At 39.4% G+C, this 144,179-nt stretch overlaps 1 pseudogene across 1 annotated transcript; it reads right to left on the minus strand.

The window, feature by feature from the left end:
* Nucleotides 1-8,052: 8,052 nt before the first annotated feature.
* Nucleotides 8,053-103,334, minus strand: LOC308271018 (TIP41-like protein; annotated as a pseudogene). The gene is made up of 2 exons: nt 103,252-103,334; nt 8,053-8,852 (listed from the first exon to the last, which is right to left on the minus strand). The product of its transcript is annotated as a TIP41-like protein (transcript).
* Nucleotides 103,335-144,179: the final 40,845 nt, after the last annotated feature.

A 144,179-nucleotide genomic window follows, 5' to 3' on the forward strand; every position in this document is an offset into this window, starting at 1 on the left:
GCGGCAAAGGGCCTAAGTAGCCAAGCCAGTCCACGAACCACAATCTTTCTGTCTCAGTCTCCTGAATGCTGGGATTAGAAGTCTGCACCACCACACCCGGCTTTGCTCTAGTTTTATAAGACTTTTCTAGTTTTATAAAATATCACCAGAAACAAGCCACTCCTACATAGACTTGGAAACATGTTTCCCATCTGTGTTTCTTTTGCAACTGCACCTTGTTGGAATGACTTATTTTTTTCTCCCCCTTCTCCCAACTGCCCATTTCGATCTCTGTCATCATCAACCAGCATCCCCACCATACCAGCTAATATTTACTAATTCTTGCTGTGTTCTAGATACTCGGGAAGTGCTTTATATGCTCTATTTTGCTTATTCCTCATAACAATCTTCTGAAGTAGGTATTATAAATGATTTCTACTTTACAATAAAGGAAACCAAAGCCTAAAACAAATTAAATACCTAGGACCCTTGAGAATTCAAACTGAGGCTGCACAACAAAACTCCTGAACTAACCACTGCTCTGTGTTGTATTTCTCTTCATATTTACTTCTTAATTTGCAAAAGGAGAAGATAGCGGTCTAATGATACAGATGTTGTTTATACAGCTTCAAAGAAAAATCAGGGAAGGTTTTGGTACAAATCACGATGTTGTGGTTTAAAGTCCTCACTCACTGACTGGGCTCTGGGTTGTGTGCTTACTCACTCGTCATCGCTTCTCCCACCCTTAGAAATATTTATATAAAAACATCCTTGAGGCAAGGCCGGTACAGGGGCCTCCGAGGCCAGGATAACAGCCTGCCGAAGGGTTAGACCAGTGCTGGGGCCAGCGAGGCCAGCATCGGAGCCTGCCGTGAGGCAAGGCCAGCATCGGAGCCTGCCGTGAGGCATGGCCAGTGCTGGGGCCTCCTAGGCCGGGAGCGGTACCTGCCGAGGGGTTAGGCCAGTGCTGGGGCCAACGAAGCTGGCATTGGAGTCTGCCGTGAGGCTAGGCTGGTGCTGGGGCCTCCGAGGCCGGGATTGGAATCCTGCCAAGGGGTTAGGCTGGTGCAGTGGCCAATGGCCAGCATCCGAGCCTGCCGTGAGGCAAGGCCACTCCTGTGACCTCCAAAGTCGGGACCGAAGCCAGCTGAGGGGTTAGGCCGGTGTAGGGGCCAGCGAGACCAGAACCGGGGCCTCCCATGAGGCAAGGCCGCTGCTTGAGCCAGCGAGGTCTGGATCAGTCCACTGAGTAGCCAGGCCACTACTGGGGCCTTCAAGAGTGGGATCGGTACTTGCAACGCAGCATGCACAGAGAAATATCGCAGAAAATATAAATCAGACGCTTCTCTTAATCAGCAATAACTAGGAGGAAAGGGGCAACAGGAAGAGGTTGAGCTATAGAAAGGGCCCTATAGTGAAGCAACTAATGTGACCAGAGGGTATGTAATAATGGAGGACGGAGCCTCTTTAAAACGCAGGAGGTACATAAACAAATGTATCAAAGTTAATCACCAAAAAAGCGTGGGATGGAGGGAGGGGGAGGGAATGGGATGGGGGCTGGAGGAGGGCTAATTGGATGATGTGTGCTTGTATATCCCCTCAAGACTTGTACTCCAATGTGATTGATATATGACTACAATGCACCAATTTAAAAAATAAATTAATTAATTAAAAAAAATAAAATAAAAAAATAAAAACATCCTTAAAAAAGTAAAAATATGTCATAAAGAAACTTGTTAGTTTGGCACATCCCGGTTTTGATCTTATGGATATCTTTTTGTATGTTGCAGTTTTAGTATACTAGTATATAATTTGAGTTTCTTTTGTGAGATTTGAATGATCTCATAAGTATTTTTCATACCATGCAATCTTCATAATGATTGAGCAGTGCTGTTATCAATTTGTTTACTAATTCTATTGTTAGACATATTAGTACGAATCACTTTTTTTTTTTTTGGTGGTACTGGGGTTCCTGGAAGCCCTTCTACCTCCGGGCTACCCTCCCAGACCTATTTTATATATATTTTTTTATTTGGAAACAGGGTCTCTTAAGCCAGCGAGGCTGGCTCCGAACCAGCGCCATCCTCCTGTCTCCACCTCCCAAGCGCGGGGATTACAAGCGTGTGCCACCACGCCCGGCGAGTACAAATCACTTTTAAAGAACATTTTCATGCATTATCAATTTTCCTTTCTTTTGGGTTATTTACTCAAGATAAATTTCTTGTGGGAAAATTATTAGGCCAATGGGCTGGTCCTTTCTAGGATTTCTGATATTATTTAATCTCAGATTAGAAATGGGAGTTCTGACTATATCAGGGCCATCTGAGATCATCACAACCTAGACTTTATGGAGATATTTGCCTGACATATCAATTTTGTTTATAATTGGCTTTAATTAGGGGCTTATTGGCCTACTACCTTAATTTTTGGTTGTTATCTCTGATTCTTCTTTTTTTTTTTTTTTTTTTGTGGGTCTGGGGATGGAACCCAGGGGCATTCGACCTCCGAGCTATACCCCTGCCCTATTTTTTATTCTTTATTTTGAAACTGGGTCTTACTGAGTTGCAAAGGGCCTCACTAAGTAGTAGCTGAGGCTGTCCTTGAACCATGATCCTCCAGTCTCAGCCTCCCAAATGCTAGGATTACAAGCGTGTGCCACCACGCCCGGCCTGGCTATGATTATTCTAATGGCCCATATGGTTATCTCCGGTATGTGACTCCACATGAGTATGATATTTATATTTCTTGATTTGCAGTCATTTGATGTATATTTTGACAACTAAAATAACTGTAGAAATTTTTTAAATTCCTGTGAGAGACAATGATTTGTTAGAATGCAAAAAAGCTTAGACAAAATTGAATTAAATGGTAGAAAAATAGAAGCACAGATACAGAGGCATGGCCAAAGGACAATGGCATGACATACTTGTAATCTTTGTTCAATTGTGCTCACACTAATGTGCTGCTGACCATCACATTAATCTACCAGGGTTGCCCATGTGAGCATTCATCTAGCTACTCGTGAGCTGCTAATCTGATATCCAGACTCCACAATACCACTAGCTATATATACATGTGGCAAGTTTGCCAGTTTCAGCTGGAAGACCCTACCTGCTATTTTAATTTTTGCTTCTGTTTTTCTTTAGCTAGGCCAGCAGGCTAGATTCAGGACCCCAGAGTGAGCTGCCCTCTTGGTATTGTGGTTATGGCCTATGCCGAGCTTCCCCCTCTCATCTCTCACCGATTATTTTCTTGCCCCAGCACGTTGATAGGCAGCTCCTGGTTCATTACCACTTATATCAATAAACTCTTGGTGAGGACTGAAGCCAGTATCTCAGCATCTCACTGCATACTGATAGTTTTCTTTTATTTTATTTTTGCAGTACTAGGGACTGAACCCAGGGGCATTCTGCCTCGGAGCTACACCCCTAGCCCTATTTTTTAAATTCTTTATTTTGAAACAGGGTCTCACTAAGTTCGGAGGGCTTCACTAAGTGGCTGAGGCTGGCTGAAAGCCTGCAAACCTCCTGTCTCAGCCTCCCAAATGCTGGGATTACAAGCATGTGCCACAACACCTGGCTATACCGATAGTTTTAGAGCTACCAAAGTTAAAATGTTAAGTGATCACTTCTGGCTCAATATTAGATTTCTAGATTTTTTTTTTTTTTTGTAGTACTGACGATGGAACTCAGAGGCATTCGACCTTTGAGCTACACCCCCAGCCCTATTTTTTATTCTTTATTTTGAAACGAGGCCTCACTAAGTTGCAGGGGTCTCACTCAGTAGCTGAGGCTGTCTGTGAACCATGATCCTCCTGTTTCAGCCTCCTGAATACTGGGATTACAAGCATGTGCTACCACACCTGGCTTTCAGCATCAGGTCTCTTGGTGAGACTTTTTTTTTCCCCTGTGGTACTGGGATGGAACCCAGGGGAATTCTACCTTTGAGCCACGCCTCTAATCCTGCTTTTTTAAATTTTGAAACAGGGTATCACTGAGTTGCAAAGGGCCTTACTCAGGAGTAGCTGAGTCTGTGCAATCCCCCTGTCTCAGCCTCCCAAATGCTGGGATTACAAGTGTGTGTCACCACGCTTGGCTTGGTGAGACATTTTGAACCGTAATTTCATCCCCAGGAAGGTGTCATGTGTTTCTCGCACACTTTGCCTAAGCCTACCTGCCCTTTCTACCAATGTGCCTAACTTTCTGTACTGCTTATGGTCTCAGGCACATATCATCTGCTCATTCCTTCTCTATTAGGAAACTGTTCTGTCTTTTTAATTTAAAAACCAGGAGTTAGATATCTCTACCTTCTAGTTATTTTTCCCATTGAGCCCGCAGAGGTCTCATGCCCGTGGAGACCATGGTCTCAAGGGAATGATGAAGTGTGAAGAGACATTGGCAGAGCTGGGCGTGGTGGCACATGCCTGTAATCCTAGCATTCAGAAGGCTGAGACAGGAGGACTGTGGTTCTCAGATAGCCTCATCTACTTAGTGAGGCCCTCTGCAACTCAGTGAGACCCTGTTTCAAAATAAAGAATAAAAATTAGGGCTGGGGGTGTAGCTCAGAGGTAGAATGTCCCTGGATTCCATCTCCAGTACGAGAGAGAGAGAGAGAGAAGAGAGAGAGAGAGAGAGAGAGAGAGAGAGAGAGAGAGAGAGAGAGAGAGAGAGAGAGAGCGCAATTGGTGCCTTTCCCATCACATCTGCCAGCTGTGCTGACTTGCTGTTTCTTCACTCTTCCTTGAGAATTGACACTGCATTCCATTTGCTCAGCTGCAGCCTTGGCTCATCATGATGGTGACTGTGATCTTGTCGCATGGATACATTGCTTCTAGGTAAACACCTCTCTCATTTCAGCCTGTTCAGTTGCTGATATGGCCTGCTTTCTTCCTAAGCTGGAGCTGAGCAACTGTGGCCCTTCCCTTGGCAGGGCACACACCTGCCAGTTCACCTCAGGCACCACCCAGTTCACACTGCTCGTGTAGGATACAAATATGGCCCACAGGGTTTAGCATCTGCAACACTTGAACAACCTCATTTTCTTTCACCTGCATGCCTGCGGGCTCTCTGCCCACTTATAGTTTGCTGGGGATTTGGATGGTATCTCATATTGGATATACTTGTGCATCTTTTTTTTTTTTTTGTTAGTCAGAGCTAGAGGCTGCCACCATAGCTTTCTGAGTGATGGGTCTTTACCACTGATGCCAGCCAACATCAGTTTGCAAAGAGCTGAGATGGTTCTGACCTGCATGCTGTGCAGGGACACGCTCTCTCTGCCCTCAGTGTTATGCTTTATTATTCTGGTCTTGTGGTAAAATTGCCAGGCAAGCCTTTATAGTTGAGTTAGAGCTTGTATAGTTGAGTTAGAGCTCTGCACTTTGACATCCTTGGATGTACCCTGACCCCTCTACAGGGCTGGGTTAGGGTAGGTTCAAGTGGAAGCATGTTGTTTCTTTATCTTAAAGCACTGTTCCCTAATCTGTGTTATCCCTGTGGTGGATGGAGTCTGGCTTCCTATAGTATGATTTTCTTTGAAAGGCTCGGACATTGAAGCCTCTCAATTTGATTCTGTTGGATTTTCCCATTACATCTCTTGGTTCTCACAGTATATGTATACCAGAACCCCACTGCCCCCCACAAAAGCTTTTCAGCCTCTATGAAAACCGGAGAATGCAGTAAACATGGAGAGGAGGGGAACTATCTAGACTTACCTTCATATATCTGAAATATATATTTCAACTTCAACCCCAGGCAGAAAACCTTTAATATTCATGAAGTACAGCTCCGAGTTCTCCAAAATGTGCCTTAAGAATGTATCTGATCTGGTATGGTGATAAAAGCTTGTAATCCCAGTACTTGGAAGGCTGAGACAGGAGGATCTCAGGTTCATAGCCAGCCTCAGTAACAGTGAGGCCCTCTGCAACTTAGTGAGACCCTGTTTCAAAATAAAGAACAAAAAATAGGGCAGGAGGTATAGCTTGGAGGTTGAATGCCCCTGTGTTCCATCCCTAGACCCACAAAAAAAAAAAAAAGAGAAAAGAAACAAAATAAGAGGATAAAATAGGGCTGAGGGTGTAGCTCAGAGGTAGAATGCCTCTGTGTTCAATCCTCAGTAACACACACACACACACACACACACACACACACACACACACACACACACGTATCTAATTAGCCTTGGTGCCCCCTAACTGCCTGGCATGGGACCTTGTACATGCTTGATATTAAATTTATGATTTAATTGAATGAATATTTGATGGAACAAAGATATGTTTAAAGGCAAAGTTGTTTTCTAGCAATGTTAAGACAACTATTTTTTAAACTTAATTTTCATACATTTATTTGATACATTATAAATATACATCCTATTGGGGTATAGGATAATAGAAACATACGTGTGCACAACTTTTGGCCACTTTCCTCTTGGTCTCACTCCCCTTCCCCTTCTTCCCGGTATACATCTTTGAGAATAAAGTTAGTAATTTACATACCTATGTAGTATTATTTCAGCTGTTACACTCTTCATGTCTTTGTCTTCCTTTTTCTTTCCTCTAAACCCCCCTTATCAATCCATTAGAGTCTCTGCTCTTCTATGTGATGTTACCCTGATTTCTGAATTCCTATCTAGTTTTCACATGTAAGAAAGAACATACAACTATTCATTTTTTTGAGACTGACTAATCTCACTTAGCATAATATTCTTGGTTTTCTACAAATGACATGGTTTTGTTCTTCTTAGTGGTTGAGCAAAATTCCACTGTGTGTATATACCACAATTTTGGGTTACATTCATCTGTTGATGGACACCTAGGCTGGTTCCATAATTTGACTATTGTAAGTTGTGCTGCTATAAATATGGATATGCAAGCATTGCTATAATATTCTGATTTTGATTCTCTTAGGAAGATGCCCACTAGTGACATCACTGGGTCATGTCGTACTTCTGTTCCCAGTCTTCTGAGAAACCTCCGTGCTGGTCTCCATAGAGGCTGTACCATTGTAGTCCCACTAACAGTGTATTAAAGTTCCTATTTTCCCATATCCTCTCCTGAATTTATTATTGTTTGTGTTCTTGATGATTGCTATTCTAGTTGTAGTTAGATGGAATCTCAGTGTAGTTTTGATTTACATTTCCCTGATCGCCAATGATGTTGAAATTTTATCTATTGTCAATTTGTATTTCTTCTTTTGAGAAGTGTCTGTTCATTTCAATTGCCCAATTTTTTCTTTTTGGAGTACTGGGGATGGAACTCAGGGGTACACCCCCACCCCTATTTTTTATTCTTTATTTTGAAACAGGGTCTCATTGAGTTGCAAAGGCCTCACTAAGTAGTTGAGGCTGTCTGTGAACCGCGATCCTCCTGTCTCAGCTTTCCAAATGCTGGGATTATAAGCGTGTACCACCACATCTGGCATTGCCCATTTTTTCAAATGAATTGTTGTTTTAGTGTTAATTTTTAAAGCTCTTTGTATATCTAGACATTAGCTCTTTATCAGAGAGGTAGGTGGCAAAGATGTTCTCCCAACTTTTGCTCTCTGTAAACTTTTGATGGTTTTCTTTGTTGTATAGAGCTTTTTAATTTAATGTCATCCCATTTATTAAATCTTATTTCAATTTTCTGAGCTTTTGGGATCTCACTGAGGAACTTTCTACCAGTACCTATATGTTGGTCCTATTCCCTCTTCTAACAGTTTCAAAGTTTCTGGTTTTTATGTCTTTGATCCATCTTGAGTTGACACTTGTGTAGGGTAAGAAGTTGGGATTTTTTTTTTTTTTTTTTTTTTTTTTTGGTGGTACTGGGAGTGGAACCCAGGCGCTTTCTACCTCCAGGCTCTCCTCCCAGACTTATTTTATATTTTATTTGGAAACAGGGTCTCACTAAGTTGCCGAGAGCCTCACTAAGGAGCTGAGGCTGGCTTCAAATCTGTGCGATCCTCCTGTCTCAGCCTCCCAAGCGCTGGGATTACAAGCGTGCGCCATCACGCCCAGCCCAAGGTGCCATTCAGATTCCACTTTTAGTACATGATGTATCACCTTATATCCCACATCTTCACTGTCTGAGTCTGAGTCTGATCAGTCCTTTTCAGAAAACAGTAGCTTTTCATAAACTGCCTCCTTTATTGGTAAGTACTGTGATATTTTGTTAGGTTCCATCAAGAGAGACAGTGGGGCATGCATTAAATCAGCAATTCTGCTCTCCTGTGATGTATATTCCCATATCATGTAGCTCTTGTTGGCCTTGTGGGAAAGCTTTGCATCATTCATTCTGATAAGTACCCATCGATGCTCAAGAAAAACTGCAACAACAGAAAAAAGCTAGAAGGCATTATTCTGATTTTCACACTTAGACTTGAAACACGATGATTATGAAGTTTATCCTCACATAGGAGAAATTTTTCAAAATATTTAGTCTGTTCTCTTGCTTTCAATTTTTTGTATCAGTATGATCAGTCATTGGTACAACCTTTAGCTTAAGAGATTCTCCAAATAATGTTCCTTTATAATCTGTTGTATAGGTCCAATGGAATGTCTTAATAACTTCTTCGAGTGTTCACCCTCTGTCCTGCTCTCCTGCCACTATTCAGCACGGGCTACTTTAAAAATTCCTTGGTAGTTGTTTACACATCTTAATGTATCAGTAGTGTTGAACTCAATCCCAAAGCCAGAACTGTATTCAATTCTTAAAACATTGTCTCCAAACATCATTTCAGGGAGAGAAGGCACATGTAGTTTATCTGCTAGCTTCTCTATATCTGCCGACTTCATGATGTGGGTCTTGGAGGCTGTCAGATTCCAGGGCCTGAAGGAAAGAAAAGTTCTGGTGTCTGCTCTGGAAGCCATGATCCTCATGGCCATGGTGGATCCCACCCAGGCTTCACAGAGCAGGAAGGCATAATTTTTTTTCTCATGATATCTTTATTTGAATTGGTTATTTAGGTGATGCTGGCTTCATAGAATGAGTTTGATAGTATTCCTTCTTTTTGGATTACATGGGATATTTTGAGGAGCAAAAAAGAAGATTTAGATAATCTGTCTGGAACTGGACTTTTCTTTAATGGGAGACTTTTTATTGCTGTTTCAATCACTTTGTGTCCTATTGGTCTGTTTAGGTTCTATCTGTCCTCTTGGTTCAGTTTAGATAGGTAGCAGGTGTTTAGGAATTTGCTGATTTCTTCTGTTTTTTTAATAGTTTATTGAAATATACAATTTCAAAATAGTTCCTAATAATTTTCTGGGTTTCCACATTATCTGTGGTGACATCTACATTTTCATCTCTTATCCTAGAAATTTGGTCTGTTCTCTCTTTTAGTTAGGTTGGGTAAGGGCTTAACAATCTTATTTATCTTTTCAAAAAAAATCATCTTTTGGCTTTATGGATCTTCTGGATTTTTTTCTCATTTCATTAATTTCTGCTCAGATTTTGACTATTTCCTGCCTTATTCTGGCTTTGGGGTTAGTTCTGTTCCGGTTTTTCAAGGGGCCTTGAGGTACAGCATTAAAATGCTTATTTAAAATCTTTCTGTTTTTCTAATGCGGGCACTCAGTGCTGCGGGGTCCATCCCTAGCAAGAGTCGGGGGTCTGCGAGCGGTGGGGTGAGGAGTCGGTGAAGTACGGTGGAGAAATAGCACAGATACAATGGAGAGTGAAGCTGCTGTATTTACTTTTGGTTTTGGCAGGATTTTTATACTTTCTTTTCTGGCTACATTCTACTCTTACAATTGTTTCTAGAATTAATCCATCAATAAGTATACAAAGAACTAATACATCAAGGCAAGGTGACAGACGGCCAGGTTCTTTTTCAAGGGAACATTTCCTCTTACAAGCAACCATGGAAAAGATCAGAAGTTTATTATTAACTACTAATATAATATCAAAATAATAGCCTATGCTAAGCATTATATTTTCTGATTAATATGTATCATTGTTTTTTAATCAATAGGCACTACTAAGGAGAGGAACATTTCATACTTTCCCCATGTCCCAAGGCTGTGCCTGGGTACCCATCTATTTTGCTGCTGTCCACGTACCCATTGTATAGCCAAAGGGGGTAGGGTTACTGGGGGGTCAGTAGCCACTCTACCATAGCCTACCTCTGATTAAATATGCTGGCTTTTTAGAACTCATGACGGTGGGACCAACTTGTCTTGGCTCTGTTTTAGGTGTATTGTTAATATTTGCTTGGGAAAAGCCTGGGGAGGATCGGTTGCCTTTAAGGCTTGTTCTGCTTGTTATTGTCTGAGTCTTTATAGAATTCTTGTTAGATCGGTTATTTGGAAATTTAGGTAGAACTCATACATAAATGTTACAGTTTCAGGGAGTAAGTCTTGAATTATTTTAAATAATTTGGGGTCATTAATAACATAAGTCTTAAGTACCTTTTTGGTAACAAGGCCAATTTCAAAAAATCCCCAAATCCCCACGCCTAATACTATTCCCTAGAAGGAGATGCTGCGCGCCCGTTCCTGGGAATGTCTGCTGTGCGGCATTCCTGCTAAAATGAGCCTTGCTCAGTTTTAGACTAGGGAAGAAGGTGCAGCATTTCCCCCCTTTTTTATTTTTTAATTTCAAAGCTTTAACTTGAATGGAGACTTTTTTGACAGATTTTTTAATTATTTAGAGGATGACTGGAAAGAGAAGACAAACAAGAATTAATATGCATAATCCTATGCCAATATTAATTAAAGAAGACCATCAAGTATTGGTGGAAATGGTATTTTATTGCAGCAAAAACATTATCTGCTAATGAAGCCATATATATATGATACCACTTAACAAATGGGTTTGGACCTCTACAAGGAAAATTATAGAACACTTAAAAAAAACCCGAAGATTTTAGGAGATGGAAAGATCTTTCATATTCTTGGGTAGGCAGAATGAATATCATAAAAATGGCCATTCTTCCAAAAGTGATCTACCTATTTAATGCAACAACAACAAAACCCCCAAATAGCCAAAATAGTTCTCAGCAACAAGAACCATGCAGGACGCATCACAATACCTGATTTCAAACTATAATGAAAAGCCATAGTAATAAAAACAGCATGGTATTGGCACAAAAACAGACACTTAACCCAATGGAGCAGAATAAAAGACTCAGAAACAAATCTACATACTTATAGCCTATTGATTTCTGACAAAGGGACAAAAACATACACTGGAATAAAGAGAGCCTTTTCAACAAATGGTGTTGGCAAAACTGGTTAACCATATTTAGAAAAATGGAAATAAACCCCACTTCTTCACCCTGTACCAGAGTCAACTCAAAATGGATCAAAGACTTGGAAATTAGACCAGAGACCTTGTAGCTCCTTGAAGAGGGCATAGGTCTAACACTTCAACATATAGGCACAGTTGAAGACTTTTTTTTTAACAAGACCCAAAGGCACAAGAAATTAAAAAGAGGATCAATATATGGTATTGCATTAAACTAAAAAGCTTCTGTACAACAAAGATAACTACCAAGAACCTCAACAGAGAGCCAACAGAATGGGAGAAATTTTTTGCCACCTACTCCTCTGATATAGGACTAATATCTAAAAAAAATAGAGAAGAAATATGTACAGGGAACTCAAGAAACTCAGCACTAATAAAACAAATAACCCAATAAAAAACGGGAAAGTGAATTATACACTTTATAAAAGAAGAAATTCAAATGGCCAACATCTTTAGCAATTAGAGATGCAAATCAAAACTAACCTGAGATTTCACCTAACTTCAATGAGAATGGCAATCATTAAAAACACAAACAACAACAAATGCTGGCCAGGGTGTGAAGAAATGGTAACTCTAGTACATTGTTGGTGGGATTGCAAATTAGTGCAACCACTTTGAAAAACAGTATGGAGGCTCCTCAGAAGAATGGGAACAAACCTACCATATGATCCATCAATACCACGTCTGGATATCTACACAAAAGAACAGAAACCAAACTACCAAACTAAGGCATGTATCTATATTCATAGCTGCACAATTAACAGTTGCCAATTATGGAACCAGCCAAGATGTTGATCAACAGATGAATGAATTACAAAACTATGGGATATATACACAATGGAATTTTACTAAGCCGCAAAAATGAACAAGATTATGTCATTCACTAAAAGATGGATAACACTGTACATTATGCTAAATGAGATTAGTCATTCACAAAAAGTAAAAAATTGAATGATCTTCTTAGTATGCAAAAGCTAGGGAGAAAAAGGGTGTTTAAACTATCGGTGAGCAAATAAGGCGACCTAAGTGAAGGTGTTGAGGGGGGAGAGGGATATTCCCTAATGTACATGATATACATTCACAAACATATCCAGTCCAATCACTAAGCCAAACATGAGAAGGAGGGAGGGGGAGGGAATGGAGTGGGAAATAGGGAAGGACTAAATGAGTGATATGTTTATGTATGCCTCTACCATTTTGTACCCCATTAAGATATATGACTACAATGCACCCATAAAAAAGATATGATATATAAATCTAAATTTAAAAATGGGCTTGGATAGAGAAAAGACTGAAGGACATATGTTGTGAATTTTAGTGTTTCCTAAGATTATAGTAAACTTTTATCTTTTATAGTAAACTTTATCTTTTATTTTGATTACTCATAGTTTCATAAAGTTATAAAATAAACCTATATTATTTTGTAATAAAATGTTATACATAATGTTAAACACTCATACACCTATAATCATAGGTAACTCATTAGTTACCTATGATTATGGTAAACTTTTATCTTTTCTTTTTGATTACTCATAGTTTCATAAAGTTATAAAAAATGAACCTATATTATTTTGTAATGAAGTGTTAAATATAATGTACTTAGTATTTGTATTCTATTTTAATTAAAGGAAGCAAATAAAATGCAGAATATGGGATCCTGTGAGATGCCTCTGGACACATCCTGGCACGAAAACAAATGCATGCCTAAAATAATTCTATTTTCAAATAATTCTAATAGGAAAGTAGATAAGCCATCTCTGATATTCCACTAGAATGACGTAACAGGAGCTAATAAAGTGTGTCAAAGGAATAGAGCACTGGCAACCTATAAACAGAATAGAAAGCTTTTACCTAGGCCTAATGTATCTTGGGGGGAAAAGGTAGAACAAATGTTCTCATGGATTCTCCAATGACTTCTGTGCTCAGGAAAAGTTATTTTTATTAGGGGAACCCAAGAAATGTTTCTCATCATCATAATTGTTTTCATCATCTGTGAGAGTAACAGCAGCACAGCATAGTGCTGATCTGCGTTGAATCTGAATTTTGAGCTGTGCATGCCTCAAATTCCAGTACTGGGGAGTCTGAGATGGAGGATCTCAGGTTCAAGATCAGCTCCAGTAACGTAGCACGACTCTCAGCAACCCAGCGACACCCTGTTTCGAAGCAAAAATAAAAATAAAAAGAACTGGGGGTTTATCCCAGAGGTAGTGTGTTCCTGGGTTCAATCACTCCCTCCCACACACATCAAATCTTTGTTCTGTTGCTATGTGATCCTCATACAGTTAACTCTTTAATCTAAACACAGGCTTCTTAGTTTTAGACTGGTGTATAATTTACCAACTTGATAGATTTCTTGTGATGATTAATTGATTAATTGAAGTAGTGTCAGTAAAGAATCTATGTTTTGGCATATAATAAGCATTCAATACACAGAAGCAGGAATCGTTGTTATAAATAATAGCAATTGTTGCTACCACTTAATGATACCTATTTTATACAAGAAATTACTTTTTTTCTCCATGCCTTTTTTCACTTAATCCTTAAGTCAATTTAAAAATATTGTTGAGAGAACTGAGCTCACGAGAGTTTCTTTATCCAGGATAAAAAACTGGTAACCAGAAAAAGCTAGTACTGAGCACTGAGATTTGGACTAGTATATTTGAATCTTTTCTTCAGTATTTCAATATTATACAGAATTAAGGATTGATGAATTATTATTGATTATAGCGATTTATTTTTGGTAATTACCATGACTAGCTTCTAAGCAAAACTCTTAACTATGTTAGGAAAATATTTATGTGGCCACCAGGTGGCGCTCGACCAAGATTTATTCTAAAGTTAAATAATTTTCCAGGTTCATGTGAGTAAAAATAGCAAAGAGCAGCAGTATATAAAACCAAGTAAATGCATCTATTTTTATAAGGGAGGATTTTTCAGGTACTATATGTAAAATATGAGAATGAACCTTTGAACTATTTTGGAACTTCTATCCTTCAGTGCACAATTTATTTAACGAATGCCATTCCATTTCGCCATGTATTAAAATAGTATTTGGTTTTATAATTCTGATGGTAGGTTAGAGCTTAATCTGACATGATTTCCAGTAGCTAATTACTTGAAAGTATTTAGTTAAATACTCCAAACTTGAAATTTATAGTAGAAATGGCAGCCATTAATTCTGGCTACAAAGTAGTGTAAGGACACCTATTTTATTGCTCCCCCCTCAAGGAATTGAACTTGCACACACCTATGTTCTATAGATATAGCATGACTAAATCAAAGGAAGCATGTTGTCATTTAACATGCAGTTTACCAAGAGAGTGCTTATAGGAAGTGTTATTTTCGCTCTGTCAGCCTCAGTAATTTCTGTGGTTTATAAGTCTACAAAATCTGTTCTTCTGGGCCACTTAATTAACCTATAGCACTTTGAGTCAATTTTAATTACCAAACCATGTACAGCTATTCTCATACTTGAAACCTGTTCAGAATGTTTGCAGTCTAAATTTCTCAACAGAGAAATGTCCTACAACTTTAACAAAGAGTAAAAGGGAAGGATACATTCTGACTTAGTAAGGATCTCATCTTTCAGTTTTTAGAATACCCAAGTCATGTTGATTTTCATTCATTCACTTAAAAAAATGTGGATTGCAACATGGTACATTAAGTAAATAAATGGATATGTAGTAAATGAAAGTGTGCTTCTTATGTATAAGGCACTGCTGTGGTAAATGCAAAGCAAAAGCTTAAATAGCCTCCGATCTCCGAGGTGTTTATGATATGATCGGAAAGTTGGAGGCACACAGAAAAATCGAAATAACATAAGAGTTAAGTAACAGTGAGAGTATCACAAGGAATTCTAGGGACTGAACTCATGGAATTTTACCTCCAAGACATACTCTAGCGCTATTTTATTTTTTCTTTTGAAACAGGATCCTGCTAAGTTGCTGAGGCTAGCCTTGAACCTGTATTCCTGCCATCTCAGCCTCCCAAGTACTGGCATTACAGGCATGGGCCACCACACCCAGCTAGATGTATTAAATTATAACTGAATTCTACAAAAGATGAGTGCCATGAATTTGAAGAAGAGAGGATTTCCAAGGATCTATGGTCAGAAAAAGCTTTATAGAAAAGATGGGAGATAAGTTGGGCTTACAATGCGAGAAAATTGTCAGAAGAGGAAGGCACTTCCAGATGGTGAAAGACATAGATGAAAAAATGAAGTGAACCAAAACAGTGATCCTAGGAGTATACTGCATAATGGTGTGTGTGGGATTGGAGAGAGCAGCGATCGGACGACTAGCCCACTCGCCTCCCTGGTGGAAGACTGACCCACAGCGTGAATGGGGAGCATTTCCTCGAGTGCCAAATTCAACTTTAAACTATGAGGAAGAATTGTTAAACAACTTAACTAAAAAGCAAATGAAATATTTAATAGTAAAACAAACATGGGTGTCTGAAGAGATGGAAGCCCCAAAAGGTTGTGACTTGTCTAGGCTTGTCTAACCTGTTCAGAGAACAAGTATACCTCGAATGGACCCTGGCACGGTTGTATCCAGTCTTGAGTGCCATGGTCAGGTGTTTGCTTTTGACTGACTACTATTTCCTGTTATATCATCTGGTTGCTCATTAGCTCCTCTGCCAAAAGATGATCAGAGAAAATCATAAGAAGGAATTGAAACAAACCTGTCATTTTTCCCTTTCTCGATATTCCTTATATGAGGATTGAGAGAAGTAATATCAAAGCTGAAATGAAGTCTGGAAATCATTTGTTAGTTGCAGTTGTTTGAGTGTTTTCTAATATCTGTTATAAGCAGAGATAATAGAGCTGGGTATAAGCAATGTATACCATAATGTTTACTGACAGAAAGATCATATATATATATTTTTTATGTGGGACATATTTGGTTTTTGAGAGGAAATACTTGCTTAATTTGTCATAAAGTACTAGATGAGTAATAGCCAATTCAAATACTTTTCTGAGCCCTGAAACCCAGCACTCCACCATTAATGATAACCTGTCTAAAAAGAGACCCCAGAGCCTCAGGTGAGGGTGCTGGATTTATTTCATAGTTATAGGACAAACCTTTGAAGACATTTCCAGAAGGTCTTGTCAACAGAATGATTTTAAGGATTGAACTAAAACCCAGAGCAAGTGACTGAGAGATGCTAAGTTATTAGTGTCCAGAAGATAAGGATGGGCTTTGGCCTTGGTTTCAAATGACTAGAGAATTCATTTGTGAATGTATAAGGTTTTGGTCTTCAGTCTTCGAGTGTCATAGAAAACATGCTAAAGTTTCCAATGAAGGTTCAGGTGGGAGCTAAGATAGTATTCCGCCAAGGAAAAATAGAGTATAAAGCAGACCTGTGGGTGTGGCCCAGCCCATGTAACCCCACCTACCACCCACAGTGAATGAGAAAGGCCCCAAACATTCTGTTTGACTCTGCTTCTCCTTGTTCTGTGGGAATTTGAGCCTCCTCATCCTCACACATGATTCTGAAAGCTCTCAAAGGAGTGAATGTATCACCAGCCCTTTTCCTGTCATTTCTGTAACACAGAGCCACACACTCAGTGGCTTAAAATGATGTATGTTTGTTAAAAAAAAAAAAAAACTGCTGCAGGTGAGAAGTATAAAATGGGTGGCAGGGCCATGCTCCCTTGGGAGCTTTAGGGGAAATCCTACTTTGTTTTTTCCAGCTTATGAAGGTGGCCTGCATTTCTTGGCTTGAGGCCTTTTCCTCTAAATTTAAAACTAGCCTTGTAGTGTCCTTCAATCAATCAATCAATCAATCAATCAATCAATCTCTTTCTCTCTGGCTTCTGCTTCTGTTGTTCCAGGAGCTTCTCTAATCTGACACTCCTGCTCCTCTCATAATTACTCTTGGATTGATTGGGCCCACCCTAATAATCCCAAGTAAATCCCTCTCAAGGTCCTTTGTTTAATCACATTGACAAAGTCTCCTCTACAACCAAGGTAATGCATACTCAAGTTTTGGGGGTTAGGACGTGAGTATGTTTGGGGAGCATTGTTCAGTTACAACAACCACCCGTCCTAGTCTGAGACACCATAATGCCGGCTGTGCTTGCTGCCCATAACATCTTATTTTTGCCTCCACCATCAATGTTATTGCCATTGTGATGGGAGCCCATAATGTCTATAAGTTCCAGCATTTTTCCCATCACCCCTTGGAATTCAGACGTGAATCCAGGAAGGGATTTCAGACAAGCTGAGTTACAACATCATGCTCTGTGACTGACCACCCCGCCAAGCAAATACTTGATGTGTGGTCTGTTGAGTGCTTCCTTCTATTGGCTGAGATTAGGTTTATCTTTATTGTCCAGTTGTCCTTTTCTGTGGATAACCTCTCTGATCCAATATTAGCCATAGGGATTTAGAGGTGATAGCAGGTTCATGCACGGGTAAGTAGTGTTGATTTCAATGGTGTGGGTTAGGTCAAGGGGGAGGAGCTGTAGGAATAGGGTAAAGTAGAGGAAATGATCAAGTTGAATAATAGTTTAAGTATAATAAGGTAGTATCTGGTTGAGATAAGAGATAGTGAATATATAGTAGGATTCTTGTAGTTGGTGTAGAGTATTTAGGTATAAAGATATGAAATGGTTTGAATATAAAACAAGGAGATACAAAAAGAGAAATAAAAGTTTTGAGAGAAAAGACTAGATAGGATAGAGGGAGGAAGCTTGTAAAAGGAATGGAGGAGGGAGCTAACAAACATGCAGAAGATAACAGAACAACCAACCATCAATATTATGACAAATCAATGACAAAGCCAACCACCCCCCCAAAAAACTAATGACAATAAAAGAAAAGAAAAAAATTATGCAAATGTACACATACAGGGCCCACTTGATGTCTACAGAGATACTTTCAACTGCTTCATGTCTCTTCACTGTAGTAGATTCTAGAGCATGTTCCAGTACCTCTCAGTTGCTCAGTAACCTATTTTCAGTTTTTGGAACCACTTCTTAGGTGTTTGTGCCCCTCTCTTGCCTCTCACCACTTTGTGCTCAGGTCTCAGGGCATTGTAAATGGGTTTTGTGTAAGTGCAGGCTTCTGTGCCCTAGACCTGTGCCTCCCTACCCACACTGTGTTTCCTGTGTAATCTTGGAGTAAACTCCTGTGACCCTGATACTGTGACACGGATACTGTGCCCTGGGCACTATGGCCCTTTCCTGTAGGATATAACCCAACCACCTCAGGGGTGGATCACCAAATCTTAGCCCACCAGGGTCCCTGGGGCTGCTCTGGGTGGTCATCTCCTGAGACATACAGTTACCTTACTGTCCTGTGGGCTCAGGTCTCTAGAGGGCACAGTGCTGTGCTGTGGGTGCCAGGTTCTGTTGAGCACACAGGCTTTTGGATCTTTAAAAAATTTTTTCCTTCATCCCTGAAGCATGGTGCTAGTTGCTTAAGATGTTAGAGTTCTGCTGCCACTCACTTCACCTCAAGTCCTTGGTTTTCTTGCTGATATTTCTTGGGGCTGAGGAGCCAGTGCCCACCACACCAGGTCAGTCTCCTGCTGCGGCTCTTTGCTATTAGTCTTGCATTTTGACTATTGGATTTTATTTTGCTGTGGTTCCCCTTTTTGTTCATATATATCTTTGCTGCTTTGTTTTTCTTGTCAAGGGGCTGCCTTCTAGGTAGTTGATTTTTGTTTGTTATAGCTACTGAGATGTGCTGAGTCCCACAGTTGCCATTTTCTTTCCTCCTGGACGATTGGTTTGAACCTGCTTCTCCCTACCCATTTGGGGCCAGCCTGCCCCAGGAGGATCCTTTGTCCCTCTTCATACTATCAGCTCTCCTCTCAGGCCCATATATTTTGAAATCCCAGTAAACTACAGCTGGGACACAGACTACCACATAACACATGCTTCTCTTAGGCTACTTTCCCAAGTGTTTACATTCCATGCTAGAAGAACTCTGGCTCCTTCAAGAGACTCAGGGAAAGAATCAGTACCATTCCTAATTTTTCACACTTTCTACCTAGTAGAAGGTTGAGCATCTGGATCCCATTGGAGGCCATTTGTCCTAATTTAGCACTTCCTATTAATTCTGTAAAGGATTACTATTGAAATACACGATTTAGCAACTTTAGACTTTACAAGCTATGTCAAGTGCCATACTAAATAGGTCCAACTGGATTTATTACTGTTGAAAAGGAAATCTTTGATTTTGCTCCTTCCAGCTACTATTGATTCATTTCATACCAGAGTGTGTAAAATTGGAGCTATAGAAAATATTTTCCCCCTTCCTTGATCTGGTTGGAATGAATGTTTTCACTTCATGAAATAAATAGTGAAAGACTTGCCATGAATTTCTATGTGTTTTTAATGACTTTTGTTTCTCATGATGGAATGGATTAATATTTTCTATGTTGTCCTCCCAGGAAATGGAGGAATCTGAGATCCTGCACTAGCTTCCAGCTTGTCCAAAAGGAATCAATATTCATAACGTTCAAGGTAGTGAAAGACACACACACACACACACACACACACACACACACACACACACACACACGCTTACTCTACCATGTACTCAAGGACCCTCCCTGCAGCAACCCCAGCACGCAGTGCACCTGATCATGCCACCAGGAAACCCATCTCTGAGCATAGTTGCCTCCAGAGCATGAGGTCTGGGGGAAAATTTAACTTTCAAACCATAACAGTATTGTTTCAGTCAGGTTTTTCCTGGTACCTCACCCAGTTTCTTCTCTATCAAGAAAGATGCATGTAAGTCGTTAAAGTATATGAAAGGGGAGAAAGGTGAGGGGCTAGGTGTGGTGGGAGAGGTGAGGCTAACTGAGGCCATGACAAATACTTAAACAGGGTGTGTGTAGTAGGGCTATCATTCATCTACAAGTCTTATCTTTTGATTAATACCATTTAATGGAGGCATTTCTTCATTGAAATAGGTCCCCAACTAGGATTAGGCCAAGACATACTTGAATATAATTTCTTATATCATGAAAGTGTATTTTTATACTCCTATTTTGGTAGTTATACCCAAAGAATACCTATTCACACTAGTTTGGGGGATTGACTTGTAGCAGTGGTTCGTAAATTAAAACAAAGTGCACTTCTGCCACCTACTGGGCACTCTGAGGAACTAAAAAATTTTTTTCCACAGGAAGAGGGGAAGTTTGATGAATTTCATTTCAAATTTACTTCAACAGTTGAGAATTTAGCCAAGTATTAAACAGATTAATTTTGCCTTTGTGAAGGCTTGCGCGCCTTTGATCATTTGGTAGTTTTAATGAACTCAATGTGGTTGTTTCCGATTTGGCCTTGAAAGTCTTGGCAGGTCGCCGTTTTCTGAGTGGGAGCCTCACTGCCCCCGGCTTGGGTTCCTCAGTTTTGGCAGTACTTTCCTTCCCACTGACGGAACGTTTACAGAGAGAGAGAGGGAAAAAAAAATGTTACGTCTGAAATTCTGCCAGGACACATCAGCGTATTTCCAGACCGCCATCTATTGTGTAACTCTCTGAAGAATTGATATTTTTAAAAAAATTGCCAATGCACCTGTTTCTCAGGAAAACTACCTTGTCACATGTTGTGTGCTTTTATTTAAATAGTGATTTCAGAATTTATTAATCAGGATTTACAATGTGAATCTCTTCCTTAGCCTTCTGATTTTGGTGTCGAGTATAATTTGCTCCCAAGGCCATCCTCCCATCCTCCATAATCAGCCCAGACATTTACCGGGGACTTCAGGCACCAACTTTACCCAGGAAACTTAGCGAGACACTATTTGTGGTCATATTCTAAGTGATTCAGCTGCTCTTCTATCTTTAGAAGCTTGTCTCATCCTACACAAAGCTCTTTTCAGATCCAGCTTGACATTCTGATATCGTATGATGGCCCCGCAGGGTCAGAGAGAATAATGTGGCAATTCAGTATCTGTCTTACAGCAGAAAAAGGGTATTCGATGATCAGCTAAAGGGCAGGCTGATCTCAAAGAGGGAGCAAGGCCATGTTCAGCAAATTCAGCCACTTTGCTTGGCTAGGAGCAAAATGTCTCACCTTGAAAAATGGTTCCAGAAATACATGCATTCCTTTCTGTTGTTTCTCAGCTTTTTGGCCTCCGGACCTCAGACCTAAGCTTGTTGGGTATGGCTATATAGGGTAGGCTTCTTTATTTCCTGTGGAACCCCTCCATTGACGTACTGTTTTGTGATAAGTCAATTGATGCAGAATTCATAAAAATCAACTTAAGTCACTGAGAAGTTTTACTGAAGTTGAATATCAAAGTTTCAGTGGTGTGCTTGGGAGCCAAAATATATTTATGACAAGTTTTTCTAAATTTTATCCTCATATTTTCTCTGACCGGTTTCTGTGCCTGGTCTAGTTTAAAAAGCTATTTGTGGCCATATCAGATGGGAGAATAATAGCCCACTCAAAGAAAATGGGATATTGGATTTGTTCCCTGGAATAGTTCATACCTAGAGTCACCTTGTATTCCAGAGCTATTTTAATTAATTAATTAACTAATTAATTAATTAATTTTTTGGTGGTACTGGGGGTGGAACCCAGGGATTTTTCTACCTCCGGGCTATACTCCCAGACCTATTTTATATTTTTATTTGGAAACAGGGTCTCACTAAGTAGCTGAGGCTGGCTCTGTGCGATCCTCCTGTCTCAGCCTCCCAAGCGTGGGAATTACAAGCGTGCGCCACCACACCCAGCTTCCCAGAGCTATTTTAAAGTTGGATCCACACTGAGGGAGCCAAGTGATGGCTGGGACTGTGAAATCTAAGCAGTTCTCCTGGACATAATGTATAGTTTATGCATGTAAACTATTTGCCTTTTAGGGGAGAAAAGAGAAATGACAGCCACAATTTGTTCTTTGCTGATTGACATGTAATGTCTGAATAGTATTGACAAGGAACAACACCAACAGCCATAAATCCCACCTCTTTCTATGATTTTTCTGGGAAACTTGTTAAGTAAAACTTTCTTCTGAGTTGACTGTCCCATTCTGGGTGACTTGAAGGATTGATAATGCATACATTATCTGGGCTTTAATAATTCTAAAACTGAGATTATTTGCTTGGGACAGATTGGAAGTTTAGCTTTACATCATTCCTGCAGATCTGGTTTGCTAAGAAACTAGATATGATCCAGGAAGTGTGATTATATTATAGGGAAAGCTGTTGGCGCATCTGGGGTCTGGTTTCATTTCCTACTAACCAAATGGGTGATCTTGGTTAAGGGACCTCTTTGGCTTAAATATTCTCATTGGAAAAGAGGTTGGTAGAATTATGTCTGCAGTCTCTTTGAGTTTTAGAATTTTTTACTTACCACTGAAAGAAGAGTAATTTTTGGAGGCACTTCTCACATATAAATAGCATCCTAAACAAATTAATCTTGAATTTGCATTTAAATAGGCTTCAAAGTATTATGTAAGCAGTTAAAGTATGTCCTCTGTCTCTCTAGGTATCTACCATCTCTGCATCTTTCCCATTATCAACCTAACCACACAGCCACATGTAATGTTGGGTTCTCAAAGTAGGCTGATAAAACTGTACTTGAGCTGTGGTACCAAAAGTATTTCAGAAAGAATTTGATAGATGATTCATGAAAAAGCCTTGTCAAAATGATCATCCTGAGAATTTGCTTTATTATATTTCCTTACATCTGTTTTAGAGGTTACCATTGCATGTATTGGAGAAGTGGTCCCATCACCTTTTAGTTCCTAGTGCTCTTACAAGGCCTTACTTTGGAGATTATACCTCTATCTCATGCTCTTTATCTGTACAGCTCTGCCTTCTATGGATTGGATACTTCTCTGCCAGGTACCTATTGAGAACTTTACACATTGAGCACCTGGGAATTGTGGTTGTCTCCCCACAACCACAATTTAGTTGCTGAGAGCCTCACCATGTAGCTGAGTCAGCCTCTTTTCCATTGCCTTTTGCTCTGATTCCCATTTGCAATCCTTCTTGCCTAAGCAATGAGGCCTGTGAACAAAAATGGCCAAATCAAAGGGAGATGCAGGATTTTTGTTAAGTGGGTTGGTAAGAGACACCTCTGTTTATTGAGTAGGAATAAGAAAACATGAAACTCCAAAAGGTCCTTGCAGCTGTCTTGCCATCACAGTACAGCTTGCTTTGGGATGGATGACTGGCTGGCCTACTATGTAGCACTGACAATGCAAAGAAGTATAGCATTTAATGAAAAGCTGAGCCACCTATGGAATTTTCAGTTATTATAGGACCTTACATTTTCTGATTTTGGGAGGTTTCATGGCCTATTACCAAAGGCATTTTAAGTGACTTATGTAAACGTTCCATTTTACTGATGAAACTGAAACTCAGAAAGGTTGACAGTGACTAGATACACTGATCTATCAGAAAACCCCCTAAGTCACACAATTACTGTAAGCTGAGATTGGAACCCAGACTGTCTATCTCCAAAGCTCATAAATATAATTCCTACCTTATTTTTTCTTGTCAAGATTTTTAAAATATAATTCATATATTGGCTACTTAACATTGATTTACTCTAGTTGGAGACTAACTCTAGAATCTTAAAAGTGAAGCTAGGCCGGGCATGGTGGCACACGCTTGTAATCCCCGCACTTGGGAGGTGGAGACAGGAGGATCGCGCAGGTTTGAAGCCAGTCTCACAGGCTTAAGAGACCCTGTTTCCAAATAAAATATAAAATAGGTCTGGGAGTATAGCCCAGAGGTAGAAGGGTTCCATCCCCAGTACCACACACACACAAAAAAATAATAAATAAATAAATAAAAGTGAAGCTAGGCTGGGCGTGGTGGCGCACACTTGTAATCCCATTTCTTGGGAGGCTGAGACAGACAGGAGCATCGTGCAGGTTTGAAGCTAGCCTTAGCTATTTGGTGAGGCTCTCTGCAACTTAACGAGAACCTGTTTTCAAATAAAATATAAAATAGGTCTGGAAGGGTAACCTGAAGGTAGAAGGCCCCTGGGTTTCATTCCCAGCACCATGTGCGTGCGCGCGCGCGCACACACACACACACACACACACACACACACACACACTGAAGCTAGGAAATACTTGAGAAAGAATGTGTCTTTGGGTTGCATGGCATAGGGGCTCTTGTTTCTGTTGCTCAACACCTCTTCTTTGCCCCATTTTTGCTAACAACCCACCCACCCTCATCCCTGCTTGTACTACCTGTCCTTGGCCATGTGCCTCAAGCTGCCCAATCAGGTTCCTGCCCCCAGCCCCAGAGGTAGAGTGGGTGAAACAGTTGCACTTTTGGAGCCTCGTAGGAGACACAAAAGCTCCCGAAGGAACTTCCCAGGTTGTCCCTATTCTTCCTGAGACTTGGCTGTCTGTCCAGTCTTACAAGTCTATGAGCTCTTGCCACAACCTCCTCACGAACCCAGAGTTGGTTTCTGTTGCTTGAAACAAAATGTCCTCAGCATATACGTTTGTCAATATGAAAGGCTCCATCCTTAGGACTGTTCATATGAATTTGCTATTTGTATAACTGGTATACTTAAGGGGGCATTAGATTATTTCCATTTGCCCACAACACAGTGGCATCATGTGGTCAATTCAGTCTCCTATCTTCAGGAGTCTAAGTTTTAGCATCATTTGAAAAGATTCTTTTAACTGGTATTAGAATAAGTTCCAACTCATTGGAAAGATATGAGTAAATTATATATTTTTACACTTAGTAATCAATTTAAGGGTACTGTAAATAATTAATTATATTTTGAGGAGTATTCTTATTTAATTACCCATTGCCGGCCCTGCCCAATTAGGGACTGGTAAAGTCTTCTTACTGTGGGTTAGAGACAAAGGACTCTAATCTTCATGCTGAACATTTCCTCACATTTCTCTCTCCTTGAACTTCATGGTCAAAAACATCCATGATTTCTCTGCTCTCAGAGTACTTGGATGGGCTGTTTCTCCAACCCCTGGAGTTTGGGATCAAAAACTCTTTCTGGGCAAAGCATGGCTAGGCATGGTAAGCCCCCTCTCTGAGATACCATCCTTCTCCTTTACCTCCTACTTTTCTCCCCCATGTTTCCTTCTTTCTTCATATCTAGGACTGGTGTCAACTTGCCCTACTGTTTCTTAGATGCTCATAGTATAATCTATTGATGCCTTGTGCTGTGACTTTCAGAAGTATAGCAGCTGGCCTAGGGGAGGAGGGCACGCATTCAGGATGAAATTGTGCTGTCATCAGGTTAGGTCTCCAGTGAGCAGGCATGAGCTCTGTAAGCCTGTGAAGCTTTTGGAATCACAACAGTACGTTCCTGTCTTTGTTCAATCTGGTTTAATCTCCTATGCTCACAGAGGATCTTTCTTTAGTAATATGGGCGGCCTTTACTGCCATCTAGCTTCCATAAGAGGCCACCCTAGTCTCCCAGAAATTTTAAGAACTTAAACTTCAGAAAGAAGAGATTGGAGGTATGTATCTGTGTTTTTTTTCTCTCTCAATGGTCCCTCTATTTCTATAAAAATTCTTGGGTATGAAGTGAAAACCAGGGAGATCTGGCTTAAACTTCCCAGGACATCTATGCTCTGAGTTGGATCACATTGTCCTTTTGAATCAATTGTTAAGCACTAATCTTCTGATAATGCAGTTTCCTTTAACATACCTGCCTCTTCTTACAAGAAGAACTAAATCCGTGGCCAGGTGTGGTGGCACATGCCTGTAATCCCTGTACTGGGAGGCTGAGACAGGAGGGTCGCAAGTTCAAGGCCAGTCTCAGAAACTTTGTGAATCCCTGTTTCAAAATAAAGAGTAAAAAGGACTGGCAGTTTGGCTCAGAGGTAGAATGCCCCTGGGTTCAACCTCCAGTACCAAAATGAATGAATGAATGAATGAATGAATGAATAAATAAATAAGTGAGCTAATCTAAGGAGGCCAATGATTATATCTCAAATGAAACATCTAGAAATATTAGTATACCCCTATTAGTTAGAACTATCAATCTAACCTCTTTTAAAAGTAGCTAAGAAGCTGGGCATGGTGGCACATGCTTGTAATCCTAGCATTTGGAAGGCTGGCACAGAACGCTTCAGATTTGCAACCAGCCTTAGCTTTTTTTTTTTTTTTTTGTGGTACTGGGGTTCCTGGAAGCCCTTCTACCTCTGGGCTACACTCCCAGACCTATTTTATACTTTTTAAATTTGGAAACAGGGTCTCTTAAGCCAGTGAGGCTGGCTCCAAACCAGCACGATCCTCTTGTCTCCGCCTCCCAAGTGCGGGGATTACAAGTGTGCGCCACCACGCCCGGCAGCCTTAGCTATTTATTGAGGCATCTGCAACTTAGTGAGACTCTGTTTCCAAAGAATAAAAAATCAGGCTGGGATGTAGCTCATAGGTTGAATGCCTCTGGGTTCAATCCCTTGCACACCACACACACACACACACACAGTAGCTAAAGACCTGAAATACTTATTTGCTACTGAAAAGTTATCCTTATATGACCTTAGAATTTTAGTTTTTAAATTATAACTTTAGGGAAAATAAACTTTTTAAAAACAGCATCCTTTTCCCTTTGAGAGATGCAGCTTGTTTTAGCTCCATGAATTATGTAAGTGATCTCAAAGCTCTAATGTTTTCTTTTACTCTCACTCTTTTGAGATAATAGATTTCTTCAAATTGATGATGATCTATGGTTATTGACTTTTATTAGAATTTGTGGCACTCAATTGTATGAAAGGAAAGGAAAAGAAAAAGGGAAAAGAAAATCAGTAGAATGTGAGCTCTGTATGTGCGGTGTGGAAGGCTTATCAAAAGGTGGCCTGAAGCCAGGTGTAACAGTACAGGCCTGTAATCCTAGTATTTGGGAGGCTGAGATGAGAGGATAGCAGGTTCAAAGACAGCCTCAGTAATTTAGTAAGGATCTCAGTAACATAACAAAACCATTTCCAAATTAAAAATAAAAGGGCTGGGGTCATATCTATGAAATAGAATGCCCCTAGGTTCAACCCCCCATACCATATGAGTAAGAAGAAGGAACAGGAGGAGGAGGAGGAGGAGGAGGAGGAGGAGGAGGAGGAGGAGGAGGAGGAGGAGGAAATGATGAGAAGGAAGGGGAAGAAGAAAAGGCAGCCTGAAGCTGGGCATGGTGGTGCACACCTATAATTCTAGTACTTGAGAGGCTGAGACGGGAGTATTGCAGGTTTGAGGCCAGCCTCAGGATCTTAGTGAAGCCCCTTAGCAAGACCCTATTTCAAAACACAACAACAAAATAGGGCTTGATTTGTGGCTCAGAGGTAGCATGTTTCTGTGTTCAACCTTCAGCACTAAAAACCAAAAACGGCAGCCCGAAAAGGGGTAGGAAAGGGGGTCTTCCTGAGGGTCTTCAAGATGACGGTATCTGAGTGACTTTTTCTCATGGTCAGGAAGTTGTTTTCAGATTAGGTAGCTGCTCAGTCCAAGAAGCTGGGAGTCTCAGAATGTGTGTGTGTGTGTGTGTGTGTGTGTGTGTGTGAGAGAGAGAGAGAGAGAGAGAGAGAGAGAGAGAGAGAGAGAGAGAGAGAGAAAGTGTCCAATATACAGCCACAGTACAAAGTACAAAGTCCCCTGAAGGGGTCCCTGGTACAAGTCTGCATTCAAAAACTGAAGACTCTGGCCTCTGATATCTTGTAGGCATCCCCTTCTTCAGAATTTTATGACTGAGGTACTAATCTTCTCTGGAAACACCCTCATAGACACTCCTGGATACACGCTTTACCAATTTTCTAGGTGTTTCTCAGTCCCATAAAGTTGACAGCCAAAATTTACCATCACAGAGAGAGAAGCTAGGAGTCACTAAGGTGCCTGAATACAGTGTTTAGGCCACAATGGGAGTGGGCAGTGTCACCGGCATCAGGGGTGACCTGGGCAGCTGAGTCCTTTAATTCCTGAGCAATAAATTGTCAACAAAACAAAATGCTGTTTTCAATCACTGTGTTCCAGGTAGGTTTTTATGCAGTAGTAGATAAGAGAAATATTGAGTTATATAGACTTTCAAAAACTGTTTTCAGGCGTATTAATACTTCTTTAAGAGGGGCAGGAGTTTCCAGGTCCTGAGTATACTATCCTGTAGATCAGTTTACTTGTGGCATTTCCTCACTGACAACTTAGGTTTTATTTTTCTTAGGTCTGCTAAGTCACTTATCAGAAGTTCATCTGCTTTTTAGCTCCCAAGGTTTAATTAACTCTTAATTTCTCATTGTTCTCTTCCTTTAGGATTGATGTATTTTATTTTCTCCTCTCTCTCTACATCTATATCTATATCTATATAGTATTATTTAGCAGACAGTGGGAGTAAATGCACACTTTCACTCTGCAACATTTAACTGACTGTTTCCTACACAGTTTATTGATGATTTGGAATGGCAATGGTGACTTTGGGCTCTAGGAACAGACATAATAGTTGCTGTGAGTCATATTGGCCCAGAGCACCTGCGCAACAGGCAGGAAGTTTGTGGGCATGACTCGGGCCAGCTCCAATTCCAGCCAGGAACATTTCTGGGGATGTGATTACTATGGGAACATAGTAGGTGCTATAGCTGGCTCTAGGAAACAGGCTCATGGTTGCCAAGGAAAGAAAGGACACATATGTGCGTGGACACACACACACACACACACACACACACACATACACACCAATACACTACTATGCATTTGCAACTGTGTAAATTCATCAAGGCTCTGTGTGTGTGTGTGTGTGTGTGTGTGTGTGTGTGTGTGTGTGTGTTGCTTGGGATTGAACCCAGGGGCATTCTATCTCTGAGCTATAACCCTAGCTGAATTTTTTATTCTTTATTTTGAAACAGGGTCTGACTAAGTTGCAGAGGGCCTCACTAAGTAGCTGAGCCTGGCCACGAACCTGGATCCTCCTGTATCAGTAATCCCAAGTACTAGTATTATAAGCATGCTCCACTACGCCTGGCTTGAAGGAGAAAGTAGTATGGTGAGATTTTATAGAATGAAGATTGTTTGCCATTCAAGTATTAGTCCATTAAAGCAGGGTGACATGGTATATTAAAATTTCCTAGCTAGGAGTGGTGACGCATACTTGTAATCCCAGCATTTGAGAGGCTGAGACAGGAGGATCCGGGTTCGTGGCCAGCCTCAGATACTAAGTGAGGCCCTTTGCAACTCAGTGAGACCCTGTTACAAAATAAAGAATTAAAAATTAGGGCTGGGAGTTCCATCCCTAGTATTGCAAAAAAAAAAAAAAAAATCCTATAGAAAAGACACAGGTATAGTGGTCCATGACTGGAATTCTAGGAGATGTAGATTGGAGTTAAAAAGGCCCCTGGGTTCAATTCGCAGGACCAAAACAAAACAAACAAAATAAAAAGAAAAAAAGAATGTGGGAATGATGGCGCATGCTTGTAATCCCAGTATTTGAGAAGCTAAGACAGGAGGATCACAAATTTGAGGACAGCCTTAGCAACTTAGTGAGGCCCTCAGTAACTTGGTAAGACTCTATTTCAAAATAAAATAGGGTTGGGGGTGTAACTCAGTGGTAGAATATTCTTGAGTTCAATCACCAGTATGAAAAAATTAAATGAATAAAAAAAGGAAAAGAGAAATGATTTGAGAATGGGATTTTGTAAGCCATAGAAAAGGCTAAGAACAAAAGCTCTATCACTTAGGAGTTCTGAGCTGTCAAGTGAAGATCTGCGAATGTCACTGTCAGTATGATTGAGTTCCAAGAAGAAAAGAATGAATCAGGCCTTTGTTATTGAAAGAAACAACCTAAGATCTGAGATTGGTAATTTATTATTTTTTCAACATTCCAAAAGATTGAGACTGACACTTGTGTTGAATTTATGTCAAAAAGTCCTTGACATTGGCTGGGTTGATCACCTCACAACAAGAAACAAATCTGCCAATGTGAAGGCACTTGTAGCCTGCATCGCTATTAATTTTTTCCCTGATTTCACCCTAGCATCTTCTCCAACATGAGGGCAATGCAGACCTAATTTGGACAGAGCAATTTTAAGCCTAAGCATTAGGTTTTGAAGGTGTCATTTCCCAAGAGAGGAACAAAAGTAATAGATTGCAAAACAGAGCCTTAAAAGAGTCTCAAGGAAACAGTGAGTTAGGAGAGATTTGTGACTTCTGAGGGTTGGGAGAGGAGTACGAAAAGTGACAGGGCATTTTTGGAGTGACCTTCGTGTTGGATGAGCTCCAAGGGCAACAAAAAAAGGACATTGAATGATTTCAGGCCGGTTTGTCAGGGAAGACTTGGGTGAGGAGCAGCCCCTGGGAGCTGACCAGAGGCTGTTCGTCCAAGAAATCCAGGAGAGTCCAGTTCAAGATGATTTTGGTGAGTGGGAGAGCTGGGCATCATTAAATGGAAAAGAAGAATTCATTTAAATTACAAAGGAGCTGGGCGTGGTGACACTTTCAATCCTGGCATTTGGGAGGCTGAGACAGGAGGATCGCGGTTCATAGACAGCCTCAGCTACTTAGCGAGGCCCTTTGCAACTCAGTGAGATCCTGTTTCAAAATAAAGAATAAGAAATAGGGCTGGGGTGTAGCTTGGGGGCAGAATGCCCCTGGGTTTCATCACCAGTATGGAAAAAAAATTACGAAGGAATTTTAAAGATCCTAGGCGATTTCCTAACTCATGATGTGTTACAAATTCTATGGTGAGTAGGAACTTCTCTGGATATAAGATAAACAACCCAAAGAAGAAAAATTAGTCAAATAACGATAGTTAAACTTAAGGGAAGCCGAATGGGATAGAGTATAAGCAAATGGACTTTATAGTCAGGTACTTGGGGATTTGGTTCCTTGTCTTTCTCTGGCTAGACATGTCATTTGAGGCAATAACTTACTCTCTTTGAATACATATATATATATATATATATATATATATATATATATATATATATATATATGTATTCTCTTTGAATTTAAAAGTGAAATAGGCCAAGTGTGGTGGCGCACACTTGTAATCCCCGCGCTTGGGAGGCTGAGACAAGGGGATCGTGTAGGTTCAAAGCCAGCCTCAGCTACTTAGTGAGGCTCTCAGCAACTTAGTGAGACCCTGTTTCCAAATGAAATATAAAATAGGTCTGGGAGTGTATCCTGGAGGTAGAAGGCCTTTGGGTTCCATTCCCAGTACTACCAAAAAAAAAAAAGTGAAATAATATTTCATGAGATTATTGTGAAGATTCAGTGGGGAGCTATTTTTCAGGCACTGGGCAGGGGCTCAGTATGTAGTAATGGCACTTGCTGCCTTCATTACTATCTTCATCCTCACTGTAGTGGAGCTGGATTGCTGTTCGCACATGATTTGTGCTTCTTTTCAATAGAGTGAGGGCTATTTTTGGGAAGTTGATACCCAAAAAAGACTTTATTTCCCAACTACCTTTGTGTCCTGGAGGGGGGGGGGTATGTGACCAAATTATGGTCCAGGGAATGGCAGGTGAAGTCATATACATTACTTCTAGGTCTGGCCCATAACACCACTTGTGTGACCTTTATTCTTTTTGCTAATTGAGTCAGTGGCCAGGGTGACCTTGGGAACCACATGTTCAAGATGGCAGAGTTTTTGACAGTCTGGTTCATAAGTGATTGTTGGGAACAAAGATTTCAGAGTTTATCTGTCACCACAGGTAGTGTTAGCTTAGTGACAAAGGCTCAGAATTATAGTAGCCTGGTGGAGTCAGAGTTCAAGAATAAATATGCCAGTGAAAATCTTATTTTTTCAGTATCAGGATGGAACAAAAGGGGCTGTGGAGTAGATTGGATGATAAATGTGATTGGTTTGTGTACTTGTAGATTGCTAATCACATTTGGTGTTTTGTCATGAAATTTCTTTATACTTGTCCAAAGTGGACTGAAGGGACAGTTGATCTATACACAAACCCCAGCAGAGAGGAGTGAGACGTAAACCATGACCTTTGCAAGAGAAAGTTTAATTTCCCTGGGTGTTATACCATTTCTGGTGACTAAAGCCAGAGAGATGTTGAATTTTGAACTTTTGCTGACTGACTTAAGAAAATGCAAAGCTTTCTACTCTGTTGAATGATGGTCTGGGTTCTCTTAAAAACTGCTCAACTTTGATTTAGCCAGTCGGATTACCTCAAGAAAAACTCAGTGGCCATTCAGTGTTGTAGATCACATTTTCCCCCTCTTTTTTGTAACAGCTGTCCTTCCCTCATTACTTTTTGAGAAACACAAAAGAAAACAAAATAAAAATACCACCACAAGTAAAGGCCACATCAGAGAGCCAAGTGCCCAACTCTCTTCTTGGGGAGTCTGATCTATATAGGAATTGTTTTCTAGGTGGGAGTGGATGGCGTTCCCCACCCTTCATTTGGGGGAATGGTGGTGAGGATGTGGGGAGTGAGCGGTGGGGCAAGAATACCTGAAGCCGAGCCAAATGCTGTGGCCTGTGGCGTGGCGGGGAGGGTCGGGAGTGTGTGAGACACTGCTGTCACTTGTCTGTCATCTTCCCATCACTCCCCAAGTCTTCTCCACTGTCCTGTCCTCTCTTTGGCTTTGTGTAAAGCTTGTCTCAATGGTAAATCCATAAAGCTGGCTGGTAGGGGAGCAATGGCATCGGAACTGTGCATGGGTTCCCGGGGCTGGGTTGAAGCTGAGTCAATTAGAGTGGGGGGAGAGGGTCACAAGAGCGGTGGGCAAGGTCTTGGAGGATTGCAGAGCCAGGAAGTGGGCCCGTGATGACCTGACTCCAGGCTACTGAGGCATGTACGTCAGAAAAGCCAAGTCTATCATTTGATCCAACCCAAAGGCAAGTGTTATTTTTACAGCTGCAAGTCCTGCACCACAGTCTTAACCAGAACATTTAAACTGGGCTGGTAGTTAAGAGTCAGCGACTTTAGGGGCTTAAGAGAAAACTCATTTTAAATCCGTTCCTCTTGTTTGTCATGTTCTCTCAAGGTCACTAATGGGATTTCAGCTTATGGACTCTGAGCAAAGATGATGAAGAAGAAAGCACCTGTTAGTCCTTTTAGAAAATAACCATAGCTGTTTAAAAAATGTTCTTTACATGACCGGGAAGAAGTTAAAAAGTATTGGGGGCTATCTGAGCATTAACCAGAGGTGCAAGGCCCTTGAACACAGTGATGTGTCCTGGTTAAACTTCTCTCTTGTAATGTTGTTACAGAGTGTAATTATATATCACAGTGAGATTGGAAATGCTATAAACATTCACACACATCTCACTTGGTGTATTTCCCTTGGTATCCCACCCCATCCCCCTTCCTCCCTCCCTCCTCATACATATTAGTGAGATCGGTAGTAAGACCTTTGTGTATGGAGATAACCGTATTTGAACTGTTCCCTTCCTCAACTCTGATTTTTTTTCTTTCCCCAACTCCCTCCTCCAACCAAGTTCCTTTCACTCTTCTACTGCTCCCTCTCCTTATTTATTTATTTATTTATTTATTTATTTATTTATTGCAGTACTGGGGATGGAACCCAGGGGCATTCTGCCTCCAAGCTATGCCCACAGCTCTATTTTCTATTTTTTATTTTGAAACAGGGTCTCACTGAGTTGCAAAGGGCCTCACTAAGTAGTAGCTGAGGCTGTCTTTGAACCGCGATCCTCCTGTCTCAGCCTCCCAAATGCTGGGATTACAAACATGCACCACCACGACCGGATTGTCTCTCTCCTTATTTGATAAGTATCTTTTGTTTTCTACTTTTATTCTAGCTTCTGTATACAATAGAAAACATATGACCCTAGACTTTCTGAGACTGGATGTTCTTACTTACCATAATATGCTTACCATAATATGCTTCTTTAGCTTCATCCATTTTCCTGTAAATTACATAATTTTGTTCTTCTTTTTTGCTGAGTAAAATTCCATTGTGTATATATACCACATTTTACTTATCCCTTCATCTGTTAACAGACACCTAGGTTGGTTCCATAATTTGACTGTTGTGAATTGTGCTGCTCTAAACATGATATCCATGTATCACTATAACATTCTGACTAATTCTTTTCGAAAGATACTGAGGGGTGGTTTGGCTTGGTCAGAGGGTGGTTCTATTCCTGGTTTGTATTTATTTATTTATTTATTTATTTATTTATTTATTTATGGGTCTGAGGATGGAACCCAGGGACATTCAACCTCCGAGCTATACCCCATGCCCTATTTTTATTATTTATTCTTATTATTTTATTTGTTTGTTTGCTTATTTATTTATTTATTTATTTATTTATTTGTAGTACTAGGGTCCCTGGAAGCCCTTCTACCTCTGGGCGACACTCCCAGACCTATTTTTGGAAACAGGGTCTCTTAAGCCAGCGAGGCTGGCTTGAACCTGGGCGATCCTCCTGTCTCAGCCTCCCAAGTGCGGGGGTTACAAGCGTGCGCCACCACACCCGGCTTATTTTTTGAAACAGGGTATCACTGAGTTATGGAGGGCCTCACTAAGTAGCGGAGGCTGTCCATGAACTGTGATCTTCCTGTCTCAGCCTCCCGAATGCTGAGATTACAAGCGTGCACCACCACGTCCAGTGTCTGTTCCTGTTTTTTTGAGGAACCTTCATGTTGATCTCCATAGTAGTTGTGCCAGTTTATAATCCTACAGTGTATAAGAGTTTCTATTTCCCACAACCTCACCAGTGTTTATTATTGTTGAAAGGTAGAATACTAAGATGATCTCTAATAACCTGTTCCCTTGTATAATGCCCTCCCCTGAGTGTGGATAGGCCTGCGAATATGCTGATATCACCTCTGTGATTAGGTTTCTAATTGGATGACATTGTGTTAATAAAAAGGTTTTGGAATTTGTCTATTATAGCAGTTAGTGTGGCTTTAGCAACACACACAGCATCCTCTTGCTCAGGATTGCAATAGCTAGGTCGAATCTGACCTCAAGAATAAGCCCTAGAGAAACCAGCCAGAAAGAGTTACTCTCTTTTACTAATAACTAGGATGAAAAAGAAAGGGCTGTAGTTCAGATTCAAAGACAAACTGTGGTTGACCTGTGTATTTGTAAGTTGCTAATCACATTCGGTGTTATGTCATGAATTTCTTTTACTTGTTCTAAGCTGCAAACTAAATGTCATCTGGTGGATCCGTTTCTATTAAGAAAATTCAACAGAGAGGAGTGAGGGAGAGGCCATAGATTTTGCAGGAGAAAGTCCAATTTTCTGATCTTTGTGGATTTGCCCCAATCAGGAGAGTACTTTAAAAAAGATTGAGCATCAGACAGCCTTTCCTGATAGCCCAAGGAAAGAATCATGCTATGACCTGCCTATTGGAGGACCTCATAGTGAGGACCTGGGGTCCTCCCAGAGGACTCAGGACCTGAGAGTGACCCCTAGGAAAATAAACGTAATGCCAACAACCTGGAATGGCGGCGAGAAGTTTTGCAACTCCATATGTGAATGCTGACACAATCACACTTTGAATTCAGCCTTGTGAAATCTTGAGCATAAAACCCAATACACTGTGCCAGTCCCCCCCCCCCAACTCATAGGAATGGTGAGAAAATAAATAGATGCTGCTTTCAGTTGACAAGCTCCTGGCGATTTGCTACACAGAAAGAGAAAAAGGATATATTTTGTTTAGCAATGTGTTTCATTTTTAAATCTGGAATATCAGCGTTTGACATATATATATATATATATATATAGTGTAATAAAGCACTATTGTCACTTTATCATCAATACATACGGTATAACATAAGAATAATATCCTGTTTTGAGAACTTACCTTAGTTCTGCATTTTTCATTTAGTTACTCAATATGAAGGTAATTTTTAAAATCCACTTTGAACTACTTTAGTATAAATGCCTTTAATTTTTCACTTTTGAATCATTGTTATGAAGATATTATATTTTAAATTTTAGTGTTTTAAAAATTTGAAGCAATTTCACACCTACTTGCAAGAGAAATAAGACTCATGAATCTTCTTCATCTGAATTTCTCAAGTATCAACATTTTATTCCTTGCTTCTATTTATGTATTTATTTTGTTCTAACATGATGGTCTATAACTCCTAAATACATACATATATATATATATATTCAAAATAAGAATCCTCCACTTCTTAACCATCACACAGTTTTCACAATTATAAAATTAACATTGATGCAATGTGGCTATTTTATCCACAAATCTGACTTGTATTGCAAAAATACCTGAGACTGGCTGATATGCAAGGTAAAGAAAATCATTTTGGCTCGTGGTTTTGGAGAAGTCCAAGACTGGATGGCTGCCTCTAGCAAGGGCCTTGTGCTGCATCATAATATGGTGGGGAAGCAGAAGGGCCAGCAGGGATGTGCAGAAGAGACAAAACAAGGGGGTTGGCCTCCTCCTATTACAGTGGCATTAATCCTTCTTAACAGCCTAATCACCTCCTAAAGGTCCCACTTCCCAACAGAGCCACAGGGGCAAGCAAAGGTCAACATGAATTTTGGAGGGGACAAACCATAGCACTACCCCAAATTGGCAAACTATCTTAACAACTCTCTTTTCTAGTTTTATTCAGGAACACACATTAAATTTGGTTGTCATCTCTCAATCAGTTTCCACCAGTCTGGACCAGTTCTTGTCTATCTTGCCTTCTTCATGTAACATGACTCTCAACCTGAGATTAAATGTTTCTAGATGACCAGACTCGGGTCACACAATCTGATTGATTCGGTGTTCATCTGGAGAAATCAGCATTTTCCAGCAGTGGCTGATTAATGTTTTGTGGGGAGTTACCCAATATTACAAAGAATATACTGTCTCCAAAGAAATCTTTACCTAGTCCCCATGGATGGCTTCTGTCTGTATCAGCTATCACTTTGATGCTGCTAAATGATGTTTAACCATTCCTATCACCCCATCTACATTTGTTAATTGGTGTTCTACTACAGAAAAGTGCTTTACTTTCTGCCTAATTTATTTCCTTATTTATTTGTATCAGCATGATTTATAGTTTTCTATTATATTTATAAGATATAATTATATATGCTGTTTTTTTTGTGGTACCAATAATTGAACCCAGAGGCATTCAACAGCCCTAGTTTTTATTTTTATTTTTTATTTTGAAACAGGGTCTCACTAAGTTGTGAAGGGCCTGAGGCTAGCTGAGAACCTGAAATCTTTCTGTCTTAGCCTCCCAAGTACTGGGATTACAAGAATGTGCCACCATGCCCAGCAATTATATATACTTTTTATTTTGATGTTAAAATTGCCCTAGATTTGATCAGTATAAAACTCCTCAAGTGTCCTTTGGACAAGTCCCCATCATTCCTTAAAATCTTTCTATTTCCTGACATATCAGTGATTTGGGCTCACCCACACCTATCATCAGCTATTTCTCCTGAAGCTTTGGTTCCTAGTAGTGGGAGATAGCATTTAAAAATTTAGGTCTGGAAGTTATTACCTGTTACTTTTGGGGTATCTTAGACCTTCTTAGTGGTTAGAGCAAGGAGTCTATATAGATACACATACATACAAATATATCATCATACACACAAATATATATTCTACTAGTGTTGAACCAGAGAAGCTGAACCAATAGGATTTTTTTCATTATACCTTTTTATTATACTTCTATTGGTGCATTGTAATCATTCAGCATAGTGAGGCTCAAAGCAATACATTTATACAGGTGCACATCACTTGGTGTATTTCTTTCTCTATCCCCCCACTTCTCCCTCCTCCCTCCCTGTCCATGTTAGGGAGATTGTTAGTGGTACCTTTATAATTGGGTAAAGCATTACTTGAGGTGTTTTCTTCTTCAATCCTCCTTTTCTACCTCCCTTCTCCAGTACCCTTTTATGATTTTACTGGTTTCTCTCATTTATCTGAAGTCCTTTTTGTTTCCAATAGGATATTTATACACACACACACACACACACACACACACACTGGGTTGTTGGGAGCTAGTTGAGAAGTCTGAAGGGTGATCAGGAAGGTACAACCATGAGCAGGCCAGATGCCTTTGGGCACAAACTACAACTCTTTGTCTCCAGGTAGCAGTCAGAAGGGAGGCTCACGGGGAAGAGATGTCAGTGGCAGTTCAGATGCTGTTTGGGCTTTCAGGGCAGGCCTAAGGCCACTCTTTTCAATTAATAAGCTTTATATTATAGAGAAATTTTTGGTTCACAGCAAAATTAAGTGGAAAGTACAGAGTTCCTATATATTCCTCATACCTTTCCTTGATGGACATCTCTCACCAAGGTGGTCCTTTTGTTACAATCAAACAGTGAACCTGGGCTGACATATTGCTATCTCCCAAAGCTCATAGTTAATATTAGAATTCATTCTTGGTATTGTACGTCCTATGGATTTGAACAAATGTATAATGGCATGTATCGACCATTACAGTTTTGCACAGAATATTTTTATTGTCCTAAAAATTATCTGTGCTTTGCCTTTTCATTCCTTTTTCCTGTAAGCCCTTGGAAACCACCCATCTTTTTATTGTCATCATAATTTTGCTTTTTCTCAGAATGTCATATACTCATAATAATAGAGTCTGTAGCCTTTTCAGATTGGCTTCTTTAACTTAGTCATGTTTTAAGCCTTTTATTTTTTTATTCTAGCACAGATTAAAAATTTTTTTTTGTTGATTTTTTAAAATTTTTATGGGATCATATTGAAAATGGTACACATTCAGATTGTGCTTGGTGCCCTCTCCCACCCCGACCCTACTTCCCCTTCACCCCCTCCCAACAATGAGTGTCCAGGTTAACCATGCTACATTCATACTTTTACACATATTCAAATGTAGCTTTTTCATTAACCTTAGCCTTCTTCATCTCCTACTCTTCCATTTCAGCTTTGCTGAGGTTTCCCCTTCATTATCTGGAGTCTCTCTGGAATCCCCACTACTCCATAGCTTGGGCATATTAGAGAAAACATATGTCCTTTCTCTTTCTGTGCTTGGCTGATCTCACTTAACATAATGGTCTCCAGGTCTTTCCATCTTCTTGCAAATGACATGATTTTGTTCTTCTTTATTACTGAGTAGAATTCCATTGTGTGTATTTCCCATAATTTTGCAATCCATTCATCTGTTGATGAAGATCTAGGTTGGGTCTATATTTTGGATATTACGAATTGGGCTATTATGAACATGGGTATGCATATGTTACTGTAGTTCTCTGATTTCAACCCCTTTGGAAAGATACCCAGGCGTGGTATACCTGGATCATATGGTGGATCCATTTCCAGTTTTCTAAGGAATCCCCACAGGAATCGCCATAGTGGCCAAACAAGTTTGCACTCCCACCAACAATGTAAAAGAGTTCCTCTTTCCCCACATCCTCACCAGCATTTGTTATTTGATTTCTTTATGCTTGCCACTTTGATTGGGGTTAGATGGAATGTCAGTGTAGTTTTGATTTGCATCTCCCTGATGGCCAGTGATCAATGTTGAACATCTTTTCATGTATCTATTGGCCATTTGTGTCTCTTCTTTTGTGAAGTGTCTATTCAGTTCAGTTGCCCATTTCTTGATTGGGTTATTTGTTTTGCTAGTGTAGAGTCTTTTGTATATTCTGGATATTAGCCCTCTGTCAGAGTGTGCTGGTATAGATCTCTCATTCTGTAAGGTTTCTCTTTAGGCTTTTGATGGTTTCCTTTGATGAGAAGAAACTTTTTAGTTTGATGGCATCCCACTTATTCTTGCTTTAATTTCCCGCACTTTGGAGGTTTTGTTGAGAAAGTTACTGCCTGGGCCTATATGTTGTAATGTTGAACCTATGCCCTCCTCTAATAACTTCAGAGTCTCTGCTCTAATTTCCAAGTCTTTGATCCATCTTGAGTTGATTCCTGTGCACAGTGAGAGGTAAGGATTTAATTCCATCTTCCTACAAATGGATAGCCAGTTCTCCCAGCACCATTTGTTGAAAAGGCTATCTTTTCTTCAGTGTATGAGTTTGGACCTTTTGTCAAAGATTAATTGACTATAGGTGTGTGGGTTTGTTTCTGTATCTTTTATTCTATTCCACTGGTCAGTATACCTGTTATTGCACCAATACTATTCTGTTTTTACTACTATTGCTCTATAGTATAATTTGAAGTCAGGGATTGTGATGCCTACTGCATGGTTATTATTGCTGAGGATTGCTTTGGCTATTATGGGTATTTTATTTCTCCATATAAAATTCATGACTGATTTTCCTAGGTCTATGAAGAATGTTGTTGGTATTTTGATAGCAGTTTCATTGAATCTATAGATCACTTTTGGCAGAATGGCCATTTTGATAATATTTATTCTGCCTATCCATGAGCATGGGAGATCTTCCCATCTTCCAAGGTCTTCTTCAATTTCTTTCTTTAATAATTTATAGTTTTCAGTGTAGAAGTATTTTATATCTTTGGTTAGGTTTATTCCTAGGCATTTTATTGGTTTTGAGTTTATAGTGAATGCAATTGTTTTCTTTATTTCTTTCATTGTGGATTCATTGTTGGCATATAGAAAAGCAACTGATTTCTTTAGATTTTGTATCCTGAAACTTTGCTGAATTGGTTAATCAGCTCCAGTAGTCTTTTGGTTGAGTTCTTTGGGTCTTCTAGAAAAAAATATCATGTCATCTGCAAATAAGGATAGTTTTAATTCCTCTCTTCCTATTTGAATTTCTTTGATTTCCTTCTCTTGTCTTATTGCTTAAGCCTTCTTTTAAAGGCCTTCCAACTGATTAAGTTAGACCCTTGCAGGATATTCCCTTTTAATTAAAGTCACCTGATGAAGCACTTTAATCCTACCTGTAAAATCCCATCACAGTAATACTTAGATGCATGTTTGATTGAATAACTAAGAAAAAGTATGTATTTACTCCAAAATGTCCCTGCTTCCTTTCTGTCCTTTAACCTTCATGAGAGAATATTCCTTGTAGTCCATCCTTACCAGATATATTCTAGAACAGGAAGGATTTCTAAGGACCAAGTTGTTCTATCAAAAAAGCCACCATCATGCATGCATCTGTAGCCATTATTCATTCTCCATCTATCATCTACCACTCTATGATTCTATCTACCTACCTATCAACCAGCATTCACGAATTTATACCTATAATTCAAATCTTAAAGCTGAGGGTTCATTTCAGCCTTCTTCTTATCACATTTCAAAATCTCCTCCTCAAACAGTAAGAAAGCTGACCCATCTTACCTGCAATTTATTCACGAATTTGCTTTATGCATTAACTCATCTGCTTAATATCAAAGGTCTCCACACACTGTATCCCTCCTTCTTGCTCGCTCCTCCTTACTGTCTTCTTCCTTGGTTCCTAGGCAAGCTGGTGCACTCCCTACTACTCCTTCCTTGGATGCCAACATCTTTTCACACAGAAGGAAAGGGGAAGAAATAAAAGATAACATGGGAAAAAGAGATAGGAAAGGAGGGGAAGATGGGAACAGGAAAGAGTACATTTGTTCTGTAATATTTTAGAAGAGTACATTTATTTTGTAATATTTTAAAGTACTTTTTCACATATCCCCATGTTTAATCTCAGTCCTATTTAACCAGAGGTATCCATTACCTTAGAGAAAATTTTGATTGTTAAAGATAAAAAGGTTATATTGAGCCTCTAACTTCTAATATAAGGAGTTTTAAGTCCACACAAGAATAACACATTTTATTTTATTTTATTTTTTTTTGGTCTTGAGGATTGAATCAAGGGATGTTCTACCTTTGAGCTATATCCCCAGGTCTTTTTTAAAATTACTTTGAAACAGTCTCCCTAAATTTCTGAGGCTGTCCTCAAACCCATGATCCTTCTGTCTCAGCCTCTCAAGTACTGGGATTACAGGTGTTTTTCACTGTGCCTGGTCACACAACAAATATTTAAACTTTGGCTTTACCAAACGATCAATTTTTTGTGGTACTGGGGATTGAACTCAGGGGCATTTTACCTCCAAGCTACACCTCCAGCCCTATTTTATTCTTTATTTTGAAACAGGGTCTCACTAAGTTGCAGAGGGCCTCACAAGTAGCTGAGTCTGGCTGCCAACCTGCGATCCTTCTGTCTCAGCTTCCCAAGTACTGGAATTACAAATGTGTGCCACCACTCCTGGCTAGGATCAAAGTGTTTTCTAAAGTTAAAATACCATTTAGCCAGGCATGGTGGCGCATGCTTGTAATCCCTGCGCTTGGGAGGCAGAGACAGGAGGATCACACAGGTTTGAAGCCAACCGCACTGGTTTAGGAGACCATGTTTCCAAATAAAATCTATAAAATAGGTCTGAGAGTGTAGCCCAGAGGTAGAAGGTTTCCAGGAACCCCAGTGCCACACACACAAAAAATACCATTTAAAAATATTAAGAGCCCAGCATAGTGGACTCTGTAAGCATAGAAAAGGAACTTGATATCTTCTAACAAATGTTCCTTGCTGACAAACAGGGAGAGGAAGCCTTTTTCCATAGGGAGGAAGGAGTTGAAAAAGACTGAGAGTGAGTGAGGATGTTGCCTGTGTCTTACTCTAAGGAGAGTTGGGATTTTGGAAAAAAAAAATCAGAAATATCCGACTGTTGGAAAACAGCTAAGTGCAGAGATTCTCTGTACCCTGATTTCTGTTTACAACTTTAAGAGAACACTGCATTTAAAGTCTCCCCCTGTCTATCAGTGGAACAATAATGGTACCCAAGGAATACAGATAGTCTCATATTCACCCACTCTGCCCCAGCTCCCCTCATGAGACATGTGGGAAGTAGCTGAATGTGCTGGATGGTAACCTTGTCTACTAGATGACTTTGTAGGTGAAGACAACAGGTGTCTTTCATGGTGGGAACTGACGGCCACAACAGGTACAAGCAATAGCACCAGAGAGACCTGAGAGGGGGCCTATGAGCACTCAGTAGCAGTTGCCACTTATGGTCTATGTTACGAGTAGAGACCCTGAGCTATGCCAGTGGGGCTACCTGCACAGTCATGAGAGTACAGAGACTGAAGCCTGGAGATAATTTTCATTAGGACACTCTGAGCAGGAGAATGCATATCTCAGAGGCCCCATCATCCATCCATGAGGATATTTAAACTCAGCCCTGCACCAAGATATCATCTTGATGTAGATGGAATGGGAAGGGCAATTCTCCCAAGGCATGAAAAATTTATGAGGGGTACAAGCTTGAAAAAGCTATTGAACAAAAGGAACTGAGCTGGACCAGAGTTTTATTTATTTATTTTTGCCATACTGGGAATGGAACCCAGGGGCATTCTACCTCTGAGCTACACCCTCATCCCTATTTTTTGTTCTTTATTTTGAAACAGGGTCTCAATGAGTTACAAAGGGCCTAAGTAGCTGAGGCTGTCTGTGAATCATGATCCTCCTGTCTCAGCCTCCCAAATTGCTGGGATTACAAGCATGCAACACCATGCCTGGCTTTGACCAGAGATTTAAAAGAGGGAAGATTAAGTTGCCTTTAAAGGGCAATTTTAAAATCTCTTTGCCATCTCTTTTTCTCTTCCTCCTCTTTCTCCTCCTCCAATGAGCCAGAGAATAGAATTGCACAAGCACTTTGATGTTTGAAACAGAAAATAAAGAAAGGTATATTTTAGTTGTATTGTATAAATTTGGACTCCAACATTACTACACAGCACCCAGGCCCTGCCTTGGCTTAGGAAGTTCCTGTTACACTCCTCTGGGGAGGCACTGTATGTTTAAGTGCACCGATTGAAATTCTTTTGGCCTGGATTTAGTTAATTCAGTAATTTAATCAAGAGAGGATGATCCATGGTCAAAAAGATGATTCTTGCAAGCAACACATGTCTGGCAAATGTAGCCCTCAATTTGCAGATTGTTGCGGTACCTGCGGTAATGGGGATTCTATATCTTTTTCTAGTTCAAGAAAATTTCTTATACGTCTCTAAGATGATGGTGATGATGATGATAATGATGATGTGTAGTTAGTTCTCGAAATCCAAATGATCTGATATAATGCTAATGGTACCCTACACATTGGTGGGTATTTTGTCTTATATTGTCTGGCAGTTTCCAAGTTGAACTTGACATCTTAGAACCACTGGCAAATCAGCACTCGGAGACATTTTCTAATGTTGATATGTGTTTTGCTTACATGCCTGATTGTTCTTACACTAGCATCTTCCATATGCAAAACCTGAAACCATGTCAGATGCGATAGTGCACACCTATAATCCCAATACTTGGGAAGCTGAGACAGGAGAATTACAGGTTCAGGGTCAGCTTGAACAACTTAGTGAGACCCTTAGCAACTTAGAGAGAACCTGTTTCAAAAAATAAAAGGGCTGGGGGTATAGATTGGAATTAGAATTCCCCTGGGTTCAATTCCTAGTACAAACAAAACAAAGGAAAAAATAAACAAAATAAAATTCTGAAATCACGTCTCCAGGGGTGGTACTTTCTTGGGTTCTGTAGCCTCCATCCATATCCTGTGGTGGTCCTGAGAAATGCTGTCCTTTTTTGTGAGCATCCTGATCAATTCTATGGACATTCCCTTATCATCCCCAAAGTCACAAAGAGCAGGGATTCTGTAGGAACTGATTCAAAAAGTCTCTAGCATGTTAGGAATACCTAACTAGGCAAAGTCAATGAGACAAATATTGGCCTGTTGTTAATAAAACTCAGTCCTGCTTCTCCATTAAGTTGGATGCCCAAGTCTAAATGGGAGATAAAGAAAGATTAAAAAAGAAAATTACTCTGGGTTCCTTCTCCCCAAGACCTACAGTAGAAGTACCTCTTAGAGATGTACTCTTGAATCAACCACTAAAATATTGTATATTTAATCTTTAGTGAACTAGGCACTGGAAGAGGTCTCAGTAAACAGATCATGTGAAACTTAAATTCTACTTCTGGGAATAAATGAAAGTGATAAATAAATTTATTAACTTCCTGTCACATTTGTTCCCTTCCCAAGCTAGTTGCACTGAACATGAGCTCATTTTCCCCTTGAATATTTTTCTTACAGGTTTTAATTTTAATTGTTGAATTATCTCAAAGAAGATAAGAGGAAATATTGGATAAATAAGGATGGTGAAGGCTTTGAGAGGGAGCAGAGAAAATGTAATTTTCTGGGAGCAGATATTGTTATTCAGAGTGTCTGTGAAGGACTGATAAACACCATGGCAATAAGGCAAGTTATGATTTGTGCCCTGAAGACTGGTCCATGAAGTCATATATTAAGCCATAAAAGAAGAGTCAGATTGTCACTTGGAAAAGCTTAATAGGCAGAGAGAATAAGGTCAGAATCTATTATACGGCTCAGTGGAAAAATAATGATAATATGTAAAATTCAGAATTTTACAATATGCCAGTAAAATTCACAGCAATGTTGCATACAGGAGAGATCAGAGCAAGGGCCTTTTGTGCATCTCAGTGCCCAGGTCTATGAAGAAGGAACAGGATATTGTCTGGGCATGATTGTGCCTGAGAAAGAGTTAGAGTCACTCCCCAGGAGGGCTAGGTATTTGAAACAGTGTGGTCTCGTAGAGTCATGGTAGTCTATGGCTATCCTACTCTGAACACGAGCTCATCAGAAGGTCATGGTACCACTAACTCCTACTTTTCACCTTCCTATAGCCTTGTTCACCTCATATTTTCACTTGCAATTGGTGAATAATCCTAACAACTTCCTGGTGTTTATGTTGGACACCATTTAACTCTTTTATGTTTTGTTCTCAAATAAGAAATGAGGCTCTTAAGATGTGGACATGTTGAATAGTAATCGATGACCAAGATTAAATTCATACAGGAATTTTTCTGTATTGATTAACCCAGGAAAAAAATGAAGTAAAAAATGGGAATAAACTTCTGATCTTAAATTGGTTGTTTATTAACTTTATTTCTTAAAAGAATGGAACTTACTATTTATTTGTGTGTAAAAGTCATTTGATGAAGGTAAAAAAATGAAACATCTGATTATATGACCACAACCACTGTTGCAAGAATGGTTGCTGTTTCTAGGTGGTAGGAGTGGATGCTCAGACAGGGTCCAGCTACATTTTTTGGATCATTTTTGCATCTGGGTGGGGCCATCTGTCCAACTGAAGATGAGTGAAAATGACCAATGTTACTTTTGAGTTGATGTGTTTAAAAAGCATGTGTAAAAAGAAGAAATTCAAATAGTTAATAAATGTGTGAAAAAATGTTCAAAATCATTAGCAATCAGAGAGATGCAAATAAAAACTATCCTGAAAATGGCAATCATTAAAAACAACAAATGTTGGTGAGGATGTGAAGAAGTGGGATCTCAATCTCAGTATTCTGTATTAGGAAGGGGGAAATAAAAAAAAAAGAAGTGAGAACTATAATACATTGTTGGTGGTATTGCAAATTAGTGCAACCACTTCGAAAAACAGTATGGAGAATTCTTAGAAGAATGGAATGAACCTACCATATGATCCAGCAATACTACTTCTGGGTATCTACCCAAAAGAATGGAAACAAAATTACCAAATTAATGCATGCATATCTATGTTCATAGCTGCATAATTCACAGTTGCCAAATTATGGACCCAGCCAAGATGTCCATTACAAATGGATGGATTACAAAACTATGGGATATGTACACAATGGAATTTTACTCAGCCATAAAGAGGAACAAAATGTCATTTACAGAGAAATGAATGGAACTGGAGAACATTATACTAAATGAAATTAGTCAATCCAAAAAGTAAGAAATTAAATGCTATCCCTAATATGTGGAAGCTAGGGAGAGAAAGAGTCATAGGAGGAACTCTAGATGAAGAAGGAGAAACCATAGATGAGCAAATAAGGTGACCTAACTGAAGGGGATAAGTGGAGGGGGAAGAGGGAAATTCCCTAATGTACATGATGTATATTCACAAACATGACAATCACTAAGCCAAATATGAGAAGGGATTGGGGTAGGAACTGGAGAAGGGCTAAATGAGTGATGTGTGTATGTATGCCTCTACCATCTTATACTTCATTGAGATGTATGACTACAATGCAATTTTAAAAAAAGGATGTGTGGTTTCTCAATATTTTATCTCCCTGCCTGACAGCTGGATATGATACCCAGGGTGACATCGTGTTGAAGAAGGCAGGATGTCTAGCCCCAAGTCCTTGAAAAACTGTAGAACAGAAACTCCTGCAGACTCCTTCCCACTCCACATACGCCTATGCACGTATCCTTGGCAGAAACACCTATTTTGATTTATATATAAAATAAATTCACATAATAAAATGTATTAAGCCACTAAAATTTCTGCATTTACCTCTTACATCAGCTAGAACTCCCCTAGCTAATAAGGAAGATTTCCTCGCATCACTGAAATTATAAAGATTTATGTTAATTTTCTTACCAACAGACAATTTGGTTGCGAAAGAATAGAAATGGAAATAATTCTTTTTTTGATGGATGAAAGGAAAATTTTAGAAATCTCAGCAAAGAAAAACAAGAGTAACCTTCCTGTTGCTGATGGTGTTCATATATATTGATTGATGAGAAGTCTCTTGCATGAATGACAATGGAATTAGGATGATTTTTAGAAAATTATTATTATTAGAGAAAGAGGGCAGATGAGGAGGCTGGGGAAGAGAGAACTATTTTTCCTACCTGTTCTTCCACCAGCATCTTGCTTTAACTGAAAGTTTTACCCAAAACATTGTAATCACAGAAGACAGCAAAGGAGTCATGGGTGAGTCAGGGAAAAGCATCGAGATAGTCATTGATGAATCAGGGAATGAAAGGGTAAAATTCTGGGAAATAAGGAGGCTGTCAGAATCTTTGCTTATCAGTCTTATTTGGTCCTTGGAGATTTGCCTGCATGCAGAAATCCCCACTTGGGTGGGCAGTTTGTGCCCCTCCCAAGCTGGACTGAGGTGACCTCAAAGCTGATGACTAATAATGCTCCCAACACCTTCCCTCTTTTTTTTTTCTTGGAAAAGGAGCATTTAAACACTTAGTCATTTCAAGGAAAAGCAGAATAATATTGACTAGTAGAATTTGAGGGTGAAAACCAAAAGGAAAAATAATAATTTTATTCCCTCGTTCCTTTATAATTTTAAAGCACCTTTCTACTCATCAGTTAATTGAATACAATAATTCCAGAAATTTATGTGGACATAATAATGATGTTTATGAAAAATAACAGGTTTTGAGTGCTATGTTCTGGGCTTTGTATTAAGAGCTTTACATGGCCATCTTATTTAATTATGATACCCTCCTGGAGATTGGAACTATAATTATCCCTATTTTAAATTGAGAAAATGGAGACATAGAGACATTAAATAGCAAGTTAAATGTCACACCCTAGAAAGTGGTAATGTTAAAAACCAAATGTGGGGCTGGCTGTTAAGCTCATGCCCTTCTGCCATACCAGGTGGCTTTTCAGTTTGTGTTCAGTGTGGCCGCCACTTGCAGATGAAAGTGCTAAGGCCCAGCACATTGAAATGAGTTGTTCAGGCCAGCTTGCCAAGATTTGTCAAAGTCAGATTTTCTGACTCTGACTTCAGTCCTCTTTCAACTTGGAATACCATAAATTAAAGCAAACACCAACTTGGTTATGGGGCAGACAGTCAATATTTTTAGAGTGTTTATAGAAAGGAAGTAATTTTGGCCTGGCAAAAGAGCAAACTGAAGGTAGTTTTACATTTCTGTTTAAAAAAATCATTCAAATTTGGAAAATTCTCATAGTGCTGGAGCACTCTTAGATATTCAGGGAGAGCAAACTCCTTCGGCTCCCAGCTCAGTCCTTTTAAAAGCAAACTTGGTAGATTATCTCACTGGGTTTTTTGCCCTCCGAGTCTGATGCACAGAATGTCTTAGTGTTCGGCAAGATTTGATGGCCAAGTAAGCATCTGTGTGGTTAGTTTTTGTGTCTGATCCTGCCTGGGAGGTAAAGGCCAGTTTTTATGTTAGTTTTCCACACCTTGTTCACTGCCATCCTCCTCAGCAGAAGGGCAGCCAGGAGGGGAGGTGTAAAGGGAGATGAAGTCAGACTTCCTAGGTTCAAGTCCTGTCTGCAACACACTGGTGAAGTGACTTTAGTTGCTTAGTTTTCTTATCTGTAAAACTGGGGGATAGAGGTTTGCTTTATATAATTAAAAATATACGGCGTGATAAGAGGATAGCCTTTGCTATGGTTTGAACGTATGCCTCTGAAGTCTTGTTTTGGAAACTCAACCTGCAACCTACCAGTGTTGGGAGATGAAAACATTTAAGCAGAGGGTCCTATATTAATGGATTAATAGAGTTATTGAGGAAGTGAGTTCTTGATTCAAGGGATGAATTTGGCCTGATTTCCTCTCTCTGTCTCCTGTGTGCTTGCTTACCCTCTGGCCACATATGACATAGCACAAGGGCCCTTGCCAGAGGCTGGTGCCATGCCCTTGAACTTTGCAGCCTCTAGACCCATGAGTCAGATACATCTCTTTTCTTTATAAATTACCCCGTCTGCGGTAGTGTTTTAACAACAGAACAAGGACCAAGACAGCCTTAGAATTGATGCACACTAAGTGCTCAGTCAAATGTAACTCTATTACAGAAAATATTTGAAAGAGGAGTGTGTAATTAAAGAAAAGAACACAGTCTTTCTTTCTTTTTTTTTTTTTTGTGGTACTGGGGTTCCTGGAAGCCCTTCTGCCTCTGGGCTATACTCCCAGACCTATTTTTACATTTCTTAATTTGGAAACAGGGTCTCCTAAGCCAGCGCACAGCTGGCTTCGAACTTGCGCGATCCTCCTGTCTCTGCCTCCCAAGCGCAGGGATTACAAGCGTGCGCCACCACGCCCGGCTGAACACAGTCTTTCTATTGTGGATTATCGAGTAGTGTTTTCTCCATTGCCTACAAACACTGGATTTGACCTAGACACCGTGGTTTAAAGGAACCAGTTAGCAAAAGGGTTTTGTAGAAATAGGTATGAGGTCCTTGGTTCTTGTGTGCTCTAAAGATGGAATTTGAATGAGAAGACAGAGTGGGGCAGTGTGTAAGCAGGAGGATTTATTACAGAAAAGATATGCTCTCAAGGGAGAGAATGGGTTCCAACTGAATGAGATCCAGGTAGAGGTGATGGCATCTGATTATGGTGTATTTGGTTCCTGTCTTGCTGAGGTCATTTGATAGATAGGGGTGACTGACAAGAGGGCTTATGCAATCATTTTGGTTACTGTGCAAATGCCTATCCATAATCACCCAGGTGAAGGTGGTGAGGGAGGATGTGGGGGTGGGACACAAAACCCCAATACTAATAGTATGCTAAAAGCATTATAATTAGGCAGGAATTATCTTCAATTACTCCAGGCCTCTTTTGCACAGGTGCACCTTGGTGCAGGACCCTGAGATTCCTTAAGCTTTTAAAAGAGAGAGTTAAACTGGAAGTGGTGGCTCACACTTGTAATCTCAGTACTTGGGAGGCTGAGAGGATCACAGGTTTGTTGCCAGCCTCAGCTACTTAGTGAGGTCCTTCACAAATTAGTGAGACCCTGTTTCAAAATAAAGAATAAAAATAGGGCTGGGGATATAGTTTGGAGGTAGAATGTCCCTGGGGGGGGGGAGAGAGAGAGAGAGAGAGAGAGAGAAGAGAAGAGAAGAGAAGAGAAGAGAAGAGAAAGAGAGAGAGAGAGAGAGAGAGAGAGAGAAGTTAAAAGAGGAAGTTCTTAGCCATAAATTAATGTCACACTGGATGATCTAAGGGCAAGTGGACAGGATTAGAGGAGGGTGTGTCAGCCTGAGAGTGGTTTTGTGTGGATATTTCCAGCAGCGTGCCCCACAGTGCTCATGTCAACCTAGCCACCTAACAGTCTGAGATGGAGAATTTGGCTTCAAAGATTCTGGGAAACAACAAGATCCTTGGATGGGATGGTGCATTAAAAGTGTAGGTAGAATTAAGAAAAAAAAAGATATTAACAGTTAAACAAATACATTTAGGCTATAAAAAACACATGCTTCCAAAAACTAAAAGTACAAAAAATAAGCACATTGCTAATAAAAAAAAAAAAGTGTAGGTAGGACTACCCCCAACCTTTTTTTGTGACAGTGGGGATGGAACCCAGGGGCATTTTACCTCTGAGCTACACTCATAGCCCTATTTTATTTTTTACTTGGAAACAGGGTCTCACTATGTTTCTGAGACTGGACATAAATCTATGATCCTCCTGTCTCAGCCTCCCAAAGCACTTGGATTACAAATGTGTGCCACCATGCCCAGGGCTTCCTCTTTCTTAGAAAGAACCAACAGGTGAGTGAGTCTTGGGGATAGTTTTATACTAACTTGCCCCCTCCCCCCCTTACTCTCATGTCTTTCTGCTCAGACTTAAACAAAACAAAACCCTACAGCCATCTTGATTGTACCACAGATTTTGTTGTTAGGCTGGTCCATTCACTATCTAGTTAGTGGTAAAAAAAAACAAACAAAAAACAACAAAAAAAAAAACAACCCAAACCCACAACCAGTTGCTTTTCAAGGCAAAAAAGGGAGAGAAGCATTAGGCTCCACTTCTACCTCCCCTCTTCTCAATGATGTGGTCTCCCTATCCCAGGACTACCCAGAGGAATGTGGCTCGTGGTCACGGGGGGCCTGCAGGAAGCCGAGAGCTCAGGGGCCTGTGGAGTTGGAGGCTGGAATGTAGAGTAGGTCAGATGAGGCTGGAAGGCTGGTTAGGGAATGGCAGAGAAGAATGAATGATGGGGGCTCCGGGTTTAGTCTGAGAGGTAGGTGAAAGGTTAGGCCACCTATGGGCTTAGGGAAGCTCTACTTCCAGGAAAGGACTGGCAAGAATAATGTGGTCAGAGTCAGCCTGGAGCTTTGCTATTCAGGAATGCAGCTGAGTTCCAGCAGGTCTTCTCTTATTCCCCATTCCCTTTCCATGCAGCTGTTCTGGAAATGCATGTTCCTGCACTGTCTTTGAATTTCCCATGGCCGAAGAGCTTTAATCATAGTTCAGGCTCTGGGTCCTTTCCTCTGGCTCCTTCCTCAGCTCATCATCATTATCCAATCAGTTCAGTTGTTTTTGCCTTTGAACTCTATATACTATAAATAACCTTTGTGAGAGAAAATGCACTGGACAGGGAGGCAGGAACTCAGCCTTGTCTTAGATGTGTGATCATGAGGTCACTGTAGTGGATGCTGGGGTGAGATACCCAGATCTCAGGACAGAAGCACTTACTCCCCAACTGTTGGGAGTATTGGCTGCTGATACCTAACAGCTGGGTCCATCTGCGAGAATAACCCTAGCTCTGAGGCATCAGCTCTTAAAGGGAGTGATTTACCCCATAGGGGACATCTGTCAGTCTAGAACCAAAAAGGTCCCAGCTCTAGAGGCTGAGTCGTCTGCTATGACCGTGTCATAGTTCAGCTCATTTGTCCCTCTGCTCCATCTTGCTTTATTCCCTCACAGGGAACATTTTTAGGAAACACTATATGAGAAACCGCCTGAACACAAATATCCATCTCAGGGTCTGATTCCCAGGGTGCTCACACTAAGACAGCTGGGATTGGAAACACCCTAAGGAGCAGACTGTGTCAGACAGCATCCTCACTGCTGTGACCCCAAATGCCTGGTGACCATGACTTTAGGAGATGTTTATTGCCCATAGTTTTAGAGGTTCCAGAAATTTCAGTCTGTAGATGAAATGGACTGAAACTTAATATGCTAAGGATGTGTGAAGGATGTTTATTGCCCATAGTTTTAGAGGTTCCAGAAGTTTCAGCCCAGGCAAGGCCAGGTCACATCTGTGGAACTCAGAGCATGGCGATGGGAAACAGAGAGTGAGGGGATAGCATGAAGAGCAGATAGATGGTCCTCACAGCTGTGCCCCAAAGACCTACCTCCTCAGCCACACCCTGCCTGCCCAATAAATCCATTAACACACCCAATAAATCTATTATCCGTCAAAGGATCTACCCACTGATGAGATTAAAGTCCTTATGATTATTTCATTTCTGAACACTTTTTTCTGCATTGTCCATACAATGAGGTCTTCCAGGGGACATTCTGTCTCCAAACCTTAACAGGGACTGAGCATGGCATCCTCCTGCTGCTTGTCAACACTAGGCACATCTCAGCCAGGCGTGGTGGTACACACTTGTAACCCCAGCATTTGGGAGGCTGAGACAGGAGGATTGTGGTTCGAAGACAGCCTCATCTACTTAGTGAGGCCCTTTGCAACTCAAGTGAGACCCTGTTTCAGAGTAAAGAATAAAAAAATAGGGCTGGGGCTGTAGCTCAGAGGTAGAATGCCCCTGGGTTCTATCCCCAGTACCACAAAATAAAACAAAACAAAAAATAACTAGGCAGATCTCATTTCACTTATAAATTTCTATTAGTAATATGTAGCAGAAATTGTTAATGATATCCAATGTCTCATCTTCCATTCTTCTACAATAGTAAGCATTGTAATGGGACATATGCTACCTATATGGTACTTACACTTAACAACATGACCATGCTTGGAACTCTCTGTTATAGCAGCCAAACTTGTACCTAAACTTCACCCATCCTTAGCATATTAAAATAATGATAATTAGCCAGCGTGGTGGCACACACTTGTAATCCCCGCACTAAGGAGGCTGAGACAGGAGGATCGCACAAGTTCAAAGCCAGCCTCATCTACTTAGTGAGGCTCTCAGCAACCTAGTGAGACCCTGTTTCCAAATAAAGTATAAAATAGGTCTAGAAGTATAGCCCAGAGGTAGAAATCCCCTGACTTCCACCCCCAGCACCATAAAAAATAATGATAATCAATTTCATAAAAAGATATATTACATTTGGTGTGTTTCATTAATGACATTTTACATTCTCAAGATAAACTAACATAACTTTATGATCAAATCCCTAGTGTTTATATAGTAGTTCTAACCAGCAATACAGAGTGGGATTAGGAGTGAGAGTATGTCAGACTCCTTTAGAGAATTATTTTGGAAAACACATAATCAGGCCTTGGTATGGAATAAATAATATACCCTTGGGGTAGAATATATTTTGGGTAGGTGTTTTGAAAACTTAAGGTAGGGTATGAAAATCTGGTCTACAGTTACATGTTCATCTTGTTTCATGTAGGAATAATAGGGTAGAAACTCATATGCCTTTAGAATAAGTAAATGAAATTTCTAGGGGTGGGGATATAGTAGATGCTGTCTTTTTTTAGTTGCAAAGCTAACAGTTCCTTTTGAAAACTCTGCAGGCAGACCTTATGTTACTGGACAAGATAAATATAAGGCTCAAGAGATTTGTGAGCATCTAAGAGATTAAGAAAGAGTAAAATCAAAGTGACATAGACTCCCCATTATTTGCTTTTAATAGACATTTTAAATGGTGTTTGGAATCTGAACCTCCTCAGAGACATTTCAGATGTACTTAAATAGGAAGGTGATGTGGTAGGTAGACATTGTAGATGCATTAGGTGACTCTCATTTTAGCCAAAGAATGATTAGGTGCTTATGTAAAATATTTATAGGTGGATGACATCTGGCTGAAACTTTTATAGCCTATAATTTTATTTAATGTTTCTGGCTTATAGTATAAGTGCCAGGGCACATTGGATAAATAGCCATATCTAGGTATTTTAAATAGCTATGTAAATGCAGATTAGGAAGTAATAAGCATCCTTATATTTCGTAGAGCTTTGTAGATGCCTCCTACTGAGCTCAGATGATTGGATGTGAGCAGGATGCTGCTGGCCAGAGTGAGAGATCTGCTCTAGACCTCACCTGAGCTGTTGGTGCCTGTCATAGGATTCAGTGCCAGGACTTTACCACTGTAGGACCAAGTATGCCCCAGACTGCAGCCCAGTGGGCAGGACATTGATTGCAGCCCAGGCCCCAAGCTACTTTGAAGACTTTGGGATTGTCCTTTGTGCCCAAGTTCTCTCCTTCTTCCTTGTTTTTTCAAGCTTTTTCATGACCCTATGGGTTCTTCTTGGCTTTCTGTTACTAACAGCCTTGATCTTTTTTCTTTCTTTTTTCCTTCCTCCCTTTCTCCCTCCCTCCTACCTTTCTCCTTCCTTCCTTCCTTCCTTCCTTCCTTCCTTCCTTCCTTCCTTCCTTCCTTCCTTCCTTTCTTTCTCCTTTCTTTTTTTCTGGATTGAACCCAGGGACATTCTACTTCCAAGCTACATTTTCATCTGTCCCACCTTTATATTGACATAGGGTCTTACTGAGTTGCTGAGGGTCTTCCTAAGTTTCTGAGGTTGGTTTCAAACCTGTAATTTTCCTGTCTCAGCCTCCCAAGTACTAAGATTACAGGAGTGTGCCACTGTGCCCAGCTATCCTTGATCTTTTAATATCTGAATAAGTTCAAGAACTCGATAGAGAAAAGCTGGCTCAGCTTTTTGTGCCAGGATAGGTCAGAGAACACTCTAACTCCCCATTGTATTAATTAATTGGTGGTCACCTGTCCAAGGGCCTCCTCTGTGGTGTTTCAGAGTTTGAGCCCAAGGAAGGGCAGTGTTAGATTAAAAAAGGAAGCTGGGCACTTCTAATAATATGTGAAGTTCCCAAAGAAAGGCATTCCTATTTTTCAGGAATCAAATTCCATTGCATCATAAAGAAAACCATTTATAAAAAGAGCTGAGAGCTATAAGCAATTCTGTTGGAGGCAGGCCTGTAAAAGATTTTCCTTAATTTAGTTGAAGATGATCTTTCTTGATTCTGTATGTATTTATTGACTTCAGAGAAGACTTAGATATAAATTCCAGACCTCTGTTACATATGCAGAAATCCTATGAGGGGAAGTAGGGTCGATTAGCCTTTTAGTATTTTAAGAATGTGGAATGTAGAATGTTGAATGGAAAAGATATCAGAGTTAAGAAATTCCACATTTAGGAATAATAAGGGTAATAGCATAGGGTTATTGTGGTGATTAAATGAAGTGATTCATGTAATACCCCTGGTATTTAATAGATGATCGGTACATGGTGGAGGCTGTATTCCTGGTGGGATCAAAGGTCTTGAAATTTTGAAAACATTTATCTTAAGGTTTTTTTTTGTTTTCATTGTTTTACACAGTCAATTTTTGACATAAGGAAGTACAATATCTCTTATTACAGAAACAAAGAAACATGTCCAATATCTGAAAGAAAGCTAAACATTCAAAATGCTTCTAAGATTCCCTTAGATGCTTTGACTTCACTGCTGAAAGTTTCCACCAGATGATTAGTGATGCCTCACTAAATTATTTTAAGCATAGACAGTATATGCAAACTTGAGTATAATTGGAGATAACACATACTTATATATTTTAATAAAAAATCAAGTAGGTACAAATCGATTTTGCCTTCTACTCTGAAATTGCAAAACTTTTATTAAGCTAATTAAAAGAATGAGATATAGTAACTTCTATATATATTCACAGGGGAAAATGCCCATGAAGTATTAAGTTAAAAATCAAGGGCTGGGGATATAGCTCAGAACCTGGGTTCAATTCCCAGTACTACCAAATAAATAAATAATAAATCTTTAAAAATCAAGGTAGAGAACAATTTTATAGTGTATTCCCATTTTTATGTTATTGTAGTAAGTATAATAAAATATCATTTGAACATAGAAAAATAATCAGAAGAATGAGCTGGGCATGTTGGCGCATGTTTGTAATCCCAGTACTTGGGTGGCTGAGACAGAAGGATCACAGGTTCAAGGCCAGCCTCAATAACTTGGTGAGAACTTGTATCAGAAATTAAAGGTAAAAATCATAGTGCTGAGGGTGTAGCTTGGAGGCAGAACACCTCTGGGCTCAATCTCCAATAAAACACACACACATATACACACACACACGTTTATTATTGTTTATTATTTTCAGTTCTGGTTTTTTGGGGGACATTGAGGTTGACTCTCACTTTGTAGGGAAATATTTGGGTGTGGTTTGAGTTTTACAATGAGAAGTTTTTTTTGGAATTATAAATAAGCAACAAAGTAGGCGAAACATTCTAATCAGTCAATCTGAAGCAAATCTGGCAAACTATACAAGGTTATTAAGATCTTCTACCACTTGGTTTAGTGTTTCCGATATTTTGGCTACCTCTGAAAATTTTTATTACTTCTTACAAGCTTTCTGTTTTAGCTTGTCCTTGGCTTCTAGAATACAGGTGTTAAGTACCACATTATTGCACTCCTGGCTGCTCACTTTCCCACATAACTGCTCTCAAGTTAGCACTTAAATTCTCCACCTACAGACATCTACTCCCCAGCCTCTGGGCTCTCTGCTCCTCGGGGTGGTCCTGAGCTGACTTTGAAGGACTCTGAGATGCCTCGCTCTTCATGCTGTTGTTATTTCTTCCCTTCTAGAGTGCTGGGCCCCTTTCGCACTGTGTTCCCCAGAGCTCAGAGCAGTGCCATAACTCTTAGACATTAGTGTGCATGACTACTAATTGAGGGTTTGCTTAACATGCAGACTGCTAGCTCCAGTGGTCAGTTGATTCAGGATGGGGCCCAGGAATCTGTGTTTTCACCAAGCATCTTAAATGATTTTCTTCTGTCTTAGGAGTTCTGTGGAGAAGCTTCAATCAGGGAGGGAACTGGGGTCCATTTGTTGTCAATCAAAAGGTCTCTGCTTTTATCTGTTTTATAATTAGGCCTCTGGTAAATTTTAGTTGAGGAAGTCTGTTCATCCACATTTACAAGTCCAAATCTACCAAACATCTTTTGTGTGGGGTGTGGGGTGGTGTGTGTGTGTGTGTGTGTGTGTGTGTGTGTGTGTGTCACTAGGGATTGAACCCAGGGACATTGTACCTCCAAGCTACATCCCCATCCCTTTTTAATTTTTATTTTGAAATAGGGTCTTGCTAGTTGCTGAGAATCTCACTAAGTTGCCGAGGCTGGTCTCAAACCTGTGCTCCTTCCGTCTCAGCCTCCCATGTACTGGGATTACAGGTGTGCACACTATGCTTGGCTCAAGCATCTCGTTTGTCTCATGGTTTGGAAGATCTTCAACTCATGATACCAAAAATAAACAAGGAAGCACCTTTGTTATGACTTCCTTTTTACATTAAAAAATTCTACATTTTTATATCTAACTTATAGTTATTTTCTATACAACTTATATTCTATATTCTATATTTTATACCTAATTCATAGTTAAGTTTATAATTTATAGTTAAGATATGGTTTGGATTTAGAATGTCCCCTGCTAGACAAGGCAGCTGTGTTAGAGGTGAGACTTGGTTGCAGAGGAGGGGTACCTGAGGATATGAACTTGGGGACTATACATATGTGTCTCCTCCCTTTGCGCGCTCTCTCTCTCTCTCTCTCTCTCTCTCTCTCTCTCTCTCTCTCTCTCTCTCTCTCTCTCTCTCTTCCCTCTCCCTCTCCCCCTCTCCCTCTCCCTCTCCCTCTCCCTCTCCCTCTCCCTCTCCCTCTCCCTCTCCCTCTCCCTCTCCCTCTCCCTCTCCCCCCCTCTCCCTCTCCCTCTCCCTCTCCCTCTCCCTCTCCCTCTCCCTCTCCCTCTCCCTCTCCCTCTCCCTCTCCCTCTCCCTCTCCCTCTCCCTCTCCCTCTCTCTCTCTCTCTCTCTCTCCCCACCTCAGCCTCCGTGATGTAAGAGTGAGAGTTCCATCTCTCATCATGTTCTCTCTGCTCCCTGCTGCCATGCCCTGAGCTCCATAGACTTCACCCGACTTAATATGGAATGAATCTTCTGAACTCTCCAGAACCATGAGCAAATAATCTTGCTTCCTCTAAGTTGTGGTCATCAGATATCTTGGGTCATAGCCATGAGAAGGCTGACTGAAATACTACCTATCTTAATTCTTATCCCACATAATTCACCAATTATTTTTAGAATATTATATGAATAATATGTTTTCACAGATTTGAAATGAAGTTTGTATCATATACCACATCACTACCTGGTTTTATTTCTGGGTGTCTATTACCTTATTCTTAGCTGCTGTTTTTCCACTGCTTGATTGCTTTCTTTCTTTCTTTCTTTCTTTCTTTCTTTCTTTCTTTCTTTCTCTCTTTCTTTCTTCCTTTCTTTCTTTCTTTCTTAATTATAATACCTATGTAGCATAGGTCACTCATGATCTGGCAGATTGCCTTTCATTATTCTTCTCTTTAAAGAGGCCATATGTTGACCTTTATATCCAAAAGAATAATTTCTACTTGATTCTGGAAAATTCTCTGAGATTTTAATTAGAATTTTATTCAATGTTTTAATGTGCAAATTATATTAGGTAAAGGTAAAGAGGAAGAAGACAAATTGGCATTGCATTTTTTTTTTTTTTTGCAGGTCTGGTGATTGAACCCAGGGGCAGTTGACCTCCAAGCTACAACCCCTGCCCTATTTTTTAATTCTTTATTTTGAAACAAGGTCTCACTGAAATGCAAAGGGCCTCACTAAGTATCTGAGAGTCTTCAAGCTGAGATCCTCCTGTCTCAGCCTCCCAAATGCTGGTATTACAAGCATGCACCACCACACCCGGCTCACGTATATAATATAGAGAGAATGTAAGATATTTGTCTTTCTGCGTCTGGCTTATTTTGATTACCAGATTCTCTTCTAGTTCTATTCATTTTCCTGAAAATGACAGGATTTTATTATTTATGACTGAAGAATACTTCATCGTGTGTGTGTGTGTGTGTGTGTGTGTGTGTATGTGTGTGTGTGTGTGGTAATATTTTTAATCTAGTCACTTGTTGATGGGAACCTAGGAAGATTCCATATCTTGGCAATTGTGAATATTATTTCAATAAACATATGAACATGTAGATATCTCTTTTGTATGCTGATTTCATTTTCTTTGAATATATACCCAGGAGTAGGAGAGCTAGATAATATGGCAGTTTTATTTTTAGTTTTTTTTTGTCTTCTTAGTAAACTTCATATTAATTTCCATAGTGACTGTACATTCTTACCAAAAAAGTTTATAAAGGTTCCCTTTTCTCTATATCCTTGCCAGCATTTATTTGTTATTTATTATTATTATTATTATTAATTATTATTATTTATTATTTTGTGGTGCTGGGGATTGAACCCAGGGGCAATATACCTCTGAGCTATACCTGAAGCCCTATTTTATTTTTTATTTGGAAACAAGTCTCACTAAGTTGTGGAGGGCCTCATTAAGTTGCTGAGGCTGGCTTTGAAACTGCTATTCTGTTTCAGCCTCCCAAGTACAGAGATTATAGGTGTGCACCACGATATTGGGTAACTTATTATTTTTGATGATATCCATTTTAATTGGGGTGAGATGGACTCTTATTGTGGTTTTGATTTGCCCTTTTTATTGGATTACTTGTTTTTATTGTTAAGCTTTTTGAGTTCTTTATATAGTCTGGATATTAATCCTCTGTTGCATAAGCAGCTGGCAAAGATTTTCTCCCATTCTGTAGGTTGCCTCTACACTCTACCCATAGTTTGTTATGTTGTACAGAGTTTTTAGTTTGATATAATCCCACCTGTCAATCCTTGCTTTTGTTTCTTGTGCTTTTGGATTCCTATCCAGGAAACCCATTGCTTGTGCCAATATTTTGAAGTATTTCCTCTAATAGTTTCAGGGACCTTACATTAAGGTATTAGGTTTATTTTGAGTTGATTATTGTGTGGAGAGAGAAATGTGCTTAGTTTTAATCCTTCACATGTGGATATTCAGCTTCCTCAGCACAATGTGTTGAAGAGGTTATCCTTTCTCCAATGTATATTTTTGTCATCTTGGTTTAGAATCACTTGACTGAGGATGCATGCATTTATTTCTGGGTCCTCTATTTTGTTCCATTGATCTACATGTCTTTTTAAAAATGCCAGTACCATGCTGTTTGGGTTACTATGATATGTTATAAAAAATCCACAAAATTTTGATTGATAAAATTTAAAATACAATAAAATTATTCATTATTATTGTTTTTTGGATATTATCAAAAACATTTAGTAGGACTTAGACCCACCATAAAATCCAGCTATACCATACCTGAGTATATTTACAAAATGATTGAAATCAGAATATTATGGTAACATGCATATACATATAATATATAGACATTCATATATATAATATATAAACATGCATATCCATGTTTATAGCAGTGTAATTCACAATAACCAAATCATGAAACCAACCTAGGTATCCACCAACAGATGAATAGATTACAAAATTAGGTATATACACACAATAGAATTCTACTCAGCAATAAAGAAGAACAAAATGATGCCACTTGCAGGAAAATAAATGAACTTGGAGAACATTATGTTGAGTGAGATTAGCCAGTTATAGAAAGTGAAGAGTCCTAGGTTTTCTCTACTATGAGGAAGCTAGGGGCGTGACTGGGATTCAAGAAGGACTTTAGACAATGAGGAGAAACCCCAGTGGATTGATGAAGGGATTTTAGGGGAAGGTGATGTTGGGGGAGGGAGACTAAGTGAGGAAAACACAAGTACATATGTGAAATTACCAATGCTAATCTCAATAGCGTGGGGAAGGGGACAGAGTAGGGATGGTGGTGAGGGAAGCTCACCAAGTGCTGTGTACATGGATGTCATTATCTCTATGAACTGCATTATGATGTGAGACTACAATGCACCAATACAAGTACTTAAAATTTTTCATGGAGCTTTTTTTCTCTACGGCATGTGAGTACATACATGATAGCCTAGATTTTGCTTCTTGGCCACTAAGCCTAAAATATTTGTTATCTGGAACTTTATAGGAGTTTGCTGACTCCTGGCCTATTCCACCACCATCTCTTTTATGCATCTTTTCATGTTTTTTTTTAATTTTTATTTTATTTTTTATTTTTAATTGGTGCACTGTATTCATACATCATAGTGGGATACATACTTTTGTAGACATACATGCACACATTGCCCAGTCAGCCCCCACCCGATCCCCACCCCATTCTCTCCCTATCCCTCCCTCCCATGCTTGGTTTAGTGATTGACATCTAGTATTATAGCAATTTATCAAAAATTAAATATGATAATCTCACATAACAGTTTCATGTCTGATACCAAGCTTTTGATGACTTAAAGATAACATTTCAATATTTCTTTTTGCTTTCTTTCTTACCAGAGAATCTATTTTTTCTATTTTTTAGGTGAAACTATCATATATTTATATATTTATTTTTCAGAAAAAAAATCTATCCTAATATGGAATATGGACTCTAGGTACCCACAACGATCTTGAAAAAGAACAAAGCTAGAAGATGTATATTTTCTGATTTCAAACCATATAAATCTACAATAATTGAAACAGTGTAGTACTATTCTAAAGGCAGATATATAAACCATTGGAGTTAAATAAAAGCCTAGAGCTAAATTCTTCCCTATATTGTCAAGTTATTTTTGACAAGGTTTCCACGAACATTTGGTGGTGGGAACAATAATCTTTTAACTAAATATTGTTGAAAAATAATAATTACATGGAAAAGAATAAAATTGGACCCTTACCTAATCCCATATACAAATATTAACTCAAAATAGATAAAAGACCTAAATATAAATCTTAAGACTATAAACTTTTAGGAGAAAATCTGGGTCATAAAACCTCACAACATTGAAATTGGCAGTGATTTCTTGGTTATGATTTCAATGGCACAGGCAACAGAAGAGTATATAAACTCCCTAAAAAATAAAAAAAATATTGTATATCCAAAGACAATGTAAACAGAGTTAACAGTTACTAATAGAATGGGATAAAATATTTCCAAATGCTATATCTGAAGGTATATTAATATTCTAACTAGAAATCCTAAAAATTAACAACAATAAAGGCAAACAATACCATTTAGAGATAGGTAAAAGACTAACATAAATAATGAATCTCCACAGATAACCAATCTTAGTTGTCTGTTGGATGGAAACTCTTGTTTCTCTGGTTCTGGTGTGTGTTACCTATTTCTTCTTTGTAGTTAATCTCTTTGAGTATTTTCTCTAGTGCTGGTTTTGAAGACATAAATTCCTTCAGTTTCTGTTTGTCATGGAAGCTTCTTATTTCTCCATCTAATTTGATAGAAAGTTTTGCTGGGTAGGACATTTTTGGCTGGAAGTTGTTTTCTTTCAGAGTTTGGAATATGTTACTCCAAGCCCTTCTGGCTCTCATGACTTGGTTTGGGAAGTCTGGAGTGATTCTAATTGGTTTGCCTCTGAATGTCACTTGGCCCTTTGCTTTTGTTGCCTTTAAGATTCTCTGCTTGGCTTCCACATAGGTCATTTTGACAATTATGTGGCGTGGGGATCCTCTTCTCCAATCCTGTCTAAAGGGAGTTCTATACGTTTCCTGGACCTGCGTATCGACCTCTTGCTCTATGTCTGGAAAATTTTCTGCTATTACTTCCTTGAAGAGATTGTTGATCCCTTTGGTTTCACTTTCTTTTCCCTCCTCTATTCCAATTATTCTTAGGTTAGCTCTCTTAAGATGGGCCCATATTTCTTCAATGTCAGATTCCTGCTGTTGGATATCTTTTTCTAGATTAGAAACTATGCGTTCATTTTTGGAATGATCATCTTCTAAGAGCGAGATTTTGTTCTCCATGTGGTCTAATCGGTTGTTTGTGCTTTGAATTGAGGCCTTTACTTCATTAATTGCATCCTTTATCTCTTTTTGGCTCTCTATGAGTTCTTTTCGAAGCACCTCTATTATTTCTACAGTTATTTTCCTGATTTGATCTTCTAGAAATCTCTGATTTTCTGTTTTATCGGGTTCTGATGTTGTGGGTTTGTGAGCATTCATTGCTCCAGTATTATTCCTCTTTCCCATGATTTTGGAAGTTTGTGCCTTCTCTGGGTTCTTCCCTTGGGTCACTATGACTTCACTTAAGGTGCTCTGGATCTCGAGTCAGTAGTATCTCAGACCCCACTACTCCTTTACTGGGTTGTATCACAGAGTCTCCGACCCAGAGAGTCGATAGAGGCTGCTTTAGACTGTGGGGGGTGCCAGGTTGCACGTTCTCCTATGGTGTGATATCACTGCCACCACCCCTCTCCCACTGGGTCAAGTCCCAGTGAGTACAGTACTGGGATTTCTCCTCTGTGGCCCACAATTTGACTCACTGTTCTTGAGTACGCAGATGTAGCTATACTGAATTCGGTGAATTCGGTGCTGTTGCTGCCGGTGGCAATATGGCGCCGCTGCTACGCCCTCAGCTATGGGGCTGGCGTTTTTTTTTTCTTGGTTTTGATTTCCACTCTGAATCCCTGAAGCGTGTGCTGAGTTCAGCCACTGGGAGCTTTAGATGCCCTCTGCGCCGAGAAATCCCGCCTGGCTGTTCCGCAGCGGCTCCCCTTGGCTTGCTGTGGCCGTCCTGTGAATTCGCCGGTGCCGCCGGCAGTATGGCGCTGCTGCAGCGTCCTCGGGCGTGAAGCCGCGTCCTCGGGCGTGAGGATCTCCTCTGTGGCTCTGTTCTCAGTCCGCTTTCTCTCTGGAGCCTGGTGATTTTTTTTGTTTCTCTGGTGATGTTGTTTTCTGGCTTTGAAAGGCGCTGATTTTGTGGTAATGGAGATTTGTTGTTAGCAGGGCTCTTAAGCCCCGCTTTTCTCGGTTGCCATCTTCCCGGAAGTCTCTGTTTTTTTTTTTTTTAAACATGAAAAGATTTAACTCAAAAGATTTCAGGCTATGCTTGATCTAGCTTCTGTCTGCTTCTTCAACCCCTTGTCCTCATTCTCATTGTTCAAACATATCCCAGGCTTCCCTTCCTTGGGCATTTTATATTTGCTGTATCCTCTGCCTGAACTGCCTTTAAAGGTTCATTCTCATCTTTTGGGTCTCATCTCAGAAATAAACCTTCTAAAGTACTCCCCATTCCCACTTGGTCTAGATCACAAAATTTCCCTTCATCGTTATCTCATTTATTTGCCTTTTTCTGAATCATTGTCTCCTCTACTGAAATGGAAATTCTAAAAGACTGTGTTGTTTTGTCCACCAGTGGCTGGCACATAGTAGATGCTCAATAATAAATTTCTGAATCAAAAAATGAGGCAGGAAGCTGGTGGACATCAAAGTTCTAAGGCTATAATCATAAGAGCAACCCTCAAAGTCTTCAAAAAGACTATCCTTGGATAATATTCACAGTGCTTTTAGCTTTACTACCATCTAGATATTAAGCATGGACAGATGATCATCTTCACACTCTGATTCTGAGACAGCTGGAGATTTATAAGTGTAGTTATGTCCATCACTCACCAGCTTGAGGTTGCAAATATTCCTTAAATTTGTTCTCCTAAGTATAAGTTAAAGTTGATACTTCTCTAATCAACAAGGACCCTAACTAATGTTCTCTGAGGATCTGCCTTCATGGATATGAATAAGAGCCTTGGCCATTCTCACTCCTGGTTTACTACCAGAGCTTGTTTTGTCCTTCACATTTGCAATCTTAAATTGCACCTCAAGGCTGGACCTTTGTGAGGACCAGCAACATTGGTATCACTTAGGAACTTGCTAGAAATTCAGAATCTTGGACCCTACCTAGATCTACTGAAGTACCCCGTTCCCCCCCCCCCCACCGCAGTGCTAGTCTATGTGGAAATCTGAAAGGTGATTCCAGCTGGTTCCATTGCTACCTCCACTATCTCTGAGGATCTTCCCAGAGTTCTCTGGCCAGGGATGTTCAGCTGGATCCTGATGGTGACTACTGTGCTATTGCCCTTCTCATCTGAGCACATGTGCTGAAAGCAGGTCCCCAATGCAGCAAGGCTCCAAGGAAGGGGCATGGTTAGAGTGCGTGAGGATTATATATGTCTGAGGGGGAGAGGGGACAGACCCTCTTCTTGTTCTCTATGCTTCTGGCTGCCATGCTATAGGCCCTGCTACCTTGGTTTCTACCTGAACTGAGCTCCTCAAACTGTGAGCCTAAATAAACCTCTCCCCCTCCACATTGTTCTGGTCAGGTATTTTGTCCACAATGACAGAAAACCTGATTAGAACACACAGGGCCACTATTCTTGCTCATCCAGGTCACCACCCCCCCAGGAGAACTTTGATAATTTTCCACAAAACATAGCTGTTGATTTGAAGATATCAGAGCATCCTAAGATTTTCCTGAAATATGCCTCTGACTCTCTTACGGTCAGCAACTGGTGTGGCCTGGGATGGCTCAGGTCCCTATCATAATAGCTACAGGACCAGGGTCTTGATTAGACCAAATTCTGATGCAGAGAGATAAGACTCTTTTCCCTGACCTCGACTTTAGGTCTGCTTGTCCAAACCTTCATTTCCTACCCTGTCTTGACCTTTCTCCAGGATGATTGACAGTGGGAACATCCATTCCCTTCAGGGGAGCCCCACCCCCACCTTCAAGGGTATGGTCTGACATAGAATCATTTGACATAAGCACATTCCCCAAAGTCCAGGCTATTTGGTCTTAAATAATACCATATGTGTGAAAGCAGCAACGTTCTTTTCAGTTTCTTCTCTTTGAGGGCTGTAAAACCTGGAGGGCAGCCTCATCTTGTGTTACCTGCCTATGTAAGAATTCCCTGGGCGTGCTTATAAAGCTCACTGAGGGTAGATCCCATCCTTACAGGAGAATGAGGGAGGAAAAGGCGTGAATAAGGGGAACAGCTGAGATGTGGATAATACCAAGAGATGTATAATTTTCTTGTGATCTCTCTAAACAGTAAGTACTAGAGAGCTTTAGAAAGATTATCTGCCACTTTTGAATTGTGTATGCACTGACTTGGAAGAGATCGCCTACTCTTGACATAGCTGAACAGAGCTTGGTGAATGACTTTGGATTACTTGATTCCATCTTAGAAACTCTAACCAATGGCATTTTCTAGCTTTTCTTTTCCACTGTAGAGTTTTTGTATGAGCTTTAACCGGGCATGCTGCTTGCAAGGCAGTTTTCCTGTGAAATATATTTTTTTTAGAGGTTGGGAAACTGAAAGAACCATTAATAACAAGCCCTTGCAGTTTGTTGAATTGACTCAAAATCTTTTTGTATAGCTGACATACGTTTCACATACACGATCTCACTCCATCCTCATCAGCCTATAGTTATACAGAACAATGTTGATTATGCCCGTTTCATGGATCTGAAAAACTAAATCGCAGAGAAGTAAGGTATGTCTGGGAAATGGTGAATCCAAGCTTCAGACCAGTCTTTGACTCTGAATGCAGTTTTTCCCCTCTGGTTTAAAAATACTTAAAAATAATGTTTAAGTTCGAGGTATGGATAATATTGAGACCAGATGTGTCTGAACTACTAACACAGGAGGTACCAGTTTTATCACCGTAGGTCATTTCTGAGTGCTCCTTCCTAAGACTCTAAGTGTCTAGGCCAGAGCTCCTATCCACACGTCTTTTCTTTTCCCCCAGTTGCTCTTTCTCCTCATTCTTCTCCCCTCTTTCATTTATTCTTCAGAATTTCTTTCCTTTCATTTCACTCCCTCAGGGTTAACTTGATTCTTTAAGGACCTCACTCGGAATGTCCCAGAATTGACTCAGTGTGAAGGAAACAGCAGCAGATGCAGAAAAGGAAGCTGAGGAGGCACGTGTGGGAAGAGAAGAAGGCCAGGCAGGTGTGGAGAGCAGCTTAGTCCAGATACATGAATTTCTATGTCCAGACTGGTATTCTGAAATGTTCCCTGCTGCTCTGGAATCTCTGTAAACACAGGGATTTGTCTGGAATGACTTTACATCTCAGCAGGAAGCTTGCTAAGTGCCAGGACTCTCAAACTGTGAGTGCTGCTCAGAAATGGAGGGAGGAGGTGCTCTCAGCCCTGGTCACCCCCCTGCCCAGGTCTGTGGTATCCCTGCAAGCAGGGAAAAGGCCATGGAGGGTTGTGCAAGCTTGTTCCTTTTCCACCATGAGAAATTATCTATGATCCTAGTACCCTGACTGAACAGTTATGTTTTCTGTTATCTCCTTCATTCTTATATATACACATACATCTTAATTATACAACTGTATTTAGGATTAATTAATATTTACATTTGCTATTTTTCAGTGAACATGATAGATGGTAAGATATTAAATCATTCCAATTAATGCTATTTATTTATTTTTTAATTTTTTATTGGTGCATTGTAGTCATATATCTTAGTGGAATAAAAGACTTGTGGAGACATAAATGCACACATCACCCAATCAGCCCTTCATCATATCTCATCCTATCAGGAACCTGAGAGATTGGGGCAGTATGGTCTTTTGAAGTTTGGTAGATCAGTTGCCTATGTGTTTTTCTATCTCTATTTTTCTACAAAAAGGGTAGAGAATTAGGTTTCATGAAAAGATTTTAGCTATAATCTTTTAGAGAACAAGTTAATATAATTCTGTTATTATAGTTTTTATGTCATTCTTTCATCTACTTAAGATGATGAAAACTTATTTTCATTCACTTAAAATGAGCACTTTCAGAGTCCCACTTCTAGTCCAACTGCAGACTAGAAGTGGGACAGACAGTAGGAGACAAGTAAGGACCAACACAGGGTGGAGCATCAAACAGAGAGGTGGGTGTGGAAGGGAGGATGAGATCTGAAGCTGAGATCTGAAGGATGAGTAGGAGTTAGCCAGGTGAAGGGAAGAATGAGCGTCAATGTCTTTTCTTTTGGTGGCAGAAAAAAAAAGTTACATTTGCAGAAAACAGAATCCATATGCTTTTCTAATTATCCAGGCAAACCTGGGAACCTCAGGTAAGGCTGTGAAGACAGAATTTACTGAAAGTCATTCATTCTGGCTGTAGGAAGAGTGAAGGTAAAAGTGGTCCATATTAAGGACTGTGGACTTCCCTCTGGTCAGTGAGGACCCATAAAAAAAGTTTTTACTTTTTCTTTTTGGCACTGGGGGCTGAACACCCGGACAGTCTACCCCCAAGTGACATCCCTGGCCCTTTTTATTTTTTTATTTTGAAGGAGGGTCTTGCTAAGTTGCTGCAGGTCTTGCTAAGTTGTTGATGCTGGCCATGAATCTGTGATCCTCCTGTCTCAGCCTCCCAAGTATTGGGAGTCCAAGTATGCACCACACCTGGTTCAAAGAAATGTATTAAGGAGAGGAGCGATATGGCATCCATACTTTAGAAAAATCATGTAGCCTATAAGATGAGAGTCAGCGGTGAGGGCAGGACTGGTTGCCTGGAGATCAGTTATATCACCACTGGGGTCAGCCAGGTAGAAGGTGATGTTGACCAGCATGGAAGTGTAGATGGAGAGAAATGGATGGAATCAAAAGACATTATTATTATTTTTTTGTGGTACTGGGGATTTAACACAAGGGCATTCTACCTCCAAGCTACACTCTCAGCCCTATTTTTTTTTTAAGTTTCTTTATTTTTGAAACAGAGCTTCACTAAGTAGCTGAGGCTGGCTGTGAACCTGCAATCCTCCTGGCTCAGCCTCCCAAGTACTGGGATTATAAGCATGCACCCAAAAGATATTTAGAAGATAGAAGGGTTGGAGCTTGTTTAATCAGGCATGTGGGAGAGAGAGCCGTTTTTGATGAAGCCCAGGGTTCTTCTAATCCTTAGCCTATGTTCTTAAAAACAATACTTCTTTGTTTCAAATTATTTTGCCTTCAGTATAATTGTCATTATATCATCTACTCAAATATTTTATCATGACACCGAAGTCCCATAGCACAGGGGAAAGAGCATTAGCCAGGAAGCCTGGGGGCTGGTAACAGGTCTACCATAAGCTTTACATGTGATTCTGGACCAGTTATCTCCTTAAAAAGAAGTGTGAAGAGCTGGGATGTAAGATAACATGACTATAACCTGGGGTGGGGCTGGGAGTTATGGCACATATGCAAAATGAACATACTTTCTGACTCTTGGAGTAAACAGTGGAGGCTACTCTTGGTGTGAAGAGACTGGCCTGGGTTCCACCTGGCCTAGGACCTGAATGATTTTCCCAAAGAGTGTTAGGAGAATCCATATTTTGCCACCACCACTGTAATAACCCCAGAGCATATCAGTATGCTGAAGAATACTTTTTAGGTCACTCTGGCATAGTGATTAAATTATTGAGTCAGGTAGTTTGGACTGGAGTCCTCATTCCACTGTTTACTACTAGCTGTCTGAGAAAATTACAGATTGTGCCTGTTTTATCATCTGTAAAAGAGGAATAATTATAGCATCTTTCCAATAGGGTTGTTGTGAAGATTTAAAAGGAGAAAATATATATATATTTAGAGTTCCTGGATACAGAAGAATGCTTTAAATATGTTCACCATTATTTTTACATAATATATTTTAAAGTATACAATTCAATAATTTTTAAAGTAAATTTACAGAGTTAGGAAATGGTCACTATGATACTATGATCCAAATTTGAAACTGCAAAAAGATATGCAGTTCTGTAATCACATCCTGTTCCCACCCACAAGCCCCAATCTGCCTGGAATCGACTTTCTGTTTCTATAGATTTGTTTTCTGGACATTTTATATCAGTGGAGTCACACAGTGTAAAGTCTTTTCATGTCTGGCTTCTTTCACTGAGTAGAAGGTTTTTGAGGTTCAGTAATGTAGCATGATTGATACTCCCATTTCTTTTTATTGTTACTGTTGAATGGAAGTCCATTGTTATGGTGAAATGACATCTTGTCTCTCTATTCACCAGTTGGTGGACATTTGCATTGTTTCCATTTTTGGGCTATTGTCAGTAAGGGTGCTATGAACATTTATGTCCTTCTGCAGACATAATAACACATAGTCTTCTATTCTTAAAGTTTAAATATTTTAAGAAACATTGACTTTGTAAAGATGGTGACTTTTAATTTTAATTTTTAATTTTAATTTTTATTTGGAACTGGGGATTGAACCCAAGGGCATTCTACATCTGAGCCATACCCCTAGGCCTTTTTATTTTGAAACACTGGTCTTGTTAAGTTACTGAGGTGTAGGTTGCTGAGGCTGACTTTGAACCTTCAATCTTCATATCTTTGCCTTCCAAGTGCTGGGGTGACAGGCATGAACCACTGTACCTGAAAGAGGTTGGCCATTGAATCTAGCCTTGGTGTTTTTTCTTGGTAAATAACTACATTTTTGCAAGGATGTTTTGAAGAAGCATATTTATCTTTGTCAACATAGAATTTACTTTTTCAATTAAAAACCAAAAAGTTGATTTAGTTAAATACTTGGTCAAAAGTAAGTTAGGGATTAGGTATATAACCTTTTAATTTTAATTAAAAATGTCAAGAAGGAGTAGACTTAGACTCCAATGCTACCATGTTGCATAACTGCTGGGGTACCCTTTCATTGGAGTTATGTGTTCAGGGGTTCCTTTCACATGGGAGACAATGGGAACAGTGCCTTGTAGAGCTGTGTGTGTATACATGGCCATATGGCTAGTTTTTTTTTTTTTTTTTTTTTTTTGTAGGTGTGGTGTTTGGGATTGAACAAAAGGGTATTCTACCCCTGAACTACACCCTAGCCCAATTTTGTTTTTTATTTTGAAACAGGGTCTTGCTAGGTTGCTAACAGTCGTACTATATTTTCAGTCTGTCCTCCAGCCTGTGATCCTCCTGTCTCAGTCTAAAAAGTACTGGAACTATGCCTCCTTTGCCCATCCTCTTGAGTCCCTGAGAGAAGGGCCTGTTCTTTTTCTCTAGGCTAAGTCAGAAATAGAACTGAGGCCTGGGCTGCCACTCTGCAGACTGACTCAGCTCTTGACTGGGGAGTCCTAGGCCAGGGACTTAAGTCAAGAATATCTGAGTGCAGGTGGTGCCCTTGAAGAGCTGAGAGACAGACAGAAAGTCCTGATTGAGTCACAGCCCAGGCAGCATCTTGCAGAGATCAAGACGCTCCCAGTCTTGTGGAGTCTTGGACTTTGACAGCCTATGTGAGTTTTGTAATAGTGCCCTTTTGTTCACAGGAGAACGGGTTAGACCTGTGGATAAACTTTTAGGATGAGGGACGCCAACTGAGACATATGTCTTGTGGGGATGGGCTTCGTCATAGCCCTCCCCTGAAAGAACTGGGCTGAACTTTCTCAGCAGAGAGTTGTGGAAAATTAGAGATGTTCTGTGGAAAGACCAAGTTAATGTTCAAGTCTCAGAATCTGATCTTAGGTCAAATATCTCTTGCTTTTGCCAGTAAAAAGAGCCCAGATGTTTTTCTATTTACTTAGGCAAACCCTTGAAACACAAGTTAGTGATCTAAAACTTTACATTTGTAATGCTAAGAACCCATATTTGGAAAGTCACGGGCATAAAATATATACTGTGAAATGGGAGGTCGGAATGATGAACTCGCTTCAAGACCTTGGTTTTCGACTCAAGAATTTTGATGGGCTCTTCATGTTGGTTGAGCTTCTTGGTCCTAATATCATTGAGAGAATTAAATCATGATATTAAAACACTGAAACACTAATGCTTTGTTTTTATTGGCAAAAGCCAAAATGATCTAATACTAATGCCATGAAACATCAGTCACTTTTTTTTCCTGATGAATAAGATGAACTTTGGCTGCTTATGATAGTAAATTTAATAATGTCAGTGATTTGAACTGTTTCAATTGTAAATGTTCAAAAATATGTCTCCCCCCACCTTCTTGTACTACTGTCTGGAAGTTTTGAGACAAATAAGCCCAAATACATAGATCAGAACACATCGTTCACATGTGCCATGTGTATGCCAAAGTATGAGTACCACTGTTGGACTCCCTCTCACAGGTGGTCTGAATTTGCTTTTAGCTGGTCCTGTAAGCAGATTTAATATTTCATAAGCACTACTCCATCTCATGCCTCCATTATTGACACCACATGGAAGTCAGGAAATTGGTTCTTTCTGGGAACAGTTTGCAGAAATATGCAGCCTGTCAGCCCCTTTCTCATGGGTGCATTAACAGAGAGGCTCACGATTACAAGTAACGAACCTTCTCCAGATGTGTGTAGCAACTCAGCTCCAACTTTATCTCCATTCCTGAAGATGGACTTGACAAGATGGATTATTTGTGGCTGTATCGTAATAACTTTGTGAAATTGGAATTCCCAGCGATTGTAATGGAGGGTGAGGAATCAGCAGCTGAGCAAAGGAGAATTTCTCCTTGCAGCAAACAATACAAAAGAACAACAACAAAGAAAAGAGCAAATCAGCTGTGGCACTTTCTTGCTTTGGACACTGACTTCTCCAGACTGTTCTAATTCTTTCCCTTTTATGATTCTGTTTATGTTACACACATTAAAGTTAAGTCATGTCTTTAATAAGATGGAAACTGGAAGTGAGATTTGGAAATGACTGAATCAGGCTGCTTAACTTTTTTTTTTTTTTTTCTCTTCTTCTCTTGGAGAGCAAAAAAACAACTGACAGAAAGGGATATACCAAAGAAAACAATTTTAATTGTCGGCTTCCATGGAAAATTCAATCCATTCGTTCATTCATTCTCTTCCCAGTTTGGTCGCAGCCGACTTTTCTCTATATGGCTAAGAACTTCATTTAATTGACAAATTTCTGAAGTATAACTACATTGCTAAATGAAAAGTTCTAGCCATAAATGATGCATATGCCCTCTCTATCACAAAAGACAGAAAGATTTTTCTAGGATAAAGTAATTGGGGGTAAATTTCTCTTGCATTTTATTAGGAGTGAAGATTTCAAGGAAATATTCTCTTAAAGCAAGGCTGTATTTAAATCTTTCTCTTAAATCCCAAGTTGCTTGAGTCGATAGTTATAAAATTGGCTTCCTTTGGGAGTTATTTGTACATCTTCAAGGTTGGCACTCTCAGTTGTTTGATGTAGATATTCTAGATAAAATTCCTCAAGTGCAGCTGTTATGATTTAGCTTAATATGTTTGTACAGAGGGATTTCCTTTGTCATTGAAGAGAAGAAATCAAAACAGAATTAGTCATTCTTGCATCTTCTATTTATAGCCCAGCTATTATTCAGATGCAATGTAATAGAGTGATGTGGACAAGAATTTTTCTTCCTTTTTTTCTGTAAACAAAACTCTTTTTATACCCTGTGGATTTAACTTTGGTTGCTAACTTAGACAAAGTACTTAACAAAAACATTACTACTTAAATGAAAAATTACCTATTAAGTCATCCCATCTCCATTTTCAAATTAAAGGTTTGTCAGTACAAAGTATGTGGGATGACCAGAAGTCATGGATGATTTACTTGGAAGTGGCAGGGGTTGAAAAGGTCAATTTGAAAAATTATTTGTATGGGTTGCTTATGACTAATAGACCTAGTCTTGAGAGTATATAAACAAAATTCTACCTCATTTATTTAGGTTAATGCCAGCCATAGAGCTTGCCTGAAAATTTAGTAAGGGTCATGATTTAAGGGAATTTTTTTTTGAGGGGAGAAGATTTTAATTAATTTATTGATTTTGAAAATAGTGGGATGGAGGTAGAAGTCTTGGCTATACTGGGACAAGTGGAAAAGTGAGGTTGATTAGATAGGTACACTCATTGTAGTAATTACCTGGGCCACTGAGTTTTCTTATTTTCATTTTTGGGGGAATAGAGAACTGACTTTAGAAGAATCAGGAATAGCTTGCTGAGTGAAAGGAGGCAAGAAACAGATTTCTAGTTTTATACTCTTATGATAGACATGGTAATTAGATATGTCAATCTAAAAGGCAAGTTGGGGCATACCATGTGTGAGAATAAAGATTCTATTGAAGCCAGGGTGAGGATGGTCACTCTAGGAAAATATGAATGCTAGTCGCCCAGAATAAGTGCTCCTGAAATGGTCTGGTTTTATAGATTGAAAAAGGGAAAGAGGAGGGGGAAAAGAGGAGGAGGTTGTTATAGTAAACCGGTTGCTACCATTGCACTGGTTGGCAAAAATGGCACAGGTTGTTGATTGCACATCTTTTACTATGTAATATATCTTTCAAATAAGAATTGGAATAAGCAGGAACCAGGTATTCTCCAAGTCACTTTCTACTTTAATGGCACCAGTATGTCCACAAAGAACTGAGATGAGGTAGTTAAGGGATAATTTAATCAGGCTACGAGCCTTTGGAATCCAGGAGGGTGTAAGTATAATCCCACAACCCATATCTGCTTGGCCTTATAGGTGTTTGTAGGCCCCCTTTCTTTTATTTATGACTTTAGGTATAAGTAATTAAATGAAATGCATTATGGAAAATACATAATAAATTCTAAAATCCTGTGCTATGTTATGCCTATGTTATGCAGTCGTCTTCCAATGAATGTTTGCCAACTTATAGCAAATCAAATCAAAGAGTAGTTGAATAATAGCAAGTCACAGGAGAAGTAGAAGATGGAAAGGTTGACAACTAGGTTCTTCCATCTGAAACTTTTCTGTTAGCAGGATTGGTTCAACATATGTCTTATTTTCATTAGCAGCAGCATGAAAAGAGATTTTCTCGATATAAGAACAGGGTATTCCAGCAGCATGGTCCTATTGATTTATTTTTTTTAAGAAAGGTGACAACCAGGTAAATTAATAAATGGCTTTGAAGTGTTGAATGTCACTCCTGGTTATTATATGGGGTAGTGAGTCTTTGTTTCTTATCTGTGCTAAACTTGCATTAGGGAACCCATCATATTGAATTGCTACTGAAATAGCCTTCAGGGGAATCCCAAAATCATATAAATTGAATATATAAACATGAGATGTCTAAGCGAAAGACCAAAACCACCCTCTGTACAACTGGTCAGACATCTGGCCCAGCCTTTGACAGTGGAACTTTTTTTTTTTGGCATTGGGGATTGAACCCAGGGTCATTCTACCTCTGAGCTACACCCCTAGCCGGATTTTTTTTATTCTTTATTTTGAAACAGGGTCTCACTAAGTTGCAGAAGGTCTCACTAAGTAGCCAAGGGTGGCAACAAATCCCAATCTTCCTGTCCCAGCCTCCCAAGTACTAGGTTTACAAGCGCGCGCCACTATGCTGGGTCAGCAATAGGACTTCTTGATGATCATTGATGGGAATTCATTCTTGTCAAAGTTTCAGGGGGAGAATTTTCAAGCCTTGTGTCTTCACAAGAAGGTAGTATCAATATTTTTCTTTCTTCCACAACCTAATCCTTCTAATTTGTAATGATTTGGTTTGAAATGATCCCCAAAAGTCTCATGTGTTTAAAGTATATCCCCAGCGCAACAATATTCATAGGTGAATTAATTGAATCAGGGCTTTAATCTTATCAGTGGATAAATTCACTGAAGGACTCTCACAATGGACTTACTGGGTGGTAATTTAGGCAGGTGGGGTGTTGCTGGAGGAGCTAGGTCGCTGGGATTTGGCCTTGGGGACTATTATCTGACCATGGTCACATCCTGCCTCTCATTTTCTGCTTTCAGCCACATTGAGCTGAATTCAGCTTTCCTCCACAATGCAGCATCTCCATCATGTTTGCCTTAGAGTTAGCTGACTAGGGACTTTTCCTCTGAAACCATGAATCAAATAAAACTTTTCCTTTTCTGCATTGTTTTTTATCAGGTATTTTGGTCACAGCACCAGAAAAGCAGACTAAAAATTATCTGGAGATAGTTGATAGGAGTGTAGAGTTGCAGAGAGACATTATCATAACTAAGGGGTATACATGTGGGCAGAGGAAAGTTCGAGAGCTCATGCTTTGTGACTGGTATTGTGTTCTTTATTCCTCATGAGATGATAGCTAAGCTAGAACCAGAGGTGATAGTTATAATTAAGGCCCAAATCAGCAGAATCCATTGAAAGAGTCCAAGGAAGTCAGTAGTAACAACATCAGGGCCTTCTTCAAACCCATATTGGGAGTGACCCACGAGATGAGTGGGAGCTAGGCATGGTGGTGCATGCTTGTAATCCCAGTACTTGGGAGGCTGAGACAGGATGATCATAGGTTTTGAGCCTCAGCTACTTAGGCCCTCCACAACCTAATGAGACCCTGTTTTAAAATAAAGAATAAAAAATAAGGCTGGGGATATATCCTGGAGGTAGAATGTTCCTGGGTTCCATCCCTAGTACAGAGAGAGAGAGAGAGAGAGAGAGAGAGAGAGAGAGAGAGAGAGAGAGAGAGATTGATTAGTGGGTTCCAAGCTATGGGATGCCATGGGAAGGGAGCACACAGTGCTGTCCAGGCCTTGGGGGCTCTTGGGAAAGAGGGGTCATGTAGACTGCTCAGTAAGGCTCTACATAGTCTGTCACCAGCTGTGGTGGTGTGGCCTCAAGGCTGTTCAAGTCACTACATACAACAAATCCTGAGGAATGCTGAAGTTTTAGGTTGGTAAGTAGAGGTAGCACCAGATATCTCTGGAAAGCAGCAATACTCATAGTTATAATGTAGTGCCTTCATCCAGGAGGACTGTCTGGAGGTCCGGAGGAAGAGTGATAGAGTCCAAGCCCCTGTGCAGAAGTGGCTGGTGAGGGGTAGGTCAGTTGCAGGCCCTCAATCAGGAATGTGGTTCAGAGCATTAAGAAGTAGAGTGCAAACGGGAAACTTGGGAGGCTAGAAAGTCATACAGATCGGTTAGAATTTCAACAGGGCCTGGCAAGGAGATTGCAGTCAGCAGACACGTGGGCCCCAGGGGCTCCTTTCTGGGACATAGGATACCGTGCTGGCAGCATCAAGTCTAATTCCAAGTTCTACAGGCTGCTGGGAGTGGAGCTGCTGATAGCTCACCATGCCAGGGGATTAGAACTGGCTCAGAGTCCAGCTGGGCTGAACATGCAGAGTAAATATTTAATACTTTTAGCAGGATGGAGTTGGGGCAGGTGCTGTCTCATTGGAGGTAATAAAAGGTCTTTGTGACATAGAAAAGCTAATATTAGTGGGGAAAACATTAAAGTATTCTCAAGGGTATATTTGTGATATTTCTGGATGGCTCTTATACCAAGAGAAGCATATTCATGTCCAGAATAAATCACAAATCAACTATTCTGGGGAAACATACACTCTGAATTAAAAATTAAAACATGTGATATGATAAATATGAGCATACTGATGAGGATAATTGGATAAGATTCCTACAATCAGAATTGTTTTGGTAAGTAGGTGACCAGGTGGTCACCAGCCTATGACTTGCTATTAGGGAGCTTCTCTTAGCACAGGAGGGGAGGCATACATAAATGAGAGTAGTAAAGGTGGTTTGTGAGAGGTGCTTAGCAGGGAGTACAGGAAAAGATGAGTGCGTATCCAATTTAAGTAATCAGGGAAGACCTCAGCACATAATTTAACTTGGGTGGTTGCACAGAGTTTAAACAGGGAGCTATAGTCACGAGAGCTTTTCAGTTGGAGACATAGGATGAATGTAACTTAGAAGTTTGGAAGCAAAAATTATGGAAAGCACAAGAGTCAGTACATAATTCTTTTGGGAGACTGGATGAGGCAAGACAGGAGAGATAGATTCTACTGTCTTGGAGAATGTGTTGAATGGGAGTTTTGGTGACCCAACTTCAGGCATTATACAGTGTGCTAAAATATAAAGATAAAAAGTTAAGAAAGAAGATATATACATACATACATACATACATACATACATACATATATATATATATTTATATTTCTAGGTCAATTCATGGATATTTGTGGAATAAAGTACATTCAGAAAGAAAGAAAAACTAACAATCAAATCTTATACTTCTGTGGGCATGAAGTATTGAAGAAGGTTTACTCAGTATTATGTTTAGGAGGACACTCTGGGTAGTTCGGCACTGAGGTAATTCAGAGAAGCGCGGGTGTCAAAGTGGAGTGCCAAGTACTTCTGAGAAGCCAGAAGCATAGATGGAGAGAAGTCAGGTGGAGTTGCTGTTTTAGGATCTGGTGATCTTAGAAATGCAGTTTCAGAGGAGTCGGGACAGAGGTAAAGGTGAGGATGCACTCTCTGGTATGATGGATTGTGGCAATGGATTTCAAAGTATGGACCCTAGACCAGCAGTATTAGTGTCACTGATTTCTACAGATTCATGCACACCAGGCCAACTGAATTAGGAACTCCAAGGATGGGGCCAAGAAATCTTTGCTTTAACAAAACCTCCAGGTAATTCTGATGGCTGCTGAAGCTTGAAAACCACTGTGCCACTGGGATCCATGGCAAGAATGCAGAGATTCCAGAACCCCTCCATGTGAAATCTGACTGAGGAAGGGCCTGAGGACCTGGGATACAGCATTATCAAAGGCATCCTTATTTTATCTTGACAAACACAAATTGTCTCTTCCTTAGGATGGTGTGAATTGAGGGGTCAACTGTCAACCTTTCAGCTTGTATGATGTCATCTAGATCCATGGAGTCATTGGAGACTTTAGAAGTTCAAGAGTCTTTCTTCTAGCCCCTCTTTTTCTTATTGTGATGAGGCCTGTAGGCAGGGGTGAAAATCATTTTTTTATGTGGTTTGTTTTATGAGGAATGATTGTCTGAAATACTGTATGGAGATAAATTGTCAGTCCACATCCACTGGGGAAATAATTATAGTAAGCAATGTCAAGCATGGGTGCAGGAGGTGAGGAATAATGACCCACATGGTGTGCATTTACCATTCTGCCATAAGGGTTTATGAAGATCCCTGGGATTTGAGATGCTTCTTTTAGTATTAGAAGCCTGAGAAAGGGTAAAGGTGTTGAGGAAGTGCTGAGGTGTGGGAAAGTATCTCATAGCTTTTTCTCGAGCCCACCAGGTTGACTTCTCACCTGTGTTCCTGATACTTGACACTATTATGAATACCCACACTTTGTTAAAGCTCTAGGAAATGTAAGAGACCTTGGGGTTTAGGAAAAGAGAGAAAAAACTCTGCTCTTGCTCATTATAAATGTGAGAAATTATATAGCTGGGGTCTGCTGTTCTCTTCTGGAATCTACTTGCCATTTGTTTTGCCTGTGGTGCAAATATAGCATCCAAATGAGACTCTGGCCAGAAACAATAGTAGCTGTTCTTCTTCTGCGGGTCTGCTGGGCTCCCCAAGACACAGTAGAACAGCCCTGTGCCCGGGAAGCTTTGTGTATTCATCTGCTTATCCAAACAGTTGAGTTGGCTTGCTGACTGGTGTTCTTTCACAAGCAGTCTGTTATCCCACTTAGCATCAAGTCAGGGGAGTTAAGTTATTTTACATATTTTTGCCCTGTGGTATCATAATGACCATTTTAAAGCAAAAATCTTGGAAGATATTATAAAGAGTAATTAAATATGACACCTGGCATAAGGAAGCATCATATAATGTTATGTAAAGCACAAGGTTTAGGCTTCCCTTCAGTTAGTTCTGAACTTTTTTTTTCTCCTATTCAAACCTTAAAAATCTGTGTCAGTGACAAATCTTTGGGTTTATTTGGAAGATCATCCACTCAACTGGCTGTGCAAATAATAAACCCGGGACATTCCTGGGAGGACACAGGATTGGGGAAGAGAAGTGTATTTTAGTTTCGGCTTTAGCACTAGTTGTGTGTGTGTGTGTGTGTGTGTGTGTGTGTGTGTGTGTGTGTGTGTGTTCTTGAGCAAGCTTCCCAATCTATATTGGTCTCAATTCTGGATTTTATAAATAAAAGGACTGTGCAAAGTACTTTATAAGTTGCTCAGCTGTGCATCCGGGTTCGCCATTTATCTAACTCGAGCATGCCATCGTCTTATACTCATTAGGTCCAATGTATTGTTTTGTCGCTGGTTCTCTTTTTCTTTTTAGAAAAGGTTTAATACAGGTCTCTGAGACAATATCTGGAATCTTTTTTTCTGCTTTGTGACATCCTACATGTTGGGACAGTGCATAAGAAGTATTTATACTATGATGGAAAATAAAGTGAAATATCTCACTCATTTCAAAGGATCAATCAGAATGCCATAAACTTTCACTATTATTACCTTTGGCTTAAGGCATTAGAGTCTTGTCTGTACATCAATTTACATTTCTTGTGGCCATACTATATGATATACATTGTGCTAGGAAGCACAGAACCAATTTCTGTGCTCAGGAACTTACAACTTAACCAATGCACTATTTGCAATAGATCACAGGATGATAACACTTCTAGAGTGATTTCTGAGCAAAAGAGTGACCACTGAAGACAAAATGTTAAATGGAAGTAAACCATCATCTTAGTAAACCAAGTTTACTAAGATGTGATTTCTAAGACACTTTACCAAAATTCCTAAGAGACTTTACTATTATCTTAGTAAACCATTTACTGCTGCTATAATAGATTACCTGAGACTGGTATATTTATAAAGAATAGAGATATATTTCTTTTAGTTCTGGAGGCTGGGAAGCCCAAGAGAAAGATGCCAGGACCTAGTAAGGGCCTTCTTGTTGCATCATCCCATGGTGAAAGGTGGAAGGGACAAAGAGTGTGAGAAAGCAAGAGAACAACAGGCATAGAAATTTGCTTTTATAATAAAGTCCAGCTGGGTGTGGCGGCACACATCTGTAATCCTGGTAGTTGGGAGACTGAGACAGAGGATTGCAGGTTCAAGGCCACCTTTAGCAACTTAGTAAGACCCTCAGCAATTTAGCAAACTCCTCTTTCAACATCAAAACAAAGCAAAACAATAACAAAAAATAAAAAAAAATTAGAGGTATAGCTCAGAGGTATAATTCCTCTGGGTTCAATCCCTAGTATACCCCCCACCCCAGACAAGGACTACTCTTGTGATAATGACATTAATCCATTCGTCAAGGCTCTTATTAGGCCCCCTTTCTAACACTGGCTGCTTTGGGTTTTACGTTTCTTCTTTCTTTCTTTTTTTTTTTTTTTTGTGGTACTGGAGATGGAATCCAGGAGCTTTCTACCCCCAGGCTACACTCTCAGCCTTATTAAGTTTCTAAAGGATGATTTTTAGGGACACATTCAAACCATAGAAATATAGTAGGAGAGGAATTCTGTTCCAGGTTCTTGGCTTTCTGTGAGTGTCCAGAACCTAAATAAATGACACATACATAGTTTTAATGCTGTGGAAAGAAAAGTAGAATCTAAATTCCTATTTGAAAATCAGTACAAGCTTTTGAATTCCATACATAGCTAGTATGGTGTGTGTGTGTGTGTGTGTGTGTGTGTGTGTGTGTGTGTGTGTGTGTTGCTGGGGATGGAACCCAGAAGCTTTCTACCTTTAGGCTACACTCCCAGACCTATTTTCTATTTTATTTGAAAACAGGGTCTCACTAAGTAGCTGAGGCTGGCTTTGAACCTGTGCAATCCTCCTGCCTCTGCCTTTCAAGTACCGGGATTACAAGCGTGCACCACCACGCCCGGCTTTATAATACTACACCTATTTGAATGAATATATAAGAAATTCATGGAGAAAATATCCAATAACATTCTTAGGAAACATTATTCCTTTAAATATGCTAAATGCACCACCCCTGCCCACATAGTAAGTCTTTATTTAGGGAATCTCCATCCACAGAACAAAGATAATTTTCAGTTCATTCTCAATTAGTAGAATTAAGTGAATGAGGTGTCAGTTGTTTCTACCCTGAAATCAGTGTAAAATACTCAGTCATTAATAGTCTTTCAAGGGTACATGTGTGAATATTTTATCCTGTTTGAGATTTAAGAGCTGCTGAACTATTTAGAGAACATCATTATAAATAACTGGATTTTTAAAGGTGTATAAAATAATCAGACTTAGATTTGCACTTGAGAATCTGCTGAGTCTTTGGGAGGTATATAAAGGCATAGTTTAACCCCAGGGTTTCAGAAACAGCCAGGACACACTAGCAGGGCTCTGGAAAAAAAAAAAAAAAAAAAAAAAAAGCTATGCACTTGTAGAGTTGGCAGACCCGAGCTGCGAATGGTTGCACTAGACCAGATGAACTGTTGGGAATGTCAAGAGAGCCAGGGAAAGAACTTGCTTATTTCTGACGCCCGAGACAGGGGAAAAATAATCCAAATGACAGACATCCAACGGATGGTGGTTCAGTACTTGGAAAGCAGCGAGACTGAAAACCACCTGTGGCTGGTAATGGAAAGGGAAGGTCTATTTTTTTTTTTTTTTAATTTTAAGTACTATTTTGGTCTTCACACTTCAAGTAAAATGCCAGGGGCACAGAGGGTAGACAGTTGCTTAAGTGACATCAAGAGAGAGCCCGTGTGACTCATAAACACTTCAGGGTCCCCACAAATTAGAAAAAGTGACTATACTGGAGCAGATTCAAACATCAGAAATTCAAAATATGATAGCTGGCTTAAAAGGATAGATTAAGAGGCCTAAATATGTTTGACTTGGATTAAGAATGAAAAAAAGGGGGGAGATATAATAGCCATCTGCAGTTTCTTGAGGAGCTGAAACTCAAACTAAATAAGGAGAGGACCCGTTTGGGGTGGGGTACAGGGGCACGGCCATGCCTGACATGATGAAACTGAGAAAAGGAAAACTCAGCCTGAATGTCAAGAAAATATTTCTTACACAAGTTCCATAGAGCTGCCAAAGGAAGTGGTATAAGTCTTGTTTTTGAAATCACTTTAAACTAGATTCGATGAACCGCTCGTTTTTTTTAAGCCCTCCCCCAGTCTTCCGCCATTCCTTTATATAAAAATCTATGTTTTCTTTGCTCTTGATTATATTTTTAAGTTTTCTAAATTGAATGTTCCCTGTGAAGCTTTGAAGGTATTTTATACCTATTTTAATTTAAAATAAATAATGAGTTAGATTCTCTAGAAAAAAGGTCACCAAGATGTTAATTATATTTTTCTTCTTTCCAAAGCTTATTCCTTGAGTTGCTTGTTTATCTCAAGCTTATTTGGATACAGGATTTACTTGTCAAGGTTTACATTTAGAGTAGAATTGCAACAAGAATAGTGTTTCTTTTCTTTCTTGTGTTGCTGGGTAGTGAACTCAGGGTAGTGGCTATTATATCTGCAGATGGCTATTATATCTCCCCCTTTTTTCATTCTTCATCCAAGTCAAACATATTTAGGCCTCTTAATCTATCCTTTTAAGCCAGCTATCTTTCTTGTGTTGCTGGGGAGTGAACTCATGCATGCTAGGAAAGTGCTCTACCAGTGAGATACACCCCCAGCCCAAGAACAGTTTAGATTGGATACTTTAAAGTACTTAAAATTTAAAGGATTCTAATATATAAATTAGCCAGATGTGGTGATGTATGCCCCTTATCCCAGTCCTTGAGAGGCTGAGCAGGAGGATTGTAGGTTTGAAGTCAGCCTCAGCAATGTAGCAGGACTTTCAGTAACCTAGTGAAACTGTTTTAAAACAAAAAATAAAGAGGGCTGGGGTGCAGCTCAGAGGTAGAATGTCCCTGGATTCAATCCTGTGTGTGAATGTGTGTGTTTGTGTGCGTGCACTTGTGTGTATCCTCAGTTTGTAAATACACACACATAGGGGAATATATATATATATATATAATATATATGTATATATACTGTGTTTATATATATGCATATATATGCATATATATGAAAACATTTATACATATACACACAATTTCAAAAAAGAGGCAAATAATCTGAATAGACATTTCTCCAAAGAAGACATACAAAAGGCTAGGAAACACATAAAAAGATGCTGGGCATCATTAATTACTAGGAAAATGAAAATATAAATCACAATGAGATACTGTTCTAACCTACTTAGACGGCTGTAATTAAAACATAGATAATAATTATTGGTGAGAATGTGGAGAGACTGGAAACCCTCACACAACAAATCATAACACATTGCCCGTGGGAATGTAAAATGGTGCAGCTTCTGTGGAAAGAGTTAAGTAATTCTTTAAGTGTTAAATATAAATTTAGTGCATGATTTAGCCATTGCTTAGTCTTTGGTATGTACCTTGGAGAATTAAACCATACGTCCAAGGCAGGTGTGGTAGTACACATTCATAATCCCAGTACTTGGGAGGCTGAGACAGGAAGACCATAGATTTGAGGCCAGCCCCAACAATTTACTGAGACCCTCAGCAGCCTAGCAAGACCCTGTTTAAAATTAAAGGGGCTGAGGGTGTGGCCTGGAGATAGAATGCCCCGGAGTTTGATCCCCACTACCAAAAAAAAAAAAAAAAAAAAAAAAAAAAATATATATATATATATATATATACAAAAAAAAATTCTCAAATGAACTTTCATAGCAGCATTGTTTATAATAGCCCAAATTTGAAACAACTGATGAATAGATAAGCAAAATGTGATATAGTCATATGGTGGAATGTCATTTGGCAATACAAAGGGGTGAAGTATGGATGTGTGCACTTCACTGTTTATACATGTGTGCTGTTATACATGTGTAACATGAATGATATTTGAAAGCATTATACAAACTGAAAGAAGCCATTCATAAAGCATCACATATTCTATTCACATAAAATGTCCAAAGTAGGCAAATCGATACAGACAAAGTAGATGAGGTATTGCAGTGGAAGGAAGGATGGGGGAATGATAACGTTCTAAAATTAGATTGTGGTTGCACAACTTTGTGAATATACTAACAACCATTGAATTGCATCATTTAAACTGATGAATTATAAAATATGTGAATTATATCTTAATAAAGCTGTTAAAAAAAAGGAGGGAAGGACATGATGGTGCTGGGCAACTCCAGAGCTAATTATGAAAATGTTGATCTTAATCTCCCATCCTCCCCCCGTCTCTTTCTCTTTTTCTTATACATAATTTATACATACAAAAGACATAATTTATGACTCATGAATGACTCTGACTTTTAGATAACCAACTTAGTGAAATTGAGAAAAAAAAAACAACTGAGAAATAAGAAAAATATATCTTACACAATTTTCATAAATCTTCCAAGAGAAGTGGTAAAAGTCTTAGGTATCTGAATTTCTTTAAAAGTAGATTGAATAAATCATTACTCATTTATTTCGGTAGGCAGGAGGCCCAGATTGGGGTAGTGGTTCAAAACAAAGAAAAGGCATTATCACTCCTACCAAGAATAGACTTCAAGTTCCTTTTTGCCTGGCAAAGGGTTGGGAGGAAGTTTAGTATGGTGCCATCCCGGTCACCAATATTACAATGAACATTCCAAATGAGGTTGTCATGTTCCAGAGATGGGGGGAACCTTTCTGTAACTACCCCAATATAGAACATAAAACCTCATAGTTCATGAAAACAGACAAACAAAATAAACCTCCACCCAACTCTGTAATCTGTGAATCGCTGGATCCACTGTGGTTGGAAAGGAAAGGCAGTGTAAAACCTAAACAAACAAAAGGTGTCGCCCATCACTATACTGGATTGTGATTACAGGGCAATTTTTTTTTTATATAATACGTGAGGTCAGGAAATTACAAGGAATTTTCACTGTCATAAAATCTTTCTACCTCTTGTATTGATGTCTGACATTTCTTTGATAAGAAACAGTCTTCTGCTCCAAATTAAAACCAATAGACTTCAATGTGTGCTATAATAATACTCAAAAGTAAAATTTCATCGAGAGGTGACAGCTGGTACCAGTCTGTGCCTGACAGGTTCACAAACCATGAAGACCTTATGTCCGAGGGGGCAGAGGTGGGCAGGCCTAGTGGGTTAGATAAGCAAGGTAGTGATGGTAAAGAAAGAGAGGACAGTTCTTAAGTAAAATAGTAATTAGAATTCAAAGGTGGAGGTATTTTGACAGCTGTAGCCGAAAGACAGGACTGGGCCAAGTGACAAGGTGGCCAACCTCTTTGAAAGATCTTGTCATACTCCAGGCATGAGGAGGTTAGAAATACTGGAATAGGGTTGTGTCTGCAGAAGTGTGAAGAAGGGGATGAATTTAGGAAAAATAATTTCCACACGAAAGGTGGGTCTGGACCTCGTAAGTTCTCTCCAAAGGTTAGCATGATCCCTAGTAGTCAGGAGAGGGACTCACTAAACTCATTTAATTCTCTCTTCTTTGCCTTAAAAGTCTTTCAGTGATTCCTCACTGACATCAAGATAAGCTCCAAATTCTATAGCGGTGGCACGAAGCTTTCCCTAATTTGTTTCCTGCGTACCTCTCCAATCTGTCCTTCCCTACTGCTCATTTCACACTCAAAGCTCCCGCCACCCTGAATGGCTCTCTTTGTTTTGCTCTAGGGTACTTCTCTTTGTACCTACCTTTTACCTGTTTTGTCCAAATTGGGATAATTCAGTTGAATCCTTACGATCTCAGTTTAGACATTCCTGGGCAGAAATCTCTTGGGGTATTTTCCCCTCGCCTCCATCTGGGCTATCTCTTCCATGAGTGTCCTTATCCTTTTCTCCAGCACCCTAGCATCTCACTGTAGCACAAAGCACTACACTGAATGGCTCCCCAAATCTTGGTGGGCACAAGAGTCACTTTGAGCTCTTGTTGAGTCCTCTTAAGAACACTGCTACGTTGTAATTGATTGTTTATTTACCAGTTGCCTCAGATGAACCAGGACTTTAGAGAGGGCAGAGGCCTGTATAAATAAGCCTAACAGCTAAAAATGGGTCTGATACGGTATAGACAGTCATTAGGTAATGGTCAAATAAGGGAATAAATGATGTGAGAACAGAAAGAATAAAAACAAATTGAAATCTACATACCTAGGAAACAAGGAGGTAATGGAAAAAAAGGGGGAGGGGTGTCTGCCTGTGAGAGAAAATGATGAACACCTACACTCAAATTTCAGACAACAGGTGGGGACTCTGAGGCTGTGCCCAGGCCTCCATGCCTCCTGTCTGGCACTGAGTGTGATGTGGAAAATGGCCTGGCTCTGCTTATATTACCTATGTACTTCCAAGGACTCAGAAGTGTGCTTTCCCCCAAGGCAACATGTAATTTTGAGAATTGCAATAATTTTTTCCATGTTCTTTTGAAGGCTGTAAAATAATTTTAGATGCTATAGTAATTCTAGGTCCTTGCTTACTCTTGACCTTTGAAGTCTGATTCAAAACATCACACATCTCCCAGCCCAGATGTTGGCAAGTTAATGATATATTGCTGTGGGGAAGAGCCTGGTCTCATTTGCACTAGGAACTGGAAACCTTTGGTAATGTTATCTTACCTCAATGATTTTTTAAGTGTACAACTGAAATCTAATTTTGTTACTGTATAGGCAAAAGATGAAGGGTTAGGAAAAATAATGAAGCCCTCTAATGTATTTGGAAGTGAGAATTGTCATACAATTGGTGTAAGTGGTCTTTAAAATCCAAGGATGACTCGTCTAACCCAAGAGCAAAAGGAATAATTTCTAGCCAAATGAATCCACAGGCTTTTTTTTTTTTTTTTGGACTTAAGCTTCTTTTATCCATCTACTCCACATCCTTGTTTCTAAATAATAGGAATAACACATAACTAATTACCAAATCCACCCTGCCAACTGCTCTTAAAACTTTATAGTCTTTCCACGGGTAAAATCAACCTTACGAAGAATAATTCTTTATAAGTTAAGTAGTCAGCAATCTGGCTAATGTGATTTGGTCCTTCTCACAGTATACTTAGTCAGAATGATTTGTGGATATTTCTCAAGATACCTTACTGGTTGTAAGCATCTTGAGGACATGGGACAGATATCCTTCTCAGCATCTAATATGATGTTTGACTTTGGCTAAGTGCTTGGTAAGTGGATATGGAACAGATAAATTAATCTATGGCACCTTTCAGGTCCTGGTTAGTTAATCAGCTAGTTAGTATGCAGTGCTGGGCAGGAACATCTCAGTGAATCGTCTCCTAACACTTCCCTGGTATTTATTTTTCTGAGAAAGGGTGGTTAATCATGCCCTAGAATATTCTGGCAGGCAGGTTGTCTCCAGGCATGGGTAGCACTGGTCTTGGCAGCATCATTTGCTCCTCTGTGTAGGTGGAGATTGTGTAGCTCAAGGAGGCTGTGAGACTACGCCTGAGCTTCCAGGACATGCTGGTGGTGGAGCCTTCCTGAGCAAATAGATGACTTCTTGGAAGCAATTACAAATAGCTGACTGTGTGACGTGAGGACATTTTCTTACATGAAATGCCGCCGTCATCTTTTTCAGTTTTCTAAGCTGGAAGATTTTTCTTTGTTCCTTTCGCTATCTTCATATAAGAATCCAGTGCTTACGAATCTTCTGTTATATTTAATAATAGTTTTCCGGTAAGGTTTCTTCATCCCTCATAGTCCCCAACTTCATATACTTTGTTTAGATTCCTGTCATCTTCCCTCACTTTCTCCATGACATACCCTGCTCAATGTGACATAACAAGTCCCAGCCAAGAGGGAGGTACTGTTTCATTTGGGCATTTGAAAATGTCTTCCTTTCTTTCCCTAATAGCTTAAAGCTTTCTCTTTCTTCCTGTGATCCTTTTTAATCCTTTATAATTTCCTCATACTCGGAGAAAAATTTCCAGTGATTTAAAAATATATTTAGCGTGTGTATGTGTCTGAGACTCTCTGGACTAAGATCATTCTGAGAAAGGCCTCTGTCCAACCCTAATTATGTGTCCATGTTTAACGCAGGCAATATCATCTCATTCCGACTCTTCTATACAAAAACACACAGATAAGATACATTGACACATTGTTATATTTGCAGTCCTAAGCTAAAAGTATGTCCATGTTATATTTTCTTGCATCCTACTGTTCCACAGAGAGTGCCAGAGCAGCAGCCAGCACCTGCAGTTGCTGGCAAGGTGTGCTTGGCAGCTGTACCAGTTGGATGCCAAGGCCTAGCCTGCTCCAATAATAGCGTCTGGGTGGCAAGCTGGCTTCCTGCTGACATATAAATCTGCCATTGCCCTGCAGAGAGCTCCTTGAAGCCTGGAGCAGAGTTGGCTCTAGGGAATAGAGTGGACTCCCCCTGACCCTTCCCTGGAATGTAGTAGCAAAGTGGTAGAAATCTCTTATACAGTGAAAGATTTTCTGAAGCCTGTCTGCTTCTCTTAGGGACTGCTGTGCCTACCCAAATCATCTGGATTCTTCTCCTAATGCCTTACTCTCCTCTAATGTAGAAATCTCCTCCAGATCTGAGCCTTGTGATGGAAACAGTTGGAGCCCAAGTCCACCGGCCAATTGAAATTGTGAAGACAGAGGAATCAACTTCATTTTGGTAGAGAATGTGCTAAAATGGCTCCCTATGAGGGACATATCAGCATGAAAATATCTAAATTTTTCACTTCAATGACAGTGATTTCTCAGGCTTAGTATCCACCTAAAAGAAGTTATTAATTTGCATGTGGCATGTGGGCATGGGTCCAGGCAAGAAGTTCTTCCTTAAGTTGAAGATAAATGTGGTTATCTATCTTATTGATTTATATCATCATCATACTTTATGTTGGGAGAGTGGGAAGATAATAATGAGTAATCAAGCCATTTAGTAATGAAGTGTGAGGCTTTAGAATCCAGTGGCTTGAGTTTGAATCCCATTTTTATACTTACCGTGTGGCTGTGGACAAATGACTAAACATTTTTATGTCTTGGTTCCCTCCCCTATAAAATGATAACAGTATAGGTAACCCTAACTTTTTCTTTTATTTGGTGGTACTGGAGTTCCTGGAAACCTTTCTACCTCTGGGCTACACTCCCTGACGTATTTTATATTTTTTCTTTTTTTTGAAACAGGGTCTCTTAAGCTAGTGTGGCTGGCTTAGAACCTGTGCGATCCTCCTGTCTCTGCCTCCCAAGCATGGGGATTACAAGCGTGTGCCACCACACCTGGCAGATAACCCTAACTTTTGAGGGTACTATATTTGAAGAGCAAAGGTGAACATGCATGAGACACACTTAGCCCAACATAAAATTAATACCATTAAATGCTTTAAGAATATATAGTTTTTCACTGGGCATGGTGGCGTACGTTTGTAATCCCCATGCTAGGGAGGCTGAGACAGGAGGATCGCACAGGTTTGAAGCTAGTCTCAGGTACTTAGTGAGGAGCGCTCAGTAACTTAGTGAAACCCTGTTTCCAAATAAAAAATATAAAATAGGGCTAGGAGTATAGCCCGGAGGTATAAAGCCCCTGGGTTCCACCCCCAGTACCACCTACACACACACACACACACACACACACACACACACACACACACACATATATATATATATACATATATATATATATATATATATATATATATATATATATATATATATATATAATGTTTTTCTGTTTCCTTTGTAAGATATCAGCACCAGCATTTATTTATACTCTTCAGTATAGCTGGCAGTTAGCACAGATGGCAAAAGAGCCTTCAGTAAGTTGGTTTGAGGTTGAGTTCCCTTGCTTGAGTGGATACACAGGCCCATCTTGCTATTGTGTAACTAAAAATTTTCAGTTTTGACCTCAATGGCAGGTTCATGTAGCATGCTGTGAGCACCCCTTGCAATTGTGGTTGGATGAAAAGAGTATATTGGATAATGATATGACTTCTCCTCCTCCCCCTTGCTCAACCCTGCGGTATAGAAGGAAGAAGTTTCTCCAGAAAGTACTTTCTGAGTAGCAAGAGCACGTGTGTTGGTTTGTTTTAGAACACATAGTTCTTGGGCTGTGTTCCTGGTGGGCTTGGTTAGGCCTGTTGGCCTGAGTTCTCTCTATGGGAGATGGCTAGAATTCAGTGCTATGCAAGCAAGTGCAATTCAAGGTCCTGATGCTTTTGCAAAAATGTTACTGATTGTAAAGTCCTTTAACATTCATATTTCCTGTGCATCTGAAAACTTTAGCTACCAAAATGGAATAGTTGTTCTTTGACCATAATTTCCATCCCTATAGTGGCAACTGGTCTAAGACTGTCCTTGATTAAGGGTTCATGTCTTCTTTTTTTTTTTTTTTTTGATACTAGGGATGGAACCCAGGGGCATTCTACCTCTGAGCTGCACCCCCTGCCCTATTTTTTTTTTATTCTTTATTTTGAAACAGGGTCTCACTGAGTTGCAAAGTGCCTCACTAAGTTGCTGAGGCTGTCCATGAATCAGGATCCTCCTGTCTCAGCTTCCCAAATGCTGGAAATACAAGTGTGTACCACCAGACTCAGCTTCATTCATGACTTCTTAACAAATTCTTCCATCACCAATCTTCATTTACTTAACAAGCTGAGGAGCTTCCTGGATATTTCATTGAAATCTGAGAAGACTAGTTTAGGTATCTGTCCATTCTCCATCCTAGTCCAGTGGTAAGCTGACCACCATTCTCTTCCCTTCTATCCATTTTGTCAGTGATACTTTAAGGACAACAGATGCCTACATCAGAGTTTCTCATATTTTAATGTGCTTACAGCTCTCATTATGGTTTTGCTAAAATGCTCATTCTGTTTCAGGTTGGCCTGAAACTCTGCATTTTTAACAAAATTCTGAGTGATTTCCATGCTGTTGGCATACAGGTCAAGAAACCAAGAACAACTTCATTCCAAGTTTCATTCATTAAGTGCTCTAGAAATTCAATTTTCCATTTACTGGGCCTTTTAGAAAATCTAGCTATTTTTTTCCTCCTTTCTTAATTCTTAGGTGGATCGTCTTGTCATTTTATCTTTCAGCAGTACCAAACACTATAGATTTATGCAACTTTAACTTCTCTTGGTTGCTTTATTTTATATTAATATTTACCATACATTCAGAATTTTAATCCTCATACTCTGTGGCCATTGCTGGGGCAAACAATATATACTTAATAGAAATATATGGTCAGCCTCAGTGGTCCCTGTGAGGCTGGCTTATTTTGGCCTTTGGTTCTTACATTTTCTTTTGTAGATTTCATGGTTTTGTTAAACTCAATGATATGAAATACCTAACAGGGTCCTTTTATGGGACCTACTATTATTACTACTTTCCTAGATAATTCTAATCCTTATGAAAATTGCTCAGCATTAATTTTTTGCCATCTGTTTCTTTGTTTAATAGGCCCCCAAAAGCAAGCTAAGGTTTCTTTAGCTTTCTGGGTGATGAAAAGTTGAGTTAACTAGTCTAAGCCAATATGTTTAAAGACATCTTTCCTACTTTCTCTTTTTGAAAACAAAGATCATACAGGAATGGATATTTGAGATATACCCATTTCTTTGGAATTGAAAAGAGTGTTTTATAGTTTTTTAAACATCAAATCTTACATACGTAAAATATATATAAGATTTGATGTTTAATAATATTTTTTTAGCTAGACAAAGTATAGCACTGGTCATGCTTTTCTGGTTCTTGTCCCTCTTTTTATTTACTCATAATTTTCATCTCATAAGCAACTGTACTAGATTACCTGGAGTAAATAATTTAACAATTAGAAATAGGTCATTAAATTGTGATGTCAGGTATAGCAGGGAGCAGAAGGTTAAGTTCTTTTTAAGCTCAGTAGTGCATTAGAACAGCTGGCAGAGCTCATTAAAAATAGAGTTTTCTGAATTCAAACTCTTAAAATTCTGACTCAGGTCTGGGAATATATATGGTCAGTTTTCTCTGTTGACTTCTCTTCATCTCTGTGACTTCCTTTATTTGAAATAAAGGAATTTATTTGTTTTGAAAAATTATCTTGAATAAATCATTTTTTATTAGTGCATTGTAGTTATACATCTTAAATGGGTACAAGATGGTAGAGGCATACATACACACACATCACACATTTACCACTTCCCCAATTCCCATCCCATTTCCTCCCCCTCCCTCCTTCCACGTTTGGTTTAGTGATTGACTTTGATATGTATGTGAATGTTAGTGATTGACTTTGATATGTTTGTGAATGTACATCATGTACATTAGGGAATTTTCCTATTGCCCCCTCCCATCACCCTCAGCTAGGTCATCTTATTTGCTCATTTGTGGTTTCTCCTTTTTCATCTGAGTACTTCCTATGACCATTTTTCTTGCTAGCTTATACATACTAAGGAGAGCATTTGATTTTTTACTTATTGTGACTAATTTTACTTAGCATAATGTTGTCAAATTCTATCCATTTCCCCATGAATTATGTAGTTTTGTTCTTCTTTATGGCTACATAAATTTTTTTTGTGTACATATCCCATAGTTTTGTAATTCATTCATCTGTTGATGAACATCTTGGCTGGTTCCGTAGTTTGGCAATTGTGAATTGTACAGCTATGAACATAGATACACATGCATTAGTTTGGTAGTTTGGTTTCCTTTCTTTTGGGTAGATACTCAGAAGTGAGATTGCTGGATCATATGGTAAGTTTGTTCCCATTCTTCTGAGGGTCCTCTGTACTGTTGTTTTCCAAAGTAGTTGTACTAATTTTCAATCCCACCAACAATGTATCAGAGTTCCCACTTCTCCACATCCTCACCAGCTTTTGTTGTTGTTTGTGTTTTAATGATTGTCATTCTAATTGGAGTTGGGTGAAATATCAGGGCAGTTTTTATTTTAATCGCTCTGATTGCTAAAGATGTTGAACATTTTTTCATACATTTATTGGCCATTTGAATTTCTTCTTTTGTGAAGTGTCTATTTAGTTCCCATTCTCCTTTTTGATTGTTTGTTTTCTTAGTGGTGACTTTCCTGAGTTCTCTGTATATTCTAGATATTAGCTCTCTGTTGGAGGAGTAGTTGGCAAAATTTTTCTCCCGTTCTATTGGCTCTAAGTTGAGGTTCTTGATAGTTTCTGTTGCTGTACAAAGCTTTTCAGTTTAATGCAATCTCACATATTGGATCTCCCTTAAATTTTTTGTGTCTTTGCATCTTGCTGAAAAGATTTTAGCTCTGCCTATGTATTAAAGTATTAGACCTATCCCCTCGTCAGGATGATGCAAGGTCTTTGTTCTGATTTTCAAATCTTTGATCCATTTTGAATTAACTTTTGTGCCGTGTGAGAAATTTAAGCTCTGGTTTTAATAATTTTCTGTCTTCTACCGGCTTTTGAGTTAGACTGTTCCTGTTTTTCAATGGCTTTGAGGTGTGTCATTAGGTTATTTGGTGATTTTCTGTTCTTTTTATTTGGGCACTCAGTGCTATGACTGTTCCTCTTAACACTGCCTTCAAGGTGTTCCAGAAGTTTTGATATGTTGTTTCTCTATTTTTGTTTGTTTCTAGGAATTTTTAAATTTCACCCCTTACTTCTTCTATGACCCATTCCTCATTTAGCATTGTGGTGTTCAGTCTCCACATTTCTGAGTTTTCTTATAGTTGATTTGTGGTTTCATTACATTGTTGTTTGAAAAGACATATGTGAGTATGTTACAATTTTTGATTTTGCCACTGCTTACTTTTTGGCCTAGAATGTAGTCTATTTTGGAGAAGATTTGTGAGCATATGAGAAAAATGTGAACTTGGCTGTAGTTGGGTGGAATATTCTGTATATGTCTAATAGGTCCATTTGGTTTATAATGTTTTTTAGATCTGAGGCATCTTTACTGAGATATTTTTTCTATTAGCTTGGTCTAGTGGTGTGAGATGAGTGTTGAAGTCTCCCAGTATTATTGTATTGGGGTCTTTGTGACTTAATGTCACAAAGAGTTTGTTTTTTCTTTTCTTTTTGAAGTACTGAGAATGGAACCCAAGGGCATTCTACCTCTGAGCTACATCCCCAGCCCTATTTTTTTATTCTTTATTTTGAAACAGGATCTCACTGAGTTGCAAGTGTCTTACTAAGTAGTTGAGGCTGTCTGCAAACCATAATCCTTCTATCTCAGCCTCCTAAATGCTGGAATTAGAATTGCATTGAATCTGTAGATCACTTTTGGAAGGATGGCCATTTTAATGTTATTTATTCTGCCAATCCATGAACATGGAAGATCTTTCCATCTTCTGAGATCTTCTTTGATTTCTTTTTTCAATGTTTTATAATTTTCTTTGTAGACATCTTTTACCTCCTTGGTTAAGTTTATTCCTAAGTATTTTATTTTTTTGTGGGAGATCCTCAGTGGGAGTGTTTTCTGAATTTCTTTTTCAGTGGATTTATAGTTGGTGTACAGGAAAGCTTCTGATTTTTTAAGATTGATTTTGTATCCAGATACTTTTATGAATTTGTTGATTAGTTCTATAAGCCTTTTGGTTGAGTTTGTTGGGTTTTCTAAATATGGTATCATGTCATCTGCAAATAGTGAAAGTTTGAGTTCTTCTTTTCCTATTTGTACTCCTTTGATTTCCTTTTCTTGCCTTATTGCTCTAGCTAGAGTCTCTAGTACTATATTGAAGAGAAGTTGTGATAATGGACATCCTTGTCTCATTCCTGTTTTTAGGGGAAATTCTTGAAGTTTTTCCCCATTTAATATGAGGTTGGCAGTGGGCTTATTATAGATTGCCTTAATGATGTTGAGTATGTTCTTTCTATTCCAATTCTCTGTAGTGTTTTTATCATAAATGGATGTTGAATTTTATCAAATGCTTTATCAGCATCTATTGAAATGATCATGTGATTTTGTCCTTGGTTCTGTTTATATGGTGAATTACATGGATTGATTTTTCGTATGTTGAACCAGTCTTGCATCCCTGGGATAAACCCTACCTGGTCATGGTGTATGATTTTCTTGATGTGGTTTTGAATGCGTGTTGCTAGTATTTTGTTTAATGGTTTTGCATCCAAGTTCATCAGAGATATAGGTCTGTAGTTTTCCTTCCTTGAACTTTCTTTATTTGGTTTGGGTATTAGTGTGATGTTGGCTTCATAGAATGTAATTGGGAGAGTCATGGTTTTTTCTATTTCGCGAAATAGTTTGAGAAGTATTGGGGTTAGCTTTTCTATAAAGATTTTATAGAATTCACTTGGAAAGCCATCTGGTCCTGGGCTTTTCTTTAATGGTAAGCTCTTTATTGCTGTTTCAATATCTTTGATTGTTATTGGTTGGTTTAAGTGTTCTATATCTTCTTGATTCAGTTTAGGAAGGTTGTATTTATCTAGGAAGCTGTCAATTTCCTCCAGATTTTCCATTTTGTTGGAGTATAGTTTTTCAAAGTAGTTTCTGATAATCCTCTGGATTTCTACACTGTCAGTAGTAATGTCTCCTTTTTCATCTCATCTTCATAATTTGGGTTGATTCTCTTTTTTATTTATTTAGGTTGGCTAGTGGTTTATCTATCTTGTTAAATTTTTCAAGAAACCAGCTTTTGGTTTTGTTGATTTTCTGTATTTTTTTATTCTCTATTTTGTTAATTTCTATTCTAATTTTAATAATTTCCTGTCTTCTACTGGCTTTGGGGTTCAATTGTTCCTGCTTTTCAGGGGCTTTGAGGTGTGTTGTTAGGTTACTTATTTGAAGATTTTCTGTTTTTCTTATGTGAGCACTCAGTGCTATAAATTTTCCTCTTAAGACTGTCTTCAAAGTGTCCCAGAGGTTTTGATATGTTGTATCTTTATTTTCATTTGTTTCTAGAAATTTCTTGATTTCACCTCTTACATCTTCTATGACCCATTCTTCATTCAGAAGTGTGGTGTTCAGTCTCCACATGTTTATGTTGTCTCTCTGGTTCATCTTATAGTTGATTTCTAGTTTCATTCCATTATGGTCTGAAATGACACATTTGTAACATTTTTTGAATTTGCTAGTGCTCATTTTGTGTCCCAGGATGTGATCTATTTTGGAGAAGGTTCCGTGAGCAGCTGAGAAAAATGTAAACTCCGCTGTAGCTGGATGAAATATTCTATATGTGTCTAACAGGTCCATTTGATTAATGCTGTTCTTTAGTTGTGAGGCATCTTTACTGACCTTTTGTCTGGAAGATAGGTCTAATGTTGTGAGAGGTGTGTTGAAGTCTCCCAGTATTATTGTATTGGGATTTATGTGTGACTTCATGTCACATAGAGTTTGATTTATGAAAGTAGCTGCACCTATGTTTGGGGAGTAGATGTTGATTATTATTATTTCCTCTTGCTGGATTATTCCTTTCACCAGTAAAATATGACCTTTTTTGTCTCTTTTAATAAGTTTAGGTTTGAAGTCTAACCTGTCTGATATCATAGTTGCTACTTCTGCTTGCCTTCGAGTTCCGTTAGCATAGATTACCTTGCTCCAGCCCTTTACCTTGAGTTTGTTCCTCTCTTTACTTGTAAGGTGTGTTTCTTGTAAGTAGCAGATGGATGGATTCTGGTTTTTAATCCATTTTGTAACTTTATGTCTTTTTATTTTGGAGTTGAGGCTATTTACATTCAGTGTGATTATTGAGAGATAACTTTTAATTTCTAACATGTTAAGATTTTATTTCTGTTTGAAATACTGTTTATTCTTCTTCGCTTAGTTGTCCGTTGGATAGAAAATCTTGTTTCTCTGGTTCTGGTGTGTATTACCTATTTCCTCTTTGTAGTTAATCTCCTTGAGTATTTTCTCTAGTGCTGGTTTTGAAGACATAAATTACTTCAGTTTCTGTTTGTCATGGAAGCTTCTTATTTCCCCATATAATTTGATAGATAGTTTTTCTGGGTAGGAATTATTGGCTGGAAGTTGTTTTCTTTCAGAGTTTGGAATATGTTACTCCAAGCCCTTCTGGCTTTCATGACTTGGGTTGGGAATTCTGGAGTGATTTTAATTGGTTTTCCTCTGAATGTCACTTGGTCTTTTGTTTTTGTTGCCTTTATCTCTCCTTGGCTTCCACATTGGTCATTTTGACAATTATGTGGCGTGGGGAACCTCTTCTCTGATCCTGTCTAAAGGAAGTTCTGTAAGTTTCCTGGACCTGTGTATCGACTTCTTGCTCTATGTTTGGAAAATTATCTGCTATTACTTCCTTGAAGAGATTATTGATCCCTTTAGTTTCACCTTCTTTTCCCTCCTCTATTCCAATTATTCTTAAGTTAGCGCTCTTAAAATGGTCCCGTATTTCTTCAATGTCATTTCCTGCTATCGGATTTTTTTTCTAAATTATAAACTATGCGTTAGTTTTTGGAGTGATCATCTTCTAGAAGCGAGATTCTATTCTCCATGTGGTCTAATTGATTGTTTATGCTTTGAATTGAGGCCTTTACTTCAATGATTGCATCCTTTATTTCTATTAGACTCTCTCTGAATTCTTTTCGAAGGTCCTGTATTATTTCTACAGTTATATTCCTGATTTGATCTTCTGGAGATCTCTGAATTTCTGTTTTATCAGGTTCTGATGTTGTGGGGTTGTGGGCATTCATTGCTCCATTGTTATTCCTCTTTCCCATGATTTCAGAACTTTGTGCCTTCTCTGGGTTCTTCCCTGGGTCACTACAACTTCACTTGGGGTGTTCTGGATCTCAGTCTGTGGTAATTTCACTCATGCTACTCCTTTACTGGGTTGTATCACAAATTCTCAGACCCAGGGAGTTAATCGAGGCTGTTTAAGACTATAGGGGTGCCAGGCTGGGTGTTTTCCCATGGGGAGCTGTGACTAGGGTGTGATATCTCTGCCACCGCTACTCCTTCACTGGGTTGGATTGCAAAATCTCAGACCTAGAGAGATTATCAAAGCTGCACATAATCCCTGAGGGGTGCAGTACTGGGATTCCTCCTTTAGGGGCCGCAATTTCACTCACAGTTGTTGAGTGTGCTGTTCTGGAGCTGTCGTGGACCTGGTAGACTTGCCGCCGCTGCTGGCTATATTGCATTGCTGCCGTGCCCTCGGCCATGAGGCTGGCGTATTTCTCTTCTGGTTTTTAGCTTTGTTCTGAATCCCTTTCTTCTCTGGAGCCTGGTGCTGTTAGGGAAGATGGTCCCGGCGCGGCTCTGCCGCCACAGTGCAGGCTAGTTTCTTTTCTGGTCTCTGGTTGTTCTTCTAGCCTTCTTTTTCTCTGACCCTTGTATTCACAGTTTTTATTTCTCTGCTGATGGTGTTTTCTGGCTATGAAAAGCACTGGTTTTGTGGTAATAGAGATTGAGTGTTAGCGGGACTCGTAAATGCTGCTTTTCTCGGTCACCATCTTCCTGGAACGACTTCTTGCAATTCTAATGAGCTGCAATTGCATACTTCTCTTCAAGTCATTAGCCTTTTTTTTTCTTTTTTTTTTTTTTTCTGGAGGTATCTGGAACTCATAGTGCTACGATTCCTGGCACTGTTAGGCAACATGGCATCACCATGGTCTCCATGGCTGCAGCCATTGGAAGTTGGCAGGGTACTTTTCTGTCCTTTGTTCTGCCTTCTAGCTTTGTTTCTGTTGCCTTTCAATCTTCATTGCTGTTCAATTTTATGCTGCTTTTTTCCCCTCTTGTTAAGATTCTATTTTCATAGCAAGAGAAATTGAGTGTCAGCAGGACTGACATGTGCTGATTCCCTTGGTTGCCATCTTTCCAGGAGTCCCATCTCTGTGACTTCTAAAGATTGGAGAGTTTCCAGGCTTGGATGTGTTCTGTTCTGTAAATGCAGAGATATACTAATTATATTTCTGGTTCCTGCTGTTCCTCTTTCCTGAACTTCAGAATTTTCTTTTTCATGATTGGGGACTGAACCCAGATCTTTGCTAGGCAAACACTCTACAACTGAGTTATACTTCCAACCCCTTGAACTCCAGGTTAATGTATAATCCAAGTACCCAACATCCACATTTAATGTTTTGATTCTCATCCAAACCTGTTTTCCCCCACAGTCTCCCAACTCTAGCCATACAACTCCATGACCCCTGTATCTCATGTCAAAAATTTATCTTTTTCTTCTCCACATAAACATCTATTTACAAATCCCAAATTTTCAAAATATATCCCAAATATTCTTCGTGTGCTCACACTTTCTAACTTAAGTCACCATCATTTATCTCCTAGATTCTGGCAACAGGCTTGTAGATGATGTCATTGTTGCCCCAATCTACCACTACCCCTCAGATTTCACCTCCTGATATCCACCTCTTTGCTTACTCTACTTCTGCCATGTTGGTTCTTATCTTTCTGAAATAATTGAAGCTTGACACACCCACAGCTTTTCATATTAGCTGTTCCCTGTGGATAGAAGGATCTCTCCTGAGATATTTGCAAGCCACACTTTCTCACTTCCTTTACAACCCTCCTTAAATGTGATCCTAGCAGAGAGAACACCCATGACCAATCCACATATAATAGTGGTAGCTCTGCAGCCTGATTTATTTCTCTCTATAGTATTTATCTGCACCTGAAGGGCTTTTACATTTTTGTACATTGTCTGGATCCTCATATTCAAATGAAATCTTCAAAAGAGAAAGACTTTTTGTGTCAGTACTTAGTAGGTACTCAGTGAGTATATGTGGAATGAGTTAACAAGAACTATATTTTCCAGCAATAATTTGTTTTCTAAGCATCAGTGCCATATTCATGATAGAAGTTTGAGGCAAGTGCTTTCTCTAGTTTATCTCTATGTCTTAAGCATTTGCCCTGGGCATCCAATAAGCAGTCACCAAAGAAATGAATCATTGTTGTGTAGAGTAAATTCCACAGATTATAGGAACAGTAGTTGGGCTCCAGTAACATCTTGTGTTAGTCATGTGACTTAGGCCAAGTTTTTAAGTTTTTCTGTGCTGTCTTTTCCTCATAAGGAGATAAAAGTTCTGTCTTCATATGATTTTCTAAGAACTAAGCGAGATAGCATGTATTGTATGTTTTTATATTCTAATATATGCTATATATGCATATATAAATATTACCCAGTAATTTCCTTTCTTTTTTATTATACTTACTCCCCACTTAACAGATACCTTAAAATCAATGAAAGCCAGTGGCCAAAGCTTTGATGACTGAGCATCTCACTGAGACAAGTTTCTGGACCTTAGACTAATAAAGATCCCAGATTTATGACAAAATCTCAAGAGGAAAAGTAGGCACAAAATCTTACATTTGAGCATTTAAAAAATATACCGAGAATATATTCAGAATCCAGCTACTTAAAACCTTCAGTTTTTCTCTCCTCTCTATTGTTCTAACTAGTTTCCTTCTTTTTGCTCATGTGCCTTCTACATTCAATTCTCTGTCTAAGAGGCAGAGTGTTGCTTTTTAAAAAGCAAATCAAAACTGAGTGTGGTGGTGCATGCTTATAATTCCAGTACTTGGGAGACTAAGACAGGAGGATCACAGGTTCACGACCCACTTCAGCTCCTTAGTGAGGCCCTCTGCAACTTAGTGAGATCCTGTTTCAAAATAAAAAACAAAAAGTAGAGTTGGAGGTGGATCTTGAAGGTAGAATGCCTCTGGGTTCAATCCTCAGTACTACAAAAGGGGAAAAAGAAGCAAGTCATATCATTTTATTTCTGTGGCCCACTGGCTTCTCATCTAACTCAGCAAATTCAAGGTTACACTGGCTTCTCACCTAACTCAGCAAATTCAGAGTTCCCAAAAAGGCCCATGGGCTTTACTGTAACTAAATTCTTCCTTTACTTCCCAAAAGGATGTAGGTTTCATTCTGCAGGTTTAGGTAACCAAAAAGGTTTTTCTCTTATTGGGTTATTTCCTGAGAAATTAAAAGTCTACAGACTACAGAAGTGTAGGTATAGGGGTATAAAGATTTATGCCAAAGGAAGACTTATGCCAAGGGAAAATAGAAAAAAAAATACTCCCCAACACAGAGGAAGATCTCTGAAAGAGTAATTTTTGAGGTTCTTAGGAGGTGAGTTTTTATCCCTTCTGTGGTTCCTCATCTGTCCTTTTGTTATTGGTCAGAATTGGGTCTTGTGTATCCATTGTCTTTTGCCAAGTTCCAATCCTTAATGTTAATCTCCATCCCAAAGGTCAGTGGGCTCTTGCAGTCTCCTGGTGCCACCTGTCTTCTTTACCCTTTGAGCACTCTTGGGGCTGAAGCTTTGTATTAACTTACACTGTTATCCCTGTATTTATCAACCCTCCCTATCTCTGTTCTTTACATAGATGGCCTCTGTTAACCTGTCCTGTTCCAAGGTCCTCTGCCCTGCCTCACTACAAAATCTCAACTCTCTCTCGTATTTCTGAGCTCATTTCTCTCCAATCGCATCCCACTCCAGTTATAATAGGCTCCTTGCTATGCTAGGAGCATGTTGTCATAGATGGTCTATCCCTAGTACCTTTGAACTTACTATTCTCTACAGGTTTAATTCTCTTTGCTGAAATGTTTGGCTCCCACTCCTACCTACTTTGGGTATTTGCTCAAAAGTTCACTTTATAAAAAATATTCCTTGGTTCTCCTTTAAAAAATAATAATGCTCCCACCTAGAAAAGCACATGACTACTTTAACATTATTTTTCTATAGCACCACACCATCATTGGACAAACTCTATCCCTTAGCTATCTTTAGTCTATCACCCCAGACTAGAAGATAAGCTCTGTTGCAATGGACATTTTTGTTGGCTTTTTCTCTGCTGTATCCTTCATACCTAGCACATAGCAGATAATCAGTAAGTGTTTATTAAGTAGAAGAATGGCTGGATGGATAGCTGGGTGAGGTAGATGAGAAAAGTGGCCTGTATTCTTGTGTAGGAGTGCAAATAGGAAGGAAAAAGTGGCAAATATTGAGTTTAAATTCTACTTCTGAACCAGGCATGGTGGCATATAACTGTAATTATAGTACTTGAGAGGCTGAAACGGGAGGATCATGGGTTTATAACAAGCCTCAGCAACTGAATGAAACCATCTGCAACTTTGTGAGACTCTGTTTAAAAATAAAAATACAAGATAGGATTGAAGTTGTAGCTCAGAGATAGAATACCCCTGGGTTCAATCCTTAGTACCACAAAATAAATAAATAGATAGATAAATAGATTAGATAGATAGATAGATAGATAGATAGATAGACAGGCAGACAGACAGATATTCTTCTGTGTGCTCTGGCATGGCTGGCTCACAGGTGGCTTGGCTGTTGCCACCTGGCCCACTGACAGATGACGCCATGTCAAAACAATATACTGGAGGGGAGTCAGATTTCAAAATGCTGGATTATCTCCACATGTCAGAGTGACCTTGAAAGAGGCCCATTCCCTTGTTGCATTTTTAGCCATAATGGTCAATATGAGGGTAGAGACACTCTCTGTTGTGCTTTCCAGCTCTTATGGAGTAGATACAAAGAATGGTTTGGTTTCAGAACACCTCACTGGTATTTCAGAGTTGACTTCTCTGTTTTCCATCCCTGTCCATCATACTTTTCCTGGCTTGGGGGAGGGAATTGATTATGAAGACTCAAAATGTCCCTTTAAGAGTTAATTAAATGTCAGAGAGTAAAGAAAAGGATTAATGAAGCTAAGTCCAACTTGGAAGAAAACTTGACTCCAGTTAGTCATCATCCTGACCTTGATGTTTTTATTAGGCTTAGGAGCCATGCTTCTCTGGGTCACTTTGTCTTGCAATGGCTCACTCATGCTCTTATTCCCAACCCTGAAGGACATGGGCAGTTGGCTTGAGTCAGCATCCTTGGACTTCTTTCCTAATTTGGAGAATGGGCTACAAAAGACTTCTGTCTTATTAGAGGTGGCTCAGGGAAAGACGAAGATGAGTCAGATTGCAAGCAAAACACAGAAAGAGGGAGATGGATGAAGTTGTAGAAAAGTCAGTTTCTAATTTAACTTGACTTTCTTTTTTTTTCTTTTTTTAATTTTATTTTTTATTGGTGCACTGTATTCATACATGATAGTGGGATACAAACTTTTGTAGACATACATGCACACATCGCCCAGTCAGCTCCCACCCGATCCCCACCCCATTCTCTCCCCATCCCTCCCTCCCGTGCTTGGCTTAGTGGTTGACATCTAGTATTATAGCAATTTACCCAAAATTAAAAATGATAATCTCACATAGCAGTTTCATTTGTCTGATACCAAGCTTTTGATGACTTAAAGATAACATTTCAATATTTCTTTTTACTTTCTTTCTTACCAGAGAATATTTTTTTTCTATTTTTTTAGGTGAAGCTATCATATATTTATATATTTATTTTTCAGAAAAAAAATCTATCCTAATATGGAATATGGACTCTAGATACCCAAGACGATCTTGAAAAAGAACAAAGCTAGAAGATATATATTTTCTTATTTCAAGCCATATAAAGCTACAATAATTGAAACAGTGTAGTACTATTCTAAAGGCAGATATATAAACCATTGGAGTTAAATAAAAGCCTAGAGCTAAATTCTTCCCTATATTGTCAAGTTATTTTTGACAAGGTTTCCACGAACATTTGGTGGTGGAAATAATAATCTTTTAACTAAATATTGTTGAAACATAATAATTACATGGAAAAGAATAAAGTTGGACCCTTACTTAATCCCTTATACAAATATTAACTCAAAATAGATAAAAGAACTAAATATAAATCTTAAGACTATAAACTTTTAGGAGAAAATCTGGGTCATAAAACCTCACAACATTGAAATTGGAGGTGATTTTTTGGATATGATTTCAATGGCACAGGCAACAGAAGAGTATACAAACTCCCTAAAAAAATATTGTATATCCAAAGACAATGTAAACAGAGTTAACAGTTACTAATAGAATGGGATAAAATATTTCCAAATGCTATATCTGAAGGTATATTAATATTCCAACTAGAAATCCTAAAAATTAACAACAATAAAGGCAAACAATACAATTTAGAGATAGGTAAAAGACTAACATAAGTAATGAATCTCCACAGATAACCAATCTTAGTTGTCTGTTGGATGGAAAATCTTGTTTCTCTGGTTCTGGTGTGTGTTACCTATTTCTTCTTTGTAGTTAATCTCTTTGAGTATTTTCTCAAGTGCTGGTTTTGAAGACATAAATTCCTTCAGTTTCTGTTTGTCATGGAAGCTTCTTATTTCTCCATCTAATTTGATAGAAAGTTTTGCTGGGTAGGAAATTTTTGGCTGGGAGTTGTTTTCTTTCAGAGTTTGGAATATGTTACTCCAAGCCCTTCTGGCTCTCATGACTTGGTTTGGGAAGTCTGGAGTGATTCTAATTGGTTTGCCTCTGAATGTCACTTGGCCCTTTGTTTTTGTTGCCTTTAAGATTCTCTGCTTGGCTTCCACATTGGTCATTTTGACAATTATGTGGCGTGGGGATCCTCTTCTCTGATCCTGTCTAAAGGGAGTTCTATAAGTTTCCTGGACCTGTGTATCAACCTCTTGCTCTATGTTTGGAAATTTTTCTGCTATTACTTCCTTGAAAAGATTGTTGATCCCTTTGGTTTCACTTTCTTTTCCCTCCTCTATTCCAATTATTCTTAGGTTAGCTCTCTTAAAATGGGCCCATATTTCTTCAATATCAGAGTCCTACTGTCGGATATTTTTTCCTAAATTAGAAACTATGCATTCATTTTTGGAATGATCATCTTCTAAGAGCGAGATTCTGTTCTCCATGTGGTCTAATCGGTTGTTTGTGCTTTGAATTGAGGCCTTTACTTCATTAATTGCATCCTTTATCTCTTTTTGGCTCTCTCTGAGTTCTTTTTGAAGCACCTCTATTATTTCTACAGTTATTTTCCTGATTTGATTTTCTAGAAATCTCTGATTTTCTGTTTTATCGGGTTCTGATGTTGTGGGGTTGTGGGCATTTATTGCTCTAGTATTATTCCTCTTTCCCATGATTTCAGAAGTTTGTGCCTTCTCTGGGTTCTTCCCTTGGGTCACTATGACTTCACTTAAGGTGTTCTGGATCTCGAGTCAGTAGTATCTCAGACCCCACTACTTCTTTACTGGGTTGTATCACAGAGTCTCCGACCCAGAGAGTCGATAGAGGCTGCTTTAGACTGTGGGGGGGTGCCAGGTTGCACGTTCTCCTATGGTGTGATATCTCTGCCACCGCCCCTCCCCCACTGGGTCAAGTCCCAGGGAGTACAGTACTGGGATTTCTCCTCTGTGGCTCGCAATTTGACTCACTGTTCTTGAGTACGCAGATGTAGCTGTACTGGATTCGGTGAATTCTCTGCTGCTGCCGCCGGTGGCAATATGGCGCCGCTGCTACGCCCTCGGCCGTGAGGCTGGCGTATTTCTTCTTGGTTTTGATTTCCACTCTGAATCCCTGCAGCTTGTGCTGAGCTCAGCCACTGGGAGCTTTAGATTTTACCTGAGGCGAGAAATCCCGCCTGGCTGTTCTGCAGCAGCTCACCTAGGCTTGCTGTAGCCGTCCGGGGAAGTTGCTGCTGCCGCCGGCAGTATGGCGCTGCTGCCGTGTCCTCGGGCATGAGGCCGGTGTATCTCCTCTGTGGCTCTGAGCTCTGTTCTCAGACCGCTTTCTCTCTGGAGCCTGGTGATTTTTTTTGTTTCTCTGGTGATGGTGTTTTCTGGCTATGAAAGGCGCTGATTTTGTGGTAATGGAGATTGGTTGTTAGCGGGGCTCTTAAGCCCCGCTTTTCTCGGTCGCCATCTTCCCGGAAGTCCAGAATAATTCTAACTTGACTTTCTTACTCTTAATCTTTTGAGGGTTTTGGGTAAGAGTTGAGAAGAATCTCCTCCAAGATTTTTAGTCCCATAGGGCAGCCTCTTCCCCTATGGTGCCATCCATGCTGGAAATTCTCTTCTTGGCCCAGCTTGTACTGGATGGACTCTGCAAACAAGCTCTCCTGTTGATCTTCCAGCCCAGAAGCTGTAGCGTCTTTTTGGCTGTTAATCATCTTGGGGACTTGAGACTCAGTCTCACCATTCTGTGTCTGGATCATCAGGTTTTCCTTTGTCTATTTAATCAGTTTTATGTACAAAATTCTCTTTTTTTGAGAGTCACAGAATGGCTTTTGTTTTCTTGACTGCACCTTTATTGGTCTACTTAGTTAACACAGTTTTTAAGTTTTACAAATATAGGCATAGCCAGGCATGGTGGCACATGCTTATAATTCCAGTACTTGGAAGGTTGAGACAGGTACCACAGGTTTGCAGCCAGCCTTACTACTTAGTGAGGTCCTCCACAACTTAGTGAGACCTGGTTTTAAAATAAAAAATAAAATAGGGCTGAGGATGTAGCTCAAAGGTAGAATGCCCCTGAGTTAAATCCCCAGTACTACAAAACTATATATATATATATATATATATATATATATATATATATATATATACATACACACACACACACACACATACATATATATATCCACTTGAGACATTGTTTTGAAGATGGTTTTCAATGCATAAAGCTGAAAATATTGAATGTCCTCTGTATGGATGTTTATACTTGTCTACTCATCTCTTTAATATTTCTATACCACTTTGTGGATTTCTCAAAACATGGATATTGATATATCAATTTTCCAGTTGTATATTTTAAGTTCCTAGAGAATGTTTAAATAGTTTTTTACTTGGTCTATTTTTGTGTCACCAAATATCTACCACCAATAAGAAGTATGGTCTTTGGAATTTCATATAACGTCTCTGCAGCTCAATGTCTTTATCTACAAAAGGAGAATTTTATATTTGATAGGTCATTTGAAAACCTTAATTTAACCTCAACATTCTTTTTAGTTTTTCAATAAAGATCTGACCTTAACCTCAGCATATGAAGGTGAACACCTCACACTTGCCTCTATGACCTCAGAAAATTTCTTGTTGCCTTTGACAGTGGCCTGAGTCACCATGTCCCACTCCTGGTGGACAGATGGGACAGAGTGCTCAGATTCTGCTCTGACAGCTTTTGATTTTATGTTTTTGAAGCAATCTTGTGACTCTGACTCCTTTGGAAAAATTCTATTTCTCATTTTTAAAAGGAGCAGCAAAAATTTTTTAACCTGATCTGGCCTTCTTAGTTATCTACTGCTATCTTAGTCCATTTGTACTACTGTAACAAAATAACTCAGACTGGGAAATTTATAAAGAGCAGAAATTCATTTTTCACAGTTCTAGAGGCCGGGAAACCCCAAATCAGTGGATTTGGAGTCTGGTGAGGACTTTTTTCTGTTTCAAAAATTTCATCCTCACAGGATGGAAAGGTGGGAGCAAAAATGGGTGGTTTCCCTCAAGCCCTCTTATAAGAGCATTAATTTAATTCATGAGATTGGGACTGATCACCCTCTTAATACTAATGCATTGGAGATTAAGTTTTGACATGAATTTAGGAGAGATACAAACATCCGACCCATGGCATTTGTAATATAAAACTCTCCATTTCCTTGGAATAGCTGTGGTTTCATTAGAAAAAGTTCCAACAGAAAAGTGTTTTGTTAAAAGTAACAAAAAAAGCTTTTACTACTAAGAAGCTATTTAGATTCTCTAAACACAGGGTTCTGCAGACCTCGTCAGGGCCTGCCTACCTGGCCGAGGCTCCACTCCTCATGCTCAGAGAGCTTCTGGGACTCTGGGGCAAGCCTGTCTTCTGTAGAATACTCAGGCTCTGTAGCTCAAGCCACATGTTATTGTTGCTGGTGCTCTGACTGACTTTGCTACTAATTTAGGTGTGACACCAAGCTTCCCTTAACCTAGATGTTGAGAAAAAATCCACCTTGTATCCTACTGCTAGTTTCTGTGTCTTGATAACTTGTTGAGAGTCCCAGCTCCCGTACCTGCCTTGCCAGTTCTTCTCAACAATTAGGCACTATTTTATGCTTCAAGTCCTCTTTGATGCCAATCAAGGATGCTATCAGAATCTCAAAATATGGTCCATTCAAAGACCTGACAGGACAGTTTGTTAGATCCTGCTGGCAATCCACCCCCTTATGAACTTCTCTATTAAATCAATTAGCTGTCTAAATAGCCCGCTAGTCTAGGTTTCCCTTCATTCTTCAAAAGCAATCTTTCTCTTCATCATCAGTGCCTGTATTCAGGTCCTGCCCTGTTATAGTCTTTATGGATCTACATTAGATAAGCCTTACATGCCTAATCTGGGCCAGAAACGACTATTTGTTACAAGAGACCTTTTACCTACTGAAAAATACAATTTACTTTCAAGTTCTAATCTATCTATTTTTACTTTTCTACCTGCCATTCTTCCATTAAATACACAATTATGCCATAGGGAGGTGCTAAGGATACAAGGATTAAAAAAATAAATATTCCTTTGGAACTCACACTCTACTGGGGAAAAGGTTTTAAACAAAAAATTGTAATACATTATGGTAATGATGTAAGTTGCTCTCAGAACACAGAAGAAAGATGTACAAACTCTGATAGTGATGAGAAAAGAGAGTTTCATAGAGTCTTGAGGTAGAAAGAGAGATAGAAGCTCATCATTGGGGACCTGGTAAGAAAATATAAGAGAAATCAAGATGCATTTGAGGAGGTCAAGCACTCAGGTGTGGCTGTAGCACCAAAGAGAAGCTGAAAATGTAGAAGAGAAAGTCTTGCATGCCAGACTAAGGAGTTTGGGCTATATCATTCAGTAACTGGTGCTACAGGGGAGTTGGGATGATGGATTATCCCAATTAAACTTTCATTTTAGTACTACTCTTCAGAGATGGATCAGAATGGAGGGGGGCTAAAGATAGGAAGATCAGTGAAGAAGCTCTAATGCACTATTTGGGGCAAGAAATGATGAGTGCTTAAACTAAGGTTGTTGATCAATTGGAGGGAAAAGCCGGGAGAAAGGGAGCTGCTAAGGATAACTCTTGGAAACCTGAGAGCTACAGAAAACAATTCCCAGGGTCCTGCTTTGGAAGTTGGATAAGAATAGGGATACTAGTCCCTAAAATGGGAAGCACACTAAGATATGATGGTGGGAAGAAAAGGTGAGTCTTGATTTGGACGTGTTACGTGAGAAAAGTCTAGGGGATGCCAAGTAGAGATGTTCCATCAGTGCTTTCACAGCCCCCAAATCACATCCGGCTCAAGAAAGACTTCTTGGCTTGAGGTTGATTTGGAAACCATAAATATATAGCAAATGGCCATAAATTCTGAAAACATAGACACTATTTTGTCATGAATTTTAATATAGTATCAGTAAATCATTTATTATGTATTCACCAATTTTTTCCCAGACTTTATGACTATCCTTAAGAAATTGGCTGGACTCAAAGTACAGGTCAGCCCCATAGAATGTATAAAGCAAGAAGAAAAAAATGTATCGAATATGGAGTCTTGGGAACTATAATATTTATAGGGCAAAGGAGACTGAGAAGAAACATTAGGCAAAGGGTGAGATTTAAAGCACAGACAAGGCTCGAGGGGAAAGCAATACTTGCACTAAGATGGAAGGGAAAGTGCTAAGGGTGAGTAGGGATGATGTGCAGACATCAGTCTGACTTGCCATCAAAACTCCTTCAAATTTCCCCCCAGTGGCCAGAAGCATCACTTTCTCTAGAACAGCGGTTCTTAACATTTAAATCGTAACAAGGTCTTTGTGAATCTCATGGAAACCATGGATCTTCTTCCCCACAGGAATAGCCAGAATTGGATGGGAGTCAAAGACAGAAGGATCCCAGGTAAAAACAAATAAACAAACAAAAACAAAAATACCTGGAATATTTGCAACAGGTTCTTTTTGGAACTACTTCTAAACATGTACAGGAGGCCCTTAGTTTTCCTGCATCTTGAAATCTAAAACAGTGCTTTATTTTTCTATGAGGAGGCTGAAGAAAAAAGACTCAACATTATGCAGTAGCACAAGGTATTAAGTTAATCAACACCCAAATAGCCAGTTTTCCCCATTAGAGAAATTTTTCTTTCCTTTTTTTCTGTTTTCCTGTTCTCAATATTTTTCCATTTTTCTCAGCTGGACTTGGCTTTAATTTAATTTTCATAGTGGTTGTTGACTGTTATCATAGCTTCCTTCAGCATATAAGATCCAACCACAGAGTTTTCAGAAAGTTTTAAGGATCACATTCTTTCCAGAGTGCATTTTGAAACACAGTTTCCCCAATAGATATAATTCATTTTCCTTATATTCTCCTTTTTAAAAAAAATTTTTATCCTAATGACCATGTTCTTTAAATATCACTTAATTTTGGCTTCCTTAACACTGTACCTTCCTTTCACCTCTTTTCTCTCAGGAAACTGCCTCTAGGTTTCTTTGGTTGACTTGTCTTCATACCCAACAGCATCTTCTAAGGCTCCAACCTGGGTTTCCTGCTTTCATTTACTTTTTTGCTCACTTCTTTTCATTCAGTTTATTCTAACAAATATTTAATAAGTGTGGACTATGTTTAGTGCACTTACACATTCCCATAACTTCAAGACTCCTCTCTCAGTCAGGATTTATGCCTCCAAATTATACTCCCAGCTCTGGACATGGTACAATTACACAATTCCTGTGGCTGTCAACCATGTCACTTTGAGGTATACAGCTCTTCTTCCGCTTCTAACTGGCTCTCTTACAATTTGAATCCTCGATGCTAATCAAGAGTCTCATCAGTTTTCTGTTTCTTGGCTTAGAAGTCTGGGATTGCTTCAATCTTTAATAATATCTAAAGCAAAACAAAACACAAACCCTCAAAGAAAACTGCTGTAAACTCCACAACCTTGGTAGGTTTGCAAAAGAAAGTATTGCTCTCACGCATCAATCAATCTTTATTATCTTTTGTCTGTGGCAATTTCCCTTTAATCCTACTGTTGCTCTTTTTAAATTTTCTTTTGTTTTTTTTTCTTGTTTTCTTCTTTTTGATTTTTTTTTTTTTTGGTGGTACTGGGGTTCCTGGAAACCCTTCTACCTCTGGACTACACTCCCAGACCTATTTTTATATTTTTATTTGGAAACAGGGTCTCCTAAGCCAGCGAGGCTGGCTTCGAACCTGCACAATCCTCCTGCCTCTGCCTCCCAAGCGCGGGGATTACAAGCGGGCACCACCATGCCCGGCTTTTTGATTCTTTTAATAAGTTTCTTCTATGTTATTATTCTGGGTTCTTGTATCTCAAATTGTTCTTCCTATATGCTTTTGTATTATGTTTGTGAATTGTCCCTAATAGATATCAATATTCCTAATTTTTTGGCACATATTTTACATGTTTATTATCTAGGGTCACATGCTGAAATTCTGTAGTTAGTATCTAAATTAAAAACAAGCAAAACCAAACCAAACTGCTCTTCAATACCACCTGGTTAAGCTTGGAAAATTTTAGATAGGAAAATTAAAAAATGTTGATAATATTTAGTTTTAGATCAGCTTGTCACATACTAGATTTTATATCTGATATCACAATTGAATTATTTCTCTTCTCCTTATTTCTGTAATTTTCTCTCTTGGAGTCTTGAAAAGTTGAGATCAGAATTATACACTGAACCTTCTAGAACACACTGAGATATTCTGACAGAAGGGATGTATACATCAAGGTCCAGATCATCACACTAAGGGCTTGCTCACCTGGAGCTGAGCCACCTTGGAAAAGGTGATAAATGCTCTGGTGCGGAGTTTAGTTCCATCAGTTTGTTTGGCTTTTGGGTTTTCACTAAAAAAGTTTTTTTTTCCATTAGAGTGTTTATCATAATAGACATATGTTTTTAATGTATCAATCAGGAGGGTGTGTGGTCTTGTTTGTTCTTGATTAAAAAGCCTATGTCAAATAAGAATTATTTCAAAGTTTCAGTAATAATTGGAGCAATAAGATGGTGAGGGGTAATTACAGGATGCAGCTTTCTTTCAGAAACAGAGATGAATCTGGTGACCACATGTATTCTCCTCCTCTTCCTTAATGAGTTTGATGAAAGATGTCATGGTAGGAAACTATGGAGATTGGAGACACACCAACTCCATGCTAACGTGTCAGCTCCGAGCCCAGATGCCACAGTCAACTGCACCCAGGAATTCGCATCTCCCAACATTGCCACTTATTGGCAAGGGCACGTTTCATACGATCTCATCCCAGGGCTTGTGCGAACATGGTGGTTCTGCTAAGGCCCATGTCACCCTCTCACCTTCACATGCGTGTTAGATGGAGGGACAGCCCCTTCCTCTTCTTGTTTTGAGCTCTGCGACTACAGACCATAAATTACTCAAGCTATTGCTCCTGAGTCATAGGTGCTTGAGGACTTTCTACCTCACCTGGTTTGACTTGGAAGACTCAGACTAACTGAGGAGAAATTGTCCTGAGGACAAACCACTTTTACTACACACAGTATTCTGTGTTTTTTCCTCTTTTGCAAAAATCCTGTTGGGTTTATTGACCAGCAGTAAAAAAAAGATCTACTGCTTTTAGTCAACTGAATGACTTGACCCCCTGTGTTTTTCTCTTTTGAGTATTGTCCAATGAGTTGATCATAACACCTTGAACACCTGATTATCTGTTCTATTCTTATGCTTTATTGACCAGTTTCCATTGATTTAAATGTTTTGTGCCTTTTAATATGACTGTCTGTGTGGACTAATAATAATGAACAGGGATGTGGTGATAATGACAAGCTTCTAAGGATTTGATTAAATAAAATTTCACAAAACAAGTGTGCTCTGAACTCTAGTTTAAACAAAATAGAAAAAAATGAGATAGTATGTGCATCATTCTACCATTGGGAAAATAATCTTTATAAGCCAAAATATGTATGAATCCACACTTTACATGCTGTATAGGAAACAAGAGGAGGAATATGTTTTAAGCAATAAGTCTTTGTTCTTTCTAAGAAGCTTGGAGGGAAGGTTGATGGTATATTTTCACTGCACAGAGTAGGAGGAGGAGGACAGAATTAGGGGGCCACTTTGTTCTCTCTTCTGAATAGAACGCTTTGCTTCTCACAAGTCACTCTTGAGGTTAATTATTTGCCAATTGACTAGAGTGAGTTCTTTTTTTTTCTTTTTTGGTGGTACTGGGGTTCTTGGAGACCCTTCTACTTCCGGGCTACACTCTCAGACCTTTTTTTTTTTTTGCCTTTATTTTGAACCTGGGATCGAACCCAGAGCGCCACACCTGCAAAGCAGGCGCTTTGCTGCTGAGCTATATCCTGGCCCCCCAGACCTTTATTTGGAAACAGGGTCTCTTAAGCCAGCGCATCTGGCTTCGAACCTGCGCGATCCTCCTGTCTCTGCCTCCCAAGCGCGGGGATTACAAGCATGTGCCACCACACCCAACCTTAGAGTGCGTTTTTAACTAGATCAAATTTGTTTTACTTAAAAATCTCATTTAAGAATTAACCAAGGGCAGTTGATGCTTTCATTGGGATGTTTCAAAGTTCATTATCTGATTCATGAGAGAATAAGTTAGGATATTCTTTTAAACATACACACCCTACGTTTACACTGTATTTTATTCTAAAGAGCTGGAAATACACCTTTATATATTATTTTATTTAAAACAGAGAAAAATTGTCTATTCTCTGGATAGTCTAGAAAGCCTTGTATTTTAGAAAGCTTGATTCCAAAATAATAGGGACACATTTGAGCACTGTTGAATCAAAACCAGGAATCAGTACTTTGATATCATAATGCAAAGCAAAGGCTAGGTAGGCTTGAGCAGAGGCCAGGGAAGAGTTACAGCTGTAGCTTTTGTTCACAGTAAGATATTTCTACTTCTGGTATCCCTAAATTCCCCTGCCTTCAAGTCTCACTCCAAAGGGTACTTTTGAAGTACCACCTCTCCTCAAGTTATTTAGGCCTGGTGTATCTGTAGGATGCATCTTAAGGACTTTGCCAACTTTAATGGCAGCATCTGTCTCTCTACCTAAGTATAAGTAGTTTTATAGCAGATGTTCTTCCAAAAGACAACATTCAAGTTTGGAAGGTTGCCATGACAACGAAAAAGAAATCTAAAGTTGAACTCAGTGGTCAGCAGTATAATATCTAACAAAAGTAAGAGGATGTCAATTCTGTTTCACCTCTGCCCATACATTCTCCGCAGGCCAAGCCCTCAAGATGAAGTGAGACTGTGGGCAATCTCGAGGCTGTGTGATCTCAGGGCTGCAGATGACCTCTCCCTCTCGAGGGTGCAGGTGAAGAGACGGGGTTCATGAATAACACTGCTGACCCTACGCTGCAGTAGATCTGCAGTAACCCTAGACTTCCTGAACCCATGTGCCTACTCTTAGATATTTATTTCAAACTCTTCAATCTCTATTTATTCTCCAGAATATTCTTGGTGGGAATTAAGGACTGCATTCTAAGACTGCAGACACTGACTTTTGCAAAAGGCATGCTTTATTGTGCAATTTTGAGCAAAGAACCACTTGATTGATTATTCTCTTAAGTGCATGAAGTTGAAGGATGAAGCGTCTGGCTGCTGTACTTTCAGAGTGGATGGAGCTCAGATTTTAATGCTGGACAGATCTTGGTAAGAATTCAGGTTTTGTCTGGTTGAAGAGCCTTTGGCAAGTCACTTAAACTTTCGAGCTTAATTTTCTTGTCTATAAAATGGAGACAGATTACTTTGTAAAGGAAATTCAAATATATCAGTTCTGGAAAACAGTCCAGAAAAACCAGTTAAAATTACAATAGCTTTGATAATAAAAATGATGATAGCTGACACCTAAGCAGTGCTGGCTGTATTTTAGGTGTGTTCTAAAAGCTCCCCCCGCCATTCTATCTCATTTAAGCATCAAGATGACGTTGCCTCTGTTTCACAGGTAAGGTACAAAGAGTTTTAAACAACTTACCCTGTAGTTATCTGCCACATCACAAAATAGTTTCTAAATCACTCTACTGCATTGATTCTTAAGGTCTGCATTTGAACTAGCATAACTAGACATTTTAGGGAATGTGCCCATTAACAAGTCTTGGAAACTTGAGAAGATTCTCAGTATTCTCATTGTGCAACCATTTGAGCAGACTAATTCTTTAACATTTGTGGACACTTCTCACTCTCACTTGTTATATTCCTTTGGCAAGTGGTCTTTTTCCAGTAATTATACCACTCGTCTTGTAAAATATAACAATATCCAGAACTATTGATTATTAAAGAATTTTAGAAATTTTTTTTTGTGATACTGGGGATTGAACCCCTGAGCTACACTCTCAGCCCCATTTTTTATTCTTTATTTTGAAACAGAGTCTCACTAAGTTGCAGAGGCTGAGTCTTGCTAAGTGGCTGAGGCTGACGGTGAACCTGGATCCCCTTGTCTCAGCCTCCCAAGTAATGGGATTACAAGCATGCACCATCATACCGGGCTTGTTTAGAATCTTGAAGAGAGGCAAGTAAGATGACTTAGTTGTTACTACAATTTGAAGATGAATTTAGACTTTTGGGTTTGCTATTGTGCACAAATTATATTTAACTGTTCGTTTATTCAATATTTGTCAGTAGGGCATGCACTACAGAGTTTACTGTGAGATAACTGGTGAATTTCAGAAATTTACCAAGTGGAGAAATATTAAATACTGATCAACACATACATTTCTGCTACATTAAGATGAGGTGTGTGTGTGTGTGTGTGTGTGTGTGTGTGTGTGTGTGTGTTACTGGGAAATGAACTCAGGGGCAGAATTTCTGCCTGAGATACACTTGCAGTCCTATTTTGTTTTTTTATTTTGAATCAGGATCTCATTAAGTTGCTAAGGGCCTCACTAAGTTGTTGAGCCTGGCCTTAAACCTGTGATCCTCTTGTCTTAGTCTTCCAAGTGCTAGGATTATAGGTGTGCACCATTGCGGCTGACAATGGCTTTTATATTTTATTTAAAAATTTTTTTTTTGTGGTACTGGATATGGAACTCAGGGGCTTTTCTACATCTGGGGTATACTCCCAGACCTATTTTGTACTTTATTTGGAAAAAGTCTCACTAAGTTGCTGAGAGCCTCACTAAGTATCTGAGGCTGGCTTCGAACCTGTGTGATCCTCCTGTCTCAGCTTCCCAATTGCTGGGATTACAAGGTGCGCCACCACGCCCGGCTTATATTTTATTTTCACATTGAAAAGCTGTACAGCTTCAATGCCACATTCATTTAATTTTACATAAACACACTGAGAGGCTGAAGCAAATTTGACTGCTTTTCAATGTGAAAATAAAATATAAGCCGGGCGTGGTGGCGCACCTTGTAATCCCAGCAATTGGGAAGCTGAGACAGGAGGATCACACAGGTTCGAAGCCAGCCTCAGATACTTAGTGAGGCTCTCAGCAACTTAGTGAGACTTTTTCCAAATAAAGTACAAAATAGGTCTGGGAGTATACCCCAGATGTAGAAAAGCCCCTGAGTTCCATCTCCAGTACCACAAAAAAAAATTTTTATTTTCACATTGTTCTAAATTGGAAAAAACTGATCAGTGGGTGTTTTAACTATTTTTTTTTGTTACTTAGAAAAACAACCATAATCTTAGAGTGAATTAATCAAGCCATTAAGTAGTTGCATTTTATGTTTCTTTATTATTTTCTGTTGAGGTAGCAGAATTTAAAACATTTAAAATTTAGACCAGTTTGCATGTGGCAGGGAGCTATTTTAATTAGGTAATGGTCATAGTTTCTGTTCTGGAGAATCAACTGATGGTCTGAGACATTTAAAACTTCTTACTGTAAAATTTGTATGGGTTAATATAACATTTGCAGTTTTATAGTAGATAAGCAAATAAATATTATGACTAAGATAAAATGAATAATGAAAATCCAAAGGAAGACTTTATCTAATATGCTGAAAAGTTAGATATACCTCCATAAAATTTATTAGTTAGTATAGTGAATTTTTATTATTAATAATCTGTATATTTTTAACACATAAGCAATTTTTAAAAATCTCACTGAAAGTAAAGAGAGCTAAAAGTTTAATTTACTTTTCTCTTATTATGTTACTCAGAAAAGAGTAACATAATAAGCAGAAATCATAATTGTATGTAGTGTTAATAAATAAATTAGCAAAATAATGCATTTTTGGTATATAGTTCACTGATGATCATTCGCAACATTTGATCCTTCATTTAATTATTTTGACAGACTAGAAGTTTAGTGATCTTATGATTTTATGAGGGTTATTTCATTTGAAACTGTCATTATTGTCATTTTGATTTTTGTGTGTGTGGTACTGGGGACTGAACTCAGGAGCATTTACTTCCAAGCTACGCCCCTACCCCCTATTTTATTTTTTGTTTTGAAATAGGCTCTCCCTGAGTTGCTGAAGGGCTTGCTAGATTGCTGAGGCTGCCCTCAAACCTGTGTTCCTCCAGTCTCAACCTCACACATACTGGGATTACATGAAAGTGCCACCATACCTGGCTCGGGGTTTTGATTCTAAATGGCTCCTGGAAGACACTGTTTCCTGGGAACTGGAAATCCGGGCTTAGAGAATTCACCTGACTTCCTAATTACAAAAATATAGCAGGTGGAGGAGCTGTCAGCAAACTCCAACTCTTTGAAAAAGGGTCAATTTGCCGAGTTTTACTGATTTTCCAACGTGTGGGGAAGGGTTCAGCTTCGACTCCTTCTTTCCTTCCTTTTTACTCTCTTTCCTTCTTTCTTTTCTTCATTTTGTCTTTACTTCCTTCCTCCCTCCTTCTCTCCCTTTCTTCTTTTTTATGTGGTTTGTGGATTCAGCCCTGGAACATTCTACCTCCAAGATAAAACTCCAGCCCTTTTAAAAAAATTTCTTGTTTTGAAACAGCTTCTCACTAGCTTGCTGAGAGCCTTACTACATTGCCAAGGCTATCCTGGAACCCTCAATCTTCCTGTCTCAGATTCCCAAGTACTGGAATTACAGGCATGTGCCACCGCATCTGGCACCTTGGTTTCTTTGAGGAGAATCCTCTCAATTTGAGAAAAGTGTGTGTCAATCAAATTTAAAAGCTTTTGCTGCCCTTAAATTGTTGCCCCCAAAGAAACTCACAGATGAGATTACTATATGAATTTAAATACATTTATAATAGACATATTATTTATATCCATATCCAAAACAATATCTATATTCTCTTTCTACTCTTGTGTTTTTAAGCTAGATTTCATGAAGTGTAATTACATACAGTAAAGTCTATCTCTTAGATGTGCTGTCCAATGAGTTTTGTCCGGTGAATGTTGTCCTGTAACCACCATCACAACGAGAGTGACACTGTTTCTATAGTACCATGAAGTCCCCTCCTGTCTCTGTTAACTTTCTTCTACCCCCATCCCTGGAAATCACTGATTTGATCTCTATTCTTATTTTAAAGAAAAAATTACTTTTTCAGAATAAATATATAAATGCAAACATACATCCAAGAGGCTTTTTATATTTTTTTGAGGTACTGGGGGTTGAACCCAGGTGTATTCTACCTCCAAGTTATACCGCCAGTGCTATTTTTTATTCTTTTGTTTTGAAACAAGGTCTCACTAGTTGTGGAGGGCCTCACTAAGTAGCTGAGGCTGGCTTCGAACCTGTGATCCTGCTGTCTCAGCCTCCCAAGTACTGGGATTACAAGTGTGCACCACCACGCCCAGCTACAGGAGGCTTTTTATTTCTCATCAATTGAAACTGACATAAACTTTGCTGCTGCCTCCACCTGTGTTAGGGTTACATTCACTTCCTGATTGTTTTGTGGTTGGGTACCATGAAAAAATAAGAAAGAAAATGATAAAAAAAGATGAACTCAAAAAGGATTGTTTACATCAGAGTTGAAAACAGTGATATCAATATATGAAGTGAGTGGTTGGAAAAAATGACTTCTGTCTGTTTCCATCTAATGTTCTTTCCTTCTAATGTTTCTTAAACATCAGAAAGAATCAACATTAGAAACATTAAAAAATTTTTCTCAAACATCTAATGTTTGGAAAAAATTAGATGTTCAATTTTTGAAATGCCCTCTCAATAATAGCACTGTGAGCTTTTTCTCTATTGATATTCCAATGAAGTAATATGATGACATAGTTCCTTTTCTTATTTATATAAAAATTAGGGTTCTAATGGAAAATTTTAAATGGAGATTTAAAAATATTTGGATTTTTTAATATTCTGGACTGTTTTAGTTGGGCTAATTTTTTTTTCTGTAGTAAAAGGCACTGACTTTCTTTGGACCTCGCTGAAGGGGAGATGGTGAGGTACAGCAGAAATACTATTTTATTAGCTGAGTGACCTTTAGTCAGTATCTTCCTCAGAGGACCATTGCATTCAGTGAATGAAAAGTCCTGGGTATGGACATAGAAGACACAGAGAAATGTTAATATTCTTTCTTCTTTTTTGCATTACCTACAGTAAAATATACAAATTTTAAGATGCTGTGTGACTCTCATTGGTGTATCTGAGCAGTCATAAAATGGCATAGAACTTATAGATTTAAGAGGTGATAGGTGAGGATGTGGAAAATTAAAAGATGTGGCACTATCTTTATGGTGCTCCACTTTAACAGAAAAGAAGGGGGAGCCCCCCATTGAAAGAAATCAGAGAATAGTTATAAATCAACATAAAAATAAGATTGTGATAATTCAGTGTAGAATAGAAAACATAAGGCTGAAGGAATGGGGCTAAAAATTTGTGATGCCTATTCATGGCCCCATTTCTTCAGCCATAAAGATGACATCACATCTTTTAATTTTCCACATCTTCGCCTACCGTCTCTAAATGACTAGGTTCTGTGCCATCTTATGACTGCTCGGATACACCAACGTGTATCACACATCATCTGAAAATATTTTATTTTTTTACCCCAGGTAATGCACAAAGAAAGAAAGGTACTAATGTTCTAAGATTTTTGCATGTTTCATTTGAGTCTTTGAGGAGGGGACTGACCTGAGTAAGACTTTAACTAATGCTATCACTGGTCTAAAGTGTGATCTGGAACAACTTTAAATCCTGGAAGGGAAGAGTGCCACGATGAAAGCTATGTGTGAAAAACATGGAGTTTCTAGCATTGTGCCTGGTGGTTCAGGTTATGGGCACCAGTGAGACTGTGTGCAAATACAGAGCTCAATGTTGCCATTCCCTTTCCCTCTCCTGCTACAGACATTAGCAATCAATCAGGACTCTGACCCCAGGTGCAGCTTTAGAATCCTTTTTAAGATAGCATTCTTGAACTGTTGATTAGAATTGGCAAAAGAGATGAAAACCTATTGCCACTTCAGACTCTTGACTTAAAACAGGGAAGAGTTGCTAATGAGACATCATTTGTGAATATGTGCTGTAACTCTTAGAGTTGCTGTGTAGCAAGTATTTAGTAGCACGATCTACATCAGGACCCATGGCCAAGTCTCAAAGAAATGCTTTTCTGGGATCATTAAATGTGAACTATGATAGGCCATTGTCTTCCCTAAATATTTTTCAGGCTTTCCAAACTTAGAAGATAACCTTACCAAATGCTATAATTTCTGTTTCCTATTATTTTCTGTTTTTCTTTTTTTCTTTTTTAAATTTTTTATTTTTATTATTTTTTTTTTGGTGGTACTGGGGTTCCTGGAAGCCCTTCTATCTCCGGGCTACACTCCCAGACCTATTTTTACATTTTTCAATTTGGAAACAGGGTCTCCTATGCCAGTGCATGCGTCTGGCTTCGAACCTGCGCGATCCTCCTGTCTCTGCCTCCCAAGTGCGGGGATTACAAGCGTGCGCCACCATGCCCGGCTATTTTCTGTTTTTCTTAATCATTAAATATTCATTTATTAAAAGCTTAACATATTCCATGACCCTATATTTGCACCCAAACTATGTTTCAGAGAAACGCAGAATTAAATCAGTGTGACAGCCCCTATGTATCAGTATGGCAGTTTAGCTGCTGCAGTAAAAGGAATGATTTATACCTGCCTGTAAGAGCGTGTATGTTTGAACAGTGTGTGAGTGTGTGTGTGTGTGTGTGTGTGTGTGTGTGTGTACACATCTTGCATAAACCTGTGGGCTCTGCCCAGGTATTTCTTTCACACTGCAGAATTTCTGATAAAAGAATCCTCTAAATATCTTAACATGTGGTTTAAATCATCAAAGTGAAAAAAAAAAACACTTGTAGAAACATACAAGGTGTACCCCCAAACATGTCTATCTCACTGTCAACTCCCTTTGTAGTCGATGTAAAACAAAAAAGACAGCTATTCTGAATCTAATTCTAACATGTGCATATCTGTAAACTCTCCTGCTAGCTTGAATTATGGTAGATACTCCAAGTAAGGGCAACATGGGAACAGGATTATAGATACAGTGTGTGCTTGTAATTATAATGTTTTCTGACTGAAGGTCAAAACTATTTTGAATGCCTGTGTTGCTATGGAACTTGTTTGTCCTAAGAGTTGATAAACAGGGATAAGTAGGGCCAATCATTTCAGATGCTTACCGTATGACATTCCAGTGTCCTGGCATTGCACAAAATAGAATTAAATGGTAATTAAAGCCAAAGTTCAGTAGATTATGATCGACCAAGGTGTTGATATTTCTTGCATTTCTGTACTAAAAACATGAAAACACTCAATTTTGGAGTTGGAGGGGCCTCATAGATGATTTACTAAACTTATGCTTATATCAGTGCACACCGGGCATCAGGGAGGGTGTTGAGGATGCTTAAGTAAGTATGGGGTTATTATTAGATTACATGTCTTAATGAGTTTATAGTGTTTTGTCTTTAGGAATTTTATTGTTGGTGCTTTTATTTTTTCTCTTTAAAAGGCTCGTGATAGAGGATTCTATGGTCATTGAGGAGTTGCACCTATGTTGATGGAGCTCAACCCTGGGCTGGCAAAAAGAGCTAAGGGGCAGTGAAGTCACTCGGCCCTATGGCTTGGGTGGTGAGCTGTCACATGGGTACATGGAATGGAGAGTGCTTGTGCCAAGGCTGTAGCCAGGGAGGCTGGAGAAACCAGTGACTTCTCTTTTCTCTGAAGGTATTACCACTTGAGAAAACTCTCAAGTCACTTTTGTTATGTGACGTTGTTGAAAAATGCTGTCATTTCCCTCTTTATGTGTTGCCCTGTGTATGCAGCCCAGCAGGGATGCACACTGCAGAGTCAAAAGACTGGCTTGCAGGATCCGAGACCTCCATTGGCATTCTCAGGACAGATTGATGGACTGGTGCATCTGGTAGCTGGGGCAGGGCAGATTCCAGGAGATACTATTTTGGTGCTGTTACATGATAATGTTTTCACCTGCCTCTTTGCTTCCTGTTCATCTGGCAAACTCCTATCTATTCTCCAAGATGGACCACAATTGCTTCCTTGTCTTTGCATCCTCCCTCCTTTGTTCTCTCAGAGGAATATGTTTGACATGAAGTGTCTGGGCTAGATGGTTTTTGAGATCATTTCTGGTTTTTAAATGTTTTCTGGTCCTTTTAACTCTTTTATGGACTTCATACCTGTACTATATTTTTGGATAGAGAAATAATTGGAACAACTTGTTTCTGGCCCTCCAGATTGGTAGCAAGCTTGGCAACTGGATTGAATCAGGACTGGGGAAATTTTTCTGTCCACTGGGATGTGGTTTTCTGGAAGATTCTGGGTCCTGCATGTCCAGAGAGCTGCCTGTTGACCACAACATACCTGCTGGGAGGACTCACACCATTGTGTCCAGAACTTGTGCTCCTTCTTTGCTCATACAGGGGCCTCCGAGGACTCTACATTTATCTCTACACAGTAATTGTTAACTAGGGAATGGCTGGAGTATCTCAGTTTAATTATATGTGATCACCATAGCTCAATGATTCTCTATACCTATTTCTCCTCTATTACATGTTCCTCTCCACGATATGCTTCCTTAGATCAAAGCAACAGGGCCAATCAGTCATGGCCTGGAACGGAACCCCATAATGGTGATCCAAAATAAGCCTTTTCTCTTTCTAAGTCTATTAAGATATTTTAATAGTAACAGAAATCTGATTAGCACACTCAGTGAGATACAAAGTTTTAAGAGCAGAATAGCAAGAATAAGGGAATTATAAAATGGAATATACTTCCAGCATCTGTATTCCCAGAGCAGAGGGTGTTGTGCATTGCTTGAGCCTCCGGTTTCCTCTATAAGCCTCCCATTACTCATGGGCACAGAGGAAATGCTTATTTGGAGACACTTTTATTCTCTTTGTTTCTTGACATATCAGAGTGACAAATGATTATTTTAATAACCCAATCCCATATTACTCTTAGTTGCTTTGAATAGGAAAACTTTTGCTAAATTCTTCGGGCATACATACCTAGAAGACAGAAAAATACTGTAAATATTGTAGACAAGGCAACAAAAGACAGCTGGTCAGCTCTGCACTTGAACTCGGGCTATGGGTCAAGGGGATGGAGTGAAGGGCAGGAGGAAGGCGAGCATCTCAGTGAGGTGAGGCGGGACTTTAAAGAGCAACGCTGTGTTCTTTATGATCACCGTCTGCCAGTACACAGAGGCTTTTTTCACAAAAGGCTTATTTGTTTGGTGTGGGAATACTAAAAAGTGTCTGACTTCCCCATATGTACTGGGAGAGGAGATGATGACCCCAAATCAGAAGGATTGTGCAGGTGACTATGAGAACACAGGAATACAGGAATTTACAGAAATCATGGGGAGAGCCTTGGGCTTTCTTCATATGGTGGAGTGGGGGTTTTAACATAGTGTTCTTTGGATTCTAGACCCACATCTGGACCACATTAATGGAAAGTCATGGCCAAGCCTAATAGCTCTCCCTTCTTTCCCTTCCCATCTCATTTTAAGTTTTCATTCCTCAGGTGGAGCTGTTTTCTCTTCTCTTCAAAAAACATGGAAGAATGGAGGAGGGCCACCTCCTCTATTTGGGTTTCTCATTTTCAGGGTGGAGCCACTAGCTGGTTCAAAGAATGTTACATGAGAAACAGAAAATTTCCAACACACATCCATATCAAAATCCCATTTTATTGATTTGGCAGTGAAGCTATTATGTGTGCAAATATTGAAAGAATTCTGTGCTTGAAGACTCTGAGAAGTGTGCTCTTCTGCTGGCTGTGCTCTCCATTAAGTATCCGCATCTGCTGCGCACCTGCATCAGTGGCTGAACACAAGCTTGCTCCAGGTTTTCTCTGCAACACAGTGAAGTTCTGTGCCTCTGTGGCTGGTGTGTTGCATTCCACAAACCTTTCACTGTATCACACTGTACCCAGTGGCCTTTAATACTACCGTACTATAGCACTTCCTAATTAAAACAAAATAAAATTTAGATTCTAGGACTAAAAGGAACTTTTTTTGACTCCTATGACCAAATGGATCTCCTTCAAGCGTGACTGAATCTAAGAGCCCAGTTACGTTGTTAGGGTTACTCTTGCTCTTTCTATCTTGGTCAGTCTGTCTTTGGGTGATGAAAAGAGGGCTACTAGAGTGCAAACTCATATTGTATCTATACTGAAACTCTAGGGCAAAGAGAAAAATCTTTTCTGATAGCTTTGTCAGAAAAATCTTGAGGAAGAATATGATTGCTTGGTCTTAGATGATTTCCCATGCCTGAGCCAGTCATTGCTTCTGGGTCATGGAATACTCTGATTGGCCTTGCCTGGCTTATGTGACCAATTCTATAGTCAGTGAGGACAGAGGTGGGGTTGGTTCCCCATAACAGGATGAATTCTGATGGTTGAAGAGGAAGGACATGCTGGAGAGGCACAATCATCAAATACCCACTATTATAGAAGAGTTAGAACTCAGAGATACTGTGTTTTTACAAGTTGGGACAGAGACCCAATTTGTTTTAGGGGAAAGGAAGTCTATATTTTGTTTACAAGAGGAAGTCCTTGGAAATTCAACAATAGTCCCTGACTATAGGAATTTTGTAGGGTGGATACATAACCCTCTAAGAAAGTGAGTGCTAGCAAAGGGCCCAGTCTTAACAAATATACACTTGAGACACAAAGATAGAATTCACATGTACTAAATAAATGTTAGGAGTAGCTTGGAAAAAACTGAGTTGATCTGTTATATACTTAGTTTTAACATGAGAATATACATTAAAAATCACCAAGCCAGGCATGGTGGCACACACTTGTAATCTCCACGCTTAGGAGGCAGAGACAGGAGGATCGCGCAGGTTTGAAGCCAGCCTTGCTGGCTTAAGAGACCCTGTTTCCAAATTAAAAAAAAATATATATAAAATAGGTCTGGGAGTGTAGCCCGGAGGTAGAAGCGTTCCATCCCCAATACCACCAAAAAAAAAAAAATTTCCATCAGAATGTTCCTTTTTATTTGTTTATATATATTTACTTTCCTTTTTCTTTACTGTCCATATTTTGTCTTTTGGATATGAATAGGACACACACACACACACACACACACACACACACACACACACACACTTTTGCTTAGACTTATCAGGATATCAGGAGCTTGGTCACAGACCTGCAAACCAGGCAGTTGGCCCAGCTGATATACGTTGATCTTCCACTAAAGTGCATTAGATACTTAGGCTAGTACACAGATGCTAGTGGAAAGTTATATTCCCAGGAGTTGTGCAATTGCAGCAAAAAATCAAGGAAGGGGAGGGTAGAGACACAGAACACTTTATCAGTCAAAAGCATAGAGAGAATTTGCCCCATAACTAGGAGAGCATATAGCATGCACAAAACCACCCATATAGCTTTGGAAATCTGAGGCTTGGAGCTTGCCTGACTCATTTTTGATTTCCAAGAGATTCAAGTTTAAATGTTAAAAATTTTCATCTGGCTGCCTTCCAGAAGGCACAAAAATTTAAGCTTCCACAGGAATATTTTCTTTTTTGATTCTTAATTGTGGCAAATACCATGCACACCTGTTTGAAGGTTATGTACAACTTAGCAGTTGTATACCCAATACCTAGATTAAGAAACAGAATACTACCAGTAATTTGGAAGCCTACTGTGCACTCCTCACCAAAACATTCCCTTTCCTCTCTCCCTCTCCCTCCCTTTCTCTCTCACTTCTCTCCCTTCATCTCCCTCTCTCCCTCTCTTATTTTCATAGCTTTATCATTTATTTATAACTCCCTAACCAATGGATCATTTGATTTTGCATTACTTATGAACTTTAAATAAATGAAATATCCTGAGTCTTTTCCTCTGAGGCTTGCTTATTTTGTTCACCATTGATCTGAGATTCATTTATGTTGACGCAGGTTCATTCATTTACACTACTGTATAGTGATGATTCTCAGAATATACAAAAATGTATTTTTTCTATTTTATTGATGATGGACAATTTTTCATTTGTGACAGTGTTGCTATGAATATTCTTATCTTGTGGTAAATATATTCATTTTTCTGGAGTTGTTGAGTCATGAAATATATGTTTTCTTTTACCCAGGTAATGATAACTGTTTCTCCATGTGATTGTTTGGTCTTAGCTGGCTTTGAAATGTTTGTCAGCTGGTGTGTGTAGAATGGTATTCCATTGTAGTCTTAATTTGACTTTGCCTGATTCTAATTTTTTAAAGGTATAGTTTGCCACTCCTATGTAAAAAAAATATACCTAGAGTAGATTTTTGAGTAATGAGGAATAAGTAATCAAGTTTATTTTTTCTACATACATAAGCCAAACACAAGTGGAAAACAAGTCTAATTTTTCTCCACTGATAATCCGTGACAGCGTAAACATAGAGTGTACTTTATTTTCATTAAATTATTTAATAAAAATTTAATTATTTTAATTGTGTTCTGATGATCTACTTGGCTGTCCTTATATCAGCATCCCTCATGTGAAAGAACATTATATGAATAGCATACTACTAAATATCTTTGAAGTTGGATCATCTGTGTAAACACCATTCTTTCTTTGTTACAGTTGAATATGGTATTTCTGCCTAAATCCAGAACCTTAAGATTTACTAATTTTTCTCTGGGTATCTCCCATGTAAAGATAGTTTGACTTATGACTTTTTCAACTTTAGAATGGTGCGAAAGTGATAAGTATTTAGTAGAAGCTGTATTTTGAATTTTTTTATTGTTTCATGATCTGGGGCAGTGGCAGTAAACTGTTGCTCCTTATCAACTGTACCATCATGAGTGTCAACAACTGATGCTCTACAGTGTACAGTGTTGTTGAGCTATGATGCTTTTATGAGTATTTATTAAATATTAAATATTAAATATTTATTTAATTTATTAAATATTTATTAAATATTAAATAAATACACTTTTGATGTAGAACTTTTTCAACTTACAATGAGTTTATTGGGATGTAACCCCATAACAAGTCATGTGTGAAGTTTATAAATTACTGAACTTCTATTTGTTTTCTCTTGTTAATTATTACAGAAGTCCCTATTTTGTGTGTGGTGCTGGGGATTGAAACCAGGGGCATTCTACCTCTGAGCTATACTCCCAGACTTATTTTTTAATACTTTATTTTGAAACAGGGTCTCACTAAGTTGTGGAGGGCCTCACTAAGAGCTGAGACCTCTTGTCTCAGCCTTCCAAGTACTGGGATTACAAACATGTGCCACCGTGCCTGGCCACAGGGGTCCCTTCTAAACTGCAATTATGAATGCTACCAGACTCAAGTCCATCTGCTCACTGCTTGAAAGCCCATGCTTGAGGGAAGAAAGGGGGTGGGAAGGAAATCAGATTTATTCGTGATCTGGCACTCTGAGAAGATGGGGTAGAAGAGATGACCAGGAAAAGGACCATAAAACAAGGTATTGTTTGTTATGCAGATTTAAATATATGCCTTCTCCACTGATTGAATCTTGAATGATGTAGTCATCCTTTTCTTCTTCATACACAGAGAGAGACATCTTTACAAAATGGAGGTTTTCTTTTTTTTTAAATAATTTTTTATTAGTGCATTGTAGTCATACATCTCAATGGGATAAAAAAAAAAAACATGTACACGTCACCGAATCAGCCCCTACCCAATCTCTAACCCCTTCTGTCCCCCTCCCTCCTACCCATGCTTGGCTTCCTGATTGACTTTGATATGTTTAAGTACACCATGTGCTTTAAAGAGTTTCCCTTCTCCTCCCTCTTATCCCCTCAGATATATCACCTTCATTGTTCCTCTATAGGGTCCCTTCTTCTTCTAGAGTTCTTCCTGTTACCCATTTCTCCCTACTATTTTGCACATTAAGAAAAGCATCTGATTTCTTACTTTTTTGTGACATTTCACTGTAAATGCCATAATTTTGTTCTCCTTATGGCTGGGCAAAATTCCCTTGTGTACATATCCCATAGTTTTGAAATCCACTCATCCATTGAAGGACATATTGGCTGGTTTCAGAGTTTGGCAATGATGAACTGTGCAGCTATGAACATGGTTGTTCATGCATTAGTTTGGTATTTTGGTTCTTATTATTTTTGGTAGATACCCAGAGGTGGTATTGCTGGATCATATGGTAAGTTCATTTTCCTTCTTCTGAGGATCTTCTATACTGTTCTACAAAGTGGTTGCACCAACTTGCAATCCCACCAACAATGTATTAGAGCTTCTCTTTCTCCACACTTATTCCCACTTACTGAAAACCTGAAAGCAGAAGGTGAGTAACTTTGACAGGATGATCCACTCACAAGCCATTTTTTCTAATAGAGGTCACTTGGATCTGGAAATCTGCTGAGAGATTAGGTGAGACAGCGGCAGCTTCTAGTACTTCCTGGCTACACAATTGAAGAAATCCGCTGGCCTTTTGCTGTGTAGCAGGCCCCAGTTCCAGGCCTGCCTTGCAACAGGCTCCAGGCCCAGCCTTGCTGGCTCTAGACCCAAACTCTCCCAGCAGCAGCCTCTGGGCCCAGCCTTCCTGGCTCCAGACCTGTCCTCACTATACAGCAGGCTCTGGGCCTGGCCCACTGGCTCCAGACTGGGCCTCACCCTATGGCAGGCTCCTGGCCTGGCCTCACTGACTCCAGACCCGGCCTCGCCACAGCAGGCTCCAGGCCTAGCCCACTGGCTCCAGACCCGGCCCGCTGGCTTCAGACTCAACCTCGCTGCCTGGCAGGCTCTGGTTCCTGTCACTGTGGGCATGACGTTTACAGAAGTTTCCATATGTATATGTATATGTATATGTATATGTATATGTATATGTACACACACACACACACATACACACACACATACATATATTTTAGTAGGAGAAAACAGCATGTGTCATTTGCAGAAGGTGAGAGCCCATTTCCCTAGCAGCAATGGATTTTATCTCCCCACTGAAAGTGGAGGCTCACAGCCTCACCATGGAGATAGAAATCTGCTGCTCCATGCATACCGTGACCCCCAGCACAGTGCAGAGGAGCACAGTGGCCATGATCTGAGGTCTCCCAGGATACCCGGCACAGCAAATTGGCCCAGCAGTACAGGCAGGACTCCCTCTGACTTGCCCTGGACATTTGTCTTACATAGTGTGTTGTCTAGAATTCCTGCATATGTGTGGCAAGAGCAGTCTACTTTTGGGGAGATATTTTCAAAAATTCAAGGTGGATTGGATTGGATCTGTCTGTCTCTCCCGAATACTGGCTGCCACCGCTACCACCAATTTGGTCTGTCTCCACAAAACTTTTTCTTACATAGTATGTTGCTCAGAGTTCCTGAGCATGTGGGGCAGGAACAGTCTACTTTTGGAGAGATTTCTTCAAAAACTCAAGGTGGATTTGGTTGGATCTGTCTGCCTCTTCTGAATCTTGGCCACTGCCTTCTTGGTCTCTCCTAGAGTATGTTGTTGTTAAGTATTCCTGTGCATGTGTGGCAGGAGCAGTCTTCTTTCTGATATGTTCTGTGAAATCACTCCAAAAATTACTTTTCTTGAAGTGGCTGGTGCCATGCTGCAATCTTGCCTCTAATTCCACCATTTTCCACTCTTTCTCCTATATTTCAGATAGGAGGAAGTCATGACTGGAAATGTTTCTGTGTGTTGTCCCAATCAGCTATTAAATAAAAATCTGTTGTCCAGGGTTTCTCAGGGAGATGCATGTCCTATTTGGCCGCTGCTAACCATCACCTCCAGGGCCATGGTCACCGCTACAGCTGTAACTGCAGCTGCCACCCTCTTCCTCCCACTTCAATATTTTTTAATAAAAGAAAACAGTATGTGTCTTTTGCAGGAGTTGGGGGCCCAAGTACTTAGTAGCAATGTGTTTTATCTCCCCTCCAAGAGCAGAGGCCCACAGCTTCACCACGGAGAGCGGGTTCTGCTGCTCGTAGGGTACCCAGGCCCAGCGGTGCAGCATGCTGGCCGACCTGATTATGCTGGGCTTCATCTGATGTGCCCCAAACATTTTTCTTACATAGTATGTTGTCCAGATTTCCTGAGCATGTGGGGCAGGTCAGTCTACTTTCGGGAAGATTTCCTCAAAAGTTCGGGGTAGATTAGAATGAATCTACCTGTCTCTCCCCAATACTGGACACTGCCGCCAGCTCTATCGTGGCCCTCCTCCTGAGTATTTTTCTTACATAGTATGTTTTTCAGAATTCCTGAGCATTTTGGGCAGGAGCAGTCTTTTTTGGGGGAGATATCTCCAATAGTTCAAGGCGGGTTGGATTTATCTACCTCTCCTGAATACTGGCTGCTGCCGCTGCTGCTGCTGCCACCGCCGCTGTCTCCACCATCTAAGTCTGTCTCTTCTCTCTTATATTTTAGGCAGGAAGTCATGGCTATAAATGTCTCTATATGTTGTCCCAATCAGATACCAAACCAAAATCTGATTTCTGGGGTTTCTCAGAGGAATACATGTCCTATTTGGCCACTGCCAACTACTGTCATGGTTGCAGTGGCGACCACGGCCACAGCCATCTTGGCTCCTCCCTCAATATTTTTTTAATAAAAGAAAACAGTACGTGTCTTTTGTAGGCGTTGGGGCCCAAGTACTGAGTAGAAATGTGTTCTATCTCCCCACCAAGAGCAGAGGTCCACAGCTTCACCATGGAGATCGGGTTCTGCCGCTCTGAGCGCACCCAGCCCCAGCACTGCGTGGAGGAGCCCAGTGGTCAGGAGCGCCCTTGGCTCCCGGGTGGCACAGCGCCAGCCGACTGGACTATGTGGGGCTCCATCTAACAAGGGCTGAACATTTTTCTTACGTAGTATGTTGTCCAGAGTTCCTGAGCATGTGGGGCAGGGGCAGTCTACTTTTGGGGAGATTTCCTCAAAAGTTCAGGGTAGATTAGGGAGGCTATCGTTATAGATAAAAATTTTCTGAAGCTATTCCTATGTCTGACGTTTCTCAAAATAACTAGCTTATATCTCAAAGGCATAATTTTGGATAGCAAATCCTGGTGTACAGTTATATCCTGGGGTGGTATGCCCTGAGTGCTAGCAGTTTGTTTATTCCCTCCTCAGTTAAATGCCATGTGAAGTGTTTTTGGTAATTATGCCTAAAGCCACTATACACATTCACAATTGAATTTTCATTTGAACATCTGTTTTCACTTATTTTTTACCCAGAAGTGTGTTGCTGGGTTATATGATAGGTGTAACGTTTTAAGAAATTTCCAAACATTTTCCAAAATGGCGGAACCATTTTTCAGTTCTAGGAGCAATGCGTGAAAGTTCTAGTTATATGGTAGCTATATCAGCACTTGATATTGTCTTTTTTGTTTTGCCAATGTAATGTATGTACAATGATATCTCATCACGGTTTTAATTAGCATCAACCAAATGACTAATGGTGTCGAGCACCTTAAATGTGCTTATTTGCATTGTTGTATGTCTTGTTTGGTGAAGCATCTAAATCTTTTGCCTATTTTTAAATTGGGTTGTTTTCTTATTATTGAAATTTGAGTTTATTCATTTATTTTTAATACAATCTTCATATTACATATTTGTTTTGTGAAATTTTTTTTACCAATGTGTACCTTTATTAATTTTTTGCAGTGTCTTTGATGAGTAGGAGGTTTTAATATTGATGAAGTTTGATTTTATCAAGTTTGTCTTTAGTGCATTATGCTTTTGGAGTCACATCTAAGAAATCATTGTCTAGCCGAAAGTCACATTTTTCTCCTATATTTTATTCTAGAAGTTTGTTGTTTTAGTTTTAATATTACATCTATAGTATGGTCCATATAGAATTTGTGAGTGGATTTTTATATATGATATAAATTTGGGTTAAAATTTATTATTTTGCATATAGATGTCCAATACTTTCAATATAATTTTTTGGAAAGACTCTCCTCTTACATTTTTATAAATAATATAAACCAGCAATGTGCATGCATTGCTTAATGCTAGCTCCTACGCTCCTAGTCTGAATCCATCTGTGTCACAGTAGAACTGAGACCACAAACTGCTTGGAGACAATAATCAGCGCATCTCAGAGCAGGTACAATTTTAACATTTTTTTCTCCTGTGTATCAGAAAACACATTTTGCTTTATTTTGTGAGTAGATTCCTTAGGAAGTTTTGACTTTCACTGGAAGAAAGTTAAATATGTTCTTAACATTTGGGTTTACTTATTTTCAAGCTTTCCATAGTTTAAAAAAAAAAAAAGCTACAAGAGGCTTGGTGTGGCGGCGCACGCCTATAATCCTAGCTCTTGGGAGGCTGAGACAGGAGGATCGAGGCCAGCGAAGACCTTCAGCAACTTAGTGAGACCCTAAAAAAAAGAAAAGCTGTAAGAAATTCTTAATTTATGGTTCTTTGGAATTTAGAATGCATATTTGCATAGAAGTAATGTTTGTAAATGACAGCTACATACCAAGGCTAGTCCATAAATGTTTGATTCATTCATAATAAAGATAAAATATCATACATTTATAAGGAGAACCAGCAGTAGATGGTCACTTGTGAAGATTTCAATGGCACCTTTATTAAAACAATTTTAGTTATTTTTAGTTATTACAGATACTAAATTTTTATTATTTTCATTATTAATTTTTTTTTGTGGTACTGGGATGGAACCCAGGTGCATTCTACCTCTGAGCTATACCTCCGGCCCCATTTTTTCATTCTTTATTTTTAAACAGCATCTCACTGAGTTACAAAGGGCCTCATTAAGTAGTAGCTGAGGCTGTCTGTTAACCGTGATCCTCCTGTCTCAGCCTCCTAAATGCTGGGATTACAAGCATGCGCACCATGCCTGGCTCAGATACAATTTTTTTAGTAAAATCAATTTAACCTAAAAACATGACTTTCCTTTTTACTGATATAATATCATGCTTATTTTATGCTTTGATGATGATATAGGAATGAATGATTTTAAATACTTACTGTGTGCAGATAGATGTTAGGGCTTTTCAAAAGTTATTTTCATTGATCTTATACTTATTCTGTGAAGTAGGTAATTTATCTCCATTTCATAAGTGAAATTTAGAGAGGGTTTGAAACTTGTTCAAGATATCACAATGAATGGGGTGGAGCTCAAATTCAAATCCAGTTCTATCTGACTCCTGAGCCCACTATTCACTGATGACTGGTCAACTTTTTGACTAGTAAATTAAATGGTGAGGGAGAGAGAGATCGATAGAGAGAGAGAGAGAGAGAGAGAGAGAGAGAGAGAGAGAGAGAGAGAGAGAAGAGAAAGAGAGAGAGAGAGATCTTCCTTCACAGAGAGAGGAGAAGAAAGGAGGTAATGGGAATATATTCTGCCAAAAAAGCCTTTGGAGAAGGGAAAGGAATCAGGTGTAGAAAAGGAAAGTCAAATAAATGAGTTCCTCTTTCTGGCCACTAGGTGACACCATTGACAGACAACACCTTGGTTGCTTTCTGGCCTTGGTGAGGGTGGTGGTGGTGGGGAATGGAGGCAGGGAAGGAGGGAGAAAGAGGAAGGTTTGAGGCATAAGCTGCAGATCACCTCCAGTGGACAGGGGACACGATCAGAAGTGATGTTGTCACATGGAGAGAGGCCTGATTGAGAAAGGTGTCCCAAGTGGAGGTCCCAATCAGGCATTCCTTCTGAATTAAGGAGCACAGAACCTGGAGCTCTGCTTTCCGGGGCCGTGTTACTTCAAGCAAGACATATGAATGTTCTGAACCTTAATTTCCTTCTCTGAAAAGGTGCTAGAACAACATCTACCTCAAAGGGATGTGTCATGAAGGTGAATAAAATCACAGATGCAAAGCTTTTAGAAGAGTGCCTTCCTTAAAATTCTTGGTAATTGTTGTTAATATTGTTACTAGATTGACTCTCTTAAAAAAAGGAGTTAAGCCAGATGCTGTAATGTACACCTGTAATCCCAGTATTGAGGTGAAGACAGAAGGATCACAGCCTCAGCAACTCACCAAGACCCTCAGCAACTTAGTGAGACCCTGTTTCAAAATAAAACAAATTAATAAAAAGGTTGGAGGTTATCTTAGAGGTAGAGTACTCCTGGGTTCAATCCCCACTACAAAAAAAAAGGTGAGTTAAAAAAGTTCCAAAATAGTCAGAGAGAGGCTTTTTAGCTCAGATAATACAATTTCTTTTTGCCTTTGTTGAGTGAAAATGCTGTCAGTTTAGATAAGCATTGCATTTTAGCCACTTATATGTCTTTTAATTTCTTAATAGAAATAAATGGTTCTATCCTTGCATGTTTTGTAAAGAAACAAAAACAAAAACAAAACCCACATAAGTATTGCCATAACCATGGTCAATTCTAGAAAAAAATTCTAAGATGCTGAAATTAACCTTTGAGTCCTGAGTCCATTATCAGTGGTCTTCCTTAAATCATGACACTTAGGTGACTACCATGGACACAGAGATCACTGAAAATCACCCAAAGCTTAGAGACTGATGTTGAATCAACTATTTAATTTATTTCCTTCGTTAATTTATCAGTGTTGTTTGCACCCAGGAAAACTTCTTTTAATCTCTTTATTCCATTTTACTATTTTTCAACACTAAGTTTTAACTTCTAAATTGAAAAAGTTCGACAGAGGCCCCTAGATACTTTTTCATAGCTATTCTTTATTTCTCCCATAGTAATAAAATTCCTAATTTTACAGCCATTGGGATAGAGAATATAGTCCCCAGCTTCTTTTGCAACTAGACTGGCCTTATGTTTGCATTTGGATGAAGGATGTAAGCAAGTATGTTGTTTGGAACCTAAAGAGTATCTTCAAAGAAAAAGGCCTATACATCTCTTTCCTTTCTCCTTCCAGTTGGATGGACAGCAGATATAAACATTGGAACTCTGCCCACCATCTTGGACCACGCTATTGAGGCTTACTCCCTAGCTGTGATATAATAGGAAGTGAACAGGAGTTTAAGTCCATGATGAACTGGACAGATTACTGGACCAGTTTTCCTGATGTCTTGAATTACATAATTGAAAACTTTGTGTGTTTAAACCACGGCTCATTTGTGTTTGTCATATGCAGTTGAATTTAGTTACATGTAGATAGTAGAAAGAGTTATAGTTGAGCTAAATAACTAGCTTATTGATACTTATGAATACTTGAAAAGTATAACACAAATTTACTAAGGCAGAATTTTTCGCAGTTAACATCTATAATACTTAGCGTTAGCTTTTCTTTTCTTTATTTTTTTTTGTGTGTTTTGCTGGGAATTGAACCCATGGGCATTCTACCTCCAAAGTACATCTTCACCTCTATTTTTTTTTTTTTATTTTTTAAATTGAAAACAAGGTCTCACTAAGTTGCTGAGGGCCTTACTAAATTTCTAAGGCCTGCGATCCTTCTGTCTCAGCCTCCCAAGTAGTTGGATTACAGGATGCTGTGGCCAACAGTGGAACCTCTTACTTCCAGGTCTAGGCTAAGAACCAGCACTGTTCAACAGAAGTCTGCGGTGATGGAAGAATGTATGTACCAGTTATTCCCGTGGAAGTCAGTGGACACACTTGGTGACTCTGAGCATTTGAAATGTTGCTTTTGTGACTGACAAACTGAATTTTAAATTTCAATTGTTTTAAATTGATTTAAAATTGGGTAGCTACACTCTTGCTTGTAACTACTGAATTGATAGAGTGACTCTTTTTACGGGGGTCTGTCCCATACTTGAATAACTCTTCACCATTTTTCTTGATTTGAGCTGTATTTTAAGCAAAGAAACCAAACCAAACATGATAAATGGGTTGGGGGAGCCAGTTACAGTTCACTGAAGCTGACTCTTAGAAAGACAGTAAGAATGAAAGGAATTCCCCACAACAAGAATATGCCAAGTGTATTTGCATTTAAATGTATTACAAAAAGAAAGGTTGAGCTACAGATTTGTTTCTTTTGGTAGCAGCCCTCATGTGTTGTGTGCTTAGATTCTGATCCTCCTGGGTCCTCATAAAGTTAACCTTTGACCTGCTGCTTTTGCCTGCAGGGTCCTGCTGATTTCCAGGCAAATTGCTTATTTTCTGGTGAATAAAAAGACCTCTTTCCAGAATCTCAGATGAGATTACCTGCCTCTGCTGCAGGTGGCATAGTTTGAGCATGGCTGCTTATTCCATCTTCTTTGCATTCAGTCGTAAAACTGTAAGTGGTTAAAACAAACACTCTTTGCTGGCGTTGCCCTTAATGATCACATTTTATACCAGTATCCCTCAGAACCAAGGCTGTTATTAGCATGATGGATTTGCTTATTTTCTATTTTTGCATGATGATCAGATATAGTTGGTAAAGTGAAGCCGGGAATTTGGGCTTTGGTACGGGGTATCAGGGAGTTTGCCTTAGAGACTGCTTTCAGAGGTAGAAAAGAATGCTGAATTCCAAAATGCTAAAATCTTCATTAAGAGACCACACCCCTCTCTCTTTTTATCCCTTTCTCCTATGCCCATTCACCACCCAGAGCTTTCTGATGGATGCTGTAATTTTTTGAGCAAGTGGATTTTCTGGTTTATGAATTATTCAGTGCAGGGGTCTGTCTGAGTTTCTGCTTGGATTGCAGAGGACATTACTTGATAGTTAAATAATAAAGAAAATGTGTGAAAGGCTCAGACTATTTTCCAAATGCCAGAAAGTGGAGTTTGGAATTGACCTCTTCTGTATGCCCACTTTCTCATCCATCCAAGGATGCTCTGAGTAGCTCAGGGAAGGCTATCTTTGTTGCTAGAGGGGAAGCACCACTACCTGGATCATTTCTGTTGCTTTTATGGGGTCAGGGAGTTTTGGTGCTGTCCAGACTTAAGGCCAAATCCTGTCTTCATCACTTACTAGCTCTGTGACCTTTGGCGATTGTTTAACTTCTCTGTGCTTTGGTTTGTGCATCCATAAAATGAGGGCGATTTTACCTCCTGTGTCACAAGTTTGTCACGTGGTTTAGGTGTGATAATAAAATTTAATGTGGTTCATATTGTCTCTGCAACACAGTAAGCACTCAATACATTGTGCAGTTATTATGGTATTATCATGTGCTATTTCAAATGAATGAACAAGCACGTTATCACTTTTTATTAAAAAGCATTAAAGTGCTTTTAATGCTTATACCTATTCTTTTGTGTGCATGTGTGATACTGGGGATTAAAACCAGGGACATTCTACTTCTGAGCTACTCCGTCAGCCCTATGTTATTTCTTATTTTGAAACTGAGTTCCATTCAGTTGTGGAGGACTTCACTAAATTTCTGAGGCTGGCTGCAAATCTGTGATTCTCCTGTCTCCGCCTCTTAAGTACTAGGATTATAGGTGAGTGCCATCATGCCCAGCTTTTATATGTTTCTTAATCCAAGCATACAGAGTTACCGATGTGGCCCCTCTCTCCCCCAAAGAAAATATATAAACTATATTGTGTTAAAATTGAAATCATGTTTTTGTGGAGGTAGAAAATGTCTAGTTAGAAAATCGCTTTGTAGAATAAAGTCCAGGCTGTAGGCTAACAATGAAAGTAGCTGTTCTGAAGAAGACAAACCAGTCTACCGCATTGTTGAGACAGGGAATTTGTAATAATTAATTCCCCCTGAAAGATTTTTTAAAAAGCCAGCTTGGCTAACTAAGGGCGTGCAAAAATCTGAACTCATTTTCTTAACAGAGTGAGGAAAACAGTTGTCCATAAGAAGAGTTGGTATCACATAAGACCCCGAAAAGATGGAGGCAGCGGAGGCAGGACTCCCAGCTGGGACCCTGAGAACTAGGGAGAAGTCAGCACAGAGTGGCAGAGTTGGTTGAAAGTCAGGTTGGATAAAGAATGAGTAAAAAGAACTAAAGATGCCGGGCGTGGTGGCGCACTCTTGTAATCCCCGCGCTTGGGAGGCAGAGACAGGAGGATCGCGCAGGTTGGAAGCCAGCCATGCGCGCTGGCTTAAGAGACCCTGTTTCCAAATAAAAATGTAAAAATAGGTCTGGGAGTGTAGCCCAGAGGTAGAAGGGCTTCCAGGAACCCCAGTACCACCAAAAAAAAAAAAAAAAAGAACTGAAGACTGAAGAACCTAGTATAGGAGGAGCTCAAGTAAATATTGATTAAATGGAAATATTTGGTTACTTATTTTTAATGTTAATAAAAACTATGGCCTCCTCCCCCCCAAAATGGCTTAAATAGGGCAAACATTTATTTCTCTCGTATAAGTGAAGTTTGGATGTAGGGCATTTATGAATGTTCGAGTGGATTCATGAAGCCAGGGAGCCAGTTTCTTTCTAGCTCCAACAGCTCTAAGAAGTGGCCTTATCCTCATGGTCCCAGATGGTGGCTAGCATGCTAGCCATCACAGCCTGGCTCCAGACGCCAAGACGGTAGAAGTGGAGGAGATGCATGATAACTGTCGTTAAGGAAGCTTCCTTGGAATCTGCCACACAGCACGTGTGTTAACATCTCACTAGCTGGAATTTAGGTGCATGTCTCTGAGCTCTGAGAGAGGCTGGGCAGTGAGGCCTTTAATCCAGTTAAATTTTTGCCAAACAAAATTTGGGGTTCCATTATTAAAAATAGGGGAGAATAAATATGAGAATAGACATCAGCCATTTCTACTAATATCCCTTATCCTGTCCTATAACCTAACAGAATTTAGACTTTCCTTTATGGGATCACTCCTTCTCCACTGTGTAGATGTGTAACAAATGTGAAGTTGGGAAAGACTGATTTTACTTAGAATTAACCCCTGATTAGTTCATGGCATTGAAGTCTGGCTCCCTGGTCCTCCTAAACACTTAAGTTTGTTATTTTCTACCTGCAAAAGAAGGCAGAACTGCTAATTGTCTGATCAAGAAATTCATTCAATTGCCCAAACAGTAAATATGTGTATTGTAACATATTTATTAAACACATGTATGCATATAAATAATATGTAACACATTATCCTTGACATTATTATCAGGTTATAATGGTACCATTGTGTGTAGTTCCTCTTGTCTTTTTCAAAAGGGATTTTTTTTGGGGGGGGGTACTGGGGATGGAACCCAGGGGCATTCTGCCTCCAAACTATACCTCCAGCCCTATTTTTTAAATTTTTTATTTTGAAACAGGGTCTCACTGAGTTGCAAAGGGCCTCACTAAGTAGCCGAGGCTGTCTGCGAACCCGGATCCTCCTGTCTCAGCCTCCCAAATGCTGGGATTACAGGCGTGAGCCACCACGCCCGGCTCTCAAAAGGAATTTTAAAAATTGCATTTGTTGTGTTCTCTCCTATCCGTTGTGTATGAAATGTATTGATAGGTTTTATGTCACGACCTAGCCATGTGTCCCTGGGCTAGAAGGGCTAAGACAAGATCTATCAGAATAGTTCCAATATACAGCTCCTGGACCTGGAGATAGATTTAGTAATTACAAGATACATTGTGTTGTGCCTCATTGAGTGTGTTCAGTTTGCACAGATGTAGGCAGTTTTGAAAGAACATGTATGGGGAAGGTGGATGTGTGTGATGGCTAGCCAAAGGGGTGAACTCTAGAGGGTGTCTACGGATTGTCTAACCAGCGGTTATCTCCCCTTTTTTTCCTTCCTAACATTCCCTAGATTTTCATATGGGGAGCTACTCCTAAACCTTTGTGTTGCAACTAGATAGTATGAAGTGAGTTAATGAGAAACCATTCAGAAAATCCTATTCTCTTTGCAAAGTGCTCGAATAAGGTAACCGAGGCCTAAGTCATTCAGTATTCCTGTTACCTACCCTTAACTGGGAGCAAAGCTCACAATTTTTACTCAGTGATATTGATCTCACTCCACCCACTTTTCTTTCTTGCTCCTTCTCCATTCCCACTACACCTCTTCATCATGCCCTGGATATGAACAAGGGAGCTGGAATCTGAATTACCACAGACAGCCACCTTTCAACAGGATGGGAGTCAGTCTAAGAAACAAAAAAGAATAAATCTTGGAGAAATCGAGCCAGAGTCCTGATCAACTCATACCTCAAGCCCAGGTTACCACTGTTTTTTTTTTTTTGTTGTTGTTGTTGTTCACTAGTCAACTAGCAAGCCCTTTTTATTCTTTGCAAGTTTGATTTGGTTGATCTTATATTTAAAACCTAAATGATACCAGAACTAGTTAGCATGTAAAAGCTTGAGATCCATCTTGAGACCTGGGGTTCAAACCAGATATGAAGCCCAAGATTCAGAAATGGTCACAAAGCTTCTTCAATGAGAAGCTCTACTTCAAGTGGGAGTTTTTTCTTTCTTTCTTTCTTTCTTTTTAAACATAGCAGAATGAAAAGATTGTTTTCCCAGGTCTTAGTAAAGATCTGAAGGTTCATAGTCTATGTTGCAAGCTGTTGAGTGAGCCCGGGAAAAGCAGAGATTTTCCTAGGAATACCTCACAACTTGGTGTATTCTAATGCTAGTCAAAAGCCTGCATAGAAGGTTCTAAGATAATAAAGAGGAAGGAAGAGAAGGAGGAGGAGGAGGAGGAGGAGGAGGAGGAGGAGGAGGAGGAGGAGGAGGAGGAGGAGAAATCAACCAAGAATCTTCAATTCAATTATCCTCAGGAAAGAAGTAGTGAAATATGGCAGGAGTATGGACTTCGTGGTCAGCTGCCTCTTTCACTTTCAAGCAAGTAATCTATCAGGCTCAGCCTTATCTCCACATTTATAAAATAAGAGAATAATGCCAACCAATACCTTCTTTGGCATGGTAACAAATGGTAAATGTGGTATTTTATGTAAATTTTATTCCTAATTCAATAATTGGGTAGTAATTACTTATTATTAACAGAGCTAGAATTGTGCATGTTGGTGGAACTCTTGACAGGCTTTTTGAAAGTTGGCTGGCTACAAGCTTTATTGACTTTAGCAGGCAGGCTGTCCTGGTGTATAATGATTATGTGAGTTTGTGTTTAGTTTTCTCTTAATCATCTTATATTCCTCTTGCAAACTTTCAGGCAAAATTGAAGACAGCATTGATTAGTTTCTAATTTCCACTTGCCTAAGAATTGTAATAGTCATTTTACCGAAGTCATATTTGCTTCTCTGAAAAGGAGATGAGAGCCAGTAATGAAATTGCAGTGCCAGGCACATAGTAGATGCACCAAACTGATTGATTTTCATGAATCATGTTGACTAGAGCATCCTTTGGTAAGGGCACTGGAAGACATACCTAATCTAGATTCTGTAACTATGTCTACATTTTTAAGATGTTTGGGTACTGAGTTCATTTATGTCCAGGAGCAGGATCCAGACTATGAAAGAGAGAAATAAGTTGCCTATAGCTTACCTCATGTAGGAATGGTTCTACTCACAGAAGCTGATCTCTGAGTTTCTCAGAGCTCAACACAGAAGGCCAAGAGTTAGTGAAAAGTATGGCAGTTGTTGTGAGCTCACTCTGGCCCAAGGCAAACCATTTAACCTCTTGGTGTCTAGATTTCCTCATCTGAGAGCCAGGGATAATAATACTTCCCTACCTCACAGGTGTGTTGGGGGCATTAATTAATGTTTGTCTGTTGCTTAGGGATCTGAGATGAAAGGGAAGCATCGTTACTGTTGGCTTGCTGCAGGCAAGACTAGATTATAGCTCTCCAGATGGGTTGCACATGGGAAGTGGTTTTAGCAAAAGACTTTCCCAAATGAAATGCAGGCTTGAAGATTTGGGGCCACTTCAAAAACAAAGGTGCCAGGGGAACTTCATCCTGTTCTTCTTCCCTTAGCTGGCTAAGTTTTACTATTTTTGAAGTTGGCCATGAGCATCCCAAGTATATATATTCATCTAGTCAACAAGCAACTTTTAACTAGTTTTTTTTCTAGTGATCTCTTCTCTGTATAGGATTTTAATGAGCTAGATTAAATAGATGATGTTATTGTTGCAGTAAACTCTTCATTCTTTGTGAAGAACATTTAGTGTTGTAGGGCCCATTTAGTGTGCCTATCCTATGATAAATAAGATAAACAGAGCTATTGTTTTAACAGCCCCAAGTGGACAAGTCCAATAAACAAGAAGTTTCAATCTTTTCATTTTGCTTTATTTAAGTATCTCCTCCCTGCCCCCCACGATTTAAAAAATAGCCTTCTACAAAAGCAATAGTGTGTTCTTGAAAGCTTTTAAAGAGCATTTCAAGGAAGGACTTCTGGGCAAACAGACAATGGAGAGGCTGAATACATTAAGGCCTGGGAGGAAGAAGGAAGAAAGCACTCCCCTTTGAGTGCTACAAAAATTTTTGTTTTCCAAAAATTGGAAAAAGAATGATAGAATTAGTGCATCTATCAATTAAAGGACAAAGATAACATTTCCTGCTTCTAGAATAGAAGCCTATTTTCCCCTTATCAATAGAGAAGAAACATGAAATATTTTCTTGAGATTATTAGCCTAGGTAATATAAGAAATATGCAAAATCTTCTTGTTATATTCATGCTGCTAAAAATATGCAGGAATAAACAATTCCACAGGATAAATACAAGTGACAATAGCCCTGTTCCTGCATTTGATTCAGTTGCAAAACAAGCAGCACATTTATTTAAATATTTATTTACTTGGCACATATTTATTGAGTGCATGTTCAGTCCCAGGCACTGTTCCGGGCACTGGATGAGGCAAGACAGGATCCCTATTCTCCCAGAGCTTATATTTTGGTGGAGGAAGACAGGAACATATCAAGAAATGCTTGTAAATTCAGAGAACTAAAATGAGGAGATGGGAGAGAGTTTGATTTGATTTAGTTTTAGTGACTGCAAAGTCCTATCCTGGAGATGACTTCAAGCCCATTAGGTCCCAGTGTGAGAGCAAAGTGTGAGATGTCATGTTAGAAAATGTCCTTGTTGTAATAAATTAGCTTTCATTAGGTATGGGATCCAGGTTGGGATCCAGCATATCCCACCAATGTGATACCCAATGGCTTCTTCCCTAACTTAGATCCTTCCACTGTCTAGTACATAAAAAGGAAAGTAGCTTATGTATGGAACCATCCAGTTAGGATAGCTGGCTGGTGCTCTGGGAGGGACTGAGCACCATGTCAGTGGATTTGGTTGATCCCGGCTCTTTCAACA

Source organism: Muscardinus avellanarius (assembly GCF_963383645.1).
Source record: "Muscardinus avellanarius genome assembly, chromosome: 12".
Lineage (NCBI taxonomy): Eukaryota > Metazoa > Chordata > Mammalia > Rodentia > Gliridae > Muscardinus > Muscardinus avellanarius.